Source organism: Chroicocephalus ridibundus, chromosome 4 (genome assembly GCF_963924245.1).
Source record: "Chroicocephalus ridibundus chromosome 4, bChrRid1.1, whole genome shotgun sequence".
NCBI classification, from domain to species: domain Eukaryota; kingdom Metazoa; phylum Chordata; class Aves; order Charadriiformes; family Laridae; genus Chroicocephalus; species Chroicocephalus ridibundus.
This window is the reverse complement of record NC_086287.1, coordinates 55,713,834-55,823,959: the sequence shown is the minus strand read 5'-3', so window position 1 is coordinate 55,823,959 and position 110,126 is coordinate 55,713,834. Positions and strand designations below refer to the sequence as shown.

At 43.9% G+C, this 110,126-nt stretch overlaps 1 protein-coding gene across 1 annotated transcript; it reads left to right on the top strand.

Moving 5' to 3' along the window:
- The first annotated feature begins 30,652 nt into the window (after positions 1–30,652).
- Positions 30,653–108,644, top strand: CLMN (calmin). Its single transcript, XM_063332721.1, has 13 exons — positions 30,653–30,873; positions 82,105–82,166; positions 84,732–84,827; positions 86,343–86,426; positions 89,184–89,276; positions 90,574–90,764; positions 92,992–93,185; positions 93,553–93,635; positions 95,074–96,393; positions 97,450–97,634; positions 99,209–99,266; positions 100,263–100,321; positions 101,845–108,644. Exons 1-13 carry the CDS (start codon positions 30,792–30,794, stop codon positions 101,996–101,998), a joined length of 2,661 nt encoding a protein of 886 aa, XP_063188791.1. The 5' UTR covers positions 30,653–30,791; the 3' UTR covers positions 101,999–108,644.
- Positions 108,645–110,126: the final 1,482 nt, after the last annotated feature.

The following is a 110,126-nucleotide window of genomic DNA, read 5'->3' as shown; positions in this document are numbered from 1 at the left end:
CACATCTTCATGAACAGCCAATTAGTTATGTGGCTGTAAGCGTCACATTTCATCCCCGAGTAATTCCAAGGAGGTCACTGAAGTTACAGCAGGAATGAATTGAGCCCACGGTGGCTGGCAGGGTTAGTGTTTACGCTGCATGTCACGTTGGTACCCGCTGCAGGGTTTTACCTTCTGCGCCAGGTGCTGTGTTTCTTCATAAAACGATACCATGCAGAAGAGGAAAACGGTGCAAACGTGTAAAAACCATTTTCTGTAGACATCTGCGAAGGAGTTATGGCTGAAGGAGGAAAACATTCACTTCCACACAGTAATTAGCGGTCTGTGTCTGAGCAGAGAGGGGTGGAAAGAAGGTGAGAGAAGGAGCGACACCCAGGAGGAGCCATTTATCTTGCCGTCCGTCTGAAATCAATGAAAGGTGCTGCACCGAGCCTTTCGCCCGCAGCCCCTGACGCTTGTAAGCACCAGCGTCAAACTTTTCCTCCTAAGGCATCAGGCCCTGAAATATCTTTCTTCTGAGCCAGTGCGGAAGTGAAGACAACACACGCAACCGCTTTCTTGTCGCTCCTCTTCAGAGGACTGCAACCGCCCTCGTCTCACCTGACTCGCGTGGGTGCTGGGGGGCACGGACCGAGGGGAGGCCGGGGAGCAGCAGGTCCAGCTGAGCACCAAGAGCCCAGCTGCCAGCCTCCGGACAAGCATTCGCAGCTCTTCCCTTGCGCTCAGCAAGCCAAGCGTACGTGCTCGGAGGTCGAAGGTAGCCCAATACTGCTAATACTGCTGCGTTACTGCTTTCAACGTGACCCTCACAGCCCAGTCCGGATGAAGTAGCTGCAGATTGCATTTCTTTTTTGCTCACGCCTTCACTCATGTCTATAGCAGATAAAATGCTAAGTGTGGCTTTTTGACTGTGAATTATACAACACTGGCAAAACAGTCAGTGACGGGACATGATTTATACCGGCAAAACTGCATCTTTTTAACAACATTATTTTTCCAGTGGAGAGCTAAGACATATTGGCAGAAATATGCTTTTACTGGTACAACTATATCTATGCAACAGGCTTTTATTTACATACCTATATATATATATATATTTATAAAATGATATGTGTGATCAGCAACATTTGTAGTGTCGGGCCTGCCTTGGTGAATGCCTTGCCTAAGCAAGAGGCTGGTAAATAAAAGCAAGTTTAGGCTCCCCTCTGTCTCAGCTGCATTTGTCACTCTGCAAAAAAGCTGAGGAAGATGATGAGGTACGTGACCGCTTTGGCATTATCGCTTAATTTGCACAGGGTGGCAATTTGATCCCAGAAAACTGAAATCAAATTCAAAGAAAAACAAAAATCAATCAAAACCCAGACTGTCCAAGGCAAAACCAAGGACATGGAAATAGAGGAAAGATGCGGCACCAAGGCTAAAAAAAAAATAATAGCATTTATGTATGGAAAATAAAAAGGGTAAATGACAAATTAAGTGACAGCTTTCTAACAAAGGGAAGGGGAAAGTGGGGTGAGCCCAGATGGAAATGCTGCACCAGGGGAAGAGGAGGGAGTGGGCAGGGAGCAGGCATGGGATCAGGATCCGGTAGGAAGGAGGGGGCTACAGACGATGTGGAGCGCAGGGCTGGCCCAGCGGGAGGGTGACACGGAGGTAACGGCTCAATGCCACAACAGGCCTCTTGCGGAGGCACTGGATGGGGCTGAGATCTCTGTTCTGCCTCCAGCTGGGCCACGGGTGTCCTTCAGTCACTGGGGGAACTGGGGTGAAATCCTTCTGTCCCCAGGAAACCACTGCCAAAACTCTTGGCTTTCGTTGATTTCACAGCACAATGGCAATTTTGCACTTTGGGAATCTGTCTCGCAGAAGTGCAGAGGAAACTGAGGGGGCTCGATATTTTCCACAACCAGCTGTGGGTACCTGACTTGAAGGCACCTAATCAAGGGCGCAAGATGGATGCAGAAATCGGGGTTGGAGCAAAGGGACGGCCTCAGGCACAGCCACGGTCTCCACAGGGCATGGGAGCCACATCCTGCTGCTGCCGGGGGATGCCGGTGTCACCTCCCATCCACTCCGGAAAGCTGAGGTGTGGGAAGACCTCCAGGAACTTATCTGGAAAAAGGGGATAAACAGGACTCTGTAATGCTTCTGACGAAATTCATGCCCCAGCTATGTGCCCTGAAGCAGCGCCAGGTTTCCCAAGAGGAGCAGAGGCAGCAGGACAGCATCCCAGGCAGCCGGGCTCCAGCCTGGGAACAGCCTGGAGGGGCACGACCACGCTGGGGACCTGCTGCCCATGCTTCAGCCTGTTTCCTCAGAGCTCAGCAGAAAAGCAAACTGCCTTCTGCTAAAAGTTATGTCTAGAGATACTTTTTAATAACATTTCCAATCAGGAGTCATGTTGCTCATGGTAGGAAATTCCAAACTGATCTTCTTCCACATTGTCGCTGTCTTGCTGTGTTTGGCTCTCCAGCTCCCTTTGGGCAGCAAGCAGGGAGGAAGAGTGCTCCTGGCGCAGGGGGATGCCCAGTCCCCCACAGAGGAGCCGGGGGCTGCACAGCAGCCAGCCTTGGCTCCGCTCGCCGCTGGCAGGCAATCAGCAAGGCTGGTCTCCATCAGACATTTGGCAGAACTAACCCACACCCACAGGATCCTTATAACCAGCAGTTTTCTAATGGCTCCATTTTGCCTCCAAAACCATCTCGATGGCCAACAGAAATCAGCTTCCAACCATGCCCACTGCCACATGGCACCGACAAGCTCTGTCTTTGCCTCCTGGGCTGTCTCCAGCCACCTTGGATGGTCCCAGCCTTTCCTTTAGCCCCTGCCATGGGGTGGTGGGAAGGGGCCGCACAGCGGCCCACCAGCAGCACAGTCCTCTCCAGAGGACACCTAGCAAAGCTTGAGAAAAGCTAGAGGGAAAGGTTTGTTGGCGAGTAACGTTAAATTTCTGCACGAACACACTCAATCTCTGCTAGTGCCTGCCAGCCATGCTGGAAGGGCAACCGGTGAGTCTGGGTATCTCCTTTTGCTTCAGAGCAGCCCTGGAACTTGAGGTTTCATCCCAGGATAAGCAAGCTTGGCTGGTCTTGTCTTCCTGGGGCCGAATTTTGAGAAGAGCTGTTCCTGCTCTTGTACGTGTGGTATTTGTCCTTGATAGAGGCCTTGATAGAAGCTGTTGTTATGGTATTTTAACCACTAAGTCATCCACCTTGGTTTTGCTGTGGGAAGAGCTAAATGCGGCAATTACCGAGAACTTGCACAATATGTGCCACAATATTTTGTGGTGCGTTTGGCGGCTCTGTCCCCTACCCGCCTGACGTGGCAGAGTGTGTTACCCTGTGAGGTGGCAGGGGTACTGCAGACAGGAATGGCCAATATGTGCATTGCTGGCCGATTCCTCCAGGACAACAAAAAGGTGTTTCATTTCTTATGGCAGAAAACAGGGTCATGAGAAGAAGACTCACATTAAGCAGGAGGAGGAGAAATGTAAGCATTTCCTTTGGTGCCAACTAGAAGTCAGCATCTCAGAGAGCTGTGTTGGATCAAGCTGGTAGTACCGCACTACTCTGAACATAGGTGTCATGCTTTCAGTATCGGGAGCTGGATATCACATTGCTCTGGATGTCTTTGCCTAAACTTGGGGAAAAACTTAGGTTTAATAAAAATCGACAGTAGTTGTGTTAGGGCACAGGAAGTTCTTGCTTGCATTTGTACAAATCCACTGATATTGGAGAGAGAAGAAAGACAGAACATTTCTACTGGCACCTAACCAGTACCTAACATCTAACAGAAATCCCACTCAGGCGTGCATGCCACGCTGCTCACGCTCTGCTCAGATAAGCACAGGCAGAAGTGCCAACAGCTGCCCGAAAAAGGATCACTTCTATTTTTAAACCCATTCGTGTTAGCACCTTACCTGTGAGGAGCCTGGGCGTCCAGGCGGCAGTGAGAAAAGCCGGGCAGAAGTCCAAGAGAAGAGAAGCCCATGAGGTCTGTGGGCCAGGGCCACCCACCCGGGAGCCCAGGACCCTCACCGAGAGGTGTATTCCCATCCTGCTGGACACACACTCAGTAGAAAGGTGCTGGATGAGAGTGGCTGGGACTGGACTATGATCTGCAGAATGAGAGATTATCTGACTGACTGATTGATTGATTGATTGATTGATATTTTTTGAGGACTTGGCTGATAAGGCCCTCCTTGAAGAGCCCGTGTGCTGACTTTGGATGTGATCACATTCTTAGTTTCTATCTCCAATTTGCACTGTTGCCGTGGGAAGCTCTTTTGAGGGCAGATGTGTGCCCGCACACACGAGGCTGGGCATGCTTCTCAGGGGAAGGTGGCAGGCTCCATTTCCTCTGCCCCTTTCATTCCACAGCCCAAAACATTTGTGTTTAAATTCCATCACATCGTGCAAAACCCCTTCTTCTTCAACTGGCCAAAACCAGCTGCTATTTCTTCTTTTTGTTTGAAATAGCGAATGAAAACAGTGTTTACTTTAATTCTTGAGAGTGTCACAGATAATCTGTGGGATGGAGTCCTCATTTTCCATGCACTCCGAAACCAGCAAGTGTCACGCACAGCTGTCGGTAGTACGAAAAATGAAATCAAGTTGCTCAGCTCAGACAAAAGCAGATAAAAGTTCTGTAAGAAAAAAGGAGGAAGGGATGAGGAGAAGAATCTTAATATAAAAGAAATGTGAGGATTTTAGAGACTCACATGAGGATAAAAGAATCTGAAATCTGCCAGTAAAGAGGGATCTGTTGCCTTCCTGAAGCATGGGGATCTAATTACTCTTTTTTCCCCCCTCTTCATTATAAAACAACTATTGCAGAACATAAATGACCTTGTGGACTCACTAGATATTCCTGCCAAAAAGCGTATCCATTATCAAGTAATACATTTTCTGCTTGCGTAGCTCCAGTGTGCTCTTTTGAAAAGCAGTAAGTTCTCTTCTGACTCACTTATCACATTTCAGGATGCCTTTAGTCATGGACTCTGCTTATTCAGTAGTTCATGTCAAATTTACCTCAGCAAGCAAAACTCAAAGTTCTTTGAGAGCTGCTTTCCTGTTCCCCAGTGAAGGAGGTGTTGGGCTTGCTTCTTCTCTCACTAAAATACATTTGAGGTTTGCTATTGATTTCATGGAGGCCGTGAAGGCAGAAAACAATACTTCTTGAGACCAATTCTCTTTGGAGTTATGCTAATTCACACCATCTGAAGTGTCTTTTTGCAAGAAATCAGCAGCAAAAAGAAAACCGGTGTTTGGGACAAGCACTTCAAAAGGTAGAAGTGACTGTGGAAATGGGTCTGCAGAATTTTAAAATGCATCACAGTTTAAATCATCCTGGGGCTGGCTGGGTTGGTACACAACTTGCACATCATGAAACCTGGGTCTCTGATAAGGAATAACTTTAGATTGAATGATAGAATCATAGAATCATAGAATTGCCTAGGTTGGAAGGGACCTTTTAGATCATCTAGTCCAACCATCAACCTAACTCTGACAAAAACCATCACTAAGCCACATGTCTACTAAGCCATAAGACTAAGCATTATGTCTACCCATGTTTTAAATACCTCCAGGGGTGGAAGTTAGACAACAATAATTCTTGATAAACAAAAAAAGCCCAAACACTAGAAGCCATCTGACATGGGGCAGCTGCACCCCAGTGCCTCCAGGGGACAGTCCTGGCCAGCCCTCCTTCTTCAGCTCAGGACTGTGCTACTCAGCATCTGCTGCAACCCAACCATGGACTGTCCCAACAGGCTAACCACAGAGATGACCACGCAGTGGGAATGGTCACTGCGAAAAGCAGTAATATAAAGTCTTAGAGTCCCAAGTTCAGGTAAGTACGTTGGCCTCTGATGCTGAAACCTGGATTCGAGTGCTTTGCTTCATGGTACATTAACTGCCACAATAATAAAAGATTGTATTTTTGTTAAGAGTGAAAAAATATCCACTATTTTTGGCTTAGAGAGGGAGCCTTTTGTTTGCTCAAAATAACTCATAAATGGGAGCCGTGCCCTTAAGAATATATCTACTTGCTTTCATTTAAGAAGAATTAATATTGCTATTGTTACTGTGTCCCACATTGTAGTCAACCATAATGGCTTGGGTTTTTATTGTTATTGTAAAGCATTCCGGTATTTTGGTCCCATGGGGGATGAAATACCAACCATCCGTGTGTGATGCATCTTCTAACTGCAGGTTTGCAACAAAAGGGGGAAAAACAAAAGAGGATTTGCAATAAAAGACTCACAGAAATGCAAAAAACTGTTCTGATTTTTTTTTAAGGATGTTTCTTGTTAGGATCTGTCCGTTATGATAGCCTCCCCAGCCGTGCTGAAACACAGCGTGTCGCACATTCACACCAGGGTCATTAGTGGCTGTCCCACACGCTCTGTGCACCCAGGGGCAGGCACATTCTTGCTGTCATTTTGTGGTTTCCCCGAATTCTGATATGAAGCAAGACAGAGTTGCCCTGTTCTGCATGCACACACATTAGATATTTCAGGCTTTCTCAGCGCAAGAAGTCCAGTGTCATCACCAGGCTGGGGTTCATGGCTCTTCCCAACTCCAGTCTCACCTCCCACCCATCCTCTTGACACATGGAAAGAGGCCACATCTGAGCATGCTTTAGTATAAGTCCAAGCCATGGCTCAACAGGCTAGACAGATGAAACTCGATGTGGATGAATAGTCCACTTCAGCAGCAAATACTTTGGCTTTGGTGTGGTTACAGCTACTCTTAACTTCCCATTGGAGACAGGGCCACAAAGTCCTTTTGCAGGATCTGGAGTGACCCATATCTAGTTTATGTTCCTGGATATAATAGTGAATACTTGAGAGAAGATCCCCTTCAAGGTTCATGTCATTGTCCCCACTTACAGAGGGACAAGGGTTACCTGGCAGTGTGAGGTCTTCAGGATGACAAAGTTGGTGTGCTGAGTCCTTCACAGTTTTGGGTGTGGGAGAGCTTTTCCTGAGCCCAGCATCTCTCTTGAGCCAACACCACCCTGGGGAGCTGTGCAGTTCATGCTCTAGGGAGAGAGATGCCTGGGATTGCAGCTGAACAGCAAATCCTCCTGCCCTCTGAGCTGTGCCGGGGCCCAGGGCTCCCAAAAACGAACCTGGTTTCTGGCTGGCTTGAAGGAAGCTTCTGCAAGCACGGGGCTTCTGGCAAAATGTTCAAAAGCCACCTATTTATTGGGCCGAGCAATCTCTAACAGCTCATCACAAAGTTGTCTTTGTTCTCTAAATAGAGTGGATAAAAAATCAGTATTTACAGCTTCTGTTTTAATTTCTACTGATTTCTGCTGGTTCAAATTTTTCTTCTTGTTTGCAAAACAGGCCAGTAAGTTCTTTTTAAATAAGCTTTTTCCCTATTGGTAGTGTCCCAGTAACTTTATCTGGGTGGATGTGGCTGGGATCCTTCCAGCCTTGCTGATGACCTGGAAATGGTTCAGTCAGATCACCTGTAGACTCCAGGCAAATCAAAACCATCAGTCTCACTGTGCTCTAGTTTTCCCTTTCCAACATAAAATATAGCGTAGTATTAGACAGTTTCTCTATCCTTGGAAAAAAGCTTCATGCTGAAGGACAAATGGTCTTCCAGGTAGGACAGCGAACTTGTTTGATATGAACTCTCTCCATTACTCTGCCATCGATTTCTTATGTGATCTGGTCCTGAAATACAAATTTTTCCTCTCATAAATAAAGACATTAATATGTGTGGCAGGTTAAATGGAAATATATATGGATATTTTTGAGATTACTAATAAAAAAATTGCCATAGAACAGCTTTATAACTAACTCTAAGCAAGTATCCATGGCTATCAGCATCAGAAGAAGCAGATCCTGGTTTCAAGTGAATTTGCATCTTGTAGCTGATTATTTTTTTAAACCTCGGTTAGGCTAAAGCTGCAGCATGTACTTGTGAAAGAAGACTTTATGAATACCCTTAGCACCGGAAAGAGCTCAATCAGAATTACCTTTTATTACACACAGGATATGTACTTCATCTGGGAAAGACAACTTGAATGATGGGTGGATTTTTATGTCTAATAAAGCATTAACCGTGATCTAAACTTTTCCTGCAGTTAAAGTATTCAGAATGGCTCTTTCCTGTGTGGGTTCTCTGATGTCTCTCTCCTCTACCTAGCTGTTTATTTAACATAGAAATTGCAGGAATATCCTATCTTTGTGATCTCTATTCCTCAACCAAATCTGGTTGAAACTGGTCCATGAGTTCAAAAGTTATTACGGGAAGGTCAGATAGAGATGCACAAACACAGAGTGTCATCGCATAAGCCTTTTTATCCAAGCTAAAAAGAGAAAACCAGTGGAAAAACCCAGAAATTACTTTAGAAGATGAAGCTTGGGCTGGAGACACATTTTTTCATCTCCAGCATCAGTATCTTGCTGTCTGCCCTTGGCGTGCCTATGGGGTGCAGGGTAACCCACTGGACACAGCAGTGGTTTCTCCGACGTGAACACCAGGGGATTTTGCCACAACCTCATTACCTGAAGGACTAGTACACATGTCCGACTGTCGCCTTTGGGAAGGAAAAGCTTCCGGTCCTGCCCTGCGTAGCTGGGCTGCCAAATTGTCCCTTCTACACGATCCTCTCCAGGGAACACCACTCCCCCCTAACTTACATATTTTGATATCACAAATAACCACTGAAATTGGATGAAGCCAAAACTCAGGTGGGAATTTCTGTTGAAATTTGGATCAACATCCTCACAGCGGGGCCCCGGGGTAGCTGGGCGCCTCCATCATCAGTACCTTGCTGACATGCCTGTGAGGGTACACCACTCTTTCTCCATAGGACCTTCCCCAGCACAACAAACCCACCAACCCATAAGACACCAAAGCCGCCTCTCTCAATGAGGATGATGGACCCCGATGTATCCCAGTGGGACATGGCTTACCCAAGCAAAAACCATGAGGTCACTTTATTGTGATAAAATACTAAGTTTTTGCAGGCATGGGACTGGCTTTTCTTTGTCTACTCAAAACCTAGCATTTCTCGGTGTTGCAGAGAACCGTTTCCATTCCACCTGCCACTTGCCACAAAGGTGCAGTTGTGCTGCCATGCATAACGGAGACGGCTGCAGAAAAGCACCCAGACTGCCTCGACAAAAGGCCCCAAACGCGAGGGAAACGTCAAAAAAAAAAAAACAAAACAGGAGATGTAGCTCAGCCAATGCAAACATGTAAGAAACTGTGCAAGGGCTCAGAAGAGAAACCAGATTGCTGTTGAAATAGCTGGTTAACATTTTGTCTGGAAGCACAGCTTCAATAAAATAGGTAAGGAAACCAGCTAAGGACCCCCAATGGCAAACATATTTATTGAGAATCCAATAAAAGTCTCAGAACAAATAGCCTGAAGGACCTGTAGACACAGCCTCTGCTGTAATAAAAATGCAATACAAGGCATCAGGGAAATGGTAAGGGAAAAGGGCTGCTCCATGAGAAAACCAAACAAGAATCCCAGAGCACGAGGCCTGGAGACACAGGCTGGGATGTAATAAAATAGCTGCCATTGGGGAAAAAGAAAGAAAAACAAAACATCTAACAAAGGCACAAAGAAGCCCCAGATACCCCAGCTAGTCTAGCAAATCAGCACAAGTTGCCGTAAAAACACATGGGAAAATAGGAAAAGAATAATGGCTGCAAAGTGATCGGCTCCGGCAGGTACCTAAAGGCAGCGCGCAGGCGAAGGTCCACAGGAAGCCGTGTCAGCTGCAGTAAACTCTGAAGGTGCCTAGGAGACAAACCTGTAAAAGGTGACAAAACAGGGGCCTCGGAGGGGCTAAATCTCTGCGCTGGAGAGAGGTTGACATTAAATGCAAACCCCCGTATCGCATGGAGCTGCAATTTTTGTTTTATTTATCTTGGTCAGCAAAACTTTTCTGGAGGCACAAAAAGATGCTAGAGAATTTCTCTTACAAGTGCACAGGAAAAATTGGTTTCAGAGGAAACTGTTGGCTCAAAAGGTTCAATCTGTACCCGCTTATTGTGAATTTTCATGCACCATAAAAGCAGCCAGGGATATGCGCAATTATTTGTTGTCGAAGTCACGTTAAGTCAATATGACATGTCAATGTCATGTTAAGTACTGTTAATGAAAATGACATAAAATAAGGGTTCATAGGAATAAGCAAGACGTTTTATTAAGGCAAAAGAGTAAATTGTGAAAGAAGGTGATTTTCATTTCCTGGCTGCAGTTGCATACTGCAGGTCATGGCCATAAAAGACCAGTTGCCTGTCGCAAGGCAAGGACCCCCATTTTCGGGGTGTGCTGCTCCCTGGGTACCCTTGCCTTGCTAACAGAAAGCGTGCATGGACAGGACAGGTTCAGGCTGGCATCTCAGGAGGACATCCTCCTGGCTGGTGGCAATTTATCCTACCTTGCTGGGGAGAGATGTTTCAATACAGGTGGGTCTGCCATAGACGTTTCTCATTGCTGCCCCTGGTTTTACCACCAGCGCGCCAGGGCTGCCTGTCACGGTTCTGCCTGGGTTTGGGTAAGGATGTCCTCAGGACAACCCAAGGTGCAGATGTCACCTGATAAATTTCTCCAGATAAATGCCAGCCTTGGAGGAGCTGTGGCATACACTCGTGCTACGAATAACACAGCTCTGCAGTTGGGATTTTTGAATCTCTTCAAAAATTCGTTCAACCCATGCCCAGAGGTTTTGCCTTTTTTTTTTTTTTTTACTATATATACTTCTCTTGGAACAACTGCAGAGTTACTTTGCTTAGAAATGTGTTAGAAGTTGGAAGTAACAAAGTATTTTTTTGTTTACAAGCCTCTGAACTAGGAAACCTAACACTGATGATGCTAAGTCAGACCCATGAATCTGCTTGTCAAGTTTTACTTTACATGGCTGGCAAAGCAGCATGTGCTTTTTCAAGAAGCCCCCTTCCACCTGTTTGTCACCTTCGTTCCTTGCACCAATCCCTCTAACCCACCTACACTCCTGAAATTGTCCTTCCTGAACTGGGTTTCCTGGGCTGCAACAGTTCTAGGGCTTGCTGGGCGCATGGTTTAATGGTAGAGGATGTTTTTTTTAAGATTCGCTGAATTCAGCCAAGCAGGTAGCAGGGTGCTCCTCACTGCCTAGATCTCTCCAGCTCCCATTGACACCTTGGGGTGGACTTTGCCCTCCTCAGGTCATTCATAGTGTCACTCCCTGCCAGGGACACCTCAAGTTATAGACACTTCTTCCAGTTGTCAGGCCACCTGGTGCAGGTTTATCCGGCAATACCCAAGTAAGTAGTTTCCATCCGCTGCGATGCCACGAAGTTCTCCGAGGACACAAAGGTGTCTGCAGTTCGCAAAGCCATACGAGCAGGGGTGCTCTCATCACACGCAGGTCTGGAAGGAGGAAAACCTGAAAAGACCAGTTACAGCAAAAAAGGTTAAGCTGTTATTATGTCTGTGGTCCGAAAAAGTGGCGAGCTGAGCTCATTCCACCAAGTCTCTTGCTAATCTGGTGCTCTCATGGGTGTGAAATATTATCAGCTGTTAGAGTTATTAACCAGTGTTAACCAGGTAGTGCGTGCACTGAGCTGTGTTTAAGGTTAACTGTGCCATTAAGGGCTTACAAACTCAATTAAAGATTTTAGTGCTCAACAGTTAATGGTTAATTTCTGCAGATGTCCTGTTTCCAATTACTATTCATATATAATGTAAGCAGCATGGCATCACACTTCAACTCAAGACAGACCGATTTTTTTATATATATATATTTTATACCAGCAGAAGGTTTCACTTAATTGCGTAATACCCAATATTGAGTATTCCTGGAGTTTCTTTGAAATCCCTCTTAAATCCTGAGTATTTTCACCTTTCTTTTTCCATTATTATCACTGCTTCCTGCCTCACTTGTGCTCATCTATCCCTGCGAGGGTATGGAGGTGCTCTCCACGTTGTGCCACGACCCTGGTGCCAATGGGGAGGAGGACATGCTGAGAAAAACATTTTGGCCCTCCTGGTCTCCCCAGTCACCATGAGAGACCCAGAGTTTTTCTTTTTTTCTCTCATTGGAAATGACTTGGGAAGCTCACAACCCCCAAAGGGTACTGAGGAGCTCAAACATAGATTTAAAAGCCTAAATTTGAGCCCGCTGAGTTTGGAAAATTCTAAGCAACAATAACCCTCTTGTAAGACCAACTCTGATAAGGGAGAGTTTGACTAAATCTGCAGGTGGAGTTAAATGGAAAGTTCTGAGTCCTGGAGTTACACCTGGTTGGAAGAAAAGCAGCTACTGTTAGTAAAGAGAAAGAGTGAATAAATCAGCTTTCCAGTAATGAGACAAATAAATTCATAACTGGAAGCTGCATTCTTACCAACTCACCCATTAGGAAAAATCAATTCCTTTCTATACACACAATTGTGATATTCCTCCTGAGAAATACTCTCAGTTCAGCAAAGAACATGAACGCATACCTAACTCTGCACATGCAAGTAAATCTATGCTTATCATTATATCGAAGTAAAGAATATAATTAAATTGAAATTAAATATGAAATGCCTTGGGAATTACTCATGAGCTTGAATTTCAGTCATTTAAATGCATGTGGAACTGGGGCATCTGGGAGAAAAGGACGGAGGGAGATGCACATGGCGCTAGGCTTGCAAAACTCTCTGAGATGGTTTTGCGAGCACTTTCAGCCACCTGATGATTGCACTTTTATTAAAAAGCCACGGCCCACCTCTTCACCCTGCCATCCTTCCCCAGTACAGCAAGCGTCCAGGTTGCTTGGCCAACTGAATCAGCAAACTGGACAAAAAACAACCCTACAAAAAACCCAATAATTTTCAGATGGGTGTGTTCTCCGATGGATCTAACTGCATGGCCACCCGACTGCAGGCACTGGCCTGTGAGAGAGAGGGGTAAGGAGACAGGGGTGATCCCACCTCTTGCGGTGGTTGTAGAGTCTTCAGCTGGTCAAGCTGATAAAGGAAACCTGATATGCTCTGAGGGCCTGTTACAAAATTTGTGTCATTTGGAAAGTCTTTGCAGTCACTTCTGATCTGTTCTATTGCACGTGACATCATGACTCTTTGAGTCATTCTTTCAGGTAGAGGAGCGTTTTTGGAGGATATCTAGGGAGACAATGTTCTTTGAGATTCACAGAGGTGCAGCACCAGTGCCTGCTATGGCTATAAGGGCTATAGTTAGTCTCTGCAGAAACGGTGTGAGCCACCCAATGGCAGAGATCTAACTTTTTTCTAAAAGAAACATCAAGAGGAGTCATTAACCCCAGTGGTCTAAGTTCATGTGATGACATATCTAAAAATTACCATGGATGGAGATAACAGATGGTTGGGGCCCAGAATTCGTCTAGGTGTCTCCAAAGTTTTGGGGTGAGATCCATTCTTCCCAGGTGCACAGAGGTTTTATGGTGCAGGTACAGCTGCCCTGGGCAGAAGTCTCCACTGTGGTGGTTGTTCAGAAGCTGTGGGAGAAACTCCAGCAAGATGTAAGGCCCACTCTAACCCTCAGTGCTTCTTGCTCCAAATGCTAGGAGCACTCTTTACCCTTGCCTCCCACAGAAATACAGACTATTGGGCACTTCTAAATGGCCCCCACTGAGTCCCCATATGGGAGACACCAGCCCGTAAAAACCCGTCAACAGTGAGCAGGAATGAAGCATGTATGACAGATATTCATCAAGTCCTTCATGGCATCACTGGATGAGGTTCACACGGGCCATGCGAGTATGAGCAGTGTAGAACAGGTCCAAAAATGTAGGATTTATCTATTAAAAGACAATGTGTGGCTGACTTTTTCCTTCATTTAAGTTAGTGAGAATGCAGGAACAGACAATCCTGCTTAAGGACGTGTTTCCACTTAGTGCTGAGCACCTCACTGAAGACATCTATTTTTATCAGCCATTTATTTTACAATAGCGGTGGCACCTCTAACCAAGACCAGGCCACCAAAGTAGAGAACAACCTCAGCTCCCTACAAAGAGACTAAATCAACTGACGAGTTGAAAGGGTTTCTCAGGCCTCATAGGGTTTTTCTTTGCTTTTTTTTCCTTGGTAGAAACTCAGAAAAGCACTCATGTGGATGGCAAAGTGTCTCACAAATATCTTGTATAATTTGGCAACCGCCATGTTCCACATCTAATTTCATTACAGCACATTGAATGTTTTGGGGGTTTTTACAATGGTTTTTGCACCTTTAACAACATGTTGATTACTGCGTTTTGAAATAACTCACTCACTTCTTTAAGAATAACTTAAGTGAAAATTTCATTTAGAATTGCAACACCTGGAGAAAATCAACATCATGTGACTTGTAAGCACTTCTAAACAGGAAATACTCCATTTATTTTTTTAGCTGTGTTTGTGTAATAAAGTCTAGCATCCAAGTGTGAGCAACACATTTTCTTGTTTTATTAAACAGCATGAAAGGATTTATTACTTCTCCACTGAATGCACTTCTGGCACCAAATGGAGCTGGACAATAATTGTCAGGCACTGAGTTTAACATTACGAGAAAACACCTTTGGTGGAGTTCAGGGTTTATTGTATAATGAAAAATACACCTAGACGGTGAGGCTTCCTTTGAGAATTTGCTTGCTGAGTGTAATCTCAGGTACTGCTGCTTAATAAATTGGATTCTTTGAAATAGAAATTAAAGTACTGAAATAACATCTAAGAAGGTTATTTTTCTTTTCCTCCTCCAGTTATATGAAGTTCCTTGAGGAGGAAAATAAGAATAGAGGGAACGGAGAACAACTTCTTTTACCTCTCAACAAGTTAGGGCTGTGAGATGCTCTCAAGGAGCAGTGCACCGCTCTCGGGACGTTTCTCCCCCTCTCCTCTGATCTCTCCCAATTGCAGTGGCTGCTCCTCTCCCTGTGGTCCCACCCCAGGGCGTGAAGGACTTTCGTCTCTGTTTTTTATTCCCTTGTATTGCAAGGGAAATGTGACCTGGGCAGAGTAGGAGCCTTGAAGATGGGCTTGGCTGGAGGGAAGAAGTTGCTGAGTGTTTTGCAGGTGTGCAGGGTTCTTGCACGCTCAGGAGTTCCCCAGAAAGGGAGGCTGATGAGCAAACAGAGAGATGTGTGTAAAATCCAAGCCCTGCTCTTCAGAGGATGAGCAGAGGGGACGGACCTGCAGCCGTCTGCTCACGAGTCCCCCGCACCTCGTACAGGCAAAGTGGCTGGAAATGGGGCTGGCAGAGCTTCATGCTCTCTTGACACTGTCACAAATTACTGCCCAAGGTCGAAATGAGGAAAAGACCTGCTATATCTCGATGGTCCTGGATGGACAAATTCTCCCTGAGGTCTCAGTGGCGCATTGCAACGCCCAACATACGATTCCTTTTCCACCGAGACTGGCAGTGCATGTGTTAGAGGTTTCGGGTTAACTGCAGGAATGGGAAAATGCTTTTTAAAATCCCCAAATTAGGGGTTCTTTCTGAGAATTACCACAGCCTTTATCTTTAACACTCCTCCCCCCCCGCCCCCCCCCCCCCCCCGGTTAGTGATCTGTAAATGAGTAAATTGGGTTATAACCGGGAAACCCCACTTATTTTTCCGCCCCGTGTTACCCCAGTGGTGCGGGTTGAACACTCCCACCCCCGAGGGCCACACGGAGGAGCGTGCCCGGGGCCACCCGAAGCCAGCCGAGATGCTGGCAGGCGCCAGGAGAGGGCGGCGGTGCCCAGGGCTGGGCTGCTCGGGGGGCGGGGGGGCTGCGGCCGGCCCGGCTCCCTGCGCTCCAATGCCACCGGCACCGCCATCCCACCCCCCGCAGGACAGGGGGGTGCACACAGGCAGGCATTAAGGGTGATTTTCTGCATCAACCATAGCGACTAGCAGTTCGCTTCTCGGCTGAGGTTCAGTGTTTCCTTTGATGGTTACATGGTGCATTACTCATCACAGGTTGGAAGGGACCTTTGAGATCATCGAGTCCAACCACCAACCTAACACTGACAAAGCCACCACTAAACCATGTCCCTCAGCACCACATCTACACGTCTTTTAAATACCTCCAGGGATGGCGATTCCACCACTCCCCTGGGCAGCCTGTTCCAATGCTTGACAATGCATTCCGTGAAGAAATTTGTCCCGATATCCATCCTAAGGCTCACCTGGCGCAACCTGAAGCCATTTCCTCTTCTCCTATTGCCTGTTACTTGGGAGACATATAGAAAACCATCTTGCAGTCACCCAGCTGGAGTCCAGGAAATTTCTTAAGGAGTTACAGATTTTAAGGCCAGGTGAGACCTTTACAGTGAGACACGTCAATCTCCTGTCTGAAATGAACTTTGCATCGTGATCCCTGCAAACAGCACAGGTCCCTGTGGAGACCTCTCCGGTGCATTTGGAACACGGAGCCTGGTGGATGTGCATTAGGAAAAAGGGGTCTTCCTCTTCTTGCCTCTCTTCTGGTTCCCACAGAGCTCCCACCGGCTTGGCATGGCCTTTCCTACCCTGGGGATGCATGTGCATGCGTAGAGCAGGAACAGGAGCACCAGAGCAGGGAAGAAGACAAGTGGCCTTTAGCCAGAAAAGCTACCAGGCTCAGAGCCAAAGGGGTACGGGGCGGACATAACAAAGATATCTACAGATCAGGACTGGTGCAGGAGCGCTGGTTTCCCCCACCTTGTAACATCATAAAAGAGGGTCTTGCCTGAAAAGTGAAGGTGGTGAAACCAAATCAGTCATTCATCTTCATACAACCACACAAGCACAAAAGCTGCTTCTAGGACAAATTCAAAAGTTCTCCATTGCCCAATTTAACTTGTTATCAGATCTGTGCATAGGTAACACTAATACCCAGAATTGCATTAGTTATCATTGACCAAAAAAAATCAGAAGCAGCGTTAAACATGTGTCAGCTTTTGTGCCATTCTCTGTTTAAGGAACAAGGAAGGCTTCCACCACAGGGGACAGACTAATTCACATCTGCTTAGCAAGAGGTTCCTGTGTCTTTTGATTCTCCCAGTGCCAGTTGGTTCCAGGAGAGGACACCAGACAAGATGCCCCTCTTGGCTGACCCCATCTGACTGACATTGTGCTCCCATTTTTCCATAGTGAAGAAGAGCTGCCATGTATGTTTTCTTTCCATGGTGTTTATTGGTTACTTTCAGTTGCTTCTTGTGAGTTTAAATGATAGTTTTAATTTGGGCGGACTGCAGATCTCATTGGCAATGCATGGGGAAGCAGGTGAAGCAACCGATAAACGAAAGAAAACACCGTCTATGAGTCTCGCTGAAGGAAATACAGAAAAACACAGCCAGTAAATATAGTTAAAAGTAGGATAAATCTCCAAAACTGTTTATGCTTTTACACACTAATGTCTTCATCCAGAAAACAGTTATGCACATAATTAATGTTACCACTATGATAACCCCATCGTGGCACCTTTGCTGTGGGTATTTGCATTTTTGTAGAACCAGAAGCCAGAATAAGATCTTTCAGTTCTACCTCAGTTATGCAAGTTGCAAGATATTACATCCTTATGAACATGTGGAAAAATTACATTTTGAGGAAAATTACTATAATTAATAGATATTATGGGCTCAAGACCTGATTATAAATAACAAGGTCATTGCTAAAATGGGGATACTTTCCAACCAGTTTTAGAATTGGTCTAGCAAAAAATAGGTCAGGCCACCCTAAATGGCATTTGCAGTACGGTTCCAGGCAGCTCTGAAATCAATTTGAAGGAACTGATTAAAAACCTATATGAGATGTATCACACAAATTACAACCTCAGGGAACTCATGATGTATTTATGTGATTCTGCTCTGAGCATGAGACTTTGGTTTCAAAAAAGCAGAATGAATCTAAAAAATCAAATTTTTTTGTGAGAGAGAAGTGATCAGAAAACGTCCTGAAAAGAGTCTTTTTCTTATACTATAGAAATGTATGGGAAACGAATGGTGAATTTTCGAAGCGGTTCTTAGCGCTGTCCTCGTTACCTCCATAATCCTCGGTCCTCACAGATCATAGATGTGTCCTTGCCATCAGACCCCGGGGTCACTGATCCAGGGCATCAAGCCTTCATTTGGCTGGGAAATGACTGCTGAGCACTGTGATTGCACACAAAAAGGTCCACAGTGTATGAAGCCTGTTCCTACGGAAAAATGCAGCTGGGATTCGAGCCATTGCTCATATTTATACTTGGTGTGTTTTTTCATGAAAGGTCTATCCTGTGTGATACTGATGGAAGTAATTCTTGGGTGACTAGAGAGCCCCGTGCTTGGTGACTGTTTCCACAGACAGAAAAACCTAGCCTGATAACTCATATTTGGTGAAACTGAAGTCTGGTAGGAGTAAAAATAATTACAAGTATTTTTTAAGACGTGTCTACTTCCAAGTTTCTAGACAGAAATCTAGAGCTGGCACTCTTATCTCATGCTAACAGAGGGGACATTGTTCCTCTCTGACGATTCAGCAAAGCAGCTAAGCGTGTGCTTAGATATGAAGGACGGCAGGGATGGAGGGAGGGGGGAAAACACCATCAAATGTAGCAATTCTTCCTAGGTGGGCCTGGACCCTGGAGGTACCTTGGGATGAGGAGGTGGTCATTAGAAATCAGGCAATTACATCAGGGTTAGCCAGAAAAGATTACGTCTCAAGAGGAGAGGGGATTGGGAAGACCCACATGGCATTGACAAGATGTATGACAATCTAAACCAAGCCAATAAACACATAGCCAGCCCCCAAGTCAAGTCTTCTCCAGCATCCTCCCCATGAAACACATGCAGATGGCAATAATTCCATCACTCTTGTGTCTGGGACCTGTGCAGGAAGAGGTTAATTCCCATTCAGCCTTTATAGCACAAAGTAAAAGCTCTTGTTATTTTTGCTTTGTGGGTTTTTTTTTTTTTTTTGGTTTTTTTTTTTTTGTGGAGAAAAGAGGCAGGCTTTAAATATTTGCGTGGGCTGCTTGGCAACAAATTGCATGTGATCTTTATAAAAACAATGAGTTCTCACAGAATTTACATTGTGTTTGAACTGGGTGCTAATGGCTCCTGACCAGTGCTCAATGGCTGGTTTGTGGGAAGAAACAGCAGAGAGAGAGAGAGAGGGGTGTGGGGGGGTGATATTGTGCATTGTGTGCTGCTACTCCAGCTCTCTCCCAGCTGTCAGAAGTTGAGGACCAGGGCAGGGATAAAGCTGAGGCTTCTGGAGAACGTAAACTGGATTATGTGGGACCTGGCAGCGGCTGTGGCTGGGCACTGAAGGCCACCGCTGTGGGGTGTAATCCCCACATGCAGCACGGTGCTCCTGAATATAAGGGATGGCTGCAGGCCTGGCTCCTTCCCTCTCAGGAAATTAGCTGCGCACCCAGTATTTTTCCTTCAGAAATGATATCTATTTGTCTGTGGTAAAGGTGCTATTAAACAGATTGTAATCCTTTCCCTATCAGAGGAGAGCTGATTTAAAACTGGGATAATGTCTGTTCAGCCGTGCAGGAAAGGCAGAGCTTGCAAATACCTGTACTTCCAGCTACTCAAAGATCACTGAAAGCAGCTCAGAAATCATAAGATTTCACAAAACAGTAAACTCTACTCACTTTTTTATTTCTTTTTCTCTTGCACCCTCCCCATTTTGTCCCTTCCACCTTTAGGATACAACTATAGCATGTTTTCTTAGGTTTCTTGCACTACTACTGAAGCCAAAAACATACTTCACCCCCCAAAAAATTATCTTCCTGGCAGGAAAATGGATTTTTAAGTGAATACCATTTGCAAAAGCAGCGAGAAGAAATCAGTAATGATTCCTGGTACTGTGTTTGCAACCCCTGCCATCATCTGGGGAGGTTACACGATTTCCCTGCACGGATCGCCTTGGGTTAGGACCTTTTGAACCATTCCTGGTGAGGGTAGAGGGGATGAGCACGTGTGGTACCAACGGAGTTGCTCTAAAAGAGGATGTAAAAAAAGAGTTGAACATGGGTGTATCTGATACCATATTTCAAAGTGTGCATTAATAAAAACTGATCACCGTTGCTTCACATTATTAAGCATTGGAACAGGCTGCCCAGGGAAGTGGTTGAGGCACCATCCCTGGAGGTATTTAAAAGATGGGTAGAAGTAGTGCTTAGGGGTATGGTTTAGTGATGGTTTTTGTCAGAGTTAGGTTGATGGTTGGACTCGACGATCTGAAAGGTCCCTTCCAACCTAGGCAATTCTATGCTTCCATGATTCTATTGCTTTCTGTGTACATGGGTAATACTGAAATCACACGGCTTTCCTGAAACTTCCTCCAGGAGAAGACACGGCAGCGTACCAGCTCACAGGAGCTGGGAGAAATAGGGCATGGAAAGTAACAGCATCCAGTCCTCTAAATAAGAAAATATGATTTCAGAGAAGTTAAGTGACTTGCACATGATGCTGCGTGCCCTAAGTCAGAGCCAAAGACAAACTAATGTCCAGATTTTCCAAATTCAGGTGCTCTGAATTCAGTGAATGATGATGGTATCTTCCTGTAGGTGTGTGCTATTGGTGTTGTAATGCTCAGAACATACCTAAGCGGGGAAAAGGAGCTCTCAAAAAGCGTCGCCCAGTAGCAGGGCACCCACTGGCTATCTGAGCCTCTCTGCAGATATCACGTGAATGTTATGAGTCTTTGTGAAGTTGCATGAGGCAGCGACTCCTTGCGCCCAGATGTGTATGACTGGTAGAGACGGCGCTGAATGAACGCAGACATGTTCACGTGCTCATGTTCCAACAACAACACTCTTTACTCCCATATTCATTAATTGCAAATACATGTGTATGTAAATGTATATACATAGATAATTTTATACACTGAGGGGACATACAGGCTACGTACACACACAGGTATGAACGGCGCTATGACAATTATCAAGCAACATGTGATTTCAGATGTTGCGGCAATGGATTTTGTCTATAATTGCAGAATAACCTTGCAAAAACTGGACCGTGTGTTTTAGTGACTGTCTTGCTGAATTGATAGAAAGGGATTAAATTATGATTATCAAACCATTCACCTTTGTCAATGGATCTAATCGTAATCTGTTTGATAGTGACAAAAAAAACCCGCCGTCTGACGGCAGCTTTGTAGCTTTGTGAATGAGTGAATTAGTTCCCACTGGCTGAGCACTAACTGCAAACTGTTATCACTTCGCAGTTGCTGTTACTGCTTTTGCTTTACTCAATGCCTTCATTTTCCAAGGTAGAAATCTGTAAGGAATGGAATTAAAACTCTTTGACCTAGTCTGTGTAAAAGCTGGAAAAATAAAAAGAAAAACAATACCCTTCTAAGATAAACCTCACGAAACTAAAGGCAAAGGACCATTAGACAGATCCTCTGATCTGGCTTTTATGTTACAGGCCGTTACACTTTACACAATTAACCCACTTTTGAATAAACTGTACTGTGTTTGAATATGGCACATCTTCTAGAAAGGCATGCTCTCTCTCTGAAGACAGTAAGAGTTGGCAAATCGTCATTTCCCTGGATGACTGACTCACTATTAAAATCTTCTCATTTGGATTCGTCTTGGCTTCAGCTTCTGGCCACTGGTTTTTGTCTTTCTTGTCCCCAGTGCATTTAAAAACCCCTTGATGCCTGGTGTTTTCTTCTTAAGAAGAAAATTAACTATATGTGTGAAGAGCCCTGAACACTTTTGCCTCTTCATGAAAGACTTCAATGGTATTTCAGCAATCATCGTTCAAAAAGAAAGAGCTCCTGGACAGATACTTTCTTTTTTTTTTTATCAAATTGTGCAATAAAATGTAACAAGATGTGTAAAAGCAGATAAAAAGAAATCACTGAATACAAAGGCAGAACTCTCCAGCACAACGGCGTGTGGTCACACTTTCACCGCATCCTGGAATCTCGAAGAGCTCCCATAGAAGTTTGTTTGAATTAAATGGGATAAGCCATAGACTTGCATAAAAACACGTGAGATATAACAAAAAAAATAATCCTTGAATGTTCAAGCTCTGGGCAATTGGGCAACCTTACCAAAAGAGTAGGTAAAAAGCTAGGAGATTTGGCAGATTTTTACACTGGCAGTTCTACAGTCTTGGAAATAGCTATTGCTATTGGGACTTCCATTGAAACCTGTCACTCACTACTGTGTTGGCTTTGGGAGTTAGGAGATTGCACCAAATGTCCTTTTTTTTTTTTTCCCCACTGGTTGTTCCAAGGGGAGAATTACAGTATTTTGCATCCCCAAACCTTCTTTTCAAATTACACCAGTTGAATTTTGTACTATGATATCATCTGCCGATGCAAGTCAAGGGAGCTATAACATAAATGGATGTATCCCTGAGCCTTCCTCAGAAGCAAAGTACAAACATTTCCATCAAAGCTGATTTAAGAATATTTGCCAAGTGATGATGTCTCATACTCTTGTCTTCCTCCTTAACTGCTGTTCATTTTTGCAAAGTAGTTATTAAACCAGGGAAAACTGCATAAATACATACAAATCCCTCAGTTTTTTACCCCCTCAACACTCATCTCTGCCATCCAGGCGTGACGGGGCGATGCAGGGGGAGGCTGGACATGGGGAGAAGCAACTTTAATGAAACCCCCATGCTGAACCATTGGCAAGTTATCACTTCAGCCTGTATTTCTCTGCTCGTGCACATATAAATACTTACAAACTGAGTGCAGAAAGTTCTTTTTGGTGCTCTACGCCCGGCAGATACCACTGTTTGTTTTCTCTACAGATTTTTCGGTTTAAAGGATGTGTTTGAAAGCCAGAGCTTGATTCTCATCTATTCTCATCCCCCTTTACCAAACGCACAGTGATAGGAAGTGGGCAGCCGCCTCCCAGTAGAAACACATCCTTACTGGGGTGCTGCTCTCCATCCCAACACCGAGGGCCCTGCTGACCCCAGCAAAGCAGGGACGTCAACATTTGCTTAAGCAAAGGCTCCACTTCACGTTCCCTAACATGACTTTTAAAGTGACCGGTCTTTAATGTCATATTGGTTAGAGGTTGATAAACCCTGATAGATGCTTGCAGTTAACTGTGGTCAGGTGAAGTACCACTGACCATGACTTCTAAACCATGTCTGACATCGGTAGCGCTCCTCAAGGTCGTGCTTTGAAACAGGGAAAAGAAAAACTTTCAAAATCATCAGCCTCTTTCTGCTAAGGAATCACTGCCGGGTTTTTTTTTTTTTCCCTTCCTATTTTCAGAGGCTTCTGGCAGAACTGTTACATTAAATATTCAGTGAAACACAAGTAAGGTTCAAAAATGCCTGCTCTGAAAGAGCTTGGAACCATTAGTGCATCTCCCACTGCAAAAGCCTCCGCCTGGCAGGTTATGTATCAGTCATCCACTTTTTACCTCAAAAAAATGATCATTTATCAGCGACGGGGAACTGCTCCTCCATTTGGAACATTCTGTTATTTCTGTTATTTGCCAGGGTAATGTTTTTTGGGATGGCCAGGGAAGGAATCTCTTCTCAAATCTCTTTCACAGTCAAGCTGACTTGAGGTTGGGTGTAAAATTGAAACCGCTTCTTCAAATAGAAACAAACAAATCGGAGAAAGGTTGAAGTACTCCTGAAGGGAGCTGCATTGACAGGCGGTTTAGCTAAATGTGGCATTTGGAGAATATTTGACATCTCCAGTGCTGGGAGAGAGGTCAGGCAGTTCAAAAGGAGCCTTCTTGCTTGCTTGCTTCTAAGAAATTAGTTCATGTTATTATGACGAAGTATGCAGAATAGATCACACATGATTCGTTCTTCTTACACAAACATTTTATTGCAAAAATATGTAGGTTGTTTTCTATAATATAAGATATTCTTACAGGGCTTGTAGATTTTGTTTCAGGCAGGTTAACCCAGGAAATTACAGAAAATTGCAAAGTACAATAGATTTGAGATCTGCAGGTGGAAAGCTGCGTATAAAAGCCAGCAATGTTATCATTATTTTTATAGCATCTGCAACTGCGGTGCTTAAACACTGTAATAACTGCTGCCCTGCTTCCAGTCCTAGCGCTCGCGGGGTAAAAAACCAGACCATCCAATCTCCATTTTCTACTTGAAGCATTTGCTTCTGGTTGGAGTTGGAGACAGCTGATTTATAATTTACACTGTGTTAAATATTTGTAGTTTTATCTAGAAATAGTCTTTGCCAGTGGATATTACTGCAGAAGCCTTGACTTTTATGTGTTGTGTATACAGTGAAAGCACCCCAAGTTTCTCTAACGGAGGTAATTCAGGCAGAAGGAGGTAACCTGGCCAGCTGGGGTCACCTGAAGCTGAACATGGTGCAGCACCTGTCCAGAGCAACGTTCAGCTGTGGCTGGATTGCTTTTTCCTGCACAACTTCACCAGTTTACGTAGCTCTACGGGATCCTGCCGGCAGCCATCACCATCTACAGAAATATCTACCACACCAAATCACTGCTGTGTTGTCCCTCCCTCCTTACATGAAGGAAGCCCCTGCATGGCACTGGCTCCTCCGCTTCTTGGGTCATTGTTTCAGCTGCTGCTTGCACCAGGCTGGCATCTCTACCTTTTCGTGGGATCAGACAGGATGAAACATTGAAACTCATGTTGCGAGAGTGGGTTGTGGAAGAGTTGGACGCTCCTAAGAGACACTCAGATGAAAGCCTTACTTTATGGGTCTTTTTCCTGGCCTTTAGGGTGCCAGGCAGCATCTATACCTGAAAAAACGGTCCCCTTACTGCTACACCTTGCAAACTTTGTTTAGCATCTACTGGGGCAACAAATCTTCATAGTGTGCTGGAGCATACAGAAGGGAACCTGAAGGTCCTGAATTCAGTTGGTCACACACGACTGAGAGCAAGGCAGGCTCAAAAGGGCAGAATTACACAGTACTGACACATGGATGAAACTGGCTGCATCCTGCATCCATCAGAAACAGAGGAAAAATAGGAAGGGGAAAAAAGGGAAAAATAATGAGCAAATTTCCAAAAACTATATAGAGTTTGTACTGTGTCAGGTCTTCTCTGAATCAAGGAAAGGTTTTCCCCTAGTGAAGGGGGAGATTTTGAATTAAAGGCCCATGGCAACAGAAGCAAATCAGCTCCACGAGTACATAATATTCAAATGAGTTTTACATAACTACCCTCCTTTTCTTCCAACCTTCAGACTGCATGAAAGAGTGGCAGAAAACCAAACTGAATGTAAGAAAACCAGCCTGCAGGCCAGACAAGGACCTTTCCCATTGCCTCTGTCAAATAAAGCATGCATGCTCTCTATAAATAACACCTTAAAATAAACCACACTTACCTAAGTAAATGAAAAAACAACAGAAGAAGGACTGGGAGTGACACACACCATCCTCCTCCCACAACACCAGCTGTCCTGGTGAAGAATCAGGAGGACCTCACCTTTGCACATGGAAGCTGTCCCTGATGTGACACCATCACCCAAAAAGACACGGTCTTCAAAATACCACTGCTCACTGGAAAGTGCATCGTGCTACAAACTCCACCTTGGTAGCAAGCAAATAGAGCAAATTCAGCTGAACACATCCAAGTCAGAAGCCACCAGAACTCCTGGCATTTTTCGGAGACTGTGTGGTGAAACTTATTTACAGCACATGGAGACCTTCTAGCAAGCCCCATGGTCTACTTATTGCCATTACGCAGCAAGAATTGTCGTGGCTTATCAGTGTGGCCTCAGTGGTGGACTTCTGAGGGTCAAAGAAGGAGGAGACACAACACAGCAGAAGAAGGGAAGCCAGTCAACATCCGGAGTTTGTACATATGCTCAGCGGTACGTTGAGGCAGGGCCAACAGCCACCACACCTCTTCTTCTCTTAGCATCTGAAAGGCCCCAAGATGAGGACCGGTTTAGTGGGGCGCAGCACTCCAGTTCCTAAGCTGGTATCCATTTTTTTGATTGTATCAATTTATCAATGAATTCACTGCTTGTTATCGAACTTTGGTTGGAGAAGCAGAACACACATTTTAGTGCACCATCCCTTACCTTTAAAGAAAAATCATGAAGCACTTCCATTTCATATCTTATTCTTTTTTTTTGTGTGCATGACCTCACTTCCTCCAGTTGCTTAATCCTCTTATTACAGTATCTCTCATTCCTTTTGCACCTTTTCCTGAATGTCTCCTGTTCAGTTGGTTAAATTAGACTGTCTTTTTTCTCCTGACTTTTCCTATGTTTTGCTTTGAAAGTCTATTTTACATGGTACCTCTCCCATGGTTTACATGTGTGTGGGCAGAGGAGCCAGACTAAGGGGTGGCTGCTGTCGGACAGGGTAATAGAAACGAAATCTTCGCTTAGCTATTCATCTGGCACAGCTAATGAGTCTTTTCTCATGGTTGGCACTCCTTGGTGCTTCAGATAGGGGCTAAACGAGGAAAATGAAGCCTTGATGAGACCTACGGTGGCGTGATTACTGCCTAGAAATGGAGTCACCATTCAGGTCAGGTTGTACTGTAGCTGTAAAATATGAGAGTTAAATAAGAATTTGGATTACTTTCCTGTGTTACAGACTTCAACTTCCCTCCCTTTTCCTCATTCAGCTATAGAGTAAAAAAAGCCTCCATTTTCACTCATCTCCAGGAAGACTTCAGAAAAACTAAATGGATTAAAAACTGGGTGAGACCTTCACCTTCTCTGTAGCCCCTTTTCAAGGAGCCAGAAGAGCGTGCCAAGACTCAAGGGCTACGCCAGTAGTGCAGGGGCAGGACCCAAATGCCCACCACCTTTCCAGAAGCACTATTTGTGGTGGGCGGAGGAGCACCTTGCAGGCCTGTTTTGGGACGTTTTGGGAGCGTGGGCAGAGGGAGATCTGTCAGGAATCAGCGTGAAGATGTTTTTGTAGCTCTCAGTTTTGTAGACCAGAGCAGCCAGGGGTGGCTAAGGCATGTCTGCATAAGAAGTTACGCTTCTGTGAGGTCTGGGGTGAATATGCACATGGATGCACCTATTGCAAGATAAATGACATCTTTTTCTGGTTACCATTGGTCTGGAACTGGTTTACACAAAGGCAGAAAAGAATCCATTCCTGGAATGATTGTTCAGATGGAGAACTCTGTTTATAAAGCCAAAGCAATTTAGCTACAATGGCATAAATACCTTCCTTAATTCCATAAATGGCTTCCTTTGTGTCAGACACCTTCCCTTGCCATTTTAGCAGGAGCCACAAGGCACCCTCCATCTGGACAGGCACAAAGCCTAGCTGTAGGATTTGAGGGTTTTATTGCTGCAATCTGACAATCTTAGAGTATACATTTTCTTCTCAAGCTGAGAATTCAACTCATTAAATCACCCACAGGTAAGATATGCAAAGGATGGTAAACGAAAAGCTTTTTAAGATCTCTATTCTGCACACACTAAAAAGAAAAAAGATGAAGGTGATGTAGAACAGTGGTAAGTTCCCCATGAACTTCCTATTAGACTCCCTGCCTTCTCATATGTGACCAAAATCTTTTTTTAATAAACCTGTTATTATAGTTCAGAGTCTCTGCCAAGTGTTTACGGTGTTGCCCTGAGTACCAAGTCTGAGCCAAGGGACTTAATTAAATGTAACCTGCTTTTTCAGTTATAGAATTGTCCTTAAACATCAAAAGGCAAGTGAACTTTAATAATAAAATCTGCAATCACTTTCTGTTTAAGAGAAGTTCTTTACTCCTCACTGTATATAATCAGTTACTTCTTAGAAGGCATATAGTCTTTTCACATATAATTTCCCACAAGCATTTACAGATTTTATGACAAGTAACATAACGTTTGGAGTTCTGGCTTTATGTGAGAATCTCAGATTTCATACTTTCTTCTTGAGCTGATTCATAGACCTCACGGTTGCAGGGAAGAATGTAAAAACTTAAAGAAGAATGTTTATAAAGGATGCCCCTTTTGATCTCACCATCTTTTTGTGTCCTTACAATTTTAGAGGCTTAGCTTTTCATTTTGGAGCACTTAATTCTGCATATATTGCAATCTTTTTTACAACCGGCTCAGAGGAGGTTCTACCTAGGAGGTCTTCTGCTAACCGCAAAGTTAGTGTGGGGAAGGCGCTGACGAGCTATCTGAAAGTCTCGGATGGACAAAAGCAGGCGACACAGTTGCTGCCGCCCTGGACGGAGCTGCACACCTGCTAAGTGAAACTGGACCAGAGTTTTCATTACGGCCCAGCGTATTCATGTAAGACGAGGTCGATGCAGATTCGACTGATGCGCTGGGCCAGAAACCAGAGAGGCCAAAGCTGACAGGTGGACCTGGACCCCAGGCCAGGGTTGAGATCCCGCCTGACTCACGGGCAGGAGGAAGGCAGGCTGCGATGCTGATGCTCCTGCCTCCCGTCTGTGCAGGACGAGCCAGTGCCAGCCTGTGCTGCCTGCCCGACCACACTAGTCAGCGCCGTTCTGCCGGGATGTTCTCCTTCAGACCGTGGGGGTGCACAGAGCAGATGCTTTCCCCGGTAAGAGAGGTTAAATGCCTCTCTCCTCCCGCTCCGTGGAAGTTTTAGCTTCCCTGTGCCCACAGCGTTAATCATTTACAACACCTTAAACCCAACCTGACCCCGAGACCCAGGCTGTGCAGGTCAAACGCAGTTCCCCGGCAGGACTGGAGGTGTCGGAGGCGCCGGGGCTGCACCCTCAGCCACCCCGGTCATGGAGCTGGGCAGCTCTCGCACAGGGGCAGGGAGCCGGCTGAAGGCAGTAATTAGCCCCAGAAAAATATGCGGAGAGCAATGAATCACAGCTGTAACATCACACGTCAGGTGGGGCTGGCAGCGAGGAGTTACCGGATTGCTTCCTCTGACCTTTGCTCCTTCTGCTGCTGAAGGTTGCCGACTGTTCCACTTCTTCATTTACCTGTGCCTCATACCAACTCCCTTTCTCCAGCTGGCACCCTGACCACAGCAAGCGGTCACTGGGAGGTCTCACGAGCAGGCCAGTGCAGCCTGGGACAGGCTATCTAGAGCCCTCACCAAACCCCAGCTCCTGGAGCGTGCCCACGCATGATGAGACAAAGCCTCAGCTGTCCCCACCCGGCATTGGCAGTAGTCCTTCTTGGAGCAGTAGTGTGGACTGGCCATCCCTTCCAGACAGGATTTCACCAACGCTGTGAAGCCATTCACCTGCGTTTCCCACAGCCACACCAGCTTTTTCCAGCTCCACCTCTAAACACGGTGCTGATGCATTCAGCCCGCTCAGATACCTCCTGGAAAAAACAAGTCATCCCAGCGCAAAAAGAAGTCAAAGCCTGGCATTGCCGTTTGTGCGGATCTGGCTGATTTCAGATGCATTTTCCTTTTCATGAGCTGTTTCTTCTGATGCTTGAATTCAGGCTTATAAACTCTTTGGCATGGCATTTATCTGCCTTTGCATTTGTGCAAAACTTTTAGGCCTTGACATATAAACAGCAATAAAGCTGTTTATTAATATAATATAGATATAATATATTAATAAAGTCCCAGACTCTTGGAGACTGGATTGTGGGATAGCTGTCTGGTGCGTATTATAGCGGTGACGAATACTTCACCTCTTAGATGCTTTATGGATGACTTTGACTTCTCACCATCTCCATCTGATTTTGAGCCGTAAAAGGGAAATCACTGGAGCAGGCTGTGGGAAGAGCGCTGCATTCCTGAGTTGGGTGAAACAACTGGTTGTGTGGAGTAAGCGTTTACTTGGGATCACATAAACACTTCCAACATGAAAGAGCCACAATCTCTCCATCCCTGTTTGTTTATATTTAACTTTGTAGATCTCGGCTTGTGTGTTTTGCTAGTCTAACTAATGATGCTATACTAGTCTGACTGGGTTGTGTCAAAATTTTCTGTTTACATTATGGAGTCTTCATGGCTTAAAAAGAAAACAGGCACAAGAGTACAAATAGTGGTATATTGTAATGAAATGCCTCGTATGTAAAGGAAACGCTCATGCTGTTCACCACGTTTGTAGAGCGCAGATCTTAGTGATACTGAAGAGCCCTTGATAAAAATTACTGCCCAATTTTGATGAAAAATGGTGTAAATGCAGATGTTCGAAGTGAAAATTCGCCACAAAGGAAATCTGACAGCCTAAACAGACTAGCAAGAACAGGCTAAGTGAGTATGCAAACGGCTGATTAGTGTTTTAATTTAGAGTGGCGCTCATTTCACCTCCAGGAGGAGAACCCCTCTGCCCTTCATACTTTCCCCTTCCCCTTCTGCCGCCGGGGTTGGGTGACATTTACGCCAGGGGAGGACACTCCTCCCGCCGCCGGCCATAGCGAAGGGAAAGCGGGCAACAGCTCGGTATTGCTTGCAGCCCCCCCTCAACTGCTTCGGCAAGAAAAAACCCCACGTTATTTCTTGCCGGTGCCCGCAGGGCCGCTCCCCGGCGGGACGGGGCGAGGGGCGGCGGGGACGATGCTCCCTTCGGGGCTCCGCAGCGCCGGGGCCGGACCCGCCGCGCCCGAGGGGGCGGCCGGGGAAGGGGGGTCGCGCTGCCGCCCGCCCCGCTCCCCGGGGAGGGGACGCGGGAGCCCCCCCGCCGCCGGTGAGGGGAGGGAAAAGGGAGGGGAAAAAGGCGAAGAGCTGCGGGCGGCCGGAGGGGGGGACACGGCCAGACCCGCGCCCCGCTCCGCCCCGCTCCGCCGCCCCCGGCCGGGCGGAGGTAGGGAGGGAGGGAGGCGGGCGGGAGGGGAGGGGAGGGGAGGATGGCGGGGCGGAGCGGAGAGGGGCCACCCCCCCCGCTCCGCGCCCGCCGTCGGTGCCGGTGAAGGCGGCGGTGGCGGTGCCACCGGCTCCCGCCGCCACCTTCCCCCCCCCTCTCCCCCGCCCCTCACCGCGGCCCCGACCCCCGCAGCGGGCGGCCCCCGCGTCCCCATGGCCGGGCAGGAGTGGGACTGGTTCCAACGCGAGGAGCTCATCGGGCACATCAGCGACATCCGAGTGCAGAACCTCCAAGGTAAACCAACACCCCCGCAAGAGACCCCTCCCTCCGCCCCCCGCGCCGCCCCGCTCCCCTTCCTCTCCTTCTCCCGCCGCCGCTCCTTCCTCCCCCGCCTCTCCCCGCGCCCTGCCGCGGGGCTCCCCGCGCCTCCCCCCCACCACTCCCCGGGCTCCCCGAAGCGGGGGCGTAGGAGCCAAAATTCCGCCCCCCGCAGCGGGATGGACTGGGCGCGGGGGCTCCGCGGGGGCGCGGGGGATGCTGCGCCGGCACAGCCGGTGTCCCCGCCCCGGGAAAGGGGACACACGCGCACACACACACGCTCTCTGCCACCCCCAGCCCCTTGCTGAGGGCCGTCGGGGAGGGGGCTGCAGGCTCCGGCGGCCCGTCGGGGGCACCTCGCCGGCTGGGCGGTGCGGAGCGGGCGGTGCCTCGGCGCTAACGGGGAAAGGGGTGTGTGTGTGGGGGGGGCTTCGCCTTTCCTTCCCCCCGGAGCCTGGGCAACGCGTCCCGGGGGCTGGGTGGGGGGCAGGAGCCCGCGGGTCGTGGCGGGTCGTCGGGGTCGTCGGGCTCCAGGTCCCTGTCAGCGCGATGTGGAGGGATGCCGGTGGCTACCCCAGCGCTCAACTCAGTGTGCCTCCTCACAGGCTGCTGTTGAATAAACATGGGCAGAGCTTTTTTGGATAAAATCACCTACGAGATGCTCTCCTCTCCTGCCACAGGCTGTGCTGGCGGAAAGGATGCAAATACCGAGGTTTGAATGTAGTTCGGCATCCATCTAGTAGTCCCTCCAAAGTTCTGTTTGCCCCTCACCAGCTAATGCTTCGAGGTGGGCAAGGACGGCAAGAAAGAAGAAACGGCAGCAGTGGTTTATGGGAGAACAGTTCGTTTAATGTAACACACCAGTCTTAATCAACAGCTTGCATTATACAGCAATGTATCTTCGTGTTCCGTAAAAATAATAGACTTGAATTATAGGTCATTATCTCTTCCTGTTTATGCATAATGATATTAAAGCACTGTCTACTGGCGCAGGCAGTGCAGTTGCTGGAAATTAGTTTTGGTTTGGCTTGATTATAGAAGATGTGTAATTTATCAGAAAAGACACCCAAATTAGCCATTCTTTCATCTCTGATGTTGTATTAATGCAGTGATCTGCTGATGGGGTCACTCCGCAACATCCTGACCTGCATCACCATAACCTCTGAAATTCGGATTTTGAGTATAGCCAGGGCTGTTGATTCCAGGTTGAACTCCCCTTGGGTTTTGACAGTCTCTCATTACAGTGTAATTCTACATTTCTGACTCCTGGCTCTGTCTCTTTCGATTCTGTGTGTTAGCACGGATGGCCTGCCTCTGATTTCTTGTTGCTCAAAACTGTAGCGATTAAACCAGGTTTAGTCCTTAATTCATGTGCATTTTTTTTTGAGAAGGAATAGAAAAGAAATCTATTCTTTAAAAAAAACCCAACATGTTTTCGGCTTTGCCTCGCCGTCATTTGTGTAAGAAGGAGTTAAACTCATTTCCCTTTCTGGAACTTAAAATGCATTTATACAGATGCACACAGCCTTCTCTAAAATTCCTATAGGCCTGTAGGAGAATCTCATCCTACAGGGCAAATTCCTCTGAATAACATTATGTTCATGAAAAAGCCCTCCTGTTCCCTTACCATACAAGAGGAAATTTGAGAGATAAATTAGTTGTCACCTTGCTTATACTGCTAAATAGGGTTTAAAGAAGTTTTACGCCCCGTGTGGGCCATCATAGGGGAGAACAGGCATTTCTTCTAAGGTGCTGCTCCAAAGCAAGTGATAATATCTATCACTTACAGTACATATGATTTGTAACACATAGTTCTCACATTATCTTCTGGAGGTGAAAAACATTTTACAGATGGTGAGTCTGATACTCGGGAGAGTGTGATTTTTGTCACTCGGGAGCTCAGTGGCAAAGCATGGTGCTTCTTCTCAGGATCCGCTCTTGCAAAATGGCAGCATATGCTCTATGTTCGTATGTAGTAATTAAACTTGCTCCTGCTTTATAAGTCAAAATTCATTCCCTCAAAACAATGCAGGCTGAATCACCACGGGTATCATTGTCTATCAGTTGCAGAATCAGTAGCAGTTTTGATGCGCTAGAAGGTCGTGAGTATAAGATGGAAAACTAGCCGAGGGCGATGCAGAGTTCCCAGCAGCACCAGCAGAGCTCCCGCAGGGCCACGCTGAGGGCCACGTGAAGGACCTCCGGTGGCGAAGGTCCCCATCTGCTGCTGTGCCTCCTGCTCTCTTGCAAGACCAGCTGAGTTTAGGGTAGGTGCTATGAAGTTGGTGGTTTGCCTTATTGCAGAACGCTTCCTTTCAGTGGGACATTTTGTATATGTGAGGGTGCTTCCCAGTCTCGGGCGGCCCCATGAGATGCATTTAGAGTCGAGTGGTGTCTGCGATGCACAGGGAGTATGTTGTAAGGAGAGGATGGGAGGCGGCAGCTAAATGTTTGCAGATATGAACAGCCTCTGGAAACACTGGCATGTCAGTGTGCAGAGCTGGAGACTGACCACCTGCTTCTGCTGATGCACGGAGCCAGCCAAATATGAGCTCTTTCAGGTCTGGAAGGCAGGTAGAGGATTGCTGTCAGGCTGTGTCCAGCCATCCTACCCAGATGGAAGAGCCCGAGATGAGCCCAAGTGGTGATGGCCATGAGAAACGGTACCTGAGCAGCTTCGCTGGTCTTAAAGTTTCTGCAGGCATCACACAGCCATCTGCTGTAGCAGTTTTCCATACCCTTTTTGCCTCCTTTTTTGAAAGCTAAAATTATTCATTTCTCTTGAAAAGTTCTTCGGTATGTCTTAGCTACGCTATAGAGCACCGCTGACGTAAAATACTATTTGAAGATGGCATATGCTGTTTCAGCCTGCTGCATCTTCCCCCTCTGGTTTGGTAGTTCTGCATCCAGGGAGGATCCAGGATGCTGGTTCCTGGGGAGCGTCTGCTGTCACAGGGAGGGTGCAGTGGTATGATCTCTCCACATTCAGGAGTTGTTCCAGGTGCACGTGCTGGGTGCGGAAGTAGCCTCAGGAGCTGTATATCCCATCATGTAACTGATGGGGGAAATCACGGCATGTGCGGGGTTTTCAGCTTTTTCACAGAGACACCAAAAGTGACAGCCAGGGCTGAAATTTACTAAACTGACTGGACACAGGGAGGAAAAAAAGATGGTTTTAAAAATGGAATCGCAGCTGGATACTTAGGCGTAGGATGATGGGTTTTTATTTTCCCTTTCCATCAAGATCTGAGATTTTCCATTTTATTTCCTTAAATGAAGGAAGCGATAGTTTTCAAAGCTGTTGCAGGTAAGTGATGCTAAAAGCCAGGCGCGCCGCTTCCGTTCTCGACAGCGGTAATTTCAGGGAACAGAAGCGAAAGTGACAGTCTGATGGAGAAGGGGAGAGGGGGATGTAAAGAGGGAATAAGCGCCCGGGGTGGTGATGCACAAACCAAGTTCCTCGCTCCAGGTCTGTTCAGTTTCTAAATGCGTTTAATAAACTGATATTCTTGTGCTCTTTGTTCTGTTTGTATATTCTCCGTAGTGAATTTCTCCTCATACTGAAAGAGAAAAATGGAAAGCCTGCGCAGAAGGTAGGAGCGCATCGTCAAGCAGTGGAATGCTCAATAATTAATTTCCTGCCAGGAGATGTGGTGGTTTTTTTTCTCTTTCTTTCATTACAACACCGGCGGGAACATTTTGTTACAACACAAGAATATTTTAAAATCTTCCCTACTGGAAGCTTGATTTAGGATCATCAAAAATATACTCCCTTATGTGGTGAATTGCGCTCACTCACTAGAAAGAGGCAACATCCTCAGCAGGAATTACTCTCTCTTAGATGATATTTTGGTCCTGAATTCAGTGCTTCGCAATAGCCCAAATGTATATTTAGTAGTAGGTATCCTTCCTCACATTCCTTGGAATGAAATGTGTGGAGACAAATCCTTGTGTGGTCAGATGGTTTTCATCTGGCAAACAAGTGCTGTTACCACAATTTAAAAATAATTAAGGTTTGAACGTTCATTTCATGTATCTATGATAAGGCCCACGGGCTGGGATGGTAGAACTCTACCGTTCTTCTATCAGGGGACTAGACAAGGAGCCCAAAGTCCTGCTGCTCACCATTTTGCTGCTGACTCCGGGTTTGATCCAGAACCCAAAGAAATCCACAGGCTTATATTCCTTGATTTCAGTAGATTTAAATATTTTCCTGAGTCTCAGGCTTGCTCTGCTGAGGGTTGCACCCCATCCATGCCCTAGTTGGTACCTTTGGGTGAATCAGTCATAAACTCCCAGCACTCTCTGAATTTGTTTGTCTTCCCCTTTGGATCCTCAAGATACAAACTTTTACAAGCTTTGAACAGCATTACTGTAGTTGTTACTGATATGAACCACAGCTTCCTTTGAGATAACAGGGCTGAAAACCTGTGTCTTAAGAGGTAATAAGGGTGCTTAACTCATAATAATTAACTCTTTCAGTAAAAGTATCTACATATCTTTACTCTGGGGGGATGAGGCATCTCTGATGGACAGCCAAAGGCAGGTGCTCACAGTCAGTCAGGAACTCTTGAAAATGTTTCTGTATTTTTGTTTATCCATTTCTGCATGCAGCATAATTCTTACGACTGTTGCACTTAACTACCGCGAGCAATCTTTTCTTTTCTAATTACAAGATACAGCAGCATTCAACCTGTTTGCTACAGCTTGACGTGCCTTTCAAACACATGGAAATTTTATAAATGGAAGGGAACATTTCTTTAATGTACCCATTCATTCTGGCAAAAGTAAGGTGCTGTAACTCTTCATTACTTTAACTCTTCCGTAACTGGTCGCCACATGCGGCAGGATTTCGTTCTGCCTTTAGACATGCTTGTTTCAGTGGAGCTCTTTGTAGATTAAGGCGGCGTTTGGAAAGATCAAGTTGCCTGGAGAACCTTAGACAAAGCACTGTAGAACCACAAAGTGATCCTGTTCTATGTAAAAGTGAAGTTAAATAGGCCTGAGAGTTATCAATGCGAAGCACCGAAATAAAGATTTAGATTCGGGCGTCAGAAACCAAAGGCGATGCTGGAAACATGAGGTGGAGATGGTCTCCGTAAGGGCACTCTCGTAGCCGGCAGTGTTTGTCACAGTGGGAGGCAGACTTACCTGCTCCGGGTGTAGGAAACCCTGGCAGTGAAATAAAGGAGCAGTAAAAGGTAAGGCAGAGCACACACTGCATGTTTCAGCACGCAGTTTTAACAAGGTCAGTGCCTAATTTCTCTAACAAATTAGAAGTCTGGGCTCTCTGTCCCATTGCGTGGATGAAATTACACCAAATTCAAATCATGCCCGGTAGCTCCGCAGTCAAATGAAGTCGTACACCCGTGCATTAACGCTTCATCCTAAGAGAGACTGTTTGTCTTCGGCATGGAAGCATGGACCTGACTCGAGGTATGGGGTTGGTGCGATGTTGCTTGCCAACGTCACCTTCTCTGTCTTCCCTTGGCTGTTGCTCAAGGAGTGGCCGCCCCCAGCGTCAGCAGAGCCCGTGACACCTCAGTCCGTATCCCTTGCCCAAAGTGGAATGGCGTTAGTTTAAAAACGACAGTCTTCAAAACACTGTGTTAAAACCGGTGCCGATATAGAAATATAATGTGCTCCTCAGTTTCTCCTGCTCGTTTTTCGGTTTGTCCACTCAGCTTGGACAGAAACTCAAACAAATGTCTTTCTCCTAAAGACAATTTCAAGGTTATGTCACTCACATCCTGAAGTATTTGTAGCCTTTACTTTGAAAATACTACAAAGGGATGACTTTGTTTCGTCTTTCTGTTTAAGACAGCTTTCCATTGGACTAGAAGAAGCAACCTTGGGCATTTTGGCTTGTCAGTGTCCATTTAAACGCTGTTGTTTATGTCCTATGCTGTTCCAACTTACTGTTATTGCGGAGTGATTGTTAAGGGGATATGTCTAAAGGGGAAGAGCCAAATGTTATCTGTCTCTTCACGGAGAAGTCAAAAAGATTCTTCAGATTACGTATTCAGGAGAAGAAATTGCCAGATGAGCAGTCACGTCTGTGTCAGTGCCGGCGTGGTGAAGGGCATCACAGCACCTTTTAAGAAATGAGTGCCTTTTTCTGCTTCTCTCTTTACCTGCCCTTCTATTTTTATCTCTCCCCCACCAGTTAAATAGAGGGACTGTAGGTGGGGATTGCAGGATGGATTTTACTTCGTTGTAATTGCAGCCTATTTCTCTGCAAACAGCTGAGCTGTGTGTTAGCTGCAGTTTGAGGCTTGATAGCCACAAACACAAGTTTAAATCGGCATCTTCTACGGAGGGTCATAATAGCAACAGCCTGGATGTCTATAGTGTGGACAACTGTGGGCATGTAACCTGCAACCATGGAGGATTTATTTCTAAGACCAGAAATCCCACTAAATCTGAAAAGATGATACCAAAACCACCTAAAAAATAACTCTGATCTCTATGCCCACTGCTTAATTTGACGGTGTGATTCAAGGTATACTTGTTAAAATAGTGTAATACTTTGAGGGATTGTGTTAATTATTTTCCACTAATTCAGACGTATGTAAAACCATATTTTATGCTGTAGTATCTTGAAACTTATTCCTGATATATATTGGTGTAATTAAAACCCAGTGAAGCTATGAACAAGTTACCCTGTTTTTTATACTTGTTATGTTAGCATCTTTCACTGTTTGTAGTCAGAAACGAGGTCTTTCTAGACCAGTATTGTTGATTTGCTTCGTTATGGAGATTTTTATGGTTTTCTCTTTTGGTAGCATAATTCTAGCTGTTTACGGAATAAATGCTCACTAAATGTGTGCCACAGGAGTCATTTCAAATGGAAACATTTATATTCCAGTCCTTGTTGTCTTTAATGTATATATCCCCTTGGATCTTCATCCTATCCTAATTAAGACATGATGAGTGTGTTTTGGGGTGTCCCAAGCTGGGCAAAGAAGCCTCTGCTGTTGTGTAGTTTAGTGGCATCCCAAGTAACAGGAGATAGGACAAGAGTAAATGGCCTCAAGTTGTGCCAGGGGAGGTTGAGGATGGATATTAGGGAAAATTTCTTCACTGAAAGGGTTCTCACATTGGAACAGGCTGCCCAGGGAAGTGGTTGAGTCACCATCCCCGGAGGTATTTAAAAGACATGTAGGCGTGGCGCTCAGGGACGTGGTTTAGTGGTGGTTTTGTCAGTGTTAGGTTGATGGTTGGACTCGATGATCTCGAAGGTCCCTTCCAACCTAGACGATTCTATGATTCTATGTCAGGGATGCTCTACCCAACCCACCAAATGGCCCAGCTAGATCGGGTTGCAGCACCAGTGCCTTCACATGCACAGGTATTTAAAGTAGAAGACTAAATCTTGTCTGAAGGCAGTCAGTCGTATTCTACTTGTCTATACTGGTGGGTTTGTGACCTTTTGGGCAACTGGACTTCTCAGTTTTCCGTTCGGTGTTTGAGTTGGGTTGGAGACTCTTGTAGTTACCTGGTTGTGAAACAAGTCTCGAGTGTCTAATTAACCTTCATCCCTGTGGGTGCCGTGGTGCTCTTGTTCTTATACTGAGACCCCCAGGGCAGGTTCTCCGCTTTTTAGCCAGACTTATGTGGATGCTCAGATTTAGGTCTCGCACCTGGGATTGTCCCTCAGAGGGACTGAAACTCTCTCAAGCAGTGGTTGGCCACAGTGGCACAGCAGTTGCAGGCTCCAGGTTAACAAAGAGCCCTTAAAAGAAAGCGTTTTGTGTGTGGCACCAGGAAGAAGGTATTTACAGGGGAGAAAATGAACTTCAAATACAGTGTCTACATGCGTTTTTTGCCTCCTCACCCAGCTTACCACCGCTGTCAATGGTAACTTGGCACCTCTTACTGTTTTGGACCTGTCCCTCAGGCTAACTCTTTTGTAAGTACTTCTGAAACCTGTGACAGGTCTCCGATGTGCACTGATCTCGCTAGTGCCTCGTAACTCTCAACTGCTTATAGTAAGCTACACTTTTTATTCTTCCAGCTTGTTTTTCCTATGTTTTCTTAAAGAAATCCAAATAACAGTACAATAAACCCCTCAGTGATCATACAATCATAGAATGTGTTTGGGTTGGAAGGGACCTTTAAAGGTCATCTAGTCCAACCTCCCTACAGCAAGCAGGGACATCTTTAACTCAATCAGATCAGGCGGCCATGTGTTATTCCTATGTTGAGGGCCGTAATCACAGCCTGAACCATCCATTTCACAGGACTCCGGCTGAAAGTATGAATTTTTGCCAAAGCACAGGGACTGGCTGCGTGCATTAATGGTCAGAAGTAATTTGCCGTTTTGCTTTAGTCTTTGCAAAGATCCACCCCCCAATATATATCAATAGGTGTTTTGCATATGCAGTCAGAGTAGTTCACAGCTAAGGGCTGATTATGCTTCTCTTGGCTCAGTGAAAAATGGGAAGGGCAAGAGAATCCTGGCAGCAGGACAAATGAGAGCCATGCCAACGAAGATAACTTTGTTAAAAAATGATCCTTCGTACGGCTGCGTCCAGACACGTGATTAAAGCTTTCTGTCTCTTACTGATGTTCGTGATAAACGTGAACTTCAGTTATAACTTAATAAAGATATAGCATTTATAAATAACATAGCATGAAATGTTGGGCTTATTCAGACTTATTGCCTGGGATATAGGTAAGAAATATAATAGAAATAATAGAAATAGAAACACAAACCTGTCTGGGCTGTTTGCCCAGGGAGAGTAACCAGGCAAACAGAAGTGGGCAAATGGGGAAATGGAAAAGCGGAGCACCCGATCCCAGGTCCTCAGAAACCTCGTGATAGGGCAAGAGGGGCCGCGGCCAGCACTGCCGTGTGATGCTTAAAATCGGTCAATCATGAAAATCCTGCCCAAATGAGAAGGCAAGCTTTCAGAGACAAAATTCCCATTGATTCTCCCTTTTGGACAAGGCGCTTGGTAGGCCTTTTTCTATTACAAATCCTGAGTGATTCCAGCAGTTACTGTTCAGAGTAGCTGGGAAGAGTTTGGTCCCTGTCCTTGTTCTCAGATTCCACGCTGGTAGGGGACTTCCTGGCCCTGGTGATTAATACCACTGAGCAGCATTTAGTTCCTGTTACTCTCAATTGGTTTTTTTTGACCTTTATTTTTTTTTTAAAGATCTCCCTGGATACAGGGCAAGGAGTGATTTGAAGTTACAGGGAGTCTTGCATGAGTTTTTCCATTTCTGCCTGTTGCAAAGAAAAAAGTTTTTGAGGGACCTAATGTTAATTAAAAAGAACTTGTGCCCAGCCTTCTTCCAGAAGTTAATACAATTATTGACCTTGGCCGAAAGAAAACAGAGTACGAAATTTTTGCTGGCTAAGCTGCATTTCTCCGTTTGAAGGTAGATGGTCTTTTTGATGTATTCAGTGTTGGCCTTTCAAAACTTTAAAAGATTCTGTGTTTATCAGAAGGATCAAAGAAGATAAGAGATTTAATTGTCTTCAAAAACTGTGTGTATCAAGAGGAAACACCATGTTTTGGTTGCTAACACAGCTATGGGACGCTATAAAATCCTTCATCTGTAATGCTGCAGTTGACAGCATCACTCATCATGAGTTTATTTTAATTTAAGAACTTGGAGGTCGCACCAGGGTGACTACTCTGAAGTCAGGAAGTGGTAGTGACCCTGGTGACGGTAGCCCATGCCTGCAGGAGAAGGACAGCATATGTTTCCCATCCAGTCCCAGGCGTCACCGAGAGAGCCCATCCTCAGGTGCTGAGAGATCCAGGTGTAGCTGTAGAGGTCTGGAAAGCTGACACCCATCTGTCTCTGAAGACTCGTTTGCAGTTAATTAACACAGCCTGTTATAATTAATAACTAATTGACACAGCCAGGGTCCTGCATCTGGGTTGGGGCAACTCCTGGTATCAATCTATCAATCAATCAATCAATCAAGGGACTAAGAGCAATCCTGCTGAGAAGGACTTGGTGGGGCTGTGGGGTGAAAAGCTGGACGTGAGCTGGCAATGTGTGCTTGCAGTTCAGAAGGCCAACTGCATCCTGGGCTGTATCAAAAGAAGTGTGGCCAGCAGGAAGAGGGAGGTGATTCTACTCCGCTCTGGCGAGACCCCACCTGGAGTATTGTGTTCAACTCTGGAGTCCTCAGCACAAGAAGGACATGGAACTGTTGGAGCGGGTCCAGAGGAAGGCTATGAAGATGATCCGAGGGCTGGAGCACCTCTCCTATGAGGACAGGGTGAGACAGTGGGGTTGTTCAGCCTGGAGAAGAGAAGGCTCCAGGGAGACCTTATAGTGACCTTTCAGTACTTAAAGGGGGCCACAGGAAAGATGTGGACAAACTTTTTATCAGGGCCTGTTGCAATAGGACAAGGGGTAATGGTTTTAAACTAAAAGTGGGTAGATTTAGACTAGAAATAAGGAAGAAATTTTTTATGATGAGGATGGTGAAACACTGGCCTGGGTTGCCCAGAGAGGTGGGAGATGCCCCATCCCTGGAAACATTCCAGGCCAGGTTGGATGGGGCTGAGCAGCCTGATCTAGTTGAAGATGCTCCTGCTCATTGCAGGGGGTTGGACTAGATGGGCTTTAAAGGTCCCTTCCAACCCAAACCATTCTATGATTCTATATTCAGTTTCTGTTTCAGCTTGTCAGATCTTGGGTATCTTTCAAATACTTGATGCCCTTTAATTTGGGGGGTGGGTGTCTAAGCATTTTTTCATTATCCATCCCACAGCTGGTGTTAGAGCAAATTTTTTTCATGCATGTTGAGTCCTTCACTTTTATGCTGAGACTCATGATGGAAGCCAGTTGCAGAGGTGGTCTGGATGCCTACAGCGAGCTCAGATGAGCCCCCTATGTTGCGTCGCTCAGGCCGGTAGGCAGCTTTGTCATTCAGGCACTTAATTATGGACCGAATGTTCACTTGACCTCTCATATTCTCATTTCACTAATGAACCAAAACTGACAAAGAGTGACTGACTGCAGAGCTGCTGTGGTTCAGCTCTATGAGCCAAAGTTTCCGCTCATTTCATTTATCACACTAATGATCAGTTTTGGAGCCTGAACACAAACTGCTTCTCAAGAGCTGCGTGGAAAACACAGCTTAACGTGCTAACCTGATGTCCATGTGACAAAAAGATTGGCATGGGCTGCATTTTGGCTTGCCGGTCCTGCTACACGTGTATGTTCTTGCACGCTGCATCCTTCTAGAAGGATGGGGCTGCTCTGGGTGTGGAAGTAGCATTTAATAACTGTGGCCCTACAGAGAGGGTCCAAGCTTGAGTTCTGGTACTCAGATAATACTGATGTGTGTAGGCCTTGTGTTTGTCTCGAGTAAAATTGAAATGTGCTCTTAATACATTCTAGCAGGGGTTTATTTCTATTTCTTTAATATTTGAGTGTCTCATGGTTTTGATGCATTTCCCTAGGTGACACCCTTATGTTGGGGTTGGGGATCAAAGCCACATGAAAGCCAGAGGATTTATTTCAAAGTTATCCAGACAGCCTAATGACATACTTTTCTGTACGTGAACATGAAAAGTTTTGGTGGAGCAGGCCTTGAACCTTGGTATTCTCTTTTGAAGGTGACCATTGTAACTACCTGACCAAAGTCCACTCTTCCCACCTTCTATTTCTCTCCCTCACCATCTGACAACAAAAGCTAACGATGTCATCTATCAACTCACATGAACTGTGATACGCATATACTGCCTTGGCTATTGTAAATTTTTACAACTTGCTAATTCACATGAAGCTACCAACTCATCTTTCTTCCCAGCATGTGGTGTTCCCATGTTTGGTGGCAGGTGGTTTCCTTCTGGGTTTGCTGGTGCTTGTTGGTGTTCTCTCCAGTGCACACCAGTTGGTGTGAAGGCTAACTGAGTGCAATCAGATTTCATTTTGGCTTGGCTTAGGGGTTTTTTAATGCAAGAAGAACAAAATGTTTGTGGAATGGAGTCAAGCTGCTTTTTTCTACTTCTCCCTATTTGTGAAGATGTATTTTTTTGAAGCCTCATGTTGGTCATCTTTATGAGTTACTATCTTATCATCTTCAGGTAAAACCTTTTTTCTCCAAGTGCTTTGTAATTATCTCAGTCAAGATGCAAATGAGCTGTGCTCCCTCTGCCTCTTATTACTAATGCTTTCAGTTCACTGAGGTTGTTCCAGGAGTTTTGTTTGCTTTGGTTTGAGTATGTGTTGCTAGAAAGGGGATAAAGTGGAGCTGGGGAATGCAGAGAACTTGCTACTAGAAGCTGGAAGAGGGTAATTCATGATGAGCATCTCCAGGAACTAGGATTTGTTTTCTTTGAGGAATGTATGCTAATAAAAGCTTTCCGTTTGCATGCATAAATGAATCAGATTAAATTTTATCCCAGGCTGAACTTGCTGTCAAATCATACTCTACTGTGCAGTTCTTGGAGTCATCCAAATGTTATTTTTACGGAGAGCAGTGCTACATCCGCTGTCCTGAAACCGTCTCTCCCTTCTGCGTGGGTCTGAAAGAGCTTGGTGGGGTAGAGAGGAAGACTAAGGGAGAGCTTGCTTAGGGCATGGATGAGTCACACTAACCCTGCCTGAATGTGGAGAGATATCTACCTAAAGATGTCTGGCTGCCCTGGATGGCTATAAAGATATGTTCTGCAAGAGAAGGAAGTTAGGGAGTTAACAGGAACAAAACTAGAAATAGGAGAGTAATCAGATTCTGTTTTTCCTTTCTGCAAAGGTCATAAAGGAATGAGGCATTTAATTGCCTCACCTTGAAGCACGGTATATAATGGAAGCTCTGCAATACCTGAGAGCGTAAGCTGCTTTGACTCAAAGCCAGTTGCAGCCGGTGTCTTGTGGAGTTACAGACTGATAAATAAGCCATTCTGACCTGCTCCTGGAAGACTCCTTTTTGTCTTTGTTTCCTTCTCCTGGTTTCTTGAGCTCTTTGGTATTTGTCTGGTGATCTCCATCTAGGCTTGGCTTCCTGGCAGGAGCAGAGGAGAGCATTGCTATTTAGTCTCAAGATTCATAGAGATGAGTTATCAATAGGTAAAGGAATGAACAGATGACGGGTATTTTGCTGAGCCCTTTTCCCCCACTTTCTCAGTCTTTCCTCCCACCGGAGCACGGGAAGCGCTGAGACCTGGTAACTCCTGAAATAGGCTGGAGTCTTCCCTGGGCAGGGCCTCCCCGCCGCACACGGGCAATGACTTGTGATCAGCATGTGCGTAGGAGCTGATCCATTGCTTAAGGCTTCTTTGGGAACCCCAAAGAACAATAATATCCTGTTGACTAGGATTTTTACTATTTATATCCATCAGCTGAGCAGCCGCCTCCTCTGCCTGCTCCCTAGTTACCAGCCTGCGAATCTCTCTTTGGACCCTGTTCTCTGTTGCATGGTTGACGACATGATTTTTAATTTCAAGATGAATTTATTTGAGGCACTTAGGAAGGCAAACGCATCGATGAAGAAAGGTGTCAGCCTTTCTTGCTTTGCTAACTTGTTAGCTTTTTGGACATCGGGCAAAGAGACGGGCAGGAAGCTAAGCTAAAAATTAGGGGTGTCATTAGGGAACAGTACAAACCTATAGCGATGCAAAGAAGGAAACAATTAGCTCCCTTATAGATACGTTTATGGAGGAGTGCTGACATACACTTGTCAGATTAAAGACTGAACCCTGCCACCCACATACTCTCCCAGCAGTTTAGTCCTTTCCTTCCTCCTTTTCTTCTTTTTATTTTCTCCCATTTTTTTTTCTGCAGCAGATTTTCAATCTACTTGGGTAGAAAAGGTGTCATCTTCTTCCAGAGAAACTCTTCCCTGGCTTTGAAACATAGGGGAAAAACATGTCAAATTTTGCCTGGTATTTTCTAGGCTGCTTTTTAAAAGCGAGCCTGTTAAGAGAGGCTGTACAGTTTGCTTTGAAGAGGAAAAAATACAGTCAAACCTGTGGGAGTCTGCTAGGGTGAAGTGAAAAGAAAGCAATTATTTCACTGTGAGCTTTTTATTAAAATTTCTGAGGCTCCTACCAGAAATGAAAGTGTGTTAATAATGGGACTTAGTTATAAAGTCCAATTGCTTTGGCTCCGATACAGATAAACCCCGTGATGGAGGGAGGGGGTCAAACCTGATCTGAATCAGAAGCAGCCACCGCTCCTACTTCGAGCTATTTTTAACATTATGAACGTGGCTCACGTAGTTCCGTGGTTCTGCTTAGGTGCCATCCGGCATGCGGGTCCGTGGACGTGCCTTCTGAAGACTCATGAAGACATGTCTCTTCTGAAGACCTTGCTGGTGTACCCACCAGGGAAGCACCATACGGCTCTTGGCTTCACAATTTCTTCTTCTTCCTGCTTTGGGAATGCCATGGTCATGTACAGCTCCCCTCTCCCGTGCTGTCGCTCCCCAGCTCTGTCTTTTGAGGCTTTTCTAGCACACATACATCCTCCTTCTTAAACCACCGTGAGCAAAATACAGGGCATGTTCAGCAGTTAAAAGTGAACCAGGAATACTCAGGGAAACCAGTGTATTTTCTAAAACCATTTTTTAATTATAGTGAAAGCTTTTGTGCTTATAGAAAGTTTAGAGTATTTTTGGCACCATCTGGATACCTACGCTTGGACAACAAATCACTTCTGACATAATGACGACAGTATATAATACTGTGTTCTTCTATCCCGTGTCTCATTAATGTGGAAGCACATGGATTTTCCTGCAAAATGTTGGTTTGCCATCTGTGCTAGTATTCTTTGTATGAAGTGAAAGACTGCCCTTTGTGTTGCGATTGCAATGGACCCGTTCTGCTTTTAATGACTTCCCTCTCTTGGAGCAAATGGGTAGGTCACAGAACAAAATAAAACTACGCCAAACAGTACTTACTGCTAATGGTTATTTACCTTACTTCCAATGTGGGAGCTATCAAAATTTATTAAAGGTGGAACTCGGAAGGTTAAGTGACGCTTTTCTGTTGTTCTCACTTTCCCTTTCCTGTGCTTTGGCTTTAATTTGCTTTTTTTGGGCTGTAAGCCCCCTGGTCTTGGGGAAACTGTGAATTCCTTGTATGCCCCTCGTAGATGTCAAAGCCTGAACCGGAGAGTGTGTGAAGGACAGTAACATTGCTAGGGTTAAAATGGTATAGGTTGATATAAAATGGTATAGCTGAGAGTTGCCCATGGAGTGGGTTGCAGCTTGGTCTGAGTTGCGGTGCTCCTGAATTGTAAAGTAGCTTAAAGGTTATTTACCTTCAGAGCTAGGAATTGGCATTTTGAGTCTGGTCTAAGTCGGGGCATCCTCAGCTTCATTGCACTTCTCCACTGACTTTTGAACTGCTCTTTCAATTCTTCTGCCTTCATTGTGAGGCCTTCTATGTTTACAGATTAATAGTTAAGGTTCTGATACAGAAGGTGTTGCAAAGCAGTCTCTCTTCACTGTCATGTGAGTTGAAGTATCGCAAGAAAGTTTTTTTTTTTTTTTTTTTTTTTTTTACTTGCTCTGAAACTTTATTTTGCTATCATATAATTGGCAGCTTCATTCATGCTAGTGTTTTTGCAAGCCAGTACTGCCTGTTTCCAGATGAAACCCATCAAACCCAGGGATCTTTAACCATCTTATTTTTTTCTCACATCTCCTGGCTCCTCCTGCTTTTTCATATTCTTGACCCTGAGAAACAGACAGAACATCTTTAAGTAAGTGGGTGAGTAAATTAGCAGTAAAAACTTGATCTGCTTCAGGAAATTCATCCATGTAGTATGACTTAGCGCAGTACAGTTAAGGGACAGATTCTGTTTTCTTGTGCTTTCAGTAGTTTTACTTCTGCAACCTCATGGAGATAAGCTGCTTTATGAAAGATATTGATCTGCATTTTATTAATGAGCTTTTAAGGTAATTTTGACACATCAGTAAATAACGCCAAAGGGGAAGGAAAGGGCTTAAAAAGAGATTTTCTGATGTGTTGTGACAAGAGTATCAGCCGCGGGGTCGGGCTTCTCTAAGGATGCTGCAGGGCAAGATGGTTACAACAGGGCAGCAAGGGAAGACCACTCTGGAGAGGCTGGGGATGGAGGAGCTGGTGGGGCAGGAAGACAACTGATTGATCCCCGTGCTTTAGGGGCAAGTCCATCTCTCCTCAGACACAGGGAATGACTGTAACTGGATTCTCTAACAAATTGGAAACAGCGATAGCGAAGCCTTTCTTGGCTCCTGGAGGCTAACTTCTGGTGGGGTCTAACAAAGTAGAAGCAGCAGTGTCTGGTGGCGATCGGCAGGGTATTGTCAGAGATTTGTCCGGAATAGCGTCTTCTGAAATGAGAGAACGTGAATAGGAGAGACTTGAATGCATAGGTAGATAAAGCTTAGCACTTTGCCTGCTGGGATGACAAAATCCAAAGGTGTTCACCAGGGAGATGGAGGAGGAGGTGGTTATGGCATAGGAAGCTAAAAGATGGTTTGATGCTTTGTGAGTTAGGGATGTGGGGAGGGTCCTCCAAGGGCCACAGTATGGCTGCAGGCGGTTTGTATAAACATCTTCGCCTGCAGTCCAAAAAACTGGAGTATGCATCCCAGAATTAGATCCAGATCCCTGGATCATCTGGATATCCCCTGTACTTGTCCTTGGTTGGCATGCTGTCAGGCGGGCCAGCAGCACATCTGCGCAACAGGGGTGATGCGGAAGCCCCCGGGTGGATGTTACAACAGCTTTATGCGTGTATTTGCCTAGGTGTAGGAGGCATTATTACGGCTTCTGGCCTACTTCTCAGCAAAGCAATTAGCAAGTCCGAAAGGTCTTGCCTCAAGGCTCTTGCAGGCCATGAATTATGCATTTAATTCTGGATCCTGCCTCCCATTTCTCTAACACGCTCTTTCAGAAGATTGTGTAATGTCTTATTTTCCCCTCACATAAAAATTTGACAGCCTGGTGCCCAGAGCAGGGGAATAGGAAAGCCTTTTTGTCATCTCTTTGCAACATACAACTTTTTTTTCTTTCAGGTGGTGTTTATGAAAGAAAATGCTTGTTGGCAGACAATAATATCTTTAGGCTATTCAGTACCTTCCCCGATGAGAGTCCTGAGAGCAATAGCAATCTGCTGGGCATTCGGCAGCAACAGCTGCTGCCTGCCTGCTACCATTAAAACACAGATTTAGCATTTATTTACAGTACCACGGAGCAATGAACCTGCCCACTGCCACTCTGATATGGTGTAGCGAAGGAATAACGTAAGAGTGGGTCTACATGAGTGCACTCAAAAGTTAATCCCAGACAACTTTCCAGAGAGTCGATTACCAAAACCACTCTGGATGCTGGCACCATGGTTCCTCTGCAGAAGGAAGGTGGCTCTACCTCAGCTGTTTAAACGTAAATGGAATTAAGGATGCTTTTTTTCCCCCCTCTGCTAAGGTCCGTTGCTGCCTGTTGGAGGCCGACCACAGCCACGGTGGATGCGGAGCAAGCGGTGAGGGTGGCAGAGGAGAGGACCCGGACCTCCGAGTTCAGACCGTGGGGGCTGAGAGTGTCCTTTGTAGCAGGATCAATAGATGTGGAGCTGGGCTCCGTCACGGCTGCCGGCACCAGGAGAGGCGGGCAGAGGAGCGGTTGAACTGGAAAGGCTGAACACAGAGCCCCCCGTCCTGCCGGAGCGGTGGGGCTGAGGCTATTTTATGTGTAATTCCGGCTTTCCCTTTTGTCCTCGCCTTAAGGCAGTGAGGAGGAGCTGTGTGGTACTCCAAACAAAAATAGGCTATGAGAGGAATTCATGAGGATTTCCCTGCATTTCTGTCCCAACAAGATGCTCACTGGGGATGCCCGAGCTCCTTTCAGTAACAAAGATGCTGAAAAAGGGCCATATGTCTGTGTGTAGGGGATATGTTTATTGCGCAGCTGACAAGGCAGGGTTATATACCTTAATGTGCTTGGCTCCTGGAAGTGGTTTATTAGTCTTATCCAGACTTTGGGATGCTCCAGGGCAAATTCTGCTTCCCTAAACTCTCCTGGGTATCCCTACACTGCCCCATGGCTATACATCATTACCTGTTCATCTGCTGATCTGTGGAATACAATTATTCCTCCATCCTTGCAGAAAATGCTCTCTCCTAATTCAGTGCCATGACTGCGGAAGGAAAAAACCAGCTTTCAGCCGCTTCAGGAGCTCGTTGCTGCTGTCTTTCAGGAGTCCCCAAGGAATCCCACACGCCTGTGAGGGAGCCAGCTTGTCCCTCGGAGCGGTTATTTGGGATACAGGCCCACCCACTCTAGCAATGGTAATTCCAGGCAGTGTCAGCTGGGAGGTAATTTGGTCCCAAGGCCCATCGTTGCGCTGCTGGGGATTCTCCGTGGATGCCAGGATTGCAGCACGCGGGGGTAAAGGAACTTGAGGATCCAACGCCCACGCTGGCAAAATGATACAAGCTTTGTTTCCCGTACCAGTGTTCCCGTGCTTTCTTTGCCCTTCTGCACTGAAAATCTTGTTTAGTTACAAAAATCAACTATAAACTGTGGCGGGAAGTCTCCGACTTCCAGCAAATGGAAAATTTAATTGTTAGGATGAGAAATACTTGGGTAGTGAAGCTGCTGCCATGATACAAGCAAGGCAGGGTTTGTAGGGAGAGGTAATGTCTTTTATTAGGCTGGTTGATAAACTGCTTTGTTGTTTTTCCAACTCCTGTTTGTTGGCCTAATAAAAGCTACTACCTCACCTCAGACTTTTTTTTTTTTTTCCTGTGGCGTGCTTATCTGAGTCATAGAAATCCGTGGAGTTAAGGCTAGTGCAAGTGGTCATGTTTCCAGACTGGAAACTACAAAACAAACAAATTCAAGGTTAACTTGTGTAAATCCAGATTATTTACTGCCTTGCTTATGTCGCTTTTGTTCTCTGATTTGTGACCATTGAGGGGAAAAAAAAATGTTCTTTGATTTATACAGAGTAATCTCTTGAAAATACACCATTGCTTCAATAGCCTGACTACAAATAAATCAGATCACCGCAGTGACTGACTGAGACTGACTAATAAGCAAAAAGCACAGCCAGGGCCTAGCCTGACTGCAGTTGCAAAGTGTGAAATTTCGGCCTTTGGTAGGTAGCAAGTGGACGGATTAAACTCCAGTTGTAGGCAGGAGAACATTGTGTACCTATGCTGCCATAACCTGAGTTTGCTGGGGTCTGCCTGGTCCCTGAGGAAAGTTGCCCAGCAGCGTTTCATGGTAAAAAGCCATGCATAAGTTGCACCTATCCGGTTTGTGGGCTTGTTAGCAATTCCAGCATGTATAATGTATCAAAACAAGAAGTTTCATTCCTTGAAATGTAGAGATTACAAATCCTACATGCACTTTCCCTAGCTTATTTGACTGCGCAGGGTGAGGTCTATTTGAAGTTCGTGCTGCCTTAGTTTGTTTATGCTTGGGAAGGACTTGAGGAGCACTCTGGGGATGGGGTACAGGCAAAGGCTGGGAGATACCAGAGTGTTTCCCAAGCCCTCGCCAGGCTGTCGATGTTGTTCCAGGGCTGGATGCTCCCCGGAGCAGCCACAGTGTTAAATTCACCTTTTTCGTCCTTGGGATGGTTCTCAGGGCAAAGTGAAAACGTGCTTTAATTTTCTAAAGCAAGAGTCAATTTACTAACGAGAGTGTCGGTGTCAACAGTGGGGAGGTTACCTGGGCTGCTCACTTCGAAACTATTTTGGCAAACGTTTCCTTGATGAAAATACGGACTACTCTTGTGTGCCGCCACCACCGGTGTTACGTGCCTGGAGGGTCCCTTGTGTTGACTTAGTCCTCATTAAAGCTGTATGTTTCTCATAGCTGTGGCTTTTTATGACAAACACCTTGAGTTGGAGGCTCTTCCTAGCGGCTGGATGTGACTCCTGAACCTAGCTGTCCTGTCTCGTAAGACCCCTGGGACTCTCTTTACACTTTTGGCTTTATGGGTGGCGCTTCTCTCTCTTAAGCCCTAGCTGTCTGGGATTCTCTCAGCTAATCATGCGGAATTCCTCTGGAGTTGTGATTTTTTTCCCTGTTTTTCAGGGTTGTTTGCAGTATGTGAGAATGTGAAATGCCGGGCTGGGAAAGGACTCTTGTTTGCTGTGAGAGAATTAGGCTCAATTTCTGCCTCCCCTGTAACTCTGCACACACAGGAAAAGATTTGGGGCCGGCGATGCAAACATCGCAAACTCCAGCGTGAGCCCCGCTACTCCCGGGGTGGCAGGAGCAGACGGGGTGGGGGGGGTGGGGGGGGAGGCAGAGGCCACCCTGGCTTCCTTTTGACAGAGTCAGCAAACAGTAATCCTTCTTCTGCCAAGGGAAAGTTGTCCCGCTCACTTGCGGGGAGCCCTCGGTCACCCCAGCCCCTGTTTGTTCACCGCACATGGTACGAGAGCAAATAAGAGCGGAGTGTTCTCAGCTGAGCCCCCTGCTCTGTCCTACGTAAACGCCGCCTTGTTTAGGCAGCTTGGCTAGTCATTTTTATTCCATTTTGTTGGTGCAAACTCCTTTTCCCTTTTTTTTTTTTTCCTCTTGCCTGTGGTGCTTATAGAGGAATGTGGTCCATCTATTAATTGCATGTGGTCCTTGCTCGCTGTGTCTGCCTTGGAAACCTCCAGGTTTGCACATCTGCGCTGCCCTGGGTGAAGACCGTAATGTTACCAGCAAGAGTCGATTCCCCCCTGCCACTGCATATTCCGAATTCAGCCTTATCTGCTTATCCACATTCCTTGCTCCGTTCCCTAATTGAGTATGGAGCGCTTCTGCACAGGTACAACTGTGCTGGTTAGAATTGAGTCAATCGGGTTAACGCTGAATGAACAGGACAACTAAATGGAAAAAACCCTTGGGTATGGTTGGGATGTTCATCTCTGGAGCAAGGCAGGGTGCTCTGACTTACTTGCCAGAGATCTATTCCTGCCCAAAGAGCATTTTGCTGTGGAAAAGAACAGATGACTACCAAATCTGAGTTTCTGTTAAGCTAAAAAAAAAAGTTAAAGTTGATTTCAGTTTTTGGTCTCTTTTTTCCATGTTCTTACTTCATTCCCTTGTCCTCCTGTTCCCCATCCCACCAGCCTAGAATAAGCAAATACCACTAAATAACTTCTACTGAAAACCAAAGGTCTGATGGTTGCAAACCTGTCCTTGCCCAGCTCCTTGCTTTCCATAGCAAAGCATGTGAGTGTGGAGCAGAAGGCAACTCTAGGCCTTCCTCGCCGAGGAGGGGGGTGGAAACCTTTCCTAGGTCAAAGGGAGACTTTTCAAGTGCAGAACTTAAATAATACTCAAAGTGTAACCTTGTTCTAGTGATGTTACTGAAGAGGTATTGCAAAAAAAAAAAAAAAAAACCACACCAAAAAAACCCCAACCCAGTGGAAAGTCCCCCCCAACACCCATCACGTATGTGCTGACTCTTTTCAAGAGCCACCTGACAATGGTCTCCCTGTCACTTCTACCTCAGTACGGTGTGCCACCTTCTGTGTGTCTAAACTACGTGGAACTTGTCTGGAAAGAGACTGGAAGTGCTTCAGGGTAGTCGTTTTTTGCGTGTGTGTTTAGCTACGCTGTCTGGATCAAACTCTCTTTGATTTTTAAGCTCTGTTAATAATTAACCCTCAGCTTGTAATGACTATCCAGCATAATGATAACCACACTGCTGGCTCTTGTCCACAAGGTTATTAGGTACGTACTACACAGCATATCCCTTCCACTCCGTGTCTGGAAGCGGATGTCCGTGAATGAATGTGAGATCATCTAAATTAGGGGTACTTTCCAGTGTCTTTCTCCAAATTCTATTACTTTATGGGTAGACCTCAGTTCGTCTGTCCTTTGACCTGTCACGCCAGGCTTGGGGAGCATTTGCCTTGCAGAGGCTTCGTTAAAGCTCTTGAGCACACACTGTGGGCTATGCTCTCATGTTTGCATTAGCGATGGTGCTTTTTCATGTTAAACTGGTTTGACCGTAAACTGTGCGAGATTATGTCCACATCTGTTTTATCTAGATAATTTTTTCCTACTTCCATGTTATGCGAGGGTGGGTAAGCAAAGCAGTAGTTGGGTTGCTGCATTTCTAATCACTCTGTTTCCGACTCCTTGAGGTATGGGAGATGCAAACAGGCAGCAAGCATGTTTATTGCTACCAGTCGCTGATGCTTTGGCAGCTCATGTAGAAAACACTACTAAGAGGTGCAGAAATGAATATAATTTTCACTTAAAATTTCATCTGCTTTAAATACCAGCTGCTCTTTCTTGCCGGGTGCTTGTTTCCTTTGCCCTAGCTGCATTCCCTCAACTGATTGTCATCAGAGCCGAAATCCTGGCAGGGGCCATTTGGCTGCGGAGCTGCATGGTTGACTCTCGATCTGGCCGATGAAACTTGGCCAGGAGAAACCAAAGGGAGCTCAGGCCGTCCAGGAAGGAGGAAGGGGAGCAGAAATCTTGTCTTCTTCCCCCTTGCCTACGTCCTGCCCTGCCACTGTGACCCCGCAGATGGCCCGTCCTCCGTCTCCCACGTAGCTGATTTACGGCCTCTCCTTAACTGCGTGTGTGAAGGAAGGGGAAAACTGAGCTGTAGTTAATCTCATGTTTCTAAGCAACCAGGTAATTCTCTCCAGCCGGTCCCTAAAGGGAAATTCCTGTTTTCCTGCTCAGCTGCGGTGGAGGACACTCTCCTCTCTGCCATCTCCAGCTCTGGCGACCTGGGGCAGTGGAGTCCGAGGGTGGCTACAGCTCTCCAGCGTTTTTCCAAATGTTGTGTGGAAGGGTGAGGAAGCACAAAAAGGGAGCTTTGTTAATGGTTTGTAACAGGTAAGGGATGTTTTTTGCAAAATCAGTAGATTAGAGGGCGTGTGAAAAGTTTAAATGTCTTACCCAGGGCTAAACTGAAAAATCACATTCGCAAGTGGGGGCTTCCTCTGTTCCAAAGTAATGTATTGCAAATCCCATTTACAGTGAAACCTCTGTTTGCTGTGAAGTTTTGGTGACAGAAATGACTGAATTCTGTTTGGAGTCTGTTGGAGTGACTATAAGGGTCCAGGCTTTTATTAATAAAAGATTTCTGAACTTGAGACTGTCAACATAAGCATTAGAGGAAATAGAGATCAAATGAGATCTCTGAGCTTTTCCAGCATCTGAAGAATGTGGATGCCTGGTTGGGGCTCCAGAATAACAATTATTAGACTTTTTTTTTTTTAAGGGAGCCACATGAACAATACACAAGCAGTTATACTTCAGGGGCCTAAATCTGCTCAGCTCCACTAGTGAAGGTGACGTGTGGTGAACCCAGAGGTGTGCTGGAATGGTTTGGGAAACTGGTCAATTGATGCAAGTCCCAGCAGGGAACCTCAGCGCCTGCTCAGTGAAGCAGGGCTGGAGAACTTGAGAAATGTTCCTGTGGGTCCAGGGACAGGCTTCTCTCTTGCTGGAGGCTGCCTGTTTGACCAAATATAAATGCTGGTTAGACTGGGAAAAAAAAACCCTGAAGGGGTACAGTGGTGGTCAACAGGAGGAAATATAGTTAAGAGAAATGGGCATGCCTTGGCCATGTAGGACAGATGCATCACTCACTCGGGGTTTGGTCTTTCTGACTTGCCTGGTGTTTGATAATCTGAAGCTCAACTGAGAACTGGTTCCTGTTGTTCTTTGTCCTTTTTTCCTGTGTATTGATAAATACGTGCTATCAGCAGATGAGATTCTGGGTCAGATGGACACTTAGGTCTGATCCAACCTTATCACTGTCCACAAAAATGCACACTAAACCACCCTGCATGAGGGCTTTATAGCTTGGTTAACCAGGTGCTGGGAGCATGTTTCTTTAGAATAAGTCTACAAGCCTGATGCGTTTAAGCCTGTAGCAGACATGCACTTTTATGGGGTGGAGTATTGGAGTAGGTGAACTTTTGACAGTATTGCTTCAAAGTGCTTTGTATTTTGAGTTGTAACCTGTGGGGAAGGTATTGTGAGATAGACGTGCCTTTGGCTATAGTGTTGTCCCATGTACCTCCTCACTGGCCCCAGGAGAGCCACAGAGCCACCCTTCTGTAATGGCCAAGGAGCTGCTTCATCCCCCATCGCCCTGGCCCTTCACTGGTTTGCCTACTGGTAACGCAACTGGAGGTTCAGCTAGAGTCAACTGATCATTGTGCAGCTGTGCTGGGGCTCACCTTGCATGGGGATACATGGAGGAACGCAACCAGGGCTGCCTGGAGCTGGACGGTTTTTATTTCAAGGCAGGAAGTGTTGTCAGGGCAGATTATGTGAAAAGGCCAGGAAATCTGCCAGCAGGCTCATCTTAATCTCGAGTCTGGATATGTTTATCTGTTTTCATGCAGCTGTAGAAGAGTGTGTGTCGCAGGGCAGTGTGATTCACCGCCTTCTGCTCCAAGTTCAGTTGTGTAGCTACTGTCAGCGTGGCCATCATGTGAGGCTACGTGTAGATAGATGCCAAGGAGTAGGAGTGTCTGGCTGGTATCTGGAAACGTGTGCGGAGTAATAGGAAGTTTCTTCCTCTCTTGTACCTTTGTTGAGGATGTGACCATGGGCAAAGGGAAAGATTACGGGGTAGGAAGTGCCTGAGAAGATGGAGAGATTAAAGCTGTTGTAATTTGGGTTTGGGAACACGGTAGAAATATTCTAGCTGACACCACCGGAACTGCGTTTGAGGTAGCTGTTTTCTGTCTCCTCTCAGCACTAACATGGGCTTTCATCTGTCCTTAAATTAGTGTTAATTACAAGTCATTAATTTTTTAAAAAAAGCAAAATGCAGCTGAAAGCAATTACCCCTAATTGCTAATTTGTGTATGTACACCCAAAATGGTAATCTCTTCATCTGAACACCCAGTTCTCACTGGAGTCAGTTGGTGTGTTTTTTGCTACCACTTTTTTACTTCAAGTTTGGATTGCATGATAAGTTTTTGTGTGGTTTTTTTTTTTTTACTGGCTTCTCTGAAAGCTACAGAATCTCTTCCTACAAGTGCTGTGATCTTCCTGAAAGGATGACCTTGTTATCTGTTAACGAGGCCACACCAAAGAGATGTTCTTTGGTTTTGGAAGTAAAGCTTAAATGGTGGCCGTTGACACTGGGAATTACTCAATTCTTGCATGTTGTGCCTAAAATGGACCTGAACTTCTGTTGGATTTCTATCTCATCTGTGAACACCACCATCCTTTTTCAGTAAGCTGAAGGCCACACAGACTGCTGTTCTTGTGCTGATAAATTCGTGGTACGGTTCAACGCTGACATCTGCAATCCTAGGTCTCAGATTGTTTTGGACTTTAAAAATTCAATTCAGAGATATCATGGCTTCTCTTTCCATCTGTGTATTTTCATCCTTGCCAGTGGAGGAAAGATGCAAAGCTGCCAAATTCTGCCAGTGGGAAATGGCCTTTCTGATAGTGCAGACACAATCTGGTGGAACAGATTGTCTAGGTGGGTTGAACACTGATGGGACCACCTTTGGCTGGACTCCAGGAGATCAAAGGGCTGACATCCAAGTAGTGAGCAGAGTACTCAGGTCTCGGTGCTGGGGTCCATGTTGCACAACATTCTCATCTACAGGCTGGTGAAGACAGTGTGTCTTCCCCAAGTGTGCTGGTGGCCCTAAATTAGGGGGAGCAACTGACGTAGCAAATAGGAGAACCTAAATCCAGAGGGATAAACCTGGGGACGAGGCCAACATGAAGCTCGTGGGGTTTGGTAAGAAAAAGTGAAATGGTCTGCACCATGGCCAGAACAACTGCTTGCGCTGGTAGAGGCTGGGAAGTGACTTGTGGCCCTGCTGGTGTGGACGTGGTGTGATGCCAAAAGGATGCCAGTAGATATGAAAGTTGCAAACAACCCAGTGGTGCACCCTGATTGTGAATAAGGCAAGCCCTTGGCTACATGGAGGTCATGGCCAGCAGACTGTGGGAAGTTATAATGCCCCTCTACTCGGTTACTGGGGAGGCCACCGTTGGAGTGCTGCGTCTAGTTTTGGGTCCCCACCCCAGGTCAAGAGCTATGTGGAGAAGGTCTAGTACAGGACTACAAAGATGGTAAGATGACTAGAGCACCTCCTGGGAAAAGATGTTGTGGGATATGGGCTCCCAGAGGTCCCTTCCATCCAGCAAGCCTGGGACTGCACGAGGAGTGACCCGATGTGCATTTGCATGGTCTGTGTTTTCACACTGTTGTTTTTGAACTCTGCCTGTTCGCAGTTCCAAAGAAGAGCTGCGAAAGTATTAATATGCTAAGGCAGGAAAAAATGTTAGTGGGTAATTGCAAATCGTTGAAACAATGGCTTTTCTTTGCCTAAAATAGCCCAGCTTTTAAAAAGAACCGAAGGAGGAAATACAAGTGGTTTTTATGCCACCTAATCTTAGTGATGTTACAGAACCACCTGCTGTGTTTAGAAGAAATGCAGTGTTGCAAGTGCTCAGGAATTTCTTCCCAGAGGCCAAGAGCTGCAGCTGAGCGCGATGCCCGCTCCCCGCGCTGCCCTCGGGCTGCCGAGCCCACAGCTGGCAAACGCCAACTGCGACTCGGAGAATCTCAGATGTCACTGACGCTGAAACGCTTCATCCTACGGTGGCAAGGACGCATTCCTATGTGCAGGCAGACGGAGGACTCTTCCACGATCTGTCTCCGGGTGTTTTAGTTCAGTTTAGTAAGCTGAGGATTCAAAGGGACTTTGTCTAGCTGTTTTCTGATTTTTCTTGTTTTCACCTCCTTGCCTCAAAGGATAGATCCACCTCTTAGCCGGGGGTATATCCGTAGTACTTTTCCTCCCGCTAATAAGGATAAGAGGACTTCTGACTGTGCCGCTGGCATTTCAAAGCTGCCAGGCTGTTGAGGAGGAAGGTTCAGCTGCCAGCTTTACTACAGACCTTGCACGTGTCTGCAGGCAGCAGAGCCAGCCTCCATAGCTGGGCTGGAACGGAGAGATTTCTGGAGCAGAAGAGGAGTTGTTCCACCTCTGGTCCTGCCTGGGTAGGTGTGGATGGTGCTGCCTGTGCCCAGGGGATCGCAGTGAGCCTCAGCAGTGCTGGTGGCACCGAGCCCCTTTGGAGGGGCTGCCAGGGATGGCAGCAAGCTTTGAACCTCAGTGAGAGCAGGGATTTTAGTGGGCTTTGCCTATGGAAAGGGATTTTGCAGGCACGCTCTATATTTAGCCAGCTTCTGTTAAGTCACTGGAACAAGATAAGTTTATTGTTTCGTTTCCACTGATGTGGCACGTTGCAGCTAACGCGAGTCAAACACCACACTCCTGTTTAACCCTGTGGCATGTTTCATCCTGTGGCAGCTTGTAAAACTAAACTGAAAAAAGGGGGGAATCTCCTCACCAGGGTGGGGAGAGCAGGACGGCTGTGTGAGCCCCGAGCAGGGCAGGGAGATGCCCCCGCGACGGACACGGTGCCCAGCCGAGAGCCAGCCTGACCCAGAGCGGGGTGCGCGCTTTGCGTGTCAGGCCTCGGTGGCCAGCGGGCTCCGCAGACATCTCCGAGCGACTCATCTGTGACTCTTCCAAGTTTTTTCTTACATATCAAAGCCTTGATCTGCTAGATGTAGTTCTTCCCCAACTAAAGATCTAATTCTTGTACAGAATACCTTCTGCCTTTTAATTATTTGTTCCTTCAGATACGAAATAACCAATCCAGAGGCTTCTTTTATGGTGAGCTGGATTTAAAAGGTAGCAGCCCCTTGTGATTCTGATATTTAATGCATGAGCAGGGACCGAATCCTGCTGTCGGGCCTCCTGAGGGGGTGCATCAGCTGCTGCCTTTGGGCAGCGTAATGCAGAGATGCCCGAGGGGTGTTCTGTTCATTTTGTCCTGACCTGAAATGTTATAGCCGGAGTGGCTAGGTACGTGTAACGCTCCTCTAACCACAGCTATCTCAGAGCGGCATCAGTTCTGGTTTTCTAACGCATTATCTCGTAAGGAAGGGAACTACCTCTGCAGGATCTGTGCCACCTTATCTACTGTGAGACGGAAAGAGTGAACAGAGGAGGGAAGAGGCGCAGATAACCATGTGCCAAGATTACAGGCAAGATCAAAGCCTGAATGGGGAAATCGGCAGTAGCAAAACAGGGGGGCAGGAATGATAAATGCAATGGCGGCGAGGAGGTTCTTGATCCTTCTGTCCTTCAGCCGCTTGTGCAAAACAAGGTCCTCCATTTACATCATTGGGAGTAGGATTGGGATGAGCAGCTAACAAAATGTGTGATGTAACTCTTCTAAATCAACCATACGTATACTTTATTCTGTGGTTTATCACAGGATAGGTAGAGGTAAGGATTAGGGACAGAAAGGAGAGAGAAAATGAATGAACCCTTAAGATAAGGAGTGCTCTCATAGCCCCTGAGCAGCCCTGCAAATACACAGGGGAGACTGGGCAAGCCACCCTGCTAACATACATTACACTTAACTTGGTTTGTATCACAGCTCTATGTTACATTTTAAAATGCTGTTAAGAATCTCAAGAATGTGAAGGTTTTGTCAGTTATTTTTTCAGAGACGCAAAATCAGAAGATGAGCTCTCGTCCTGAGACCTTGCAACGTGCTTGTGAAAGGTGGTGACACTGGGGCATGGAGACGTATTCATTTGCTTTTCTCGTGTTGGCGGCCTATCTTGGCAATCCTCTGCTCTAACTACCAGGTTACAAATATTTCTGTAAATACACCCATTATATAAAGCCATTGGATCACTGAATATTTGATTAGACATACCATAGTTTTCCATCCTCTGTTGAGGACTCAAGCTTTGTTTATCAAGTGTCTCCCGTCTGGACAGCAGCAAAAATCTATGTGATGTATGTGTGACTCAGGAGACTAAATAAAATGGCTCAAGGGCTATTAAGACATACTTTTACATACAGTTTAAATAGAAATAAGCCAGTGCTGCTGCCAAGACAGGCAGAGCTGTAACACACCCTTTTCCCCCTTGGCTCGTACAGGCACAGTGTTTGTGTGACTGTGCAGTGAATTGGATCGAGTGACTGAGTTAAAATAAACCCTTTTGTCCACCAGGTTAATTTTAGCTGGCATAAAATCCTGCATCTGGTTTCCCATAGAGTCACAGAAGGATTTAGACTGCTCTTCCCTGTCTCCCACTTTGCCCAGGCCATTAGGGTTTGTGAACTGCTGGAGAGCATTAAGCCAGTCGTTGCGCGAGGGCTCTCTGCGTGCCCTTGTCAGGTATGGAAACCATGAATCCGTGATAAAGGCAGGGAAAACCAGAAGTGGCACTATGCGTCGAGTTTAGTGAGGTAGCACTAAAGGACGAAAAGGAAAGCAAGTCGTCATTCTGTTGTGTCTTTTCTTCCCGATGAGATACCTGATTGGTATTGCAGGCTTGCAGTTGTGAAATGAGATACGTATTACGTGGCTGATGAAGCCTGTTGTAGGCAGTTAGTTCTCCCTTTCTGCATTTCTGCTCTTGATTGCTTCCCAGGATGAAGATTTGAATCCATCTACATTAACGTTTCTAAGTTAGAGGCATAGTTTAATGTTTTAATTATAACTGCTGTGTCCAAGACCAGGTAATAATGAATGACATGATTGAGTTATAAGCATATTCAAATATGATATTCATACTAAAAGTAGTAGATAAAACTTCTTTGCTGTTAAAGACTGTCTCTCACTACCTCCTGTGAGAGTATCCCTTCCCTTGCGGAAAAAAATCCAGGCTCTCCCCAGGCAGTATATTTACAGGTATAAGTGCTTTCGTTTGCTTCCAGACCTTCACTGACAAGGAACTGAGGGCAAAGTGGGACAGGCAGAATCTGCTCTCTTGCTCTGCATTCGAATACCCTCCGTGGGTATAAAAGGAAGCCTGAGGCTGCCCTGGGTTGGGTGGCAACTGGCTGGGCTAAAATACAAGATGAACTAAGAGCAGACTTGACGTTAAATTTTGCCTTCCTCCTGTTTGATGCTGGGACATGGTGGACCAGCTAATGGATGCCAGCCTAACTCATGAAAGAAGTGTTTCCTAATGCCCTAGCTCACTAAAACTGGGGGTTATTTGAACACTACCTAGCCCATAGCTGTTAATATTGAATATGTGTTGGTGCTGTATGATAAAGCATCACAGAGGTGATCCAGGTCACCTGTGGGCTCACTTCTCTGCTGGAGTCACCACAATGTGCAAGGAAGAGTTTGGCAGCTCTATGCTTACGTGCCAGCTGCAGGAGACCAGCTATGAACTGATGTCAGTGGTTTTAAACTAGAGCAGGGCAGGTTCAGATTAGACATTAGGAAGTTCTTCACAATGAGGGTAATGAAACACTGGCCCAGGTTGCCCAGAGAGGTGGTGGAGGCCCCATCCCTGGAGACATTCAAGGCCAGGCTGGATGAGGCTCTGAGCAACCTGATCTAGTTAAAGATGTCCCTGCTTACTGCAGGGGGGTTGGACTAGATGGCCTTTAAAGGTCCCTTCCCACCCAACACATTCTATGATTCTTCTAAAACTTGGTGGTACAGAGTTAACTTGCCACTTGTTTCAAATAATAAAGCTACTAGGTTAAGTTTATATTAGTTCAGCATTTTGTATGTTGTGGGTTTTAAAAAAAAAAAAAAATCTGGTTCTGCGAGCTTTAGGATGGATTTGCTGTACTGTTGAACTATAGTGTTGTTCTTTGCTGCTTATGTTATTAAGTTACTATGTTTATCTCTGAAGATAATGAAAATGAACTCAAAACTGACTTTGCTTAGCAAAGCTTTTAGGTGGCAACCTCATGGCTACGGAAACCAGCCTCAACCCGGCCCTAAGGATATCTTTTTGAATGGTTTTCTGGAAAAATTGTAAAACCTACAGTTGTGACCCAAATTACTGTGGGAAATAGAGAAATTGAATGCATATGGGGGGGGGGGGGGGAATCACACTCGTCTTGTCATGTGTCTGGGAACATCAATTAACGTTAAAGTAAATGACACTTTTATAAGGGTAGGGGTACGCTTTTCTGAAAGCAGTAAGCAAATACTTCAGCTGTTTTCAGAGTGTAGCATAAAACCTAAGCTGGCAAAGGAATAAAAGATGATGGAAATAAATAATCCTGTTAAAAACCAGTCAGCTTACTAAAGAAATACCCAGTGAGTCATTTCAACAGTCTGTTAAACAACAGGTGTATTGTCTGGGCTCCTAACATGTAGGTGACCTGAAAGCTCCAAATAATGCTTTGGGCTCCAGAGGCGCACCAGGGTATCCGTCCTTTCCCAGGAACACCACCAGTCTTCCCGTGGCACCTTCTTATCTCAATCTTGTCCCACTTGCATGTCAGGAGAGGAGTCGATGGTGTCCGTCTGCAAATGTGGCTGCAGGGCGTATTCACAGTTTAAAGGTATTTTGCATCTAGCAGGATTAGGTTTGGGGTTTTGTAATAAAGTTCTTTCTGATAGGTAGAGAGAATCAACTAGTTAAAAAGTCAACAGCTGTCTTCATTCCTTGTGATTCAGTAGAACTTGGTACGCTTTGCATTTTTTTTTTTTCAGCAAAAATCAGAAATGCAATATAAGTTTAACCCAAACTTACAGAAACTTAATGTTTCAGTAAATTGTGGCTGTATGGATATTCTTTCTTTGGAGCTACAAAAATATCTGAGATGCTGATACTGATACGAAGAGAAAATCTAGAGATGGGTATATACTTAATAATATGCATAAATACTTCATTTTCTCTCTTCCTTCCATCCATCCAGAATCCTCTTGGCATGGAAAGTGATATTTTCTGTCACTTTGCAATTACATGGGCCTTTTGATGCATCACACTGCCACACTTTTCTCATTTGGGGGCTCTGAGCTGCTGATTAATCTTATTAAGGAATCATACCCAAATTCTACAACCAGAGTCAGTGGTCCTTTTGGAAATCTTAATAGCGTTTAGTCAGTTGAAGAATAATGCACTTACTGACGAGAGTGATGCTCTTTAAAGGAAGTGGCAGGCATGGCTGTTTTCTTATCGTTGAAAACACTTAAACTGAAAGCAGTTTAAAACATAATGCAGCTTCTGTAGATGCTTCTGTAGAGGAACCTTTCATGTCCCTGAATTATATACAGTGCCACTCTGCTGTCCTTGCTTTTCGATCTGCTGTTCACATATCTGCAGAAAAAATGAAATATAAAATGCTTATGATTTGCATCCACATTTTTTCCTTGCCTTTGAATAAAAAGGAGGTATTTTTTTTTTTTTTTGCCACGGTGATGTAAAGGGATGTTCCTACTGTAGGTCAAATAATCAAAGCTGAGGAAAGTGCCAGAGAAGCAGTACATCTGTGAGGAACCACAAGAACTGCTAAAAAGCAAGATGGAGCAATTTACATTCAGCTCTGAGGCAGAAACACAGGTTACAGAGGGGTGGAATTTGGAGGGCACCAGCAAGACAGTCTATGAGATACAAGCCATCCTTGCAGAGCTTCCATGAGCAGGTCTCAGAATTAGCCCAGGTCTTTCTGAAACCAGCCTTTTCTGATCTTTTCTGAAACTTGGTATTTTTTGGTACTTGGTATGTGTGATAGAGTTGAAGTCGTCAATGTAGTGAATAAGGAATAGAAAGGGAAAGCAAAGTAACAATACCAAGAAAGACTATACATCCGGCACAAACTACCTGGCAAAATGGGCTTCTTGGCAAAAAACACTTAAGTGCATATGGAAGCAAGAAGAGAGCCTGAGTGCTGAGAGGACCATAGGAGGAAAAAAAATAAAAAGCTTTACTTCATTTTATTGGCTAGTGGTAGAATGGTGGAAGAGATGACAAGCTGGTGAATCTGCTGTATTTGTTTCTGCTGTTTGTTGCATCAGTTTTTAATGGGATGGAATGTACTTTTTGGGGAGAAAAAGGTATGCAGGTTGTTTTTTCTTTCCTGACTTGATGCAAGAAGAAGAGGAGGGGTGGATGGTGGGATAATCTGTGGAACATGTGACTTTACATCCCAGGAAAAATTTAGAGGAACAGATTCAACCCTAGAGAAATGCCTGTAAGTAGCAAAGGCAGCTGAACTCTTTAGGGAAAGGATAAAATAATACCAGCCACTAGTGTGGAAAAACCTTCCAGGCTGCAATTAACGGAGCTCAAATTGATTAACAAAGGCAGAAAAAGCAGCATCTTTATCCCCTGTGCGTATTGTAGCCAGTGGCACGCAAAGTATGAAGTAAATCTCCTCGTTGCTGGTTGGGGTGAGGGAGGGAAGGAGGACAGCACCACACGTGTCCCAGGCTGGCAGAAATCACCACAGGGCAGTGGTGGTGGTCTGCAGGGTCTGGGGAACTGGGCTCTGGGCTGGCATGGTGATCCTCCACGGCATTGCTGTGCCCATGGGACCTCCTGTCTAGCCTCAGCCGTTGCAGTTCCTCAGGTGGGTTAGCAAACGGGGATTGTTTTGACAGAACTGGGTTAGGAGGGAGTTTTCTCTGCTGTTTTGAGAAGAATTGGCACGAGGGCACAGATCTGGGACGGTGATCTGGGACGCTGACGTAGCGATGTGGAGCAGAAGGGCATGCGTCGACGAGCGGGTACCCAGAGGACATGGGGATAGCTGAACTAGGCCTCATTGGGTCTGTAACTTCATAATGAGGAAGAAACTTCTTTTTCGGTCTAAAATGACCAAGTAGAGGACAGAAATTATCCATTTCCAAAGACTGATATGCCTGATGCTACTCATACCACCAACTATATTCAGGGCAGAGGGTTTCCCTGTTTTAAACCAGGTTGTAGTGTATGATTTGCAGGGCTAGCTGAAACACCTGATACCTCTTATGAACCTCTTGAGTACAGGAAACTGTGGACATCATCTTGGTTTCATGGATGTTTTAGTACAAATTGGAGCAAGAACTGGAAGGGCATCTAGGAGAAAAGCCTGAGTTGTGCTTCCAAACTGAAGGTGAAAATTCAGGTGTGCCATACTGGCCATTGACCTCTCATTGATCCACGTTACAACCAGAAAAATTATAAGCTGTTAAAGGAATGTCTTCTCCAAATTGTGTGGACTGCTGGCAGCATTCCTCCGTGTGAAACAATTCCACCTTCTCAGCTCCACGTCTGAAGTGGCCATGGAGTCTCAAAGCCATAGGAAACTGATGCGTGCCTCCAGACTGATGCAGATCATTTGAGGTTCAAGTTCCACAGTGTGAGAAGTTCCTGCCCAGAAGCTGCAAGTGGTGGCAGATACAGTGAAGGGGATGTGTCCTTGGGAGCGCAGCACAGGTGGCTTTGTGGAGAAAGTGCTTGGATGTGCACCTTATGTGTAGGTCATGAGATGGGAAGTTGCAGCGATTGGGGACTGAACTGCTTCCTCAGTAAGAACACAGAGTCCTTTTTGATAACCGTGGTGTTCTTCTCTTTTGTTTTTTCCCCTCAGGAAAGAATAGAGGCAGCAATGAGATGCTCTGAATTAAAAGAGCATTCTCGTATGGCACCACACTGGCAGAATTTATCAGAGTCAAATTCTTAGCTTGATATTTGACTGGTAACTTCTCTGTCCAGAGCTTATTCCAAAGTCCCAGGATGCACATACGGGCCAAAGGCAAGTGCATTGGACAGGAGGTGCTGGCACCCCTGGAGCTGAAGGCTTCTTTAAAAGCATTCAGTTGGAATTGTAATATTTCCTTTTTGAAAGCAAGTAAATACAATGGTGACCACGTCTGTTAAGAAATGTCATTGTTAGCAAAACCTTTAATAGCAGCGTTTTCCATACCCCTAGCTGTTCAGCAAGCCTGCGCTTTGGTACCAGAATCTCTCCTGATGAAGGAAAGGGAAGAAGAGGGGTGTTCGTACAGTCGTATCAGCCCGAGGCAAAGCAGGGACAGCCCAAGGCAAAGTGGCATTTTCTGATTTCCGAGGTGCAATTAGGGGCAAGCTGAACTAAACAGATCTGCAAGGGGGTGGAGAGAGAGATCTCCCGAGGATGCTGGCGTCCGTGAAAATAGTGCTCGCTGTGTGGGTAAGAGAATGTAAGTGCTCTTCGCATTCTCGTCCACATGAAGCAGACTGTTTCTAGTCTAAAAATATTCTCTTTGGTGACCTGTCTAAGAATAATCTTGTATCGCTTTCCTGACTTTATTTCTGGCTTCTGATTTCCCATAGAGGTCTGGAGTCTGATGGATTAGACTGGTTTCTGGGAGTAATTGTGGCAGTCGGGTCTCGGCAAGGAAGGGCCCAGTATCTGGAATGTGCTTTCCTTGGCAAGTGCTGGGTGGTGGCAACCTTCAGCCTGTGACAGGAGACCTATTTATTTACTCTGGTTCTTATGCTTACTGGAGGGGTTTTTCTCTGGGTGTCCACCTTCAGATGCCAAGACTTCTCTCCCAGTCGTGGGCTCAGCGATAGCTACGCCCTGTAAGACATTCACCGCAGAGATTTTTCACGGCTGTTTTATTAACAGTCTGGCTGGCTTAACAAGGTCAGCTGTTTTATAATAGGGTAATACATTTTAAATTAATAAAGTCATTTGTTAAAGTGGTGGACTTTAACAAGGGGTGTTACTTTTTACCGGTAAAAGTGAGTGAAAAGCTCTCAGAGCAGGTAGCCAAACGGGTTGTCTTAGCCAGGTCCTTCCCTCTCACTGTTTTTTGTTTGTTTTTTTTTTTTTTTTTTAATGTTTCTGTCTGTCTAAGGGTGGGATCATCCAAGATCACTCAAAAAAGACTGTAAATTGATGTAAAATACAGTAACAGTCATCTGCTTATCTGCAGGGGTGGAAGTCCTACTGCAGATTGGTCAGAGTGGGCAACGATATAAAAGAAAACCAAAGCCAAACCTCTCGCCTTCCCATGAGCTCATGAATTGCTGTACAAGCATGAAACTACAAAGGTTTCTCACTTCTTCTCTACCTCACATGGGCTTTTATCCAAAGTGATCTTTTGCTTCAGCCTGGGGCTATGACAGAGTGCTTTCAGCCCAGGTTCTCTCTGGCTTAGCCCACAGCTGAGACTCCTCCACTATAATACCTGATAGAAGAATGTACTGGAGGCCATGTAGTCATACCAGAGGTCTGTCTAGCCAAGTATCTCTATCCGACAGTGACCAAAAGGGGTTCCTAGTATAAGAACAGGGCAGTCAGTTTTCACAATTTCCTCAGCTAGTCTGCAACTGTTTGCAAACCAGGGACTTCCAGAGTGAGGAGGGAGTTCACTGTAGTTAATAAACCTGGGTGAATTTCCCTTCTGTGAACGTGCCTCCCCTTAAGCCCTCACTGAGTGGGTTGAATCCACAGTGTCTGGCTGTGAGGATTTCCACAATGCAACTATGTTGTTTGGCAAGAGAAAATTCCCTTAATTTTGTTCTTAAACCTGCGTCCTGCTGTTGTCATTTGATGTTCCCTAGTTCTTTTCCTGGGAGAGACAAAAACAAATTAGTCTCTCTCAGTGCCACTCATGATGTTACAGACCTCGCACAAAGAGGAAAAAAATATTCTGTCAAATCTGAAGTCTTCCTTTCTTCAGATCAAATAATCTTTCTCTTGCCACGTTTTTTGTATCAAAAGATAAAAGAATTGTTTGTCAATGAAAAAAATCCATCTGCCAGGTAGGTAGTCATGAGAGATTAGAGTGATGTCTTCCAGCACCTCTGTTCTGGTAAAGCATAAAGAAGAGAGGGCAAAGGCTGGTGTCACCCACCCACTACTTTTCAGAGACACAAACCGGCAAACATTCCGCCAAACCCACTGCAACCTGGAGATCTCGTTCAGAAACATGCCAGGACCAGCGCTGCCTCCTGGCTGTAGGTGGATATTGGCAAGAAGTTCAATGCCGGGTAACCAGAAGGGCTGCTGGAAATAAGCAACTCCTTCTTCTTCTTGCACTGTCACAGTGAATTATTCGCCAGCATTTATGCTTTATCCTTGAAGAAGCCGAGACTAATGCCTTACAGGAGTGCCCGGGCAAGGAGAGAACCCATCTCCTGCACCCAAGTGCCATGGTGACTTCACAGATTCCCTCCGCTGGTTCCCAGGAGCTCCTCAGAGATGTCTTTCATCATAGCTCAGCTAGGGCAGCTCTGGCTCCTTCTTCTATAAGTGATTGGTGCTGCAGTGTCCCAGGCATGGTACGAAGTCAGGACACAGTCCCTTCCCTGGAGTGCCCATGGTGCCTGCTCAAGGCCAGCTGTGTCAGATTTGAAGAGTATTTAGCAGTAGTGTGTCTCTATTTTTTTTTTTATGCCAGAGATCAAAAATGCATTAGGGCTCCTCCTAATGCATGAGGACTTGCATCCATTGACTTCTGGAAGTAACTTGAACCACAGGCTACTGTTATTGCGCTCTCAGTTATTAAAAATAGATGGACCCTGAGAAATTATGAGATTTGACTAAAGCAGGCAAGGTTCAGCACGGATTAGCCCATCTCTGTACTTGAAGAGCAAACTGTTAGTACAAGATGTGAGTAGAGCAACTGTATTTAGAAACGTGTTTCCAGGGAAACATTAGTTTCTCTGGAAGACAACCCTGAGACATGAAATTTTATGTGACTCTTGGGACAAACATAAGTTTGAAGACTTCCCCCCCCTCCCCCCTACTTTTTATAGCGAGTACATTCTGCTCCAGATTTATCCCTTTCAGACCTGCATGGCAAAACCTATTTTAACTGTGGAGTCCGGTATCTCAGTGGATTTCATTAAGAAAAGGGCCCACACAAGCTGCAGCTTAAAGATCTGTCGCTTGCATAGCAACTGAAATCAAACCAGCTCTTTCTAAGCATATCCTTCCATACCATGCAAAGTGTGACCTCAGGAGCAAGGCTCAGGCTGTAACTCGGCTTCTTGTTTGACATCAGACAAGTCAATTAACTGTAACATGTTTGTAAAATCAGTATAGTGATAACTTCTTACCTTTGCCCCTCAAATCGCAAGGATCAATTTATTAAAGTTCTAGAAATCCAGAGAAAAAGGGCCAGTTTATACAGGCTGAAAGTTTTTCCTTTGACCAGCTCATCCTCCTGAAACTAGACACAGTTTCATCTCTTCCATACCAGGCAAGTTCTCTAAAAGACTGGTGGCTCTTGCTTAGCGAGCAGAGTTTCTGTTCTTTACACCAAGGAGGTTTCTGTTGAAATTGCCAATACTATGAACTTGTCTAAGTACTTTTTGTCATTATTTTGTAAAGGGCAATTTACTTATTCAGAAACTCAAAGTTTTTTCTTCCCTGCACGTTGTCTGTGACAAAAATACATCCTTTGCTGTGTAATTGTACTTCTATACTTGATTGTATCTTTTTTTTTTTAAATGGAGAGAGTGGTCTAGAAGTATATAAGTGAAAAAAATTATATAATTAAGCTTTAAAATCCTCAGTGGACACAGAAGTAAATCAGTCAGTTATTATTTTTCCAGCAGAGCCATGTGAGCCAATACTGGCATTTGCAAAAGTCAGCATTTATCTCTGTTTTTAGTTTTCTGGCCAAGGCAGGCAAGGGCATATAAAGTTTGTCTTGGGAGTTTGAAAGGCCCATGGTCCTTGCTTCTCCTCTGTTAATGTCCAAGAGTCTTTGTTTGCTTACACGTGTGAGGTTTAATGTGACCGTCTGTCACACAGCTATAAAATTAAACCTTTTCAGTGCTGAAAGAACAGAGGAACTATTATTTATGTTGTAATAAAATGGACTATGGGTTAAATGTGTTTGTTTTAGTGGACAAATAAAAGCCAAATCCTGGTGTCTATCTTTAGCTGTGGGTGCTGCCAAGGACGAGTCTCTGTTGGACTCCGCTGTGCCCAGAGCCCTGCAGGGGTCTGCCATGAGTGGGGATGAAGGATCTCCAAACCTTAGAGGTGTGCAGTGTGTTGTGGTGTCATAGCACCAAATCCTGATTAAATTATGTGCTTAGGGATTTCTGACAAGCTTTTCCTACTAAATTGCTGCCCACATGTTTCATCTGTCCTAGAACTGTAAGTCATTATATTGCTGTCTTTGGTCCATACTTGCTTTCTTTGGGTGGTCAGGGTGGTCCTCTGGTGTGTGCTTCAGCAGGTCCTACCACAGGGACACAGTCGAGATGTCGATATGTCACCATGGGCAAAGGCTGGGCATCAGCAATGCTATGACACCCCCAAGACCTACCATGCTGGTCTGGCTGCTGGGGATGGAAACCAGCCCTGTGCAGGAAAGGCTTTGTAAAGAAACGAAACCTTGAGCTTTGGCCACCACCAGCCTGGTCTTTGCCACCTCTAAAGAGGCCACCAGCTCCTGAGAGCACATCATCACCTTGCACTGACGCCCAAAATTCATCACTGGAAGGTTCAAGGGGAGGTGGGATGGGGCTTTGAGCAGCCTGGTCTAGTCCAAGGTGTTGGACTAGATGATCTTTGAAGGTCCCTTCCAACCTAAACCATTCTGTGATTCTTTGCTTTTATCACCTGCTGATCTCCAGCAAAGCAGGAGAAGCCTTCTTCTGACACCCTGTCTGCAGCCGGATGGTTCCCCCCTACTCTGCGCACACCACAGAACGTGAAAATGAAGAGCGTGCATGTTATTGGCATTGTTGTTGCTGACCATTTGAAAACAAACAAAAAGTGAAATAACTGGTGTGGCGGCCAGGCGCAGCTGTAGTCAATAGTGTGAGCTGACTGGCAGTGAAGCAATGTGGAGTGAAGTTATTTTTCAATCAAGTCAGGCTTTGCCGTACTAATCCACTGAAACTGCAAAGGCTGTTTTCGGTAAACTCGTCACTTTATTAAATGGGAGCCAAAGCCAAAGGAAATCCACTTAAGAAGGAAAAGTTAAACAATGTAATTCTGCAGCTGTAGAAATAAATTGAAATAGAGAAGGTATATTTTCAAAGCCGTTCTTACAGCTAAATTGCAGTCATTATTATTAATGGAGAAATAAACTAAAAGATAATAATGAAAGGTTTCACTCTTTGCTTCCAAGGGAAGTTACATCAAACAAAATTCCCACCCTGACTTTTCCGGTGACTTCCATATGAAAGTAATGTTGGTGAGCAAGGGAAGAATGGTCTGCTGACGAAGTTCAGTTCTAATCTTTCGCCCTCGGTTACTTCCAGTATCGTAGGGTTAGTACGTGAAAGGTGTTGCTGTCTTTGCAACTTTCCTGCCCTGGGACTGAATTTTATACAGATGCAAACAAAACTAGCGCGCGAGTGGCACGGCTGTATGAAGTCCTGTTGGCATTCCTTTCTTGGCTGGGTAAATGATGTTATCGATCAGCGGTTGTGCTATTGTGAGACAGATGCATCATAAAAATCATCTTATGACTTGCTTTTTTTCTACGTGTTGGGGCCTGACAGTGTAGTTGTCACTGAAGTATCTGACTGCCTTTGCAGTCAGTGTCTGTGGGTTTAATTTCAAGAGCCTTTCAATGCATGAATGATTCCACTGTTAAAAATGAGCAGCACAGGCATCATGGAAATTTCCCCAAGGTCCGAAAGGGATTCCTTCAGTCATTTAAGGCTTTGAGCCACCTCCTCTCCACCTTCTACCTAATATTTTTAATAGAGGTCATACTCTGGTATCCACGACCTTCTTAGCAATATATTGTAGCTGAGTCTAAATGCTGTTTGGCATCAGTCCTTTTATTTTTTTTAATGATACCTCAGTTTCAAAGTAGCATCTTCGCCTTAAAGACTTACTGTTTCCCTGTTGCCATGCAAGAGGCTGCAATCAGGTAGTTGCGTTCCTGATTTTTATTTATTTTTTTTCTCTATGAAGATTGCATTGTGTTTCTAATCCTGAGGGGAACTGACTGTACGATCATGTTTTAGTCATGATTACTCAATCCTCTGGTCTGACTTTGCCTGTACCCTGTGTGCTGTGCGTGCTTTGATGAAGTTCATTGCCACGCACACTTCAAGCCAAGAGTCCTTGGAATACTTAATAATGTCTTTCCCTGACCCCAAAATGACAGACACTGGGGATACACGGCTCTCGAAACCCATAAGTCAGGTTTGGTTTGCCTTAGGTCATTTCATATGGCTGTAAAGAGTAGAAAATGTTCGCAAGAGTTAAGCTTCTCACCTTAAAACCAGGCTCTCAAAACGAAGCAGTTGCCAAGTGGTGGGAGCAAGGCACAGCACTGATTGCTGAGTGGGACCTTGGCCATCTGCAAAAGCTTCTCAGCTTAAAGTCTCTAGGTCTAAGCATAGACATGGCCTTAGCGAAGAGCGTGTCTTGTCATCCTCTGTCACCTAAAATTTGGCGCCCATGGTTGTACTAGCTGGGCTGGTCTCAATGTTGTTGATAAGAAGGTGTTGCGGACATCAGAGGCTGCGTGCAGGGCAGCCTTCCAGATGCTTCTGGTGTCTTCTCCTGTTTTACTGGATTGTCCAGCTGAGTTGCCATAAGGAACTGGATGTGTAGTCCTGAAAGCAGCAGTGTCCTTGCTGTCCACTTCCATTGCTCATCCACCCATCTCACATTCTACAGATGAAGAAAAATCGAGGCTGAACAGTGATTTTTCTGTTGGAGAGCATGCACATTCCAGCTCTGTAGGTACCTGCAGGCCTAAAGAAGGTAGTTGTACCACCTGTTAACCATATCCAGCACATACCAGTGATCCTCTGTGGTGAAACTGGCAGGTGTGCCTGAGACAGTGACAAAAAAAGGCAGAACAGGAGCTGGCTGATGAGAGCTCTTCTGACTCCCACAGAAGCAGGAATGCCGTCAGTCCTCATGCTTTGCGTTATTCCCATTGCACAACGTTCATGGTTTGATGTGGCAAATGGATAAAAAATGCAAGGAAGACACATTAGCCAGAATCCTGTCGCTCGGGCTTGAGGCGAGAGATGCAAGAGCAACGTGGGGCGGGAAGAGTGAGCTCATCTGATAGTGTCTAGAGGTATAAGCGCTCTCAGGCCAAGGGCTGATGTACACAGTAGGCCAGCTCTGCTGCCAAAACACTGTTTGACACCTTTCCTTGTGCCGGCTGAAGTGTTTGCTAAGTCTCATAGTGCTGGTGCAGAGCTGTACTGGCTTAAAGGGTAAATGAAACTACCCTTCTGCGTGGTACAACTTTGAAGTCCCACCAAACAGGCTGCAGTGACTGAACGGTTCCTTCTCTTCTTCTCCCTAATAGTCTTGAGGAGTGGCCAAGAGCACCGGGAAGCTGGGGAAAAATCATTTTAATTGGCCTTAAAAGAAAAATAAAAGCAGAGAACTGATTCAAAGGGCTGTAGAAACCAGACCCTCTGACAGGAGCTCCCTCTCTTTCCAAAGTACCTTTATTCCTCTTGTGCTGTGGACTATGACATGTATTTGAAGGTCCGCCTTTCTCTGGAATGTCTGATTACTGTTCTTTTGAGTACAAGCTAACATAGCAAATAAAATGGCTTATGTCCCATTTTGAAGTATATCTCTTAAATCCATCTCAGGAGGGATCGTTAATGCATGTTGAGCACAGTTCAAAGCAAGAAAATACGTGTTCTTTCCATTAGCTGCTTTTTTTTTTTCTCAGACTTACCTTTTGGAAAGTTGTGATGCCATAGGAGCACCATTGAGTGTCTTAAAGGGAGGGCTTGTTGCTTGCATGATAATTAGTCCCTGAAGTTCTTGGTGCTCCCATGTTCTCCTTTGTAACAGGAGACAATGCTATGTCTTGTCCCCACGGATGTGAAAGTCTGATAAGGGGGATGACAGAGCTCATCGGGTTGAAGGTACTGTGCAAAGACAGAGCATAGCTATGTAGTAATGGGTTTTTGCCTGAAAGAAGATTGTCTTGCTGTGAATAATACTGTACTGAATGCCTCTGCTAAATTTTGTGTCTGGAAATGTCCATAAATAACAAAAATATTTGCTTGGCGCTTAAGTCCAAATTCTTTCATGTTTGCTTTTTCTTCCACGTGGCTGTTCCCTGAAGGCCATGAAGGATAACGGGTGAGTTTTCAGGGTTCCTGCCATGTTCTCATTTGAATTTTGGAAAAGAATTTCCAAAAACAGAGAAATAGAAAGGTGGTGTCCTGGAGGTTACAGGTGAACTAATGACAAAGTCAGGAGACATGGCAGTGTCAGCGTTGAAGACGCATGCAGTGCCTACAGGTTATTGGGCTCCCATCTTTTGATGGCATTTGTTTAACGCCATAAAATGGTACTATTTTAGTGTTGGATCTTCAGAATGAGAGAACCTATATATGCATTTCTTTTCCTTGGGTTTTCATCCTGGCAGATTTGTGTTAAAGGTTTTCAGATTTTCTGTTAAAGACCGACTCCTGTAAAGGAGCTCAGAAGTTGCCCAGGACTTCTGTTGGAAGTGGATGCGTTGCTGGTCTCCTGCGCCGGCATTTTCTTCCTTCTACTCACAAATTCAGTCACAACATTTTCAAATGCACAAAAGTACAGTTAACCGCCAACCTATTAACATTAACTGAGGAATATAGGAAGCAGTGGGAATCCGGGCACACGCTAGTTCTCATCTGACTCTCAGTGTCAAGAAATAACCCTGACACACAGCGTGGGTTTTGTTGGGCTTCTTTGCTCAGCTCAAGTTATTCAGGCTTTAGCACCGTTGTCAGAACCGATGTAAAGCAGAATATCTTGTTGCATTTCAGCTTTTGATGTCTCAACAAAATTAACCAGCCAAAAGGATTTTCCCCCCCCCCCCCCCCAGAAGGAAAAAACCACAAACAATAAGGAATGTTTCACAGTCTAGGCTTTCTAGGTTTGCCACAACAAATAAGGGTAAAAGCAGAGCACTGGAGATAAACCGGAGGACTGGACTTTGTCACTAGCCCCTACTTAGTTGAGGTAGGATGGCTCCTGGAAGCTGTTGTTCTTTTCTTCTTAGATGCTAGAGATCTTCAGTTAGGAGTGATCCATACGTATTGGTGCAGATATCGGTATAGGTACAGGGCATTCTTCTCCATGTCAGTGGGAGGGAAAGGGCTGTGCTAGTGCTGGTAAAACCATGTTGGTGTGAAGTTGATTCGAGAGCCGTTCCTCTAACTAACAAGAAGATGGGGCTAACTGGTACCTGGCTGAATGCGGTGACTGTGATTTTGTTATTTTCAGAAGGGCACTCCTGATTTTATTTTTGAGCAAGTGAAGAGAATCAGCCCTGATATACTCAAGTAGGTAGAAAAGGTGCAAGAAGAGGCTGAAACTGAAGTTAAGCATTTCCTTTCGAAGCAGAGCTCAGCGCTCTGGCCACGGCAAGGGTTGGAGATTTGCCCGCTGCAGAGGTGGGGACCTAAACACCCCCAAGAAACATTGTCAGTCCCAGGAGGTGAACCATTCGTAGAAACCAACCCTAGTGCAGCAAAAAGCATTGGAACACAGTGAACCCCGGAGCAACTCTCGAGTCGAGATGTTGTGAAAGTGCATTGCTGCTAACGGCCACTGCCGGTGACAGCAAACCCTGTTGATTTTCAGGTACAGAAGGGGGATTATGTGATTTGTACAGCATGTAATATACCACGAGAGGTGGTGTGCACAGTCTGCAAACCCTTTGCCGGATCAACGCTTGAATCACTTGTTAAATCAATTCCAAAGCCATTGAATTTAACCTAATTACTACTTTGTTGGGTCCAGTAACATTCCCAGTAAACACTGGTGTTTGTCTCATTCAAAGTGTTCAGAACAGAATTGTATCTCTCTTTTTCAAAATTGCCAAATTTTGTTTCACAAGAACATTCCTGGTATGTAAATGAGAAATTCAGTTAATCTGTTCAATAACATTTTCCATGTGTATAAAAAGTCACGAGAACAAAGACGTTTGCTTTGTGATTGAAGGGTACAGGAAGGGGAATCTTTACCATCTGCCACTACCAAATTACTTTTCAAGGGGGAAAAATAAATCCCTCTCCTTGGAAGCTATTTTGATCAGCTTTAGCAGTAATATTTTATGTAGGATTTCTCTTCCAGAGCCCAGTCAAATTTACAAGAAAATTCATCTTCCTAATGCTTTGGTAAGGGGAACATCTGTCTCAGACATTGTGAGGATTGAAGCCCTTAAAGTTTTTTAGAAATCCCATGTTCATCCTGCAATATTTGTCTGGTGCGTATAATCTTAATATACCAGTTGCAGCAGTAAATATTTTTCTACAACCAGACACTGAACTCCAAAAGAAACCTGTTTAGCTGCAGCTAATGAAAATGTAATGCCTGTGATCCTGCAGTGTTTGTGTTCTGCAGCACCAGCCGGAGTTTTAAAGAATTTTGAAGCAGTAAGACTCAGACTCTGCAACTTTGATGGAATGTAAAAGCCTCAAGCTTTCAACACCTGCCATAGAAATTTAATAAGGACCCTAATAAATGGGTCAGTTTCAACAAACAATTAACTTAACAACTTCATCTGGAAGGCTTAGAGGCCCTTTTTCATAGGAGGTAACTTGAGAGCAGTCTCATGTTATATAGTGTAGTTAATGTTTCCTTTAGAAAACCAGAGTTTTTTAAGATTTAATATTTCATGTGCTCCAAATTACATCAAATTGGCATATGGTACACAACAAAGCCTTCAATCCCTGTATAGATCAAAAAGAAAATTTATATTAATCTTCTAAGCTGTTTGGGGGTTTCTTGAGCACAAGGAAAATATACAATTCCCAGGAATTCAGAAGCTTATAAAATGAATTTTGTGGGCAATTTGGATAAAATTATTCCTTATACTTTGATTATGCCATTAAAATTCACACTCCTACAAATAAGGAGATTTTCTTGTAAGTAGTGAACACTCACTGAGCAGCGTAGCTGGACTGCACCATATAGAGTTGCCAGGAACGTGTTTTCCTACATGTTGTCTTATGTCGTGAGCTGTTTTTTCAGCCTCTTGTAAAAATATATAATAGAGATAAAGTCTCCAAGGGTTCATAGTTCAATGTGTTTAATGTACGCCTGTGCTGAGATGAAGCAAAAGTAGAAGATTTAATTGCACTTTTCCCTGCCCTACTTCACATATTTCATCTTAAACTCTCCATTTATTTTGGTGTCAGTTGCTGCCCCCCACCCAGTCTCCCTTTCTCACCCCCTCTTTTTTCTGTCGTCGTTACAGCTCGCCTCTCATCACCCCTCCCATGTTGGATGTGTTGCCCTGTCTTTTGTCTTTGCATCTGACCTTTGTCCCATGTGTTGTGTTTGAAGAGTAAAAGGTCTCCTGTGCAAGGATCCGCGCTTCCTTACCGCTGTCGATATCCTGTACCGAACGTCAACATCCTGTATCTCATGCCTGACCGCTTCTTGTAGCTAATGGCGTGGCCTTTATTTGCCCGTATGGCATATGCAATTACTTGCATATAGATAGGCAAAAAAAGGCAGAACAGGATTCATGTGTCCCAGCTGCACCGTATACAGAAGCTTATTGAGGCAGGTCTTGGATGTCATCCTCTTTTGGCCGGTTTGACACCAAAATTCAACCTGGCTACTCAGTGCCATTTGTCTGGGTGTATGCAAAGAGACAAGCACCTAATTAAAACAAAAACCTAAGAAGTTCTCTTTAGCTAATGGTGTTGCTGGCAGCCTTGTCGTGATGGGTAAGAACAACATGGGCTTTCATGTCTGGAAACGCACTCTTCAGCGTTTGAGACATAGTAGCACAAGCTTGGAACATTGTGGGCAGCAAATGAGCAATTTTAGGTAAAATACATTTTCTAAGATGTCAGGCAGGAAGAAATTTTTCACTATGATAGTGATGAGCCCCTGGCCCAGCTTGTCCAGAGAAGCTGTGGCTGCCCCATCCCTGGAAGTGTTCAAGGCCAGGCTGGCTGGGGCTTTGAGGAACCTGGTCTGGTGGGAGGTGTCCCTGACCAGGGCAGGGGGTTGGAACTACATGATCTTTAAGGTCCTTTCCAACCCAAACCATTCTATGATTAAGTTTGCAGAGAAAACAGCATTCAGACTTGATAGCGTGATGACCAGTATTCAGAAATATGTAGGCTGAGTCACAGTGTAGGAGCACCGTGAAGCCTGGTTTAAAGTCCAGCTCTCGTTTTATTTAGTGGCCTGGAGTTTGGGCCATTCAAAAGTAGATGGTTCAGTGTGTGTTTTTTAGAGACTGATGGATTGCTCTGCTGTATGCACTGGGGTTTGGGGGTGAGGAAGGTGGAAGGAGAGGAATTTGCATTTCCCAAGACTTAGGGTGTCTGAACCACATGTTTATAATTTTGAAGTTAGGCTGTAGTATTTAAATATCATACATTTGCCCATATATTTTCGTTGTGTAATAAGAAGTGCCATTTTCTTCTGATCTAAGACGTTGGCAGATGCTCGGGTGCCTCCAGAGCCAAACACATTATGAGTTGGTTCTGATGATGTGGATGTGGGACGATTCTCCTGGGAAATTACTGCCTCTGAAGCCAAGGGCAGTCAAAGCATCCTCTTTCACAGTTAGGTGGCCAACACCTGCATTTCTGTCTTGAACGCTTGCTTAATGTTAATTACAGGTATATCTTGTATCTATAGAGGTTATAACTTGCGGTAGAAACAAGGAAGCTGGCTTTTGTGCATGTTATAAAAACTAGTAGTTAGCAAGATGTCTTAAAGGTAAGTTGCAAGTGGATCTAAAAGCCAGCTTGGCCTGTTGTGAAGGTTTCAACGTCATCTGATGATGATATCCTGGGTGAAATGGTAATAGCTCTGGAAACAAATTTAAGTGACCTTCTGCTTTGCTTTGGGAGTAATATCCATACATGCAAATCAAGCAGTTTTCTGAAGCTACGTAATTACACACTGATGAGTGTTCCACTCAAATCAGCTTCCAACGTTTCATAGTTCCTTCATGTGCCCAGCCCCCTGGTGGTGTGCCTCAGAGGATTATTCATAACTGGTTCTGCAACAACAGAATAAATAGTATTTAGAAGCAAATCAATATTTGCTATCTCCAATTTGCTGTTGAACCCAGAGGCTGTTAAGGGATTGGCTTCTTGTAGGTATTGCAACAGTTGTGACCTTTGAGGAGATCTGAAGGAGAAAGAAATGGCATTAGCAGTAGATGCCTGAGGAATTTCTAGGCTGGAGAAGAAGGAAATGGTGCCACAAAGGGCAGCAGCCGAACCCTCTTCTCCATTAACAGCTTAACCTTGACTTTGCCCAAGTGGTTTTTGAACTAGCTTAGTGTTCTGCGATGACTTAGTTGTCTTTGCCATAAGATTTGACAAACCAGAATATATATCCTTGTGAGTACTTATTTGCAAACTGACTAGGGTGCAGACACTAGCTGAGCCAAATTCTGCCAAATTCTGCTGTCCTGTGGGGCAGAGAACTGTGTGGGTTATACAATAGACTCATCACCCTACCAGGACACCTTTTCCTTCTCTAGAGGTTTCTTTCCCTCTAAATTATTGCAGCTAATGCCTGTCAGTGCCTTACCTGTCTATTTTGATATAAATCCTGTGCCTCTGCCACATCTTAGACCCTACTGTGAAAGCACGTTGCAGCTGAGCTTATTGGAAGAGTATGGAAGACCCAGCTTCCGCGTGGTGGTCAAAACTTCTCTTTATATTTTTTCTCTTATGCCAAGGTCTGGGCTGAGCTGAACCAAAATGGCAATTCCAAACTTTCTACTGCCTTCCAGCATTACATCTTTGACTCCAACCCTCACAGCAGGCATCCATCTTTTCCAGCATAGGATTTGTGTGCAGGCCAGCCATATGGTGTGTGTGATTATAATTTTATAATGGTGCTATTGCTCTCTAGCTGACCAGTAAACCCAGTGCAGTTTCAGTAAACTAGATACATAAGCGTAGGAACTTTAGACTTGAATTATTTTCTTCACTTTTATACAATAGTAGGTGCGAAGGAGAAAAAAAGATTCCATTTAATTTATAGAAACTGTATCAAGTTTATAGAGTCTCTGCAATTGTCTCAAATGAAAAGGTTGTGGAGAAGAGGGACTGTACCGAAACTGGGAGGTCCACAAAGAGAAGAATAACAGTTAAAGGCACACATCAGTAAATACCTGCGCGGAACTTTTCCCATTAACTCTACTGTCGAGCATATGGACCGCATTAGGGGTTTGTCTGCCTTAGGGATTTTATAAACACATTCCCTCCCTTTTCCTCTTCCCCGGCCAGTTACTATCGCTTTAGACTGTTACAGGATCGAAGTGTCCATTCTGGGGTCATCATTCTTATTGGAAAGAGGCTGTTTGCTGTAGAAGCATTCACTGATTAGTGTCAGAAACCTGTGTATGTATGCAAATGCTTTCCTCAGTGTGCCTTTTTTTTTTTTCCTTGGTGTGTGAGCTTCCTGAAGCAGTCGTACCAGCTTGGCTCGCCCGTCCTTTCAGGCATATGTGCAACTCTTATTTGCATCGATGGCAGAATTTCTGCAGCAAAATTAGGAGCCAACGTGTGCTCAGTTTTATGGATGATCCGTAAATAAACACAGCTCTCTTGCATCCTTATTTACCCTGAAAATGAAGGTTGCCAAAGCGATTGGTGAAAAATAAGACCTGAAACCAAGAGACCAAGCCTCTGATGAAATCAGAAAATATTCATTTTGCTTCTGTGTACCCTTCTGTGTTTCCTCTCTGATTTTGGTCAACATTGGAAGTCTGTATTGGGACTTATTATCAAATGGGAAGGTCATTTGACAAGGTCTCCCCGAAACCTAGCACTGCCCATCCAAGCATTCCTGAGCTTAAGGCAGAGGTGGCCTCATTGCCTGCCGCTAGCTCCTGTGCCCATTCTGCCTTCCCCTTTGCACCCAACACATGTATTTAAGCAAAAAGAAGTGTCTCGGGGAACAGATCTGGCTTAACGTTAACCTCCACCCACCTTCAAGAGTTAATTTTAACAGATCGATTGTGGAAGTTACACCTGAGGTGACACATAGCATTTCTGCTGAGAAGTTCTTCTCTAAGAAGTTCTGGGGTCGAGGTGCTGAAGGAAGTGAGGCCCAAGAAAGATGTGACATGTCTCATGGTTTATTGGACTTTGAGATTTGTAGGTGGTAAATGCTGTGGGTTTTTTACAGATATTCTGGAACCCCAATATAATTTACAGTTTCATTTGTAGAGAGCTGTTTCAAATCTGTGCACATTCTTCTAAGATGTTTTACAAGAAAAGCCAACAGCAATAATTAGTTTGGCATTTTCCATGTTTTCTAAAGCACTTAAGGGGTAATGACTTTTTTTAACCAATCTTACATAAAATCAGGTTTTACAGGAATAAGAGGACTTTAAAGGCCGGAATGGCCGTCAGTGACATGTAATTCATGCTGAAAGCTCTATTCCAATACATCAAAATAAGGAAAACAATTATACATATGATTAGAGGCTGCTGACCCTTCAGTTAAAATGATCAAAAAGAACAATATTAAAATTTGATTTACAGAAGCTACTACTTAGCCTATAATTAGTCTGACCAATAAAAACAAACCAGACTTTTACAGAACGTGATTTCCCAGTAGATAGGTTAGCTATTTTTGTAGGGCTGAAGAAACACAAAATGGTTTTAAAATATATTTGATATGCTCTATGAGTAAATTGAAATACAGAATATAACTACTTTTAATGTTTTTTGTTCATAAATTGCCAGATTTCCTTAATTCAAGTGAAATTTGAGAACCACTTGAGAATAATTGTCTCTAAAATGAAATATTGCTTTGTCAGTCTACTTCATTTATATTATATATATGGTTTACTTTTTTATGTTAGAAGGTAAATGAAAGTTGGTCAGTAATATGATTCCCCTTGCACTTTTGCTGTAGTTCACTATGGAAATGGATTCAGGAAATGGCAGATGTGATTAAAAACTCTTCAGCTGGCCCAAGAGCTGCTTGTACAGCACCTAGCGTCCAGCACTTCTGGCAAGGAACAAGCACTCCTCGTCTCATTGCAATACAAATAAAATGATTCTTCAGTGTAGGGACTTGGAATTTTGCTTTTAAATGCACTAGTTGGGAGATGGGGAAGATGAGATTCGATGAGGCTTTTTCATTCATAAGAATGAAGACCAGATTGTTGTGCTGGCTAACACGGTCCTGTTTCCTTGTGCATGCAAGTAAGTACATTGGAATCCACGCCAGCCCAATTTGCATGAGGGTGTTGGAGCAATAATTCTATAAATGGACACAGAAAGGTCAAGCTGCCTGCTCAGAGGCTAACATCACTGGAGAGCTGTGCGCAACACATCCGTGTTCATCTCTCAAAAGCAACACTGAAGACTGCAAAACTAAGAGAGACTTCTTCCTACGTCCTGTAGAATGCATCTACAAGTGTAGAGCTCATGTCTGGGCAAAGAAATTGAATAAAACACCACAGCACCATTCCTGATTTGGAATATATTTGTTTTATTCACAGGCCTCTCATGAATTCTGACTTTTTTGTGCATCAGTTTTTGAAATTTCTTACCAGCTTTCCCTCTTCTGGAAACTTAAGCGCTGTTTTTTGTTTCTGATATTTCTAGTGGAACGGGAAAATGTACAGAAGAGGACCTTTACCAGATGGATAAACCTACATTTGGGAAAGGTAAGACTGACAAACAGTCTTGATACTGAGATACAAGGACACAATCATAGACAGATTGCAGTTGATTCTTTTTAAAGTAGTTAAAATTTGGACACAAAGTTGACTTCAGTGCATATGGGGACGTTTGGAGGAGAATGAGGGGAAGCTGAAAGCATGTTTCTGGGGTAAATGAAAATTCCTTTTCAAGCGCAACAAATGCTTGGCTGGCTTTAGTTCATCTCAGGTGCATTTAAGTCTTTAATGCTACTGACTGTTACCAGGAGGCCAGAATTTTCCCATAGAATGTGCCCACATAAAATCAAATGTGGTTGAGGCTGCTCCGAGGTGAAGACGACTGTGTTCTTCCCTGGACTAGAAGTTCGAACATCTGAGGCATCGTGGCCAAAGACAGATGTTCTTCAGAAGCTGGCTTCATCCCAGATCTCCAGATGGGAAACATTAATTCCTTGTCAGTCACGTTGGGGCGGGGGGGAATTGAATAATGGGATCTTTACATATCCACTTACATTAGAGAACTAATTTTTGACATCACTTCATATTTTTAAGATGTAATTGTTTCTTAACCACACCATAATATGGCTGTTAAACCTAATTTACTGTTCTTAGTGATAGCAGGTAAGTATTGACTCTCCTGAGTAGTCTGCCATCCAGGGAATGATTTTTCTGCTGTTGAGGTTGAAAAGAAAAAAAAATTCTTACTGAGACAGCAGCAATGCTTAGTGCAGGATCAAGAAGGTGGACCAGCTTCCTGATCTAGACGAAGTCCTAACTCAGACTGGAGTTTGAGCTTCACAGCGCTTTTAGTATATGTAGCTAAATTTCGCAAAGTACAGATTGGGACTAAGTTTGGGCTTCGAACGAACTCTCAGCCTACTCCTGTAGTTCTTGGAAGCGATTGCATTTCAGCCACAGTAAAGCAAAGGAGTTTTAGAAGAAAGGTATCACAAATATAGTTGCATAAGTCCACTACTCTACAGTGAGTGTTGAAGGAATAAAGGGATCCTCTTAAATCTCACTGGAAAATCAGAATAAGGCTAGTTGGAAATGTTTTGACTAGCAGTTGCTCCCAAAGGTCTCTCAGAACCAAGACAGTGTTACGTGATTCCTTCGTGAATCAGGCTCTAGGGCTTTAAACTAACTGCAATTTTGGAAGTTGTCAGAAAAGGTTGTCAAATATGTGACTGTGGAGAAGGTCTTTGATTTACAGAAGGAATTAGATCATGAAAAAGGCTGTAGGGTGCTGTTAATTCTGCTGTGCCAAGCATATGAAGCCTTAGAAACTTTGTGGGCAGGTGAAATGTTTTCTCTGGAGCGTATACTATTTTTTTTTCCTCTCTGATTCAACCAAAAAAATGCTTTTCTGAAGAGAGGGCAGAAGTCTGCTGCTATATTAATGTTTTTCCTGGAAGTGGCATAATAAACATATCCATGTAAATAATGAGAGCTTTGCTAAAGTTCTCTCTAATTACAGGTGATTCCCTGAGGACACCAACTGAGGAAGGTGGCTTCTGCCTTTATCCTCAAAGCAGCACTTTGTGCAGAGTGGCGTCTTTTTTTTTAAGGGCAGCAGTGAAGTCTTCTTGTACTTGTTCAGGAAACTTATGCTGTGGTGTGACCCCTTTTGGAGCAGACCATCCCATTTGGGTCACCTTTTGAGAGGAGCTGGCTCTTGCTGGTCATGGGATAGTTGGGAGTCATCTGCATCTTCTGAGTTCTGGTGGTTCTTGTCTAAAGTAGTGAAAGAATAACAAAATGCTTGGGTTTGAGGCTTTCAGATAGATTATTTAATTTTGAAATGAACTTTCCTTTCTTTTTTTAAGTACGGAGTACTAGATTATAGGCTAGTAACAAAAATGTATGGTCCCAGTTTGCCAGAAGCTGCTTAATTGAACAGTAGGGCATTGGCCAACCAAAGATAAAGAGACTTGGCTCTTTAGGGACAAGAGAGTGAGTGACACCTGAACAGAGCGTAATTGCTGCAGCTGAGACTTCCCCTGAGGGCTGAGCTGACTTGGCTGTGTGCCTCACGGTGCACGCATCATCAGACACCACGGTGAAGCAAGGAGATGGTTCCCTTTGGAGGAGCTTGCTGAGAAGAGAGAGACACAATACAAGAAATTGCTTTTTAAAGTACTTAGAAAATACTGGGAAATAGAATGGCACCACCAGAAACCTTACAGAGGAGACAGGACATTGTGGCCAAGCTGTATCTTGGGCTTATTTAGGGCATAAAAGGAGATTCATTTCTGCTGGACGTGTCTTAGTCTGAGGGATCAGCACCCAACCTTTGGGTGGTTGCTTCCTAGGCAGGGTATTTAGGGTGTGATTCTGTTATGGGAAATCTGGAATAAGTCCTTGTCTGATCTCAGTTACGTGAGTTTTAGCCCCGACATTCCTAGCACAGGATTTCCACTGATGTGAAGAATAGCCAGCCCTTTCTTCCTGCAGGCTAAGATTTATTTCTAGTATCTCTGTCTTGTAAAGTTCTCCTCCTTACTGTCTGAAATCGTGGTGACTTACCAAGCAGTATTGCTTTAAAAGCTACCTGGATTCTTTTCTTCACAGTGCAAGCCTCCTCTGAAAGTGAAAGACTTGTTTATTGATATACAAGATGGCAAAATCTTGATGGCGCTACTGGAAGTCCTGTCAGGACAAAAGCTGGTATGTATACAAGAGGGAGAAACCTCTGTAGGTGTAGAGCTCTCTATGTTACTGCAACAGTGTATGGACATCCAAGGAATAAGGGTGCATTTGGTCCTGTGTCTTGGGTATAGTAATAAGAATTTCAGCAACTTTGTTGTGATTTCCTTATGTTACAGGCTGGTGTCCTGAGTTGTAGCTTACATTTCAAGAAAATATATAACAATGAGGTGTAAATGGTGTGCGATCTGTGTATATGTTCCTACCCCTCAGTTTTTTTAAGGCTTTAATACATTAATGCTCCCATTTTCCATTTGGAGATCACCCAAGTCACATTACCAAGAAAAGATATATTTACTGCATTTTTTTTTAATTCATGAATTCTGTTTCTGTTTTGCCTAAGATCATTATGACACTCACTAGGTCTGCTGGTGCTTGGTGTAGCTGTGAGTTTAGTTCCGGTATCCTGGCTCAGGTTTCATTAGACTTACTGATTTGGTCTCAGTCAGAAGGGCAAAGCTTCACTTACCAGAATCTTTTTCTCCCCTCCTTGCTTTGTAAGAGCTGTTTAAAGTTCCGCATACCAGAAATGGAAACACCCAGTGCAAATACAAACGGCCAATTGCAGTTGACTTTAATGTTTTCTTTCTATATCAACCTTGTCAGCAAGGTTGTGTGGTGGCACACTTGGGTAAGAGGAGAGACCCGTTCTGTAGCCATCTCACCGCTGCAGATGCACTTGCAATCACCTGGTGGTGCTCTACAGTGACTGAACCACCTGCATGCTGCAGCGTGAATGTCCACTGTGGTCACACCTTATTTTTTTAATATTCTTGCAGTTCTGGGGAGCTGTAGCAGAAGCAGCAGCGTCCCTTGTGTGCATTCAGACAGATTGTATTGAGAGCCAGGCTGGAAAGGAGTTGAAGGGGGGATCACATCCCGAGGCTGTGCCCCGGGAGGTCAGGGCGAAGGGCAAGGAAGGAGGTAAGGTCTGCTGGCCGGACTTGCTGCGCTGGCAGTTAGGTGTGATAAAACGTGATAAAAACAGTGTGCCGAAGTGGTACTGCAGGGAGACAGGCATGCAACAAATCTGTCTCATCTCTGCCAAAGTTAAGGTTTCTGCCTCCCACCTGCCTGTGCCTGCTACAGAAACTGCTCACGTTTCCTAATTAGGATCATTTAATATAATTCAAGACACACAAAAAAATAAATCTATTATGACAAATTTTCAGGTAAATTTGATCCTGTGACTGAACACGGTTGGGGAGCGATTACATAAATAATCAACGTGGCAGGTCCAAGAGAGTGATAACATCTGGAGAGCAGGAACGCTGGTTGCCAACCCTGTTTTGCTACAGCAAGGGCAGATCATGTAGTTGAAGCACTTTACTGATCAGAAAAGATGGCAATAATTTTATATGGGTAGATTTCCTTAACTTTAATTTGCCTCTGTGTTTGTAGGTTTTCTAAGCTTTGTATGTAGTGGTGAGTAATTCCAGCATTTCTAAAACCAGCACGGCTCTTATTTTTTTCTAGATGCACGAGTACAAATCTTCAACCCATCGCATTTTCCGTTTGAACAACATAGCCAAAGCACTTAAGTTCTTGGAGGACAGTAACGTGAGTATTTTCAAAAGTCTGGTCTTAATATCTTCTTTTGATGTATATTGCAAATTGTAATCGTTGTAATTGTAACTAGTCTGATGTGCTGCCTGTACGTAAGAGGAATGTACCGCTTAAAGGCACTGTGACTTACCTTAGCAGCAAGGCTGAAAAGCCACATAAAAATGCCCAAAGAGAACACCTACAGAGTCTAAAACAAGGATTATTTGTTCATTTTATAATGTAAAAGTTCAACAGGATTAAAGGATCAGGAACCCAATATTAAAAGAAAATAAAAAGAAATGCAAGTAATCTTTATGAACTGGGTCTTAGTGGCATTACTTCGGTTACGTTGAATGTAGATGCCTTTCTTTCATCAGAAATACTTTCAGTATTACAAATCATGTATTTATCTGGTAAACTGCTGCAGCAGCTGATCGTGAGTCAAAGGCAAGAGAAAATTAAATCTGGGAACATGACATAAATGCATAATTCCAGGAATCAAAACCTTATAAGCATATAACTTCCCTCGTAGTCCGTGTGGCACTACTGCAACATCACCTCCTAAAGTTGTAAGTGACCAAGCAAGATCAGACCCTGCAGCTTGAAATGATTCATGCCTTTTTTTTTTTTTTTCTTAATTTCTCCCATTGGGGCTTTATTCCAAAGCCCTATGGAGGTAGCCTGTTTCTTTAAGGCTGTCTGCTCTCGAAAAATGCTGAGAAGTAATGGGGTCAAGAGAAGTCCCAGCCATGTAACAACTCCTATACATGGTATACCTAGATCTTTCAGAATGAGAGAAGAAATGTTGGATTATTTCCTATAAAGGACGGCAGCATTCTTGCTGTATGGAAAGATATTTTTTTATCTAGTATCTGAAATAAAGTTTTGCAACTTCTTCACTATACCATCTGGGAAAGAAATGTAATTGATGATCCTATTGACTCCAGGGTGCAAGGGCTCTATAGGGTTTAATCTTTATGGGTGAGGAGGGATCCGGTGTGTACACGGGGGCAAAACCCTACCTTGCATGGAATGTCACAGCAGCAACTGATGCCACTTTGCTGCTTCCCTGCAATGAGCTTAGCTCTTGCTCCAGAGATCCTGCAGCAGGGCTAGTCACGCAGGAGAGTCACTGCAACCCCGGCGCAGGAACGAGCATACCGTGAGGCCTTCGTGGATTCCTTACGACCTGGTAGAAGTGGGAGGTTTAACCTCCTTGGCCTTTTTCCCCAGGAGATGATGTGAAAAGTCAAGAAGTTATCCGGTAACTTCCACGTGTTCCAGTCTCCTTTTGGCAGCTCCACCAGTAGGGGCTGCTCTGGCCCTAAATGTGTGGGTCTACGTGTCCTGCTATAGAACTGCTAAGAAATATTTTACAAGTTCTCAGAATTCTTAACAGTTTCCCAGTTGATGATTTCTACCCAATCCAGCTAAGGCCTACTGGCAGATGAGATTTTTTTCTCTCTGTTGATATCAACACATTGCAGAGCTGCAGCTGAAGCACATCTGGCTGCCAGGAGCTCTGTAGGGAACAACCCAGAGCTTCGATGAGCAAGACCGGGCAGGAGGAGCCTTGGACACAGGCGGCCTTTAATTAGCGGTGCTAAAACACCTACTTTTCTATGGATTTCTTGTTTTCTTAAGAGTAAGCAGCCATTGTGTTACAGCCGGGCATCTCTACTGGGCTGGGTGACAAACATAAGCAGCAGTAAGAGGACAGAGCTGACACTGGGAGCAGTCTAATGGTAGATACCACTCGCTCCACATTTTGGAGAAACTGCTATTCAAATGTACTAGGTCTTCAAGGTTTTGCCGTGCCCAATACCTTGGAGCTAGCAAGAAATGTGAGCTTTGAAATATGACAGCTAGAGGTGTCTTCTTGCTAAGATTGAAAACTGTTGTGCGAACCACTAGATAAAAAGTTATTTTGCTTTCCTTTTCCCCGTTTAACCAAACCGGTTAGTGAAGGGTGGTGATGAAAGTGTTGGCAAAATGCCTTGGCTGCCAAGAGCTTCAGGGTTAGATAATAAACCACAATGGGTGGAACCCGTCAGCGTACACTTCTGTGGAACTGGGGCAGCAGGGTAAAGCGCCACAAAGTGATTCATCGTGTACAGGACTTCTCAGTGAGAAACGGGCTGTATGCTAGGTTTAACTGGGTCTGGGTGTCATGTGCAGTACTGACAGCTTCCTTGCTTCCTCCCTCCTCCATGACCTTTGCCAAAGGCATGTGTCGTCTAAGAGAATAACATCCTGGTGTTATCAGGTGGAAGAAACCACAGTGTGGGAAAGTCTAGGGTTTGCTTGGATTAGGCAACTCTATCCTTTGCTACTGATTTAATCAGAACTCTCTGACAAGCTGTGTAAGGTGAGATAAGCAAGGAGAAGGGAGATGCATAGCAAAACAGAAGTAAGCAGATCTTATTAGGATTTTAATTTTTGTATGAGAATCGACTCTCTACTTTTTAAGAATAGGATCCACTGGAGGGGGCACCATCTCGTTCCTTTTTTGTATGGAGATACACGTTTGTGGTCCTGAGGGTGCAGAACTGAGGTCACTTCTGTTCTGGAGACCAGGCTGGGGGCTTGCGATAAGAGTTCCATGAGCAGGGTGGTTGTGATCAGGGCAAATTATCATTAACACAAGATTTCAGTCTTGCTTTTTGGCTGTCCAGTCAGTGGCAGAAGTGTTCTGGCCATATTCAGTAGTCTCAGTGCATTTTTCACTTTGCTTCATTGAATTTGGCTCTGAATTTATGATCTCTTCTACAGGTAAAGCTTGTTAGCATCGATGCAGCAGAAATAGCAGATGGAAATTCCTCTCTGGTACTTGGACTAATATGGAATATAATCTTGTTTTTTCAGGTAATAAAACTTGAATACTTTAATCATAAGTGAACAATCTTCATAGTATCAATCTATTCCAGCTGAATACTGATTTTTAAATTGATTTTTAATCCTAAAGAACATAATTAAGCATGCTAAACCGGAGCTTTTCCCTCCTAATATACGCTAATTTTATACCTGCAGCTGCTTTCATTTTACTTCATTGGACGTATTTTGGTGTAAATAGGAGATAATTTAAGCCCTTGTTTGACTTGGACCAGAATTAGAGCTTCAGATTACTACTTTTCCTTCTCTCCTGTGCCTTCTCAGGGTTCTGCTCCAGATTCCCTGGAGCTGAACCAACGTCTTGGGTTTGGTTCCAGGTCACAGTTTATTTTCACTAACCTTTTCTGGATTTGGTCCAATGTGGTGGGAAATTCCACGTAGAATCACTGATCTCCGGAGACTTACTCAACATGGCAAAAATTCACAACTGATGTAGAGAGCCAAATGAAAGATCTTGAAGGGCCTGGAACTGATAAAACTGATTTGAGCCTGAAAATTGATTTAGCCCCAGGCTTAGATTAAAACTGCTCCCTAATCTACACGTATTTTGAAAATGTCCTTCTAGACAATACCAAATTGTAATGAACAGAGAGAGATGGAGGGAGGGTTTCTGCAGCTCTCATAAGACTGTGAGGCTCTTTCATTCTCTTGGACTCATTTCTAAAATGGCTAGTGGTTTAAAAAACAATCTCGAAGTTGCACTGGGATTTCTTTCCCTGGCTGGGCTCCTCGAGCTGAACAGTGGGACACAGCACCGCTTTGGCCAGACAGACTCACAGGCAGAGATGGTGTGACCAGCATCTGTTGCCCCAGCAGCAGAGGGAGGATAGGGGGAACCTCAAAGCAGCAGAGTGGATGATTTGGACTCAAATATCAACACTGAGCAGGACAGGAGCGCTGCTGCAGGTCACCCTTTCTTGACTAAAAAAATTTCACTCAAGCAAGTCCTGGGAAAAGAAAGAACAATTTCAGTTAAACTAACTTTTCTTTCAAGGACAAGTTTCTTTGCTTTCCATTTAATATGACTTTGCTCAGTTCAGCCTGAACTGGTACCTTGCCCTTTCTGTTTCCCGGGGTTACCAGCTGGGCTGCTGCTGCCTGTCACGCCTGTGCAATACAAGTCCAGAGTTATAATGGACAGGTCTATAATTACCTCTTAAAATTCAGTTATGGCACTGTTATCTTTCAAGTTTGCATGAAAACAAGCACTAAAGTTCTCCGTGCAGCCGGCGTTAAACCAGAGCACTGGGTGTTTCACCTTTTATTGCAGATTAAGGAGCTGACGGGCAACCTCAACCGGAACTCCTCCTCCTCCAGCCTCTCCTCTGGGCCCAGCGGTCCCGAGTCAGACACGTCCCACCCCAGCACTCCCAGCGTGGAGAGAAACATGTCCATTACTGTGAAGGACCAGCGGAAAGCCATCAGAGCCCTTTTAATCTGGGTTCAGCGGAAAACCAGAAAGTAAGCTAACAGAGCCTCATGGAAAAATGTATTTTGCCACCTGCCCTTTTGAAGCTAAATCTGTGTTCTCTCTCCTGCCCTCTGTGTGTGTTACCATGTGCTGTGGCTGCTTCTTGCAGGCGCAAGGTCTCTGCAGGGGGGGTAGATCACTACAGCCGGGTGTCTCCAGTGGCCATCTGACCTTGAAGCCATGTGCGTTGCTGGCCTCAGGATTTGAGTGTTAAATGTTAACTTGCACTAATATGCTTGGAGCTATTTAAAACAGGATTGTTCCTCCTCCCCCTGCCCCCTGGCTTTCATGCAGTCTATTTGATACCTTTTGCTAATGAAAGGGTAGGCATAAACACGGGGTGAACTGAAAAAATAAATATATTGAAAGACTTTAGCAACAGCCTTTTGAATTAAGCAGCAGCCCTGAGGGAGCTTCTCTGTGTGCTGCAGAGTGCCTTGAAGGACAGAGCCCATATTAGAGTCCCTCTTTCCTCACCACAAAGGTGATCAGAGGGCTGGAGCGCCTCTCCTCTGAGGACAGGCTGAGGGGGGTTGTTCAGCCTGGAGAAGGCTCCGACGAGACCTTATAGCGGCTTTCCAGTATCTGAAGTGTGCCTACAAGAAAGCTGGAGAGGGACTTTTTACAAGGGCATGTAGTGATAGGATGAGGGGTAATGGCTTCAAACTGAAAGAGGGCAGATTTAGATTAGTTATCAGGAAGAAATTTTTCGCTCTGAGGGTGTTGAGGCACTGGCGCAGGTTGCCCAGAGAAGCTGTGGCTGCCCCATCCCTGGAAGTGTTCAAGGCCAGGCTGGATGGGGCTTTGAGCAGCCTGGTCTAGTGGGAGGTGTCCCTGCCCATGGCAGGGGGTTGGAACTAGATGATCTTTAAGGTCCCTTCCAATCTAAACTGTTCTATGATCCTATCATTCAAAATTTAGAGAGGAAGGGGGTGAATCTTGAGTTGCTCCTCATGAACTTGTAATGTTTGGGTCCATTTCCATTGCTCAACACATCTCTGTCCTCTGTAATAAAAAAGCAGTTCTTTCGCCAAAGCATTTTGTCTAGTAATGCTTTAACCTGGCAGAGTTACTTTTGGGTTAAAAAACTTTAGTGTAAGATGTCTAGTGCATGTGTTAATGCTTGGAGTGTATTTTACATACACTGTTACCTGAAGCAATGACTGCCAGAGAGTTTTAAAGAGGCCATGGGTTAAACTTACTTATATAAGTTGGACAGATGAGTATTTGGCATTTCTGTCTGTTTATGGATTTATATGTCCAAATCTGCCTATGAACGCAAACGTTCTGCATCTAGTGTTGAAGATAAAAATTTATATCCTAAATACTTGGTCCTGTGGGCCACATCATCCCTTGGTTATCTCCAGTGAAGTTAAGGGTGCTCGTTGTGTAGATAAAACTTCTCCCACTGAGATCTGTAGTTCACTGCTGCCAGTGCAGTCTGTAATGGAAGCACAGTTTTAGTGTCAAAATAATGCTGATAATGTCGTTAACGGGTACAAGGAAAGCGAGGACCAGAAAAGTAAAGGCCACTGACTTTTCAGTCCAGTCAAAGGGGTACAATTTGAGAACATCTAAGAGGAGAAATTTGTTCTTGCAGCTGCACTATTAAAAACATAATAGCGTCATTGTAATTCTGTTATCCAATGACCTGTGCAGAATTTTCTGTTCTGGAGCTGTATTTCGTTGCAAGTTCGATGGTTGTTTTTTCCTCCAAAACTTTCGGCATCTAACACACTTGTGGTTTATACATATACTGACACCATTTGCATTTGGCAAAGCACAGTTTTCTGCTATAGAAGGCCAAGTACACAGGAATGTGAATCATTTATGCTTATGTTTTTAAATACTTAAGTGTTGGCAGTCTTCCCAAGCTATGGCATTAAAATGCTGGAGAGCAACAGAAACAGGAATCACAGGGACATTTGGTTTTGTGAATGTTAAATGTGGTTGCTGAGTTCTTGAGGGCTTTGTTTTTACTAACTACTTCCTACAAGCAGGTTGATGTCAGCTGTTAGCCACACAGATCCAGTTTGTGAATCCTGGTGTTTTATGGATGTATTTTGTGCATTTCAAAATCCAAAAAAGATCTCAGACGTGACTAGCGCAACTCAGGAACCTTACTTTTGACTTTCAGGAGTCTTTGAAAATGATGATGCCTTTACTTTGGATTTTGTAACACAACCACTCATGTAACCTATACGTAATTCTGTTCAGGTACGGTGTCGCAGTTCAGGACTTTGCCAGCAGCTGGAGGAGTGGCCTTGCTTTCTTAGCTATCATAAAAGCAATAGAGTCTACCTTGGTAGACATGAAGCAAGCACTGGAGAAATCGGCTCGAGAAAACCTGGAGGATGCTTTCAGCATAGCACAAAATAAGCTGGGTGTTCCTCGGCTCCTAGAACCAGAAGGTGAAATGCCTACATCAGCTTTGTTGGGTAACATTCAAACTAGCATGAATGAATCAGTATTGCATTGTGATACCTACCAAAAACCTCCCAGTGATTAGGCTGTTGATGTGATCAGTGCGTTGGGCTGATTGATAAGAAAAATACAAATTAATTGGTCACTGGCTTGTAGTTGTATGCTTCCAGTCATATTTGTAAGCTCCTTGGGGGCGGATAGGATTCTACCTTCTCTGATCTGTCAGAGAAAGAAAAGCCTGTGTAGCCGTTATTTCTCTCATCATAAAGGCTGGGTAACTGTCTGATGATCTGTGCCTCTGCAAGAGCATTTTATAGCCGTGTATGCTCAAGCCCCTTGCGTCTGTCCCCATAGATATCATGGTGGAGTCACCCGACGAGCAGTCAATTGTGACATACGTGGCGCAATTTCTGGAACACTTCCCGGAGCTGGAAGGGGTATGTGTTTACTCCTACATCACATCATTTCTTTAATTTGCTTTGGCGTACTTAATAAAGTCAGATATTGCTGTATTTATCTTCTAGGTCTCTTTCTAAGCTATTTAAAATAAACTACAAACTCAGTTTTAATTTTTCACATTTTTGTTAAATCCAGTCAAAGGGGCTTTCATTGGCGATTGCTAAAATGCTTGAGGTAGAACTGTGCTTTTAAACATTTACATCCGATTCTAACTCTCAGAGGTTAGAACTGGTTACTACTCTGCTATATTACTCTCAGAATAAGGCTGGAGTTTATCCCTTCATCTATGGTGATTCGTTGGACTTTGAATTTCATTGTGACTTCTATCTTCTCAAGTTTGAGAGCCATAATCAACCGAAATTTAGCAGATATGGTATTAGACGCAAGATACCAGAGGTTGAATCTTGCCAATACAGCAGTCACAAGTACTTATTGTAAGCATGAAATAAACTACAGCTTAAAGGACCAGGACTGTAATGCAAACTTTATCAAAAATAAAAACTGAGGAGCAAGCAGGGACTGACAGCGACAGGGATTGACAAAGGTTTTTTGGAGAAACAGAGGATAAACTTATAGAGCAATTAAAGGACAGGAGACAGAAAACTCTAGGAAAAATGGGAAGTCCCAGGAACTGGAGAAGATAAGTTGAAAAAACTGTTCTGGAGGCTGTTCGTCCTTCCAGACAAACCTAGCTCAACATAGTCATCTTGGGTTGAAAGGGTTCCTAAGGGACTCAGCGTCCCTCGAGTAGCTGGGTAAGTTTTTCTGCCAGAGTACCTGCACGTAAATGATGGTTCCTACAGAAAAGGCATTTCCTCTCATTTCTTGACTGAAGGTTCTAGTTGGTATGTATTTTTTATCTTATAAAATCAGTGGGCATTACTAAAGTCACTGGAATTAAAATTATTATAATAATCTAATTATGATTATTAGATTAGATGTGCATTAAGATTTGTTGGCATTAAGACTTGTGGGCATTTTAATGGACAAAGAAAAAGCCTACTTTTTAAAAAAATACAGTCTGTTGGAATGGAATAATCTAGCATATTAATATATTTCACAGTGGATTTAGTTGACTTGTTAGATTTATTTTATTCCCAAGGTTTGGGATTGCGTCAAAAAGCCAAGTCAGTTGTCTCCACAGGTGCAGCAGGGAGAGATGAGTACATTAACAACTGAGGAGTAGGCTTGTCTGCCTTCTAATCATCCTGTACAAGTGTCTTCTTGACACTGAGCTTTGTTCAACTCACTTGACTTGCCAAATTGGTTTCCCTACTTTCAAAATAAGTGAGTCATTGGCCATTCACAAGGTAATGAGGTGATGGGCTAGGTAGTTACTCTTTCTGTAGTGTTTGGGAAAAGTAAAATGGTGTCTGAGGTATGATTTGTCTTTCAATGGTGTATCATCACTTACAGGAAGACTTTACAGATCCTGACAAGGAGCTTCCAATTGAGTCCACATATGTCCACATCAAAGACACACCTTCAGAAGAAGAGAGCAAAATTTTGATTTTAAGTGAAAGTGAAGAAAACATGTATACTGTTAATCATGAAAGGAGTCATCCTGCTCCTCCAAAGGTTCATATTCATGACACACCTGAGAGCATTCCATCAGAAACCGTTCCTGAAAAATGTAATGGGAAATTGAGTCACGTGTTAGGTGATGCACAGGAAATGTCTGAAGAGGAGCCTCAGAGGCCTACCTCACTGAAAATTACAGGATCTGTCAGTTTTGATTCCAATTCCTCTTGGGAGGTTCTAAGTGATAAATTCATGCCAGGTGATGGAGGCACATCTTATGATCCACTGAAACACAACGATGAGCTTTCTCCAGCTGTTCTGACAGATCAGAAAAATTCTGTTGACTCTTTTGAAGACTACTCTGAAGAACTAACTAAAGAGACCTCTACGGAATATGATAACGAAACTAAGAGCCTTTCAGCCAACACTTCTTCTTTGAGTCCATTATCCTGGACTTCAGGTATACTTACAGATGAATCCATAAATAAAGTAGAAGAGACCAAACCCCAAACTTCAATTCTTTTACCAGAAGATACCTCAAAACAAGAAGATACGCATCAGTACGTTCTTCATCTTCTAAATGAGGAAATACTGAAACTTCCACAGAATGAACATACAAAGCAATCACCTCTCTTTGAGACAACAGAAACTAACCATTGTTCACTGAATGGTTCTAATCTCAAAAGCCAAGAACTATCTACACAGCATGAAACGTCTGATGACTCTCTCTCAGATGTACCTAAAACCTCAGAAGATCTGGACAGCTCTGATGAAGTTGAGTCTTCAGAAGAAGTGCTACCCAGTTCTTCGAAAGTGTCTGTAATACCCCATGATCTCTTTTATTATCCACATTATAATGTTCCCATATCAGCAGTTTTGGACGCTTACCTTGAACCTTGTATTGAAGGTTATGATACTGGAAATGACAAAGCTTCTTCTGAAACAGTAACGGATGTTTTACATGAGAAGGGCCTACCAGAACAGAACTATGAGGAAGATGCTCCAGAGCCAGACTTAGGCAATAAGCTAGGTGGTGTCCCTCCATCAGAAATGGATACTGAGAATGGTGAGGAGGAAACAGCGGACATTAACAGTCACATAAATTCTTCCGATGAAAAAGAAGTGCCATTACTAGTAGGAGAAGAGTTAGAAATTGAAAAAGATGGCAAAAAGGCTATCAACCACCAAGATTCCACTATTCCACAACATCCTGAGGTATTTAATTTTTTTATTACCAGCATTTCTTTGTGCATATATGGAGGACTAGCATCTGACCTCAGTGGTTTTCATTTGCTTTCATTTTGCAGTGTTTTAGAAAAATATGTAAAATGTACTTTGTTTCCTGTCTGGTAACGCTGTTTGCCACAGCCCTCTACTGGAATGAATGGAATTGCAGATCCCTAAGAAGATCTGACATTAAAAGAGAGAATAAGCCCTAATACTAATAATACTGCAAAAATATGGATTTTAATTATGTTTTAAAGTAGTTTAAGAGTTTAGTAGTTGAGTTATAAAGTCCTATATAATCTGTAGACATAAAAGATTATCATAGAGGGTATTTTTAATAATTTGTAATGAGATGAACAGAAAGTAGTATTGCTAATATAGCAAGGATACAGGCAAAGGTAATTTCTGTCGGAATCCAAACAAGTTTGACTACAAAAACTTAAACCAATTTGAGTAGCATAAGTTATGTTGGTAAAATGAAGGCTTGTCTACACTGGAGGAGGAGAAAGCAGGGGGAGTTTTTGGTCATTATTCTGTGTATTGGATTTAGGCAATTTGCTACTGCCTCTCTTCTTGCAGACACTGATTTTGAATTGTCTTACACGTTTTCCAGCACAGTAATTTTAGACAGTGTTTTTCAGGAATGCATGTCCCTTTAATGTTACTCTGCATGTTGCTTAGACAAGTTGCTTGGACATGTTTTGGTCCTGATACTTACTAGAGTAATGAAGTTAATTTGCTGTTAGCTTCAAAGACTAATTTGGGATAGATTAAAAAATGTCTTAGCAGATTACTTCAAAGACCCATGCCTTCTTATATAAAAAGAACTGACAACTAATTGTATGTATGTTGAACTGATGATACTTTATAGCTCAGTGTATCTAATACGATTTTCAAGAAATTAATTGCTTTTTATTCTCTTTAGTGAGACTTTCAGTCTTGTGCTACATGCAATTTATCCTCTGAGTAGGTTACACCACTAAGATATTTAGAAGGGTAGGGAAACAGTCTTGTTGTCTAATGCAAAATATTTCTTAATTTCAGCAGGCCATAGTAGAACATCTAGAGGATTTATCAATAGCCATAAAGAGACCCGAAAAAAGTAGCAATAGGGAGGAAGAAGTGAAAAATATGATCGAAGCAGATGACTTGCAGATCTCAGAAGTTGCCACTACTGCTCTGTCACAAGATAAACTGGAAGAAATTGCCGATTGTCAGGAATTTACCAGGTATTTTACATTAACTTTGTCTTAAATACACCTAACTGGTATGAATGCCTGGTCTTTTGAAGTGTGCCCTGTCCATTGGATGCTTCTTGTAGACTTCTTTTAGGAGCAGTGTACTGGGACTCTTTGGCTTCTTCCTGTGTTTATCTTAAGCATGTGTGTTTGTCTTAAACATGAGTGATTCAGTGCCAATGGCACTTGATTTGATTTTGTTATACAAACTTGGTTACACAAAACCGAACTGGAACCCCAGTGCATTTTGAACATGGCAGTGTTATAACTGTTTTTCCAACAGAAAGAGTGTTTTGTAATGTAAATGAAATAATCCATGTGCATTGTGACACTATGTGGAAGTGTAACACTGCTTCATTCCAATAGATATTTGTTGGCCTTTCTTTCTGTCGATGAACAAGTGAATGAACCTGTGGTAGGTTGACTTTGGCTGGCCACCAAGTGCCCACCAAGCCACTCTCTCACTCCCCATCCTCAGCAGGGTGGAGGAAGAAAATAAGATGAAAAATTCATGGGTTGAAGTAAAAGGAATTTAATGAAAAAAAAAGCAAAGGCCATGTGTAGAAGCAACGCAAAAGGAGACAAAAAAGAAAAGGACTTATTCTGTACTTCCCACCAGCAGATGATATCAAGCCACTTCCTGGGAAGTAGGGCCTCAGTAGGTGTAGTGGTTTCTTCAGAAGACAAATGCCTTAATAACAAGAGTGTGTGTGTGTCCCTCTGCCAGCATCCTCCTTTCTCTTAGTTTTTATTGCTGAGCACACCTCATATGGTATGGAATATCCCTTTGGTCAGTTTGGGTCAGCTGTCCCAGCTATGTTCCCTCCCAACCTCTTGCCCACCCCCAGCCTGCTGGCCTTTGCGGAGGGTTGGAGAGCCTTGGTGCTGTGCGGGCACTGCTCGGCGATAGCCGAAACACTGGTGTGTTACCAACACCGTTCAGCTTCACATACAGAGCAGAGCAGTATAGGGGCTGCCATAGGGGAACTTATCTGCACCCCAACCAGACCCGGTACAGAGACGGACACTCAGCTAATTGTTCTCCATTCACTTCTCTTTCCTCTTGCGTTCTAATTTAGTTCTTAGGTAATGTGTTTGAGTGGGACATGAACTGTAATTTGTTGGTGTTTATCACAAAAGCACTCTAATGAATTTGAAAGAATTTGCTTAGAAAAATCCATTGCCTTCTTCAAGCTTTCTGTTCCCTGCAAGGTCTGTCAATTTTTTATTTATACAGCCAGCCATAAAACCTGGGGTATACTCTCACTTAAATATAAATGATGTCAAAGGTCCAAAACCCCTATCAGATATAATTTTTCAGAAAAGATTCCAATCTGAGCATATGGACTTTTTTATTGTGGGTCAGATTTTCCCAAAGCTATATTTTTAATGTTACTGATAAATTCAAGTCTGTGTTCTAATACATGCAACAATGCATATTTGTGGTTTTGCGTAACTTAAAACTAGCATGTGCAATTGCCAGGGTTTTCTTTGAAGTCAAAATAAAACTTAGCTTTATGAATTTAAAAAATTCATAAAAAATGTATGTTTTACATACGTTTCAGAACCAGCGACAGTGATTCCAACATCCATCTCCGAAAAAGATCTCCTAATACTTCTGAGGTAAGTATGTGGAAGTTTACTTTTCTATCACTGTTTCTTTATTTCTCTTAAACTCCAAAAGTTCATATACTGCAAAAGGGTCCTACTCTGTAGATAAACTCTGTGATAATCCAAAAGCCCTGTGGCTTCTAATAATTTTTTTTGCCAAAACCAGGCAGAGCTGAAAAGCTTTATTGAACTCTCCCAAATATTTGGAACTGGACCTCATAGAACCTTGAACAAACCCCCAAAGGAGTATCTAATACTGCAGTTAAATCTGTTGTAACTTTGATGCTTACTTCATCGTAACGGTAGAGCTGCGACATTCGGCTTCTTTGAAGCTGCCTTTATTTGCTGCTCCAGTTTCTTTTAGTTTTTGCATTCTCTGTATGTACGTCGGCATCCTGGTCATTGCCCTGTAAATATGCTGAGTGTCTCTTGAATTGCACTTTTTAGAAAAGATTGAGCTCCTGCCCTCTCCTTCCCAGTCGTAGTGTATTATAATTTCTCAATAGCAGCAGCTAGCCCTAGAAGAATTCTAGTTGTAATGTGAAACCGCATCCTTAATGGCAGATGTAATTCACACTGTTTTCTTGAGAGCACACGACACGACTGAGCTCTGGATTTTTAGTTTTTAACTCTTTTCAGCACCAAATAAAATTGTGACCTTCTTGGAGTTTTATGGAAATGCTGCCACCAATGTTCAATGAAACAGAGGTTTCACATAGATGCTGTGGTTTTGCAATGCTGTCAGAACTACTAGAAATATATATGAATGGGGGAGCCTGATTAACTGAATGAAAGCAGCTGAATGCAAAAAATTCTTCTTTCACAAATTTTTTCCTTTTCTGTGTGCGTACCGGCAGGGAACAAATTTATAAGCAGACTTACCATTTTATATGAGCCCACATTAGATATACTCTGCAAAGGATGCACAAACAACTTCCCTCTTTGCAAGATGCTGAATTTCATTTATTCATATAATCTATTCCTGGTTTGTTTGTTTGTTTGTTTAAGGAAACCTGTGGTGAAAACAAGAAGATGACCGATATGGGTGAAAATCCATTAATCATTGGGTGAGTGGTTCTTATTCAGACAAAGCCTTTTGCAAGGAATCCGTAACTCCTAGGTACTTCTAAGAATGTTACAAAGGGAAAGGAAGATTAACTATAATGGTAGAGACTGACTGGACATTGTGTGTAGCAGCTCGGAGTCCTTATTCCCCACAGGTGTAAGGTACAAAACCTCTTCATTGCTAGATCTCCCCCTTGACTAAAATGCTTCTTCTTGAAAGATTCAGCTGCCCAAGAAAGACTGTGAGCACTTTCCCCACATGGTGCATGTTTCAGACTAAGAAAAGAGTGGGAGGACTTCAAATATGAGGTCCTCTGGCAGTAATGACTCTTTCCAGGTTTGGAAGACTGTCAAGGCAATATTTAGCATGGTCAGTGCTAGGGAAAAATGATTCAACAGAGTTCTGGCCTCTGTTAGAGCACCCGTCAGTTCCTGTAATTTGTGTATGTGTTTAGTTTAGACTTAGGGTGCTGTGATGGACCCTGAACTCAGAGTGTGTATCTCTTTGGTATTAGGGTCTACATAGCTATGAGAAATAAGGATTGCTTTATGTTTTCCCTCTCAATTGATACTGAGTAGTGTGTCCCAGAACTTCGAGTTAAAATGATGTTTGCATTTAAATGCAGAAAACACACAAAATATTATCAGGATCTAGTGACCCAGTCTCACGCTTCTGTTTGTTAAAAAAAAATAGTTGTCACAGTTCTGCCTGTTTGCAGACTGCTGATACTGAGCAAGTTTTGTGTAATACTTAGGATATGTATCCAGTATAATATCTGAAAAAGCGGGATGCCCCAAGCCAGAAAAAGGACTCATTAAAACAGGCCAAAAGCCAGTTTCCTCCAAAAGTAGATTTAAAAAATAGTCTGCCAGAGGGTGATTCATATAGTATCACAAAGTTATAAAATGAGTGTACCATCTTGTGCCTTTTTAAATAAGACCTGTTCTTGGCTTCGTGAGTGCTCAGCTCAGCTTCGCCCTTATGAACCAAAGCTGGAATTTTGGAAGGCTGGGATTTTGGAGTTGTCCTACAAAACCCCAACTTCTAATTGGTTTCTGGAAGTCTTGGGCTTTTTGTGTTTAATGTTCTGGTGTCTGACATAAGAAGCTCTGAAAGTAGATGATTTAGAGAAAGTATACTGAGTCAGATACAGTGTCTAAGTAAAATTGTGGAATGCGGTATGTGTTGCCCAGAGCTGTTTACCATTCTGAATATAAAAGGGGAACTTTTTGACTGATAGAAATCACCTTACATCACAGGACTGTACTGTAATGGCACGTATTTAAACTACCTGAGAGTTTGTCCAGAGTTTTCAGAGGATTAATTGCTATGCACTCTTAAGGAAACACACTGCTAAAGCCCGTTATGCACCTCGTAGTCTAGCTTGGACTCCAACTGACTGGATTGAAATGGTTCATTAAACTGCTGTCTTTTAGTCTGCCCCCTGATCTTTAAAGTCAATGTTAACAGTGAGGTTTTTTTCTTCCTTTTCCTGCCTCTTATCAAATTCTCTCCCGTTTTCAGGAAGAAAAAGGACTTGGAAGCAAGTGAGACTCCAGCACCAAGTCATGAGATTACAATTGCTGAGCAGCCAGAGCTATTCTACTTCATCATTTTCTTCTGGGTGCTGGTCTACTGCCTTTTACTCCTTCCTCAGCTTCTTAGCAACAAAGTTTGATCTCTGTGAGGGGTGGGAAAATAAAGGACGATGGCTGGATTGCTTTGCGTATCTGCATATGAATCTGTTCCTTCAGGTGAAGCACAAACAGAAACGTAGGAGCTGGTATTTGTGTTTATTATCAGGTTGTCCTCGGTTCCTCTACTGTTGTGCTATGACAGTGTCTAAGCACATTTTATATTATGATAATTGTGTAAATATATATAAAAATGACCTGACTTAGTAGATGCGATTTTGTACATTTGTGCCTTGCTTTATAAGATGCTAAATAAAACCAGATAATTATCAGTAGAAAAATGAACAATTCAGAGCTCTAGTCTTCAAAAATTATTCTTCTGGCTTCAATTACTTACGTAGGGCCTGACAGCTGTGGAAGAGGGGTGGTGTTGACTTGCCTACAAATCTGGCCCACCTGCAAGGGCAAGGCTAGAAAGGCTTTTTCCATGGAATTCTTTGAGAGAGTTGGAGGCAGAGCAGAGCTGCAGGTGGTGGAACATGCTGACCCCAGGAACTGGTTACAATTCTAATGGCAGTCCAGTAGACCAACAAAATCAGGCTGATAGTTTATTTGGGTAGGGGAGTTTGGGTTTTTTTTTAGGATTTAAATTAATTTTTATCCTGCACCTTTTTTAATGTTTAATTTGCAGGAATAAATTGAGTGTGGAGAAGTGTGAAGAACATGTAGGCTAGCAGCTTCTCAGGAGGGATCATATGGGAAATCTTAGTCCAGAAACTTCTGTAGAGAATACCCGAATAAATACACTTTGTACATTACTGATGGTGGCCATCTTTGCAAAGGTGTTCAAGAAGCTTAATAATTTTATCAGGAACAGATAACACGGTTTTGTGGTTAATTTTTTTTTTTAAAGTACCTCATCTGCTCCCTTTTCTCTGCTGCTTTCATTTACCAGATCGTGTGAAGATTTCTTTTTTGAAGGTACAAAAAAAATAATAGGCAACCTAATTTGCTGAGGCTACTGTTAAGGCCCAAGTGCATAGTAAAAGGATTAGAAATATCCTTTAAGTGCCCAAATGAATAGAGAAAGAAATGACAGATATAAAACTAAATACAGAGAAATGTTGGCAGCCTGTATTGACTTTCTAGTGCAAGTGAAGAGACTTCTGTGGCTTGTCTGTAGACACAGTTGAGCTGCTTCTGCGTCTTGTGATTTTTGTCCACATCAGCAGACACATGATATTTGATTTAGGATTTTTGCCAGAGGTGTACCCATGCACTACAGGACAAAAGAGAAGTCTTCAAATTCAGTTTAATAGCAGTAACTTTTTTCTGTGTGATTTTTAGTGAAGTCACTATTTTTCATTGGCACGTTTTTAGTTTCGTAGTATGCTTTATGAGACTTCATCATGTTGCTGCTTCCACTTGGAAATTCCAAAGGCTGACTGCAATGTGCTTCATAAAATGAGGGCTTTAATGATTTGCATTGAGTGAAAGTTACAACATGTGACTATATGTCTTATATATTTTGTTTTAGCATAAGGTGTATGTCTGATCTGGCATAGTTTTCAGCTGATGTAATAGTACCTGAGGTCAGGACACATCAGAATATATACCAGTTTATTTGCAGGTATTTAAAACCTATTTGTAGTCGTGTCATCTGCTGGGGTAACCCTAACTGTCCATCACTTCATTCTTCTTTATAATGTAGCTTTATGTTTCCCTGGGATTTTTCTTAGGAGCTGCAGTTAGAATTCAGTAGCAGCAGTGCATGGCAGGAGATCTTAAACATTGAAGGTAAAAATCTGAACCTCTTGCAGTCAACAGAAAGCTGAAATCTTTTCTATTGTGTCCTGTCACCGTTGACTAGAGCTGGATTCACCCTATGAACTTTAAAATAAGATGCTTGGTGAGGAACAGATCCAAACTTCCCAACTTAATTCAGTGTAAATCAAAATAAGTAAACAAAATAGTTTTTTATCTTGCTGATGAAAATGTTCAGCATTTTGAATCACCTGGTTTTGTGATGCATGAACCTGTTTGTGCTTGTTGATGAAGACAGTGATCCTTTCTTCCAAAAGAAAATCTATGTTAGAATTTTTGAAGATGCTTTCTTGAAGTAGGCTAAAATATAACATTGAAGGGCTTTCTGCTTTTTCCCTAAAAAAATAAAACTTAATACAAGAAACTTTATATCCTCATCCTGAAAACCAGTGAATACCATGGCAGCTATTTAATAGCAGCAAATAGCAATGTACAGTAGTTTGGAGCAAAAGTGCTGACAGCTCTTCATTATGTGCCACTCTTCGTAGGCTTTGTTTTATGACAACTTTTTCTGAGCCTTTGTATCTTATTCTCTGGTTCTTCCACGTTTCTTAGTCTTCAGCAGAGATTATCTGGAGTTGGATTACAGTCTCTTCATAGAACTTTACAGCTATCGAAGTTCTATCAAATAAAATAAGCTCCGTTCTTGTCTTCTTTCCTTCCTCCCAAGAAAATAAATCAGAATGAGGAGGTCTTTGGATGTCTCATCTGAACAACTGACATCCCTAAAGAATGGAAAAGTGAATGGAAATGCACTGATGCTGGCAACTTTATTACATGGTATTTTCTTCCAAGAGGGAGAAAACCCAGGGTTTTCTTTCTTGCCTCCCACTGACAAACGGTGACTGAAACAGTGAAATGAGCAGTTGAAATGTCAAACAGCATCCAGCAGTTGTCTTGATCATCTCACCCAATGCTTAAACTGATATACGCTTTCCAGCCTATCCAACTAAGAGATGGAGATCGTTTCGTCCATGCAAAATAGGTAAAAAATTACTAAATTAGTCCATGATACTTGGCATTAAGTTGCTTTCCATATTTGGGTTGGTTTGGCTATCGTTTTTTTTTACAGTCTCAGTCTACCTTACTCAGCCATGCCATGGCTCAGAAGATCCAGGGTAAAGAGTTAAGAGTAATAAAACTGGTATGGTCAACTGTGCCTGAAAACAGGGTGAACTTTTCAGAGTTTTGCCGTTACTTGGAACCGCAAAAAATGACATCTGCATAAGCAGCAGCTCCCCCAACTTAAATTGACTTGTAAGCCTGCATCTCTTCCACAGCGCAAGATCCAATCCCTCAACACAAGTGCCCTGTTCTGAAAACACTGCTTGTTGTCAGACTTTGTGTCCTATTCCCAGCTCACAGTCTGACAGGCTGTTTGTGAAGCACTCACTATGGCAAAGCCCCTTTTAACCTGGTGGCTAGAGGACTGGCTTGACGCAGCAAAGGTTTTAAAGGCTGGTGGGCAATCTGTCATCTATCTGTTTTCCAACAGATATGCGCACTGTCCGAAGAAGGAATTTTTTCCTGAATTTTTGCCTGAGTTTGTGAAAAATACTAAGCTTGGACTGATCGCATTTGGTATTTCGATTTAAGCAGCGGAATTCAGGTACACCGATCTGTTAAGACCGTTTTTTAACACCCGTTTTTTGCTGAGCAAACGTGTGGGTAGCAGAGTATTGTGAAGTGTAAGTGGCAGGAGGTGCTTGAGGATCACTGGACAAAGGGTGTTTGGTGTTCAAAGAAGCACCAGTAAAGACTGAGAGACAACTGTAATAGGATGGTTCAATGTTATTGTAGTCATGTAACTGAACTGCAAAGTGTCTCATTGTGATTTTATAGAAAGTGCAAGGAAAGATACGCCATTAAAGACAGAACCCCGCTAAACATTTACGGGGCAGATGTCTTAGAGCTGAAGAAAAGAGTTAAAGAGTCACATAATCTACAAACTGAATTGAATATAGCCTTTGCCAAAGTGTAGGAAATGATAAGTGCAAAGATAGGGCAAGCACAGATTACAGTAAAAAAATGACAATCACTTTTCAATGCCATGAATATTTTTGATGGACTGAGCTCTAAAATGTATTTTTATTGAGTTTCTAGATTGTAATGAATGTGTCTACAGAATTTTATGCAAAGCTTGAGAGTTCAGCTGTTTTAAAATGATTTTTTTATATAGCAGTGATTATTTTATCTATATATTTAATAGAACTGCAAAACCATTTTGAGAGTACCTGTAAAATTCTATGTATGTGATATGATTATTTATTAATTATGACTCATGAGAATGAACGTTAAGCTATGCATCAGTTGTGTCATCTATTTGAAAACTGGAAACTGCAAACAGGAGAAGAGTTTTTAATGAACAGCAGACTTGGAAAACATGGGAAATGATTGAATACAATTGTGGGATTCTTAAAGCTGCATAGCAATATGTCATTTTGTGATGTTAAACTTTCAGCTAAAGTTGCAAAATATACAGAGTGATTAAGCTACTTTCTTCCATTAAAACTTCCTGAGGCTGAAATTTCTACATGTTGATATTTGGTGTCTAAACACACTTAAATCCTTTACATCTTCTGGAGACTGTCAGTTGACTCCAGCTCGGGATGACTGTAACTTCTTTATCCAAGTAGTGGTCCATACAGTTTACAGGGGTACCATGATGCCCAGAGGTTTTTTTAGGGTTTTCTGCACCAACCCCCACAGAATCAGAGCTTTAGAAGATTGTTTTGGCCATCTAACAAGATAATAGTTATACTAGTGCATTATCACTTATGTTAGCTTTAAGTACTTGGAGTCCCTTCTTGCCAAGCGCAAACTTGAATGCACCCAGTGATGTGTTCAGTTCCTCGACTTCTGTGGAAGTCAGTGCAATGCATTTGTGTGCTAAGCACACGCTATAGGATCTGGCCCCGAGGGGACTTAAATCAACGTTAATCACATAGGCCAGGAAGTAGCCGAAGCTTATGCATTGCCCTTCGGCTGGATCCCCTCAAATCCAACGTACGCAAACAATCCCACTGACTTCAGTTAACCCCTCTGTGCGCATAGTATTTGTTTGCCTAAATTCTGCAGGATCAATCCCTTCTTCCTTCTGGGAAGTTGACATCCATGTCCGTTTTTGATTAAGAGAAGAGCAGTGGGGGAACGAATGGCTGGAAGATCAGAGTGAGGTTACAGGCTGGAATGTGGCCATGGAAGTTCCCAAACGGCTACAGGTTGCCTGCTGTTTTCCATTGAGCTAATTGGTAGTGGATCCAAATGGGGGCAAAAAATCCTTAAGTTTTTGTATTTCCACATTGTGCAGTATTTTGTCAGGTAAATAACACCAAATTCTTCCCCTTGACATACCACTGATAACACTAATTTACAGCTGCCCAACTTAACGATTGTTCACGTTCCAGGTTTATATCTAAAGAGGACCTTGCAGTATGGCTTGTTCCCACCTGTGCTGCCCCAAGATGGTGAAGACATTCATGCAGGAGGATGGGAGGTATACACACACTAAATGATATGGAAAAAGTCATAATCTGAATGGGGTGACTTGCTTACTCTGTCCACTGCTTGACACAACTCTAGAGCTCACAAAGGGTGAAAAATTAACATTTTTATTTTCAAGTCCCTTTCAGGGTTATCTTAACTGAAATTGTGGAACATCAAAGTATTTTTTTCCTCCTCTAAATGTGAGACATGGAAAACTTCCTTCCACCTCAGTGGCACTTTTGATGACTCCCTTCCAGGCAGCTGCTACTGCTGGTATTGGGAAACGAGACCTGTGTTCTTTTCTCACCATGAGGGGAATGTCTACGTTTATGTCTCTGGAACATAAAATTGGCCCCTGGGTGATTAACGTACTTCTTTCTTCATGAAAAGGTTAGAAGGGACAATAACAATAATTAATTTTACCTTGGTGAAAAATACTAAAACCTACCATTCCAAAAAGGCTGGATCCTGGCCTTCACTGCTGTGCTCAGGTCAGGTAATATTTTATTCTGAAGGCAGTTTCATGACTTTCACTGGGCCTTCCTGGAATCTTTTTGAGTGACAGAATAGATTTGCTCTGTGTCCACAGACCGATTTGTACAGGGGGGTCTCGATCCACAGCCGTTATTAGACTGTAACATAAAATCACCAGTGTTTAGTTAGAAATGACTGGTCTGGTTTAAATCACATAACTTTCAAATTATATGCTGCTTATTTTTTGAGTGAAATAATGCAGTCATTTTTTAATGCCAAATAACTTACACAAGTCAAATAAGTTCTATTTTTATTGTAATAAAAAAATTTCAACTTCCGCTTTTGTCTTAAACAAAACATATTTTAGTCGGCACAGCACTTTGTGCTATTGTATTCTTCTGTGTAAAAAGCTGAAGAAACTGTTTCAGCCTTCTTGTTAAAAGTTCTCCAGTTTAAAATGTAATCTGTAAAGTGCTAGTTTGCTAAAAAGTTAATGAGGGACTTGGAAACTGAAGAAATAATTTGTAAGTAAGGAATGTAATATTTAAAACACATGTTTCTCTTTGGCAAGTGGTGAGGAATATTGCTTATTTAAATGAGAACAAATTCTGGGAGGATTTGAATGGTATCAAAAGATATACTGAAGGGGATGCATTTTTGTGTATTTTCAAATAGATTTCTTCTGAATGCTTTCAATCAGTGGTTTGTATTGAATGTTTGCACTTGCTCAAAACTTATTTTTTGTGAGAAAGAAATATATTCTTGTGTATAGTTGGTACACTAGAAAAGAAAACGTTTTTAGAAACTGTTATGCTGTAATAAGAATAGTATTTACTAGCAAATAGTTCCACTTTCTTTTATAAAATCTCTGCTTTTGAAATAAATGGACAGGCTTCCTCTATATAATCTGTTAATCTGTGGGTTTGTCCTTTTCTTCCTGAGAAAATCTCTCAAACATCTCAGTTCAGAAGAGATCACCATTTTGTTCTTATTTGATTTATTTATTCACTATTGCCATTACAATATATAATTTATATATTAGATATTTATATTATCATATAGAAAATATTATATATTAATTTTATTTATTAATTTGTTTTCACATCCAGAAACGATGTTCATTTTTTAGCAGGGAAGACCTCAGTAAACAGTGCAAATTCATAAAGTGCATTGTTTCCCCACCTACCCAAAAAGTTACATTTCATTTTAGAGGAAGAATCTAAACTTTTATTCTAGTCACCAGGCAGAATGAATTTTAATTATTTATAAAGGTAAAGATTTAGTAACTTAGTAATGCATAGAAATTGGCATTATAAAGGCAAGCCATGGGAAAGGTTACAAAAACAGTTGTGCTGAATTATATACTGTTCTTACAGTTCAGTTTATCATCCGGCCTGCTTCTATGTAAATGTTTAGACTTGTGGATCAGTAAATTACTTGGTGCAGTACTGATTCATATTTACTGTGTTCCTCCCCCTACACCTTAATTGCCTTTGCAGTATATGAGAAAAGCAAAATAAAGTACGACAGAGATGCAGTACCGTTCAGAAGCAGCCCCATGATCTGTCTCATGAAAAAGATACCTAAACTGGATAAACACAGAGAAAGAAAATAGTATATGGGGAACGTAGTAGGAGTGCTGCTTCTCTAATTAGTTTGGTGGGTATCAGGCTTTAGAAATTCGTCTGTTCCTTCTACAAAATCAAATATGCTTCTCACCACCCCTGCAAGTAGCTGATACCTGTCTATTGGATCATCCTCCCACACACCTAATCCTGTAGGTGGTAAGAGAATATTCAAATTGCTGTTGAGAATTTAGAACATTTGGTAAGTCAGGCCTGTTAGCAGCGCTGACTTCATGACTATAACTTTAAAATCGCTAGATAGAATTTGAGACCAAGAGCTTTTATTGGTGTCATGAATTACACTTAAGTGGAGAATAAAAAGTTTGTGATTTTTTGGGGGTTTTGGGGTTTTTTTTTGCAACTGACACTGTGACTAGGAATTTGGAAGTGGCCTGGGGTGGTGGTGAAATTCAAATACGCAAGATTGGTCAGCTCAGAATGTGGGAGCAGAGTAAGTTTTTAGAAGAGTATGGGATCCAAACTTTAGTTCAAACTCAAACACAGTATGAATAGGAATTGTTGGACTTGATTTCTTTTCACAGCTCATCTCCCTCGTCATTGCTGTGTAAACACAATTTCTGTAACTTAAAGACAATGCAAGCGCAGCAACAGGAAACATACACATCTGGATCACGGCAGCAATAAAGCCAAGCACAGGGTTCATTTCAGATAAGGAACCATCTGCAGGTATGAGTTCCGAGTATGCACACTCCAGCTGTGCAGGAGCCCAGACCTCCTGAGGATCTCTGTGGACATCACACAT

What these genes read in the sequence shown, in the direction of transcription:
- CLMN (XM_063332721.1), top strand. Translation starts at nt 30,792, where the DNA reads ATGGCCGGGCAGGAGTGGGACTGGTTCCAACGCGAGGAGCTCATCGGG. An exon ending in GATCTCCTAATACTTCTGAG is followed by an intron (nt 99,267 to 100,262) that starts GTAAGTATGTGG and finishes TGTTTGTTTAAG; the next exon opens with GAAACCTGTGGTGAAAACAA. An exon ending in GAAAATCCATTAATCATTGG is followed by an intron (nt 100,322 to 101,844) that starts GTGAGTGGTTCT and finishes TCCCGTTTTCAG; the next exon opens with GAAGAAAAAGGACTTGGAAG.